Genomic DNA, 139,112 nt, shown 5'->3' on the forward strand with positions numbered 1-139,112 from the left:
GACTTTTGAACCTCATTGTCGTTTTCTTCTGTCTGGTCTTTTAAGTTCAGGATCCATTCATCAATCTTGGGAGATTTAGTGGGTCAGTTTCTTTTCCATTAAATAATCACCTCACTATTTCAACACCAGGTAGTTTTAGAATAAACTTAATATTCATTAATGAAAGATGACATTGGTTTGATGCTTAATTATAGCTCTCAGGTGATCCTTTAAAATAATGTAATAAAAACAACTGCAATAAAAACCAAGTATAAAACACTTTACTCTTCAGTTCGATCATCAAGGATGCAGAAGAAAACAGACCAGCTGGTTGTCACTTGCAGTATCTATCTGCTTTCACTTTTGCTCTCCTGCATGAAAGGAGTAATGAAACAAGATTTAGATTAAGACCAAATACCCTGGTATAATCAGACTCAAAATGTTAAGGAAGCACTGAAAGCAATTTTTCTTAAACTTTACTTCAAAGCACATAAAGCCCAACAATGCTGTGGATTTGTTAATTAACTTTGCTTTCTTAAGGAGTTAGAGCTCAGTATCTTGAAGTTAACTTTGTTTTTCCCTTTGAATCATCATGAATTGTGTTTTGGCCACTGAGGAATGGAATTCAGACTCTGGATGCTTTGACACCAGCACTCAACCTGGGATGGCCCAGGATTGTTCTCACATCACTTGCAATGATTAGAGATCCTCTTCTGCCCTCTACCCACTGAATTCATGCAAGTATTTGGAATTTATACCAATACAAAACATTTTGAAAATTCAAGACAGTTTCTATAGTCTCAGCTTGGGGGGTGAAAAATATTATTCCCATTAAATAACATGAAGAGTGTCCTTCATAAGCACTATTTCTCTTTAAAATGCCATTTATGCTCTCAAAAAATGTTCAGGTGTTACAGTTAGTGGAAAGGTTAAAAATTAACTTAGTTTTTGTGACTAAAAAGATTCTTCTCTGAACTCCTCTGTACTAAACAAGCTGAACAACCTCATTAAAGAATTCCAAAAGAATTTCTGGGTAAATCCAAATGTACCAACTTCAGCTAAAGAAGTGAAAAATCAGAACAAAAAAAAAAGCCAACCCAGAACTCAAGCAGAACACTGACCAAAGAGGAAATGCATTAACACCCCACCCCCCTGAAATCTGGCTCTCTTTTTGTACCCAAGGTTTACTCTAACTCCATCTCACAGTAGTTTTTAAATCAGTATATTGCAGTTGAAGTACCTGTCAAGCAGCATTTCATGAAACCTGCCTTCTTTCCTGGCTTTTCTAAGGGCTTTTGTATCTTCTGTGCTTATTTTAAGCTTTTTGTCTTGAAAACTTTGGAATTTCTTTCTGTAAGGGGTGAAAAAATGTAAGAAATTGTAAGTTATTTCAAGTTTTGTTAATGTCTGTTATGTATTAGACAACTGGCCTAAAAATCCAGCAAACCATCACAGTATGAAATACTGCACCAAGACTTCTGTAAGTGAAAGCTTTTTTGGCAGTCTAAGTGAGAATGAGCCCCTGAGCAGTTAGCATGTCATGGTTACAAGTCCTAAGGAACTCTTTTTCAACTGCTAGTATGACAAGTAGGGGAGAGAAAGTGTATTGGTTGTAGGTGGAAAGGTGCTGGTAGTGGGGGAGCTGCAGGGGTGGCCTCCCTGAGAAAAGGCCAGGGGCTGCCTTGTGCTGGACATAGCTGGCTCCACACCAGACCCACCACAGGGCACAGCAAAGGCCACTATCAGCCAAGCTGGTGGCACCTCTCTGAAAACATACTTAGGAAAGGCAAGAGTGCCACAAAGACAAGGAGGGAAAGAAAGAAAGAAAAAAAAACCAAAACCATCTGAACATCAAGGACAGAGAAGGAGAGTGAGAAGGTGCTTCAGGCACTGATGCTGATATTCCCTTACAGCCCGTGGAGAGAACCATGCCAGAGCAGGGGAAAAGTGGTAAAGGACTGGGAGAGAAACCACTGTACTGACACACAGCTCCATCCTGGTTGGGGGAGCAGGTAGAAGAATCTGAAGAAAAGTTGAGCTTGGAAAAGAGAGGAAGCAAAAGTGTTGTTTCTCATTTTTGTCTTTGTTTCTCTCTACCTAAATCTCATGGGCAATAAACATAAGTTTTCCACGTCTCTTTTGCCTGTGATAGCGACTGGTAGGCAATGTCTCAACCCATGACCTTTTTCATCCTACTCCCTCATGCTGCTGAGTGGAAAGTTATGGAAAGGGTGGGTGGGGATTCGGCCCTTCCACCAAAGGCAGCTCCAAACAGAACTGAAAAAAAAGTTAATTGAGCCCATTAACAGCTCTGAACTACTTACACATAATTGATTTCACACTGTTTAACATTTCCCTTGTCTTCCTGTGGCACATCATCTTTCTTCTTAGCTTCTCTCTCAGCACAAGTGCGAATCTAGTCATGGAAAGAAAAAACAAAACAGAAAATGCTGTATTTTTAAAATGAGAATTTACAGGTTAAAGACAAAAACATATCCATCGTAACAGAATGAGAGTCATGGTGACTTTTTAAATTCACAGCTTTCAAATTGGTTAGCTGGCAACTAGACACAACTGCAATAAAAGCTAAAGCTGCCTGAACTATAGGAAACAGTGTGTTATCCTTGACACCACTGTAAGACATGATTGCCTTCATCTCAAAGAAGCACTATCTCAATTCTTAGTTTTGGCAGAGGTAAAAAGCCTTTTTCAGAGACTGACCTAAAAATAACATTGCTCTGATCAGTAGACACCTACCTCTATTTGGAGGCACACCTATTTTCCACATCTGAATAAAGATGATCTCTTTACATTCTCTTAAACATGTCCCCTTATGCATCATTCTGGGAAGCCCTTCTCTGTCAGCCCTGGAGCTTTTCTTGTGGCCAAATCACTTGACAGCTTATAGAAATCGATTATAATTGTATTAACAGTAAATTGTAGCATACAGACACATTGGCCACAACCTGATTGTTAGATATCTGTGCCAATCCTGCATTAACTGTAGAAGTTACAGATTACCTTTATCATTTCTTCTTCTCCTGCAGTTTTGCTTTTGGCTTCTATGTCTCCCTCTTCATTACATCTAATGAAACGGCTATTTGCTGCTAGTAATGCCATTTTCTTCTGCAGAAATAACATCACATATTGTTAGCATGAAGAGTTTGTATGTAATTTTTGATTCATAACGTTTATCCTCTACAATACAGCAAAAAAATAACCAGTAAACGTGTTTTATTCCTTTATACATGGACATGTCAATACCTAGCCAACAGACCTGCTGGCTCCTCATTCTTAAGATACTTATAGTTGCCAAACACCAGTAACTCAAAGCACGTTAAGAACTTCCAGTTAAACACATTGCAGTCAGGAAAACAGGAGATTAAAAGTTGCAATATGGATGAGATTGCAAAATGATTTTACTCCACAAAGAACATCAATTTAGATTAACTCCACATACAAACAAATGCCAGGAACATCAAAGGAACTATCCCAAACGGCTTACATCTTGGAAGACAGGTTCCCATTGCTCTCTTGATCCTATTGCATCTGAACGTCCCACAACAAGTCCATCTGAATTTATACCAAGGTATTTGCCATAACCAGACTTCAGAGCAATCCTCAAAAGAGAAAACACAGGAAAACAACAAAGAATGCTTTTCATTCAAGCAATTCACAATGTCACAAACACTTTATTGGTAGACAATGTATTTCAAGAGAACACTAAAACAAGTATTCACATGGAAAGAAAAGATAAGTATCAAAACTTGTAAGACTGTTACAGTAGTTACCTTGTATCAGACAACTTCACTGCAGTAAACTGTTCAGGAGGACTAGGACCTTCATCATCTGAGGAATGAATTTTCCATCAGTTAGGTATGAAGTAATAAACGTAAAGTATTTCAGCCTGTTAACACTCCAGTTTCAAACACAATTGAACACCAGCCACTGCTAAATACCGTGGAACGCTGCAGTACTTTATTTCTTTACAAAATCACTTTCTGAACGTTCACTTTTCAAAAAGCAATGCCAATATATGTTCATATACTGAGAGAGCTTAAAATAACACACAAAATAAAGTTGAGAATGTTTTGCAATTCTCCAGGCAGCTTTGAAAAACCTTAATCTCCTTGTGATGTTATATTTTCCAAAACAAAACATATTGTGGTTCAGCTATGGTAACACAACTCAGTACCCTAAAAGTTACTAGTTTCTCCATTGCTCTAACCCAAAATGAGATAATATTGCCATCACGGCCTTGATCTCACCCTGGAGGTGAAAACAGTGTCAGGTTTCTGTAACAATCCTCATCTGACTGATGGCTTTCAAATTCAATGCAAGGACAAGCTAATTATCCCACCATGTTAGCAGCCCACTTGTGAGGCAACAAAACAAGTATATTAAGAGGAGGATGCAGCAACATGCCTTGAAACTCATCTCTTCAACTGACACCATAAAGATTTTATAGGATTTAATAAAAGTTATACTGCTTTTTATTCAGTAAACTTCATGGCCTTTAACAGGTGATCCTCTCCAAACACTTCAATTTATCATACATGTAAACCAGCAAGAAACTAGCCATGTGAAACTGATTGGCAGTCATTAGGTTTAAGTCATCTACGTGCTACGGTGAGGATTATTGCATTATTTGGAATAAACTGCTTTTAGCTGTAAAACTGCTTGCCTTTAAATGATGCTGCTTTTATAGCTTTCATTACTAAAACTGCTTATTTCCAAATTTCCTGACACAAACCTTTATGTGGTGCTCCGAGCGTGAACAAGCCATTGTCGAGGGCGTGAATGTAAGCGCCTTTATCCATTTCTATAGCTATCGTCCCTGTGATTTCACCAAAGTTACTGACAGCCCACCAGCTCCCTGAAATACAGAACCACCACAGTTAACAGAGGAACTACAACTTCTGATTACCCTAGTTCAAAAGATATTATTTCCATGTCTTCTCTGAGACTTGAAGCTCCACAGATACACTTGCTATTGCTACCTCAAGATCTTTGTGCATTATTTTATAGTACAGAGTCCACTTAACAGTGTTGCTGCTGAACCACAGGTCCCGCTGCTCTACCTGCACTGCCATCCCCAGTCAGGGGCTCCTGTGCCTCATCCCAGCTTTGTGTTAGTCTGCACAGCAAGCTGATCCATTCAGCTGATGCAGCAGAGATGCACCTTGCAAGGAAGGTATTTTCCCCTTTGGACCAGCCTTCTGCAGTTCGGGGGTCATATCCAGTTATTAGATTCTACAATACAACAGAAACAGATAAACTACCTCATCTTGCTGTGTGAATTAGAATTATGACATCTGTATTTTTAAAACAGTAACATTTTCTCCTGCTATACTATCTTACAAATATTTTCTACCTGATTAAGTTTATAACTATTTTTAATTAATCTGAATATGATGATTTTTTTCCACATGGTAAGTATGGCAAGTCAGTCTGCCTCGAGCAGAAATAATCTTCCCCCATCTTTATACAACATACAGAGGTTGTTGTATCACCCTAAACAGTCAGGGCTCACAGATCAATGGATGAATTTTCCAAATCTCTCCCACTTTCTTCAAGTCTGGATAAACTAAAGAATGTAGAACTGTGACATTCTTCTAGTGAAAGACACAACAACCCATTCCATCATATATCATAATGTGTTTTAGCACAGGAACCTGGATGACTTCCCCTTGCTCTGCTTTAACGTATACCTATACATACGTTACAAAAAAAGTTACATTTATCTTGTACCATGCACTGTGCTACAGTATACATCTGCCAGTTAGGCCTGTGAAGTGAGTTGTGATCAAACCAGGACATGACAGCACTGGAGGTCAACAGCTGCTCATGACCATACATGCTTCAATCCAGAAAAAGTAAAGTTGTACTTTGTTAGCAGTTATTATTTGTGCCTTTAGTTTCAATTAACAGTATCAAATTTGTAACATGAACACAACACAGCAGTTAAGTAAGTCTGACAAAATACAAATGAACACACAAGCTAACCAAGACACTTGCTTCTTAAAAGGATTGAAGGTTTGAGGGAATTTAACACCACCATCAGCAGAGAAAGAACAGAAAGTAGAAGTGAGCCAAACTCTAAATCTCAAATAACAGTGTCCTGTTTTCAGCAGTGATGGAGTTCATTTTCTTCCTAGCAGCTGGCACAGTGCTAATTTAGGATGAGAATCACACCGGTAACACATATTTTAGTTGTTGCAAAGCAGTTAAGGACTTTTCAGCTTTCCATGCTGCCCTGTCAACAAGAAAGTAGGGAGCACCCAAGAACCTGGGAGTGGACACAGCCACCATAGTTGGCCCAAACCGGCCAAAGGAGTATTCCATACATCATGTTCCATTTATGACTGGGAGACAGGCTAGCTCAGGGTGTTGCTCAGTATGGTCTTTGAATGGTGAGAAATTGCACTGTTCAACACTTGCTTTATACATTATTATTATTGTTGTTTGGTCCTAATAAATTGTGTTTATCTCAACCCACAAGTTTGTTTTTCCATTTTCAATTCTCTCCCCAGTCCCACTGGAAATGGGGAGTGAGTAAATAGCTGTGTGGTTGTTTTATCTGCTGACCAGATTAAACCACAAGTAGTAACAGAAGATGCAAGTAACTCACATAGCAATACACTCATTTAATAACAGTAACTGCAGAGCTAAAGTCTCTGCTACTGCAGCAAATATCGTTGGGGGGAGGGGGGAAGGGGACCAAGCTGATAAGTACCTTGCAATTATGTAAGAACATACTTTAGCTAAAGAGACAAGCAGAAAATCCACCCCATTTGTGTCAGAAGTTCCATTTGGAGCCTAGGAAGATCCCAACACACAAATAACGGGTTGTGAGAGACAGTTACACTCTCTACAGGGACTACACTGAGCTTACAACACCCCGCCGCAACCTCTTTAGCTTCCAGTTCCCGCGCCAACACCCATCTCGCGGAAAGCGCCTCACCAACAATGTCGAGCTGCTCTGCCTCATCCTCTTCCCTCTTCCTTTTCTTCTCCTTGTGCTTCTTCTTGCTGCAGAGGGAGACACAGAGAGATAAAGACGCGCCTTCGCTTCTCCCCGTCCCTCCCTCCCTCCCGCGGCGGGCTCCGTCCCAGCGCCCCGCTGCCCGGCACCACACGAGCGGGCCGCCGAAACCGGCGGGGAGCCGGGGCTGAGAGCCGCGCTCAGGCAGCCGGAGGGACGGGGACGGCCCGGCCTCCCGCACGGCCCCAGCGCAGGGTTCGGGGCCCCAGCGAGGCGGCGGCCGGGGCCGGGCAGGGCCGCGAGGCGGCGGCCGGGGCCGGGCAGGGCCGCGGGGCAGGGCCGCGGGGCAGGGCCGCGGGGCAGGGCCGCGGGGCAGGGCGCTCCTCACCTCTTCTCCTTCGCCCCTTTGAGGACGAGCTTGGTGGACTTGACGCAGGAATACTCCGCCATGGCGGGCTACGCCAAACACCGGGTGACGCGCCAGCCAATACCCCACCAAGCCGACGGAAGCTCCGGAGCGACAATCTTCCCTTCCGCCCGTGGCGCGCTGCTTCCCGCGCGTGCGCACACCACATGCCTCCGCGTGTCCCGGCCCCACCCCAGCGCATGCGCTGTAGGCCGGGGGGCGGCGTGCCATCGGCTGGCGGGGCTTCGCGCATAGCGCGTCCTGGGTACCGCGCATGAGGGATGAACTGAGCCGCGGCCGGCTCGAAACGGCGCTTTGGAGCTCGTTCTCCTGTGTCCGCCTCTTCCCAGCTTGGCCCGCAGGTTGCCCTATAGCGCTTCTGCAGCGCCACAGGCCCTCGGCGCTAAGGAGCGAGGAGCCTACTGCAGCTTCCCTGGCTGCCGGGCCTGGTCGTGCCTGCGGGTGAAGGTGTTCGGACCGAAAGCAGCGCGGCGCCCTTGGGCCTGTGTCCCTGCCGGCGGCAGCAGCAGCCCTCAGCGGCGCTGATGGGAAGGCGCAGTTGGCGAGGGCTGGGCCGCAGGCCGCGCTGGTGCGGGAACGCAGGCCCCGAGGGGACGCCCGCCAGGACACGCGGGGGAAACGGAGCTCGTGAGTCAACCGGGTGCACCAAGCGAGGGGCAGAATGGGGTTTATGACATTCTTCCCGCCCAGTTAGCCGCTCGCTGCTCCACGGAGTAAAGTCCACCTCTGGCTTTTCCCCAGGGCTACAACCGTTTTTCCCTTACACAGGTAATTTACCACCTTCTCAGCAGGTGCCGGGTCTGCTCTTTGGGGACTGAGCTTCCTCGCACACGTGTGATTAGCCTCCCGCTTTGAACACAACTTGTGTTTAGTTTTTTTAGTCTGTTGTTTCTAACACAAAGGGTTTTCTGCCCAAATGGTGGTCTGCTGATTGTATTAGCTGGTCAAACGAAAGATACCAGCAGCCTCAAGTCTTGTCTTACGTGTACCCAGAGTTGCTTGCATTACATTGTTTCCTTTCAGCTTCCGATTTCATTACCTATCCACGCAATGCAAGTTCTCAGCATCTCAAAGGTATTTGCTACAAGTAAGAAATGAGTCTTATGCATGGTTATGTCAAGGTCTTTAGAATCCCCGAAATGATGGCCAGGGGATGAAACTGTCTTCTACACTTTGTTTGAATCCGCTTCTCACCAAAATGCTTTCAATTTCTATCCACTAATTTCATATTTTTATTGGTGAGCTTGCAGTGCACATTAACACAGTGACAGAAATTGGGAAGTGTTTTCAACAGATGACTATAAAAGATGTGTTAAGCACTAATAGCTGAAAACAGTTGTTTCATAGCTTTTCTTAAACATAGTCCAAAAATAATTGCAGGGAATTCTCTCAAAATCTTGAGAGAACAGGAAAGCCATTTCACACTGTGTCTCTAGTAGCTGAACAGTAACTTTCCCTTTGAAGAAAAGAAAATACAGTTCTACTGCTGCTGGCAAAGACTTCAAACTCTTGGGCAAGTCACATGTGTTGTCCTGTGTTGGTTCCTTCTGGAATGTAACAGAGAAGTGATGGAGGTTTGGCTCCTGACTGTAGTGGGAGGTGGGAAGGCTTGAACAGATTTTGTAATTTCAGAACAGAAGCTTCTTCAGGTTTGGAGGTAAGAAGAGAAATTAAGGGTCTTTTCCTTTGCCTGATGTAACTCCTTTCCAATCTGTTTTGCCCATGTCATTGCTGACAGGATGATCTCTCCCTGTCCTTATTTTGTCTCCTGAGCCTCTTAATATATATTTTCTCCCCTGTCCAACTAAGAAGGGGAGTAATAGACTGACTTTGGTGGGCGTCTGGCCTCCAGCCAGGATTAAACCTACACACAGCTAAAAATAATAGTTCCAAAAATCATATTATGCCTGGAGTAAATAACAAGGCCTTTTTATGCTGTAGAAGTTGTAGCACCTGTTGCACAGATGAGCAAAATTCCTTCTGGTCTTGTCTTCACTTCCCCCTACACTACAAATGCATCTTCTCAATCTGAGTGTGCATCCTTAATTCCCAACCAGCCTCTACCCACACAGAGCCTTCAGGGAAGTGATAATCGTTCCCTCTCTGCTAATCTTCCTCTTTATTCTGCATGGAATGAAACTGTTGCTAAGGCTGTTCCCACATGTGAGGTTGGGAGGGGGGTGATAGTATTAACCAATTGATAAAAACCTAGTTGTTGTAAGAGGAAGAGTTTGTTTACAGGTATGGGATTTAGACTAATAATTAGTAGAGTAGGAAAGAAGAATTTTAAGTATGGATATTGTTGCTTTATTAATGTGTAACACATAAAAGTATCACAGAATGCAAAGTTGGGAAAGACCTTTAAGATCATGAAATCCAACTGTTCCTGGCCTATACTAAACCATAAAGTAGCCTGCCCTAGTTAAATATTCAACTTCATTTTTCAGTTTATATGTTTTGGATTCCATATTAGGTGTCTTGAGATTGTTAAGACAACCTGAAATAACGAAAACCTTTTGTAGCTGTCAAGGAAATTCATGGAGTTTCTTTGGGTTTGGTGGTGGTTGGGTTTTTTCTGTTGAATAAAGTATTTTTAAAGGGTGACAACAATCTTTTTAGTTACTCCAGCAATAAAAACCTTTTGGCAAAGCAGCACAGAGCACCTTACCTACTAGATTAGGTATCCAGATTGGTTTCCAATGTTGTGTTTTCACCAAACCAAAACAAAACCTGTTCCTGGAAGTGTTCTGGTCCTGGTTTGTCTTAGATAAATGATCATAACTTCAAGTTGATGCAGTTGTAATAAAATTAACATTGTACACTTGCTATAAATCAGTCAAGGCTGGCTGCCTGTTTTTAGTTGAATGTTGTTAGTGTGATGAATTTTTTTTCACTTTGCTTTTGAATTCTCTTTTACAATAAATAACAAAGTTTGAGTAGTAACTACTACAAAGAAAACATCATTTCATAGAGAAGTCATTTATATCCAAAGCAAAGCCTCTAAGCTTTAAAAAATAAAGGAGAAGGATGTGCATGGGTGCTCTCTTCCCCAAGAGATGCCCCACATTGCTTTCAGGTTTCTTCATAGAAGTCCTTTTTACTAGATAAATGCAATTCAGTGTACTAAGCTGTTCTTGAAAATAAAAGCCCCTCAAACCATCACGACCTCATGAATCCCATGTTCAGACACACACTATACTCAGAAGTCTATTATATATTGCTTAGAATCAGGCTGCAAAGCTCAGTGGTAGTATTTGCTCCCTTATCCTGAGGTAAGTCCTGTTATTGTCTTTTTATTTCATCTGGTGGAGGGAAAACTTCCTAGTGCCAAGTAACCCATTAGTTGAGTTGAAGTTGGAAGTGCAACCTAAGAGATGCACGTGGGAAGCCAGCTTTGCAATGTGCTTTGAGTAGAAATAAAGGCTCTGAAATCTAAAAAGCCCAGAGGTTGATTTGTTTGTTCTTCTGTGGTTGTTACAAAAGAAAACTGTTTAATCACAAAAGAAAACCGGAAAGCAGCAGGTGGTGTTCCACAAAAACATTGCCTCTACCCTGGTTCTGTGTGCTTAGCCCTCCATCTAGTGGGGAACTGCTGTTTGGTGGTGTCACTCCTGGTGGAGGGAGAAGAGATACTCCACAAAGCAGCCGGGAACACACCCTGGGATGTGTGTGTATTCTCCCTCAAGTAGCAGAGTGAAGAGCAAATGCCCTAAATTGGGATGTATCATAGAACCATGGAATGGTTTGGGTTGGAAGGGACCTCAAAGCCCATCTTGTTCCAACCTCCTGCCATGGGCAGGGACACCCCCCACCAGCCCAGGGTGCCCCAAGCCCCATCCAACCCGGCCTTGAGCCCTGCCAGGGATCCAGGGGCAGCCACAGCCTCTCAGGGCACCCTGTGCCAGGGTCTCCCTACCCTCAGAGTGAAGAACTCCTTCCTGACATCTAACCTAACCCTGCCCTGGTTCAGCTTGCAGCCATCACCCTGTGTCCTGTCCCTGCACTCCCTGGTGACCAGCCCCTCTCCCACATTCGTGTGGGACCCCATAAGTAGTTATAGGGCACACTCCTAAGAGAAGAGCTGGGCACAGAAGTCAGTGTGATTTGCTTTTCAGCATTAAAGTGTCTGTAAGACAAGTAAGAAAGCTAATGGCAACCATGCCCAAATTTGGCTTGAAGTGAAAATTTCAGCCAATACCACTTTGAACAAGTTACAAGTAATTTTGCTTGAAAATACACGATCAAAACACTTTCAGCCTTGGAAAGACACATAATTTATGTCACTGTGTTGCTCTTTCCTGATGTTTTTGGACTAAAACATGCAAGAACACTTGTGTAGTGAAGAATAACATTATAATTGGGTGTAAACTCACTCAGCAGTTTCTCACTGAGTGGTTATGGCAAGGTGCCTTGAAACACAACACTTCTGAGAATCCTGACAAGTGTAGTAAGTACAGCAAGCCTGCATGTTCTGGGGTTTTTTATGATTATTTGATTTGATAGCAAGTCCTGGCTGCTGTAAAACTATTTGAAAGAGCAGTGATGTGTTGTCACCCTCAGCTTGACATCCTGACACTTCCTGGAGGGATGTTTGCTATGTCATCCAACTCTGTAAGCACTTTAAGAATTGAACAATATGAAGTTGCTTGGATCCAAGGAATGCAGCACAATACAGAGCTGAGGGGAGAGTTTCCAGCAGAATGAACAAAGCATATTAGAATTCTGTCAATGCCAGTATTAAAAGAAGTGTAATGTAGTGTTAAAGTTACAGAAGATATTTATTATAATAGCAAATATAAAATTTCCATGCTATTTTCCCTCTATCAGTCCTAGTATTAGGCAAATCTTTCTTTGGTTTTGTTTGGGAAATGGTGGCTTCCTCTCTAACTGTTGCTTTCTTATTAACATGGATCTGAAATTGTGGGTTGTTTTCTCCCAGATTGGAACAGTGAAGCAAGTGAAATTTTGGCAATTCATATTTTGTTGCACTATGGCTAATTTTTTAATGCAAAACTATGAATTAATCTCCTTGTAGGCTTCAATAGATGAGAGCTTGTGCCTCTAACTTAACGCCAAATTCCTAAGTAATCTAAGTTTAATGGATCACTTAAGTATTCCAGAAAGACAATATAAACAAAGTCATTAATAAACAAAGTGGTAATTTCTGGATAAGCCAGGCAAACACTGGATCTGCTTCAGAGAAAGGAGACAGGGTATCTGACACCTCAAAGACCATCTGTTAACCAAGGTTATATTGCACATCTCAAGCTGTAATGGTGTGACTAGTTACAGGACTGAATTTAACACTTCAAATTTCTAGTTTAATTACAAATTAAGTCCCTGTACTTCAATTAAATGATCAAGAGCCTAATCATAGATTTTTAAATTTTTTTTCTGCCAATATTAATTACATTACTGAGCAATTATTGATTAGATAGTGTAGGACAGCTAGACACACAGTGTCTACAAAAATGTTTTGACACCATAGTTGCCTTTAAAGTAACTGGAAGAGTTGAGAGGGGAAAAAAACCTAAGAAGTCTGGAAATAAAAGCAGCTATCTGAGGAACAGCCAAAGCCAGCTCTGAGTTCTGACACTGCTGACCTGGAAGTAGCGGTACAGCACAGATGCTTGCTTGCTCATGCTCTTTCTGGCCATCTACTACTGAAATCCCAGCATCTCTCCTGTAGCAAATAAATTGTTTACATCTCCTGTGTTAGTTAGAGGATTAATGAGGGAGGCTATTTAGTAAGATGACCTTTGTGGGTATTAGTGGTGAGCACTCAGGGGACCAGACACCAGCCCTAGCAGAGTCCCTCACACTGGACTATCTTAGCCCACACTGAAGGGCAACAGCCATCCAACCTCAACCTGCAATAAGGATCTGGAAAATCTTCCACCTCTGCTCCTGTACAGTAAACTTGTCAAGCAATGGGCAGCTCCTTCCAGCTCCCACAGCTGCTCTGCCACCACTCCTCCTCCCAGAGAACATAAAGGATGCTGCCACCTGGGAGGTTTCATAACTTACTTGGCCAGTTATTTTGGGACTCAAAAGTATCACCTGCCAGGCTGACAGAAGCCCATCCTATTTATGCATGAACAACCCTTCTAAAAGCACTACACATCTAAATGCACAAACATGTTTAAAAAAAAAATCCAGCAAAACAAAAATCAAGGTTGATAAGAGTTGTGGATTAAAGCAAAACCTTTGACTCAAGAAGACATCAACACCCTCCAGATCTTGAGGCCTAAAGACTAGGATGAACATAGACTGAAGTCTCATTAATAGTGTTATTACTTGGCCCAAATGAAAAAGGAGCTGAGGTAATTCACATCAAGCTGGAATTACAACCTAAATGAGATCACCTCAAACTATAACATAACCTCTGGACAGGAGCAGCTATTGCTAAGACTCCACCTTGGCTCTCCATGACCAGAAATGCTCCCTGTGAAAACCTCTCCAGCAAGTCACACAGGAAGACTCACATATCTGGCAGACCATAAATAAGTGTGAAGAGCACAACTGCAGACTAATAAATACCAGAAGGGTCACTTTAATAATTCACTGCTGTGCATAACCATTTCAAGCCAGTCCTGCTTGCCACACCACCTCTGCCTAGTCATTGTATCTCATTATGTAAGCAACCTGGACAGCATTCTCCAGCCACTCCAGTTCCAGAAGGTGTTAAATCTTTTGTAGTGCAGAACCCCTACTTGTCAGAGTCTCTCGTTACACCTCCTGTTCCAAAAAACCCACTCTGGATACTTTTGTAAAATTACTAATTCATGCTGACCTAGAAAACAAAACAAAGACCATGCTTGGCTTACCTTACTTGGCATGTGCTGAATTCTCATCACTTACTGTATCACTGAAACGAGCTCTTTTGGGAACACTGGTCTTTAACCCATCCCTCCACACAGGTAACTCTCTGGCCTGCTGCACCAACACAGGAGAAGGCTCAGTGTTGCCCTCAATTAAGAATTCAGACTTGTATTATATAAACACAGAAAGAGAAAAGTTGGTTTTCATTTAGTATTTTCAGGGACTGAAACTGTCAATTATAGAAAGTAATAACTCAAAATAAGTTAAGAAACAAGACAAAGTGCAAACAGGCTGTTTAAACCAAGTGGCTCATTCCAGCCTTTATTAGAATTACAACTAAAAGAAACATGGCACGTATTTTCACAGCATGAGAAGCATTACAGGGAGTAACGGGCTACAAAGCTATAACAAAACAGTGGAAACAAAATAAAATTAAATAAACCAAAGCTTGGTGCAGATGTTACAGCTTCTTCTACATGGAAACCACAGCTTTCAGGACAGCAAAGTGCAATGCAGAGGCAGCAACAGCATCATTCTGTGCTCAGAGAGCTGGGAGACTGTCACACCAAACACGGTATCACCTAATCGTGTCCTAAGCCAGAATGAAAGCAGGAGGCAGGGCAATGAAGGTTGGTTCGCAGTCCTCCTCAGTTCCCTTCCTCCATCACAGCAGGCAGTTCGTTGCCTTCATTCAGACAGTGGCAGTCACTGAGCCATCTGTGCCTCCATTGCTTGCGCTGTCCATTCTGGGGCTGTCTGACTTATCTTCTCCAGCAGGTTGTTAACCTGGAAGCACAGCGACTGAATCTGCTTGTCCCAAGTTGGCAAAGCTTCACGAGCTGCAAAAACACCCAAAAAACACCAATCCATACAAAAGAAGTCTTAGCAATTCCCTTCCTTTTCAACTGCAACCTTTTTCCTGCCCTCACCTAGCTCGCAGAGGAAGCCTTCCTTGCAGCTACATCATGCTCATTTCTGTATTCAAGAGCTTCAATGATTCTGGCTGGCCATTACAAGCCTAACTGCTACACCATGGAGTAGAACTGAACAGAGAGCTCTACGGTGAACCTGACTGATGGAATAAATTCACACTGTCCTGTGGGTAAGAGAACGTGTAGCAGGGAGAGTGGGCAAAGTGTAGTCCTTCCTTAAGGCAAACTCTGCCACCTCTGTGTCACAGCAAGGCAAAGAAAGCTCACTTCAGGTGGATGATACTTAGAAATTTAAATTTCCTTACCCTTTAAGGCAGCAACTCAAAGCTCACTCTGAATGGTGCTAAAAATAAAATGAAGCAACAACTTGTGGTCAAACTTACTCTCAAAATGAACAATTCCATCAATCTGATCAATGAATCCATTCATGCGACCCTCAGTTATCATCTGAGAAGCTATCTTTTCTGCCTGAAAAAAAAGGAGAAAGATGTAAGAAACGTCTTCCATCCTGGAAGAAGAAATGAAAAATGTCAAAGAATTAATAGTCCTTATGGGTGTTTCAACATCTCTACACATTGCAGGGGAGGACCTATTGACAACTCTAATTATGACTAGACATACTATCAGCAGCGTCTAACTCCACTGTTGTTCATTCCACATTATGTACTGTACCTTCTCCTAAGATGTGCTAACCTTCCTCATAACATGGAAAAATTAATTATTTCCTAATGTTGAACTAATTTTCCTAATATTTACCAAACTAATTGTCTTATATCTCTGACAGTCCTTGTTTTCACAGAAGATGTAGCAAACCTGTACCTTCGCTGCAGGTATCTCTAGTAATGCTCCAAGCTCTTCAAAAGTAATGTTGTTGTAAAGTTTGCTTGCAGATAGTAAGTTGTGTTCAATCACAGCTCTGTCCAGGATACTGGAACCTTAGGGGTTAGATAAGGAAAAAAATTCATTACTAGAAGATTGAAATACTTGGTTTGTATTGTAGAGAAAATGCTTTTTCCACACACAATGGTTACATGTGTAGAATATCCAGATGTATTGTCTGCCTTGCATCAGTGTTACGTTACACAGAAGAAAGGGAACAAAATAAATGGATGGTTTTAAGACAGGTATCTTAATTGCTTTTATTTCATCTCTAGAATAGTGAAGTGGAGCCCTTGGGAGTCAACATCTGCATTGAGGGAGTTTGATCTCCTCTTACCAGTTCCTAGCTTGCCAGATGGAAAGACCATTGCTCTTTTTTAATTCATTACAGCTTTTAAGGGTACAATTCACTTCTCTTACTGTGCTTGTACTGTAATAAACCCTCATCTGATTTCTCTTCTTAAGTTTAACTCATTTGCCTCAACCTTTAGTTGAAGATAAGCACATTGTTAAATACCAACTAACCTGCATTAACTCAGACAAATGATATAGACAACAAATTGACCCAAGGAGAGGAGGTGCAAGTCATCCCCTTACTGTCTGTCATCTTCCTGTCAAGTCAGGAAGCAGTTCAAAGAAATTTATCACCCCATAGAGCATTTATGGCCCACATGCATGTCGTGTATTTCTAGATATCCCATTTATAACAGTGCCTTAGAACTGAAGAAGCCCAAAAGGACAGAGCTGCAAACTAACAGGCCAGGTTGGAAATACTGGGAGGTTGCCAGAGAAGATGACTGTACATGGACAGAAAAGCAAGATTTTCAAAGGTATCTTCTAGAACAGTATTTCAAAACCTTAATTGTCAATCAGAGGAACTATGGCTAAGAAGCTTTACTGATAAACTACATTTGTGAGGGTAACCTGCTGGGAAATAATTTTGAAATAATAATAGAAGGAATATTTGATTCTTCCTGACTGCACCAGGTGAATCTAACTCCTGCGGATGAACACCTGGCATGACAAGGCTTTAGAGGAATACATACCATCAGCTGTAGTTGCTTTCTGGTGAGGCATTAGCATAGCTGCAAACTCCTGCAGTTGATTTCCACGGATAATTCTGTCAAGATACATTTTCTCCAAGATACCATAGGCTGCAAGCTGCTGGCATCTCTCATCCTTGAAGAGCGTAGCAAGCATGCGAGACCGCTGCTGTCCTAGGAGAGCCAGGAAGAATCCTCATAAATAGTCACTAAAGTGTTGAGTCTTTAAAGGTAAACAACAAAGTTATAATCTTTTTTCCCCTCTCAATACATGCAATTAACCAACAAAGTTCTATCAAAGAAGGAACTTTGCTGCTTTCAGCTCCAAAACACCATTTTCCACTGATTATCTGTGGTGGTTTAGCCCTGGCTGGTGGCCAGATGCCCACCAAAGTCAGTCTATTACTCCCCTTCTCAGTTGGACAGGGGAGAAAGTGTATATTAAGAGGCTCAGGAGTCAAAATAAGGACAGGGAGAGATCCTCCTGTCAGCAATGACATGGGCAAAACAGACTCAAAGTGAAGAAGAGAGAAACTACCTAATTTATTATACTACACTACAAAGAACAGTGAAACCAGAGTCAGGAGCGTGACCAGATCTTAAACCAAATGCAACCAGATCTTAAAACACTTTGCCCCCACCACTCCCTTCTTTGCAGACTCTTGTCAGGATTTCGCTCCCTTCTTCCCCCGTTTGCAGTGCAGGGGGGCAGGGACTGGGGAAAATGGGGTTCTCTGTTACTTCTTCATGAGCTGTTTTCCTCTTTCAGATCTTAAAACACCTCTAACCTCCCTCCCCTGGCTCCCTTCTTATCAGACTTCCCTCTAGTCATGATTCCACTCCCTTCTTCCCCCACTCACAGCACAGGGGGGCAGGGACTGGGAGATGGGGCTTCAGTCAGTCCCTTGCAAGTCGGTTTCTTTCTTGGCCGGGGCGGGGATTCATACCACACCCTCCCCCTGCTGCACCGTGGGGTCTCACCCACAGGACAGAGTCCTCCATGAACTTCTCCAACGTGAATCCTTTCCCACAGGGCTTTAGCTGTTCATCACAGTGTCTCTCAGTCCCAGTCCTCCACGGGATTCCAAGCCTCCCACAGCAAACCTGTTCGACACGAAACTCTCTCTCGCTCATCTCTGTGTCTCTGATTCTCCTCATGGCTGCGAGTGCTGGCAGGGGCTTGTTCCAACGTAGGGTCACAGCATCTCCTCTCTGTCTCCAGCTGCTCCATCCAGTGTGGAGCCCCTCCACGGGCTGCAGGTGGGGTCCGGGCCTTTCCCATGGGTCTCTCCAGGGGCTGCAGGGGCATCTTTCTCTCCGGCACCTGGGCCACCTCCTCCTGCGGCCTTGCTGTCTGCACAGCTCGTTACCTCTTCTCGCTCCTTCTCCGGTGGCAAAATGCAGCTGCTGTCGGGTTGTTTTCTCCTCTCTGTGATTCTCAGAGGCGCTCGACTGTCTCTCGGGCCGCGACTTTGGCCTTGAATTGCTGGTTGTTTATAGTTTAGGCTGGCAGAAAACTGCAGCTGCTGCTTAAAGAAACCCTCTCAGCAGCACAGCCTCACAACACTGCAACACTATCTTTAGCCAAGATGCCACCTTCTCACTGGCAAAGACAGAGAAGTAATCCAACCCTGAGTTACCAGCATACCAACAGGTAATTCTGACCTGAATTTAGGATTCCTTACCAATCACAGCGATAAGATCCCTTCCCACAAGCAATGCACACGCTGACTTGCTTCAGGGGATAGGAAATACCTATGGTGGGTCTTTTTTACGAGAATGCAATGTGTATTTTACCTGCTGATGCCAAAATAGTACAATGCAAAGCATGCTTCAAGGCCTCCAGCCGCTCCGTTTCATGGACTATGCTCTTATAGGAGAGCTCGTTGTACCTTTGGGCAGCCTCAATGAACTTTCTTCTGTAGTCAAGAACTCGAGCATAGCAGACCTGCAAAGAAAGTATGTCTCAGGAAAAGAACACACCTCTGTGTATAAATTGCCACTTTATCAAGTGGCATCTCCCATAAGATCATCTCTACTGCATCCCAGGGAAATCCGTGTCTTCAAACAATTAACTTGACTTCTAAGGCCCTTGCTAAAGTTTCATAAAAAGCAACTGAAAGGTCATTTCCCAGCCCTATTCACACATTAAACCCTGCAAATATCTAAACACTAGGAAAACGTAAATTAAACACTGTACTGCTGATACTGTACTTATGTAAGCTTCCCCTTCACTACTGCTAATGAATGACAGGTAGCACTTAGGTAGCCATTTATGTTTCAAGTGTTTGCTTTTCCTGTTCAGCACTGTAACAGCTATTTCTTTTCTCCCTTCCTTTGTGCTTTCCTAATGCTTACAGAAAATATTTACACTTCCAACTGAGCACATGCTTTCAAACATAGCAGGGGGGTGGGGGGAGAAGAGGGAAAAGCAACAAACCAAAACCACAGCACCCCAGGTTACAGCTCCTGGCACACCTGCATTGTGCTGTAGAATTTTAAACACCCCCACACTTGATTGGTGCTGTCACACTGTAGTTATCACTGCTCATCCCAGTTACTAAAATGGTTTGAGACGTTAGTGTAGGAACTATGTACATACACAGGAAAGACACAAACAAGCAGAAAGGTCAGTGGTTGGGACTTAAACCCACTTTTATGGGCAGGACTTATGCTTTGAAGCCTAAGTTCCATCTATTTTCAATCAGTAAAGCTGGCATTTAAGGATCCTTTGCAGACTTCTCTCCAAATCATAAGGAATTCATTGTTTAATTAATGCTAAGATGTGGTACTCAAGCTCCCAAAACCATTTAGAAGCTTTTCCCTCTGTGTCTTTTCTCATTATGAGAATTTTTGTGGCATTGCACAAGAACATCTCACCGTGGAATTATCTCCCTTTAAAAAGAGAAAGCAATAAACCAAGTTAGACAACCTTATAATGGATTTGCAGCTGTTCATTAGTTGATTCATTCTGAAGCAGGGAAGCTCGATTAATATAAGCTTCTGCCTGAACTGGGTCATCATCCTCCAGATACAGCCTGGCAATTTTCAGGTAGGTTTCCAGTTTATAGTCTACGTTGTATTGTCTGTAGAGAAACAGAAAAGCAAGTGGTCAGAGCTGCTCCCCAACTACCATTGCTCTTACCCATTCTAAACATGATTCTTAAGCACTTGGCAATGTTTGCTTTACCTTGCCTTCATCTTCCCCAACACCAAAATTAGTACTGTCTGTTCAGGGGAAGGAAATTACAGATGAATGCCAATATAGAAGTGGCTCCTACAAACACCAGTGGAAATAATGCTGTCCACCACAACGTGAATGTACACTCCAACAACCTGGTTTTAGTGGATTGGAAGTTTACTTGAAGTGATAAGCCACTTGAGTTAACAAGCAGTCTTGCAGTGGCACAAGTAAGTGCTAAATAAGCAAAACCCACAGCAATTCCTTCTGCGTGCATACAGAGGAAGAGGACAGAAAGGACAGACAGACAAAAGTACCAGCACAGGTTCTAGACTTTTTTACAAACAAACACACCACCACATAAAATTTACCTGTATTTGTTACTATCCAATAAACTACATCTTAATTCTGAACTGCACAGACAAGCGCGTGGAAGAACTGTCACCTTTCCAGAGCCTTTCAAAAACCTTAGAGGAGCTTTTGTAAAATACTATCAAAAAGGCTGTTTATCAAGACTAATAAATAGTGTAAAACTTTCAGTGTGATATGCTGACCCACTGTTTACTGTAACATACAGCCATCAAGCTGTGTATTTTTGCCATAGGGCAGTAGTTCTGATCTGAACTACTGAAACCCTGGGTGAATATGTGACCCCTAAATTCTCACTCACTGCTCTAGTTAAGCACAAAGGAAGCAGGTTTACTAAATTAACAAAGAACTGCGTCTAGCATGGCACTTACTTTTGCCCTGTTTCCAAAGGGATCCCCACCAATACTTGTGCTGCATTTCTCCAGTCTTCCTCTTTCTCATAGATGGATGCAAGGTGTTGCCTTATTGAAGCGACCTAAACAATAATAAAAATCATCAGCAAACACTGCAGAAGTTGAATGGTTTTGTGTTAACTATTTGTTCTTGGTTATGAATCCCCTCAGCCGATACCTCAGCTCTGCAGAGCGAGCAACCTGCACTCACACAACTCGTCCCACACACAGAGTCCTGCTTCTTCTTCTGGACTGAGCTTTAATAACAAGCTTTTTAATACAGAAGTGCTAATTAGAAGCATTTCTACTTAAGTCTGAGACAAAATAAAAGGAGTTAATCTTTGGGGAGCAGTAAGTAGTAACCTTTTATTAAGCTTTTAGTAAGATCAAACAAGACTTTCTAGAACTGGAGCACCAAGATTCACCAGCTATTTCTTGCTACAATTCTTGAGCTACAATTAGATCCTAATGCAGAAACATTTACTTCATAGACCATGTGTCAGCAGGTAAAGATATCAGTGCTTACAATGAGGTTTGGTTTTTTTTTTTTTTCCAGCAGAAGTGTAGCTGTAAAGAAATCATCTAACATCTTGGGTTTGACTTCTGCATAATCATAACATACAGACAAGCATGTTCAGCTAGACTTAGCATAAAAGCTGCTTAAAAGGCAAAAGACAAAGAGAAACAAATACCAATCACAACTGAAGATGCCCTGTTTTTCTTCTCAAATACTAAATCAGAAAGACTTTTACATAAACATCTTCTCAGATGATCGTGAAGATTCAAAACAACAAAACAAAGAGCTGAATTAAAGACAAACACTGCAGCACATTCAGCAGTTAATTAGAATTGGGTTTAAAAGCAAACATTCTTTTTTCCCTGGTAAAACTGTTATGGCTAAAATACATACACAGAAAGATAGATTTATTTGGAAAGAAAAGCTCTTTGTCCAGATGCTTCTCTCTTTCCATCACCTGCCTGTTCCTTTAGTTGGGTAAAATGCAATACAGTTAGTACCAGTCTGTCTCTCAACAGCACCTCCAGTAGCTCAAGTATTGTTTCATTGTAAGAAGCCATTTTCCAGTAGCATGGGAGTTACATGCCCAGCATCCTGATGAAGGGACAAAGTCAGTAGTCTTTACACAGTCCTAAACACCATCTATGTTTAGCTCAGGTTTTGCACACACAGGAATGCAAAATTGGACTGGGAATACGTGTTTTGAATAGCTTTTTTAAAGACAACATAGTCAGCAGCTGAGGGTTACAAAAAAAAACCAAGCCCACAAACCAAAAACCCCTTTGTCATTGATCTCTCACCTGCTCCTCAAAAGAAATAACTCTAGGCTGGATCTTTTCCAAGGTGAAGTGGTAAATTTCTTTGGCTGTGCTGTCGGGAAGACTTGGAAGATGGGTACAGAAATCTGTCAGTAGCTGACGGGAAATCACTAGGCTGACATTCTCGTTCACCACTGGTTCAGAGAGGTGGGGAAGGAAAACAGAAGATCGTTGGCTTTTATAGTAAATTCAGTACTTAAATTTGTATCCCAGTGAAGGGTGGGGATTTTGGGGGGTTTTAAAAGCTGATTTATTTCCCCACCCCTCCCGAAACAGTTTATAGCAGAGGTCACCAGAGTTCTAAGCCCTGGGACATAATAATGAAACTTCTCAATCTGACTTATACTTTAGGAAGACGTCTCATCCTGAATTACTGTTCTCAATTGCTGAAACAGCAAAGTAAAACTTTAGGCTAAATTTCACAAGGTTTATTCTCAACTTAAAAAAAATTACAACAGGTATGAACACATGAAATAACACAAAACCCTAGCCATTTCTTCCTAACAGTTTTTCAAACTAACCTGAGCCAGGGGAAGAAAGGGGCTGTGAGTTTAAATACCACCTGGCATCCAGCAGCAATTTCAGCATTCCAAACTATTTTGTCAACCTTTGACACTGGAATGTTACAATAACTTAAAGTTTATAAGTCCATTCTCCCATAACTTCTGAACGTGGTGATGATGGTTCCTCTTCCAAGTTGTGTATTACCATGCAAATATCATTACAACTATGCAACCCCTTCACTCAGCGTGCAACCAATCATACCAGATGCACTTACTTGCTTCTACAAAAGCTTTCAAAGCTTCAAGTTGTTCCACACCCGAGAGCTGAATGGCTTTTTCCAGTATTTGACGGTATCTGTCCACAGGTTAAAAAACCAAAGAAAGTAAATAAATTAAAAATCACTCCCATGGCATGTATTTTTGCTAACAAGATCTGTTTCTCTGCTATTTTCTATATCAGAGCCCTACCTTTGCTTATATTTTCTATACCCTTAAGGTGAGAGCTTTTCAAACTATTTGGAAAATATTTTGTCATCTCAGATGACAGGAACTTTCACCTGGATGTGGTATCTGGCTGTCTTTAAATCCTACTTTATTCTCATATAACATAGCTTATAATTTTACCTGGGAAGGGTTTTTATTTTAAAAAGTCATGTCTCTAAGACAATGCTCAGAAAAAGTAACAAAGCCTATAACGCCCAGGGATTACAGCTAATAAAGTTAGCCAAGAGAATGAGAAACAGTGTGGAGCACAGGAGGTATACAGTATGGCCAGTAACTAAGCACCAAGCAGCCACTCACTTGCTCCCCCTGCAGTGGGATGGGGAGGAGAATGGAAAATGTGTTGAGATAAAGATAGTTTAATTGGATACCAAAGGAAAATTATGATGATGATAAAATATTTATATATATATATAATAAAACAAGTGATGCACAAATGCCATTGCTCACCGCCCGGGGAAGGTAAAAAAAAGACCAACCCAAACCCTGATGCTCAGTCTGTTTTCAAGCAGTGATCCCACCTCCTGGCTAGCCTCCCCAGTGATGGGCTGAGCATGACATCACACGGTATGGAATATCCCTTTGGTCAGCTGGGGTCTGCTGACCCGGCTGTGTCCCCTCCTGAATTCTAATGCACTTTCAGCCTGTGCACTGGTGAGGTGGTGTGAGAAACAGAAAAGGCCTTGGCTCTGTGTAAGAACTGCTCAGCAATAACAAGACCATTTCTATGTTATCAATCCAAGGCATAGCTCCATACATGTTACTACGAAGTAAATTACCTCTATCCCAGCCAAAACCAGCACAGGGCAACTGATTAAGTATAGGCACAGACTATGCAAAAATACCAAATTTATAGAATCCCAGAACCCCCTGAGTTCATTCAGAGGGACCCCTCAGGCCCATCAGTCCCACTCCTGGCTCCACACAGCCCAGCCCAGGCAGCGCAGGGCACTGAGCGCAGCGGCCAGACGCTTCTTGCCCTCAGCCCAGCTCGGGGCTGGGACCCCTTCCCTGGGGAGCCTGTGCCAGCTCCCAACCCTGCTTCTCAGTAAAAAGCCCCTTCTTAATATCATTAATACCCAAATGTGAAAATTCAAGCTTTCACACTTCATAGAGCTAATTAAACTCTGCCTGAGCCACAACCTCCACGTGCGCAAGAGTGGTGAAAGCACATTTTGAGGGAGCCGTTTCCAAGTTTTTACATGAATGTCCTTAAAGCAAAGGAAATAACTGCTCTAGAAAATAAACAACCGGACTAGGACTCAAAAGACTTCAGCTGACTGACACACACTTGACTGAACCCTTGGGAAAAAAAAAAACATAGCTCAGTGAGTAGCCAAAACCCCAAAGGTTGCTGTTCAAAACGCCCACCCAAGGAAAACCGTAATAATGTAACAACAGTAACATTGATGACAATAATAAGCTATTGACATATCTATACCAGTCGAAGGAAACAAGGAATTCCCCGAGCTGCGGATTCCCGGGCAGGCAGCCCAGCTCTGAGGGGCGGACACCGGGGTGCAAGGCCCCAGGCGGGAACCTGCGCTAGGACGGCCTAGGGAGCCGTCGTTAAAAACGGGAGATATATTTTAAAGCGACGAAATCACGAGGCGAAGCCTTTCTTTCTCCGCACCCAGCGAAGCGCGGCCTCTGGGGAGCAGCCGCCTCGCTCGCCCAGGGCCCGGCGGGTCCTCATCCCCTCCCCACCAAGGGTCGTAAGCCCAACGGCCGCTCACCCGCCTCTCCCCGCCCCACGGAAGCCAGCTCCGGCACTCACTTGCCCGCCAGGTCCTTGTGAGAGCCGCTGGAGTTCATCAGCTGCGCCAGGTCCTGCCTCACCGCGGCCGCCATCTTCGTCGCCTCACCGCCGCCCGCCCCGCGCGCACCAGACCTCCCCCTACCATAGAGCCGCTCGCCCGGCAGGCTAGAAGGGCCGCGGCGCGGCGGAGTCACGTGGGGAAGGCGGGGGGGGGGGAGAGCGGGACGCGTCCGCGCAGGCCACAGGGATAAAGGCTGGGCGGGCAGCCCGCTCGCCTCTCCCCGGGCCCGCGGGGCGGCACGTCCAGAACTGTACGCGTCTATAACGGCGCGTACCGGCGGCCTTAACGTGAGGAGAGGCGCGGCGCGGCCCCGGAAGCGAGCGGGAGGGGCGGTCCCGGAAGCGCGGGGCGGCGCGCGCGGGGCGCTGCGCCAGCCGTTGCCAGGGCGGCGCGGCGCAGTATTATGGGATGCGGCGGGGGAATGGCGCGGGGCGCGTGATTTTGAACAAACACGGCGGCTTCGTCGCTGGCGCCGCCGCCGCTGCCGCCGGGCGCGGTAGCGGAGGAGAAGGGGCCGGCGGCGGCACCGCCGCGGGGCGCGGGGGGACGTGCGGCAGCACTGGTGGGGAGAGGCGCCGGTAGCGGAGGAGGAGGAGGAGGAGGAGGAGGAAGAGCAGCGCCCGCCCGCCCGGTGAGTGCGAGGGGCGGGAAGGCGGCGGCGGGGGGATGAAGAAGGGGGTGCGGGCGCGGCCCCCCGTTCCCGGGAGGGAGCGGCGGGGCGCTGACAGCCGCCTCCCGCCGGGAAGGGCGCAGGCCCAGCCCCGCTGGGCACGCTCTCCGCGGCGGGGCGGGCTCCCGGGCGGCCCCGCCGACTTCCCCGGGTTCGCCCGGGGATCGCCGGCCCCGCCGTGTCCCCGCCGCGGGGGGAGGCTGGGTTTGGGGGGGGGGGTGGGGGTGGGGATATCTGCCCGGCGGGTCTCTCCGCCGCTGCTCGTTAGCACAAGCTGCGCCCGGAGCCGCCGCGGAGCGCTGGGGTTAAAACGGACCCGGGGGGGAGGAGGGGGGAAAGGCGGGGGCGGGGGGGGGAGAGGCGGAGGCCGGCGGCGAAGCTTCCTCCTCGGACTAGGGCTCGGTGCGGGATCCGCTGCCGCCCCTTTCCCTGCCGGTCCGGAAGCAATTGGGGTTTGGCGGCGGGGCGGCCCGCGAGAGGCGGGGCGGCGGGGGCAGGTGCGGCGGGGGCGGGCCGCGGGGGGCGGTGGTGACGGGGTGAAAATGGCGGATCTTTCGAAATACGGTGGCGGCCTCTGACGGAGCCCGGCGGCTCCCGGCCGCCCCCGCGCCGCCCGACGGTGAGGTGAGGCCCCGGGGGGCGCACGGGGGTAGCGGGGGGGGAATGGAAGGAGCGGCCGTTACCGGCGGCGTGCGATGCCAACGGTCGCGGCCGCCGGGGCTCGCCGCGCTGGGCCTGGGGCCGGCGGGCCCGGGACTGTGGGACAGCGCGGCGGGCAGCCCTCGGAAGCGGGCGGGCCAGGGCCCCGAGGCGGCGGCCGGGTTAGAGGCCGGTGCGAGGGAGCGGGGTGTTCCCGAGGAGCTGCCGGGGGACCGCGCCAGGCTCGGTCCGGGGTGAGGACGCCCAGCCTTTGTCTGCGGGGATGCTCGCTTGGGCTCTGCCCTGCGGAGCGGGGTGACAGCGGCGGGGGTACGGGGGTGATTTTAACGCTTAACTCACCGTGGTGGGGGACAGGAGGTGGGGGGTGCGAGGGCAGAGCTGTGCCTGCAGCGAGCCGCGGGCAGCCTCCGTGTCCGAAGGCTCTCCGGGTGGTCCCGGCTCCCTTCTGCGTTCCTCCTGCTTGTTAAACGAGGTGTAGGGGTGGTTGGAGCGCGTTGTTAATTATTTGTGGCCTTGAAGCACCTCCCGTGCTAATTACATAACGCTTGGGCATGGAGGGCTTGAGTTCTGGAAAGTACTGCGTGTGAGGATTGCCCACCGGAGCGTGGAGCGGGATGCGGGAAGGCTCCGGGGCTCCCAGGTTTCAAGTGAGGAGCAGATATTTTAACAACCTTTCATTAGGTTCATCCTCCCAAATGGCTGCTTGAAACGTAATTATTGTGGAAAATACCAAGCACAGAAAAATAATTTGGAGCGTTTGCAATGTTTATGTGGAGCTGGAGATGCCTTGGGTGGTGGTGGCTTTTTCACAGGAGGGGTTTTTCCTTGTTGGAGGCAAGAAGAACATCACAGGTGATCAGCTTGAGAGTATTTCTTCTGTTGGGGGAATCCTCTCATAAAATAAAATCCATTTGACTTGTCTTTTTGTAGTCCCCATGTCTCTATATATGTCATCAAGTGGTAGTTGTTGGCTTCATGCCTGGTTGTGCTCACCTGGAGGGACATGGACAGCTGTGTTGTTGCTCTGTAGGCCCAGCACCCATAAAGGCTGGCTTGTTAGACAACAGAGCCCACCTTATCTGATGGTTTAAAAGAAGTACTTGGTGCTTGTGGTGATGGGTGAGCTTCAGAAGTCTTGTTGCGCAAAGCTGATTGTTCAGATTATGTATGGAGAACTATCTGCTGTTGTTGGGTTTGCTGGTAGTTCTGTGGTGTTGGAGCTCAGATAGTCTCTGACTGCTCTGAAGAGTTCAGCTGTCAGAAAGCTGTTGCTGGTTTCAGGTTGAGTAGCTGCTAACCAGGGGTGAATTTGGGGAGCGCTGTCAGATTTCAGCCTTCAGCAGTTGGGATATCTTTTGTTTTAGGCTTTGAAAAGCAGTCAAAGCCCCTTAGATTCTTTTCCATTATACTTCAAAAAATATTTTGGGGGTGGAGTGGGAAATTAAAGTAGATTGGGTGGTGGTGTTGATTTCTGTTTCAACAAATTCTGCTTCCTTATCTGTCACTGGTGCTGGTTCTCTTCCTGTGGTACAGAGGTGGGGTGTTGTTACTTCCCATGCTGTCAGAAGCACTTCTCAGTGTCCTCCAGCATTGGTACACCTCAGTGGTGGGACTCGCAGCAGGCACCTAGGAGACAATCTCATGGTTGGTTTTCTTTTTTCATTCTTAGCTGTGGGGACTCCCAATAAGAGGTGGAAAACTCTTGTTGAACTCTTGATTTGAGGTTTTATAGCTTTATGCTTGGGTAGCTTCAGTTCCTGGGTCGTTAGAAAACCAGCAAGCAGCACAAGGCTTTCCATACAGCCTGTGACTAGGCTTGCTGGCTTGACAGCATTAGAAAAGATAAACATTCTTCTTGGATGACAAAGAATGAGGTCCCTTGATCAGCGATGGGGGCACACAGCTATGTGATGTGAGGGATGCAGGATTTTCATATTCCAGATCCAGATGTAGATTAGTGGTTCCTTAATACTCTTCCAACTTGCATGTCGTTCCCCTTCACAGGCAGTACTTCTGCTGTTGAACATGTTGCTGCCCACATAAGGGTTATGTCCTTGGTTTTGGGATCTGTTCTGATCTGTCCTATGAGTTCCAAGTACACACCAAATCCCATTTCTGGTCTGGCTGGGTTTTGTTGTTTCCTTCATTTGAAGTAATGGCAGTTTGTAGGATGGACCAAAGAAGCCTACCTGAGGAATGTTTTAGAAGCTTCTTCAGATGAATCTGTTGTTCCTGTGGAAAGTTTATTGGGGTCTCTTTTTATATATTTACTTATATAAAAAAATCCTGGTGGTGTCAGGTGTGCCTTACATAGCTTAAATTGTTTTCCCTCCCAATTATTTGACTGGAATGGGAGATGCAATCTGCTAACAAGTGAAAGCTTTTTGTTTTAAAATCTACTTAATTGTTACTGCTGTGTCTGGGCAGAGCTTTCCTGACAGCTTTTGTAATTTTCCATGCTTTTCAGTGCTTTCAGTGTCTTTTCCAATAGCTCCTCTCCCATTTATTTGGGAGAAGCTGTGGCTTCTATAATCCCATGAGGGCTTATTGCTTTTTTCCTGGTGAGGAAGATGGTTCTGCTCCTCCCCAGCAGTGTCTTCCTCTTCCATGCTTTCCCCTTCTCTTGTGCTTTGTAAGCACTTCAGTGAGGACACCCAGACCTCAGTTAAAGGCTCACATGCATTAAAGCTAACCTGGCTTCTGTTCTAGGTCAGGGTAAGTCTACACAAAATTGCCTGACAGTCTAGTTTTCCGCCACTCTGAAAGAGTTGGCTGTACACTTCCCCTTCCCTCTGTGCAGGAAGGGGAGGGATTTTCCTGGGTTTCCCCAGCTCCCTGACCAGGCTGGTGTGATGGCTGTGGTGCTGGTCTGGTGCTCACAGACTCTGTGCTCTCAGCACACTTACCCACCTGAATTTGCTTGCTGCTTTGTGGAGTATGTTTCTTCCTTAACTGAGCTCGAGAGTCAGCAGCCTGGAGAAAGCAGAGCTGTGACAGCCCATGGTTTGGTTTGGATGGCTACCTTTAACCCAGCTCCTCCTTCTGGGCTGCCCTTGCAGCTATGTAAACACTTAGGAGCATAAGGAGAAAGGAAAACGTTTGCAGGAGAATAAATAGGCAGGTGCCAAAGGAGGACAGGGCAGCTTTGGCATTAGTGCTGCTTTAATGTGTGCAGGGAATTGGAGTGTGAGTAACGTGCTCATCATGTGCACGCACTGCTCAGAGTAGCAGCGGATGCTGTTTGGGATAGCAGTGCAATAAAGTTCTTGCTAGCATGCTTTTCATGGGAAATCCTATGAAATCCTAGCTGCTGCTTGTTTTATTGGTATGTAATTACCAGTTTGTTGACAGATAAGCTTTTTTAGCCATTAGCTTTCCATTTAAAATTATAATGGAAACTTAAGTTACCCAGAATTTACCAAGAGGAGAAGCATCTCCTCGTAACTGGCCAGGTTGGCTGGGGCCCTGGGCAACCTTGTGTAGCTCCAGGCCTGGAGGTTGGTGTCCCTGCCTGTGACAGGGGGTTGGAGCTCTGTGCTCCTTGGGGTCCCTTCCAACCCAGACCAGTCTGCAATTCTATAACTGGTTTGTGGGCAAATGGTTTGCTTGTTTGTTCTTCCTCCCAGCTGTTCTTAAAAAGAAACCGGCACCTCTGCTATGAAACAGCAGCAGTGACCTGAGCTTAATTCTTCTTCCCATGAAGAACCCCCCCTAAAATCTTTAAACAAAACTCTAATGTCTGTATCACTTGGTAACTTTGTTGCTTTAACCACGCAGGAGTTGCTCACTTGTGCCTGTTCCTGTGATGCTCTGCTCCCAGTTGTACGGAGGGCGCATCACGCAGGGAGCGTTCACTGAACAGCCCGTGGAGCGATGGGAAGGGAGCGGTGTGTCCTGGTTAAGTGAATTATGGTTGCCTTGGGAACTATTATTTTGAATTTTGCAACTATAGATGGGGACATTTGTGGTGAAGAACACCTGATATTTCCCTAGTATTCCCTGTATATTCCCTCTACCTGATGAAGTAAGACTGGATACTTAACACTAGTTACATATTCAGCATTTGGTGAAGAGTAAGGTTCTTTATATAGTTTACTGTTGGTATTGTGTTTAATAAATCTATGTTCGTGATCCTCTACGGAGTGTGCAGATGAACTGCCTCCATGTGTCTTCTGCAAGGAATGGAAATGATTTTGTCTGCGTTTCAGGTGCATGATTTGTTACTGTGTTAGAACTATTTGCTTTCACTCAGCTGTTACATATGCAAACATGGCAAGTCTGCAGTCTTAGGTGATTAATTTTTCCACTTAGCTTTGTTATTCATGGCCTTCCTATGTGTGAATCTTTTTGGTTTGTGACATGTGCTTTTTTAAGGCAATCTCTAGCTCAGTCACCTTAAAACTCTTGAAAAACCATGGTGCTGGGTGATTTTCTAATCCTTTTTCCTTACAACAAAACAAACCTTTCCACTTGAGAGGCATAGAATCATAGACTGATCTGGTTTGGAAGGGACCCCAAGGATCACAGAGTTCCAACCCCCAGGCATCAGAGAGTGAGAAAATGAGGAATGTGTAAAATGAATAATGCTGTTTTACCCATTAATGAAATGGTTGCAAAACCAAAGGCAATTAATTGGGACAATTGGAGTACAGTAAGATGATCTACGTGCAGTTGTGGTCTTTCTTGATAATGTGCCAGCAGCACGGGATGAATCTGGGCTACGCACACGCTTCTCTGAAGGCTCTTCTAGCAAATGAGAAAAAACATGCCCAGTGTCAAGAGTTTAAGACCTGAATTTGGTATCTTCTTGTGCTGCTGATCTTTGGATTTCAGTTGTCTGGAATGTGCTTGCACATGGAGGTCTGTGCTGAGTGGTGTTCCTCAGGGGTCAGGACTGGGACCAGCACGGTTTGGTGTCTTGGTCGGTGACACGGACAGCGGGATTGAGTGCGTCCTCAGCACGTCTGCCAGTGACACCAGGCTGTGTGGTGAGGTTTGACATGCTGGAGGGAAGGACTGCCATCCAGAGGGACCTGGACAGGCTGGAGAGTTGGGCCCATGCAAACTGCATGAAGTTCAACAGGCCAAGTGCAAGGTCCTGTGTGTGACTCAGAAATCCCAAGCACAACTCCAGACTGGGTGGAGAGTGGATGGAGAGCATCCCTGAGGAGAAGGACTTGTGGGTGCTGATCAATGAGAAGCTCAGCATGAGCTGGCAGTGTGAGCTGGCGGCTCAGAAGGCCAACAGTGTCCTGGCCTGCATCAAGAAGAGTGTAGCCAGGAGGTCAAGGGAGGGGATTCTGCCCCTCTGCTCTGCTCTTGTGTGCTCTGCTCTTGTCCCATCATATGTAACAGCACTTAATTTCCAGTCCCCAGAATTATAAGTTGACAGTTGGCAAAAGCTGCTTTTGCATATACAGAGTTGTATTAGATACAGTGAAGAGGGAAGTTATTAACCAGGTGATCTTGCAAAATTAAAGGAACCCACCAACATTTTCCATGCAGAAAAACAATTAGGGTTTTGCATGTAATTGCTTCTTCTCTTACTAATTCTGAGAGTGACATAACCCTCTGGATCCATTTCAACTTGGTGTAGTGGTGACTTGTCCAACTGGGGGTAGAGCATGTTTGTCATGGGAGTCAAATTGGGAAGGGTGTTCTCTGAGGACAGAAAGGGATATATTGAGCAGTACAGAGGGTGCTTGCAAAGAACTCTTCCTTCCAGGTGGCCTTGGTATAACACCCAGAATAAAACTTCTCCAGGGATAGAGTAAGGTGCAGTAAATGTATGTCTGTGTCACTTTTAGGGTACTGAAAATAAAGGTTGTAAGAGGAAATGTGTGGTCCTGGTCACTGAGATCAGAATCACAGAATGTTCAGGGCTGGAGGGACCATCCAGTCCCAACCCCCTGCCATGGGCAGGGACACCTCTGGCCAGCGCAGGCTGCTCAAGGCCCCATCCAACCCAGCCCTGAGCATGCTTCCCTCTGCCTAGTCCTGTATCTAAGTTAGTTTGTTTGGGTGTTGTTGGGTTTTTTTCAGGTGTTTATCCAAAAGCTTAACTGTTGCTTTTCTTATGTACACCTAATTAAACAAGTTTGTGTTTGGGAAGCTCTTCAACCTCTTGTGTTATGGTAAATGAGACCTCAGGAGTCTGAGCAGTCTGCATTTGTAGTGGTGTCCATGGTACTGGAGCAGAGATTTCACTGAGATTCCCATTTCTCTTATTTACTCAATCTTAATGTGGAGTTTCACTCCACAGAAGCCATTCAGCTATTGTACAGCCTTGGTAATTTAAGTAAGTTTTCCCTAACATGAATACAGAGATGCTTCATCTAGGAATTAAGTGGGAGAGAAGGAGTGAAAGTGCTGGGTTTTGTTGCCATCTGAACCAAGGCATGGTTTACCTGCAGGTGAACTATTTATCGTCAGCTCAGTCCTTCCGCAAGTAGATGTGCTCTGTACTTGTTGAGGGTTGTCATGTTTAAGCCTGGTAGAGCTGCTGACTGCAGCTAGAAGCCTGTTTTCTGGCGAGGTGCTGCAATGAGCTCGCTTTCCATTAAGAAAACCATCTAGTGTAGATTTCTAGGATAAGTTTAAAAAGCAATAATGACCCTAACAGCTTTCACTGCTGTCCAGATCTTGACTACTGTGAAGGTGTTTGTATCAGCAGTAGTGTGGCCAGCAGGTCTGGGGAGGGGATTGTGCCCTTGGACTGGGCACTGGGGAGGCTGCACCTCGAGTGCTGGGTCCAGTTCTGGGCCCCTCACTCCAAGAAGGACATTGAGGTCCTTGAACGAGTCCAGAGAAGGGCAACCAGGCTGGGGAGGGGGCTGGAGGGCAAATCCTCTGAGGAGCAGCTGAGGGAGCTGGGGGTGTTGAGCCTGGAGCAGAGGAGGCTGAGGGGAGACCTTCTCCCCACCTCCAGTGCCCTGCCAGGAGGGTGCAGAGAGGTGGGCGATGGTCTCTTCAGCCAGGGGACAGGAGATGGGACGAGGGGGAATGGGCTCAAGCTGCCCCAGGGCAGGGTCAGCTCAGCTGGGAGGGAAAAGTTCTTCCCTGGCAGAGTTGTGGGGCTGTGGCACAGGCTGCCCAGGGAAGGGGGCTGAGTCCCCAGCCCTGTAACAGGTGGGTAGATGAGGTGCTTGGGCATATGGGTTAGTAGAGGACAGGAACAGTTGGACTTGATGATCTTAAATGTTTTTTCCAACCTAGTGATTCCAGTTTGTGGTCTTAGATTTATTTTTTTTTTATCTGGCTTTCATCTCTGCATTCATTTAACTGTGAAAAGAATGGTATAATTGCATAAGGAGTCAAATTTTTAGGGCAAAATGCTTTTCTGTGCTGTGTTAGCATACTTTTGGGACTCAAATACCCCACTGAAACCAGTATTGCCAGGTGTTTTTGTTTCAGCTATAGAGTGAGCTTCTTGTGTTACACCTTCTGACTGGCAGCACTGTTGAAGTATACACGTAAAGCACTGCATAATCATTGTGCTGCTTGATTTGCAGGGTCTCAGTCAATCCAATTTGTAGGTTACAGTTTTGTTGGGATGGACCTTTGCTCACAAATACAGTGCTAAAATGCAGTCTTGCTGAAATTGCTGGCAGGCAGCCTAATGTTAAAGGTGCCCAGTACGATAACACCTGATAGAAGGCTGTGTGGAACCCGGTATCGGGCCTGTGATGGCAGCTTCTTCCTCAGAGTGTTCTCAGTGTGGTATCATAGAATCACAGAATGTGTAAGGTTGGAATGGACCTTTAGAGGTCATCTAGTCCAACCCCCCTGCAGTGAGCAGGGACATCTTCACTAGAGCAGGTCGCTCAGAGCCACATCCAGCCTGACCCTGAATGTCTCCAGGGATGGGGTCTATCCTGTGTCTCTGGGCAAACCATTCCAGTGATCCACCCCCCTCATTGAAGAACCTTTTTCTAATACCCAACTGAAATCTCCCCTTTTCTAGTTTAAAACCATCACCCCATATCACTGTGTTCTGAATTCTCCTGTAGCCCCACGTTCAAGAGGTGCCTGGAATTAGGAAAGCAAGACCTTTATTTCAGGCTGTGTTTGAAAGACTGGAGTCTGCGTTTCTTGGGCCTAGTGATTAGTACTCTTCATATTTAAGGCTTTTTATTAGTCAAGTGAACTTCACTACATATATATTTTAACTTCAGAGTTTAATACTTTAATTTGACCTTCTAAGTGCTGAGACAGTAGACTCATTTGAAGTTATTTTAGGTCTCTCCACAAAGTCAGTGTAGGACATAAGGTACAAAATGCTTCATTAACTGTACAGGCCCTGTGATCTATACACCCAAATATCAGACTGTTCATGGCAGCAAATGCCTTCAGAAGATGTTTAATGCTTGTAGGAACAGCTCTGCAGTTTTGTTTTTCAGCTCTTATGCTACTGCATGAAACTGGTGTGCAAGGCAAGGGAGATGTTCTGATTTTTTGTTTCCATTTTATTTTTAGTTTGCTTGAAACTCTGCTTGAAAGTAGAAGGTTGGGGTTTTTTTTTCCAGTTACAGAAAGCAAGCTGAACTGCTCTGAAGTCTTCTGCTGCGATGGATGTTATTTCCAGGTTTTTTTCCTGGAAAGCTGCTTTAAGGAAAGTGTGTGCTAAACAAACAGTGTTTAAGACTTTAACCTTACCACCATAAAGTGACCTTCATCGCTCCTATTTCAGAGAGAAAGAGAGTGTACAGATGTGCATGGAATCTCCTGTGGTTGGCAGCATCCATCTGTTGGTAAAGAGAAGATAAATGGCTATCCCAGTTACTTCTCTTTTCTGCCTTCTTAGCCTGGACATGTGAAAAACACACATGTATCAGTGTTCTGTTACTGCTGTGGGACACTGCGATGGTGACAGTAATTCCTTTGCTCTTTGCTCTCTGGAATTTACTAGTATCGGTGAGGATCAGACTCTTAAAGGGCACTAAGTAGTCCTCCAGAAGCGGATTTACCATCAGCTTGCTGATCCTCGCTCATCTTCTTTCAGGGAAGAACTTCCATCTTCATGGAAGTCAAAGTTTCAACTTGTGCTTCTCAGCGTAGAACAGCGTGAGGGGGGAGGTGGGAAGTGTTGTCCGACATAGTTGGAAGGTGTATGAGCTAAAATCCACACCTGTGCAGGTTGATGAGAAGGCAGCAAAGCCACACAGCTCAGGAGGAGAGCTCATGTCCCCAACACATGCTGAGACAGCCTGCATTTACTATTCTTGGTCTTGGGTCATCTTGGATGCAGTTAACCAATTTGACTTTAAGACAGCAATGTGATACTACTACTACTACAACCATGTCCTTAGGAGTGAGCTGTTTGTCTAGCACTAGTTACCAGGGCTGGCATCGCTGCAAGTGGTGGTGGCATTCCTTTGGGAGAAATGCTTTCCAAAGGAGGTATTTCTGGCTGTGACATCAGATATCTTTGTATCTTTAAATGCCTGCCAATAAGTGAACTCTGTCTGAGTTTGACCCTCAGTCATGTGAACGAGGAGTTCTGCTGCTGAGGCTCCTTGAGTATCGTGGCAGTTTGATAAGGTTTGTACTCGGAGGGTGAGGAGAATTGGGATGGCACCCTTCGTGCCTTCATCTTCGGGGTGGGGGGCACGTGGACTGTTCCAGCACACCCTTCTGAGCTCAGCACAGACACTAGGTGGATTACAGCAGGGTGATTTTTCCATCTTTCTACCTCATGGGCAGAATGCAGCTGTTCTGTAGTTAACTGCTGAGCAAAACAGAACAGCAGTGGCTCTAGAGAATCCATGTCACCTTGGTATTTCTTTGGTCAGTGAGTTCAGTAGCACAGTTCCTCAGTTATGAGTGTAGCTCAGTATGAATAACCCAGCTCTGCTTTTCCTAGCAACCAGGAAACTGGATTTGCAAGGATCCTGTCCCCTTGAGCTCATGAGGAGCCTTCCAGAGTGTCTGCACCTACCCAAGGTGGTGTGCTTGTGCAGTGCCCAAGTGTGCTAATGCTGTGTTAAGCTCAGTTGTTTTCAGGCTCCAGCAGTGACTTAGAGGTTTTTCAAATAGGAACTCACTCTGGCTTTGAATCTCATCGTGTTAGGGCTTTTTGTGTGCTTAGAACGTGTTTCACATCATGAATTTGGGTGTTATATTTTCTTGTGGGTATGGTGGAGGTATTGAGCTGCTCTGCTCACAGCCAGCATCTGTTCACCTGGAAGAACAGGGCTTTGGCTCAGTCCTGGGGTAGGTGGGCTGTTGATGGAGGCTGTGGGGTTGTGGAAGCCCATCGCTAGACAGGTGTTTGTATTTCTGAGGTTCCCAAAATGAGGATTTGGCAAAAATAAAATCATTACCTCTCATATGGATAACACTGCTCTTGAGACAAGATAACCTTCTAATCAATGTTGACATGCATGAGAAAAACCATTATCATCTGTTAGATATGTTTTTTTAAGTATCACAGAATCACAATGTTGGAAAAGACCGTTAAGATCATCAAGTCCAACCATTCCCATCCTATGCTAAACCATATCCCTAAGTACCTCATCTCCCTGGCTGTTAAACACACCCAGGGCTGGGGACTCAGCCCCCTCCCTGGCCAGCCTGTGCCACAGCCCCACAACTCTGCCAGGGAAGAACTTTTCCCTCCCAGCTGAGCTGACCCTTCCCTGGGCAACTTGAGCCCATTCCCCCTTGTCCCATCTCCTGTCCCCTGGCTGAAGAGACCATCGCCCACCTCTCTGCACCCTCCTGGCAGGGCACTGGAGGTGGGGAGAAGGTCTCCCCTCAGCCTCCTCTTCTCCAGGCTCAACACCCCCAGCTCCCTCAGCTGCTCCTCAGAGGATTTGCCCTCCAGCCCCTTCCCCAGCCTGGTTGCCCTTCTCTGGACTCGCTCCAGCACCTCCAGGTCCTTCTTGGAGTGAGGGGCCCAGAACTGGACCCAGCACTCGAGGTGCAGCCTCCCCAGTGCCCAGCCCAGGGGCACAATCCCCTCCCCAGACCTGCTGGCCACGCTGGCTCTGACACAAGCCAGGATGCCCTTGGCCTTCTTGGCCACCCAGGCACACTGCTGGCTCCTGCTCAGTCACGCAGCACCCCCAGGTCCTTCTCCCCAGCAGCTCTCCAGCCGCTCTGCCCCAGCCTGTAGCCCTGCTTGGGGTTGTTGTGTCCCATGTGCAGCACTCTGCCCTTGGCCTTGCTGAACCTCATCCGAAGTAGTTTAACTCTTGCTTTTTATTCTGGTAATCTTAAATGTCTCTGAACAAGACCCCTGTATCTTGGGCAGGTGGGGAAGCAGATGGAGAAACCTTGCTGCTTCATGCACTGTGGTGCTGTCAGGAGCAGACAGGTAATCCACAGCAGTACAGTGCCTTGGTTTGACTTCAGTGGGTAGTGTTGAAGGTGTGTGATGTAAATTTTAACTGGGAGTAAATTCAGCTTAATGTGTTATGCTTTGATAACAGTTTTTTTAGGATATCTCTCCTGTGCATGCACAGTACCTTCAGTCTGAAGAAAATGCTGATACTGTGTTTTCTTTTTTGGTTATTCATAAAGCTTTGAAAAAGTGTGTTTTCTGGAAACTAATAACTACTTAAAATATTATTTCAGTTCCTGCTCTGGTCATCACTGCCACGACTGCTACAATGGAGGTGGTTTCAGCAGAAGTCAACAGCTTGCTCCCTGAGGAAATCATGGACACTGGTATAACTCTGGTGGAAGATGACAGCATCGAGGCGGTTATCGTGTCATCGCCGATGGGAGATTCTATTCCCATGGAAACAGAACTGGAAGAAATAGTGAACATCAGCTCCACCAGCGATTCCTCAGCTACAACCACTGCCACAGTCACCACAGACTCGGTGACTGCACCCAGCAATCACTCGGGCGATGCCACAGTCAACACCACCACCCCCAAAACTGAGGTGACTGCAGTGGTGAAGCCTCCCTTCCCAAGTGGCCTCCACAAACTCGGTGCTCAGACCCCTGTCACTATATCAGCCAATCAAATCATTCTGAACAAGACTGCTGATATTAAAATAGGCAATCAGAGTATTAAACCAGATGGGCAAAAGCTAATTGTAACAACTCTGGGCAAGTCTGGCCAGCCTATTGTTTTAGCATTACCCCATGGCCAGCTCCCGCAGGCACAGAAGGCTGCATCCCAAGCCCAAGGTGGAGACTCCAAGGTACAAGGCCAGCAGATCAAAGTCGTTATTGGAGGTCGGTCGGAAGTGAAACCTGTTGTTGGTGTGTCTGCTTTGACACAAGGAAGTCAGCTGATAAACACTGCAGCCCAGCCTTCTGTTTTGCAGACCCAGCAATTAAAAACAGTGCAGGTAAAGTGACTTGTGCCAAAACATTTTAAAAATTCATTTTATTGCTGCAACTGGTGCCTGTTTTCTTCACTGGTTTGCTCTCAGCCTTTGCATTTATTCCTCATATTAAAAGCTACAACATTGCTCTTAGCCCATGCTTTCATCTGTGAATGCATTTACTGTTTTACTCTTCACCTTTTCCTGCTGTCTAGAAACTTAAGGTTTGCCTCAGAGAAAGCACACTAGCTATTAAAATTCAGTAAATTGAAGATAATTTTCCCATTATTTTAATTTTATAAAGATTAATTCTACACACTTGCAGGAAGGCTGACCTGAACTCTGTGGCTGATGTTCTTTATTCAAAGTGTATTCTGCGTTACTCCTTTATGAAAGAGTAGCTTTTGCCTGTTATAGTTTGTTGAAAGAAACAGTCTGGAAAAACCTTCCTGTGTTTGAAAAAGAACCAAAAGCTCTATCTTCTCTGCCTCAAATCTAGTTAAGCTTTGATAGACTAGATGCTGTCATAAGGTGGACACTTCAGGGTCTTGTTCCTGATCTCTGGTATGGATCTTGAGACATTTGAAACCACAGGCAATCTTCTGGGATCTGCAGATGTGTTGAAAAGACTTGCGTGGTGATGCAAAGGGTCTGATTTTCACTTGGTATACAGCAGAACTCAGCGTGAGTGATGTTGTTCTGTTTGGCAGTGATGCAGAAAGTAATGGAAAAGTAGAACTTGATGCAGGTTGTGATGGAAAAGTACTTCTCTTGGACTCTAAATGATGTAAGACATTAAGCTGAGCATCTCTCAAGAGGGTTTGTTTTAAAGCCACAAATGATCCCTGCACCAATTTCTGTTTTCTCCTCTTCTGTTGCTACATCATACCCATGAAAAATATGCTTAATAAGGGCTTTTTGAAGTGTAAGTTGTTAAGTGACTTGCATTTCACTTTGATCATTAATGAAATGATTGTCATTATAGCTTTCCAAAAAGCCTCTGCTCTTGACTTAGCACAGGAACGTTTGAGTGGATCAGTTCCTGTTACTTGGCCAAGTGACAGCTGTGGGAAACTGAGGAGAATGACTGAGCTGTGATGTGCTTTTGCTTGCCTGAGATGACCTGTGCCATCAGCCACTGAAATACTTGGTGATTGAGAACCCCTGTTTGTCTGAACATTACAGTTCCTCAAGAGAAGCTGCTACAAATAGACTTGCACCCTAAGGGTACCTGAAGGGAGCAGAGGAACAGGAGGGGAATCAGCTTGTTCAAGGGCAGAGACTGGCAGCACAAGGGGGATGGAGTGAAGCTGGAGGAGGGAAGGGTTAGAGGAGATCTTAGGGGGAAGTTCTGTGCAGAGAGAGTGGTGAGGGGCTGGAAGGGGCTGCCCAGAGAGGGGGTGGGTGCCCCATGTCTGGGGGTGTTCAAGGCCAGGTTGGCTGGTGGCCTGGGCAACCTTGTGTAGCTCCAGGCCTGGAGGTTGGTGTCCCTGCCTGTGGCAAGGGCTTGGAGCTCTGTGCTCCTTGGGGTCCCTCCCAACCCAGACCAGTCTGGGATTCTAAATCTGGTTAATTGCAGTTTGAGTAAGTTTGGTTTGTGGCTGTCTCTTTTTTTTTTTTAATTAAACCTTTTCAAAACAGATGGACTCATTAACACCTGGCACCCCTTTTTTCCTTTAGGGAGAGGAAGAAGTAGAAATGAGAAGCAAGAAGGTAACATGCAGTTGGATCTAAGTACATACTGCAGGGAATGTGGCTACATTAGCACTTCCCAGGCAGTGCTTTTCCATGTAGGAAATGACTGAAGAATCAGAGGGATGTATGAGGCTCACTGCTAACCCCACCCCAGAGCAAACTCCCAGTCCTAGTTAAGCCTCTTCATCCTAAGTATACTGTTCTCTTCCAGAGTCTGTGCTTTTTCATGTTATGCCAGATATAAATTGCACAGGGTGTGTCTACATGGACAAGCTTCCATGAGGTCATCTAGAGAGTAGATTTACACTATGTTAGCTCCTCTGTGGTAGCTGACTACTTGGGTATTCAATCTAGCAGTAAGTGTGAAGTATGCGCGTGCCGCCTCCTGGGTAGAGAGAACTGTTTGGCAGCTGAAACCAAAGTCCAGCCATAGAAACTTGCTAGTTCCTCTTGATTAGTGGAGAGTGGTTACAGAGATGTAAATTGACCCTTTAAATCAAGATGTTTGTGGACAAATCTCTTTCCTTCTGTAGGGGGGATGGTTGGTATGTGCTTTTAAATATAATAATTTTCTTATGGAAGAGCATGTTGCTCCAGGAAATACTTTTGTGGTCTAACTCAAGAGCATGCTTGGCTTACGTGGGCTAAGCTGCTCCTGATGAGTACAGGTAATGGCAGAGGGCTCCAGAGAACTTTGCTTTTCTGTAGCATCAAAGGGACAGTCTGTCATCTTAATTATTTCGTCTGGCTTCTCCGGTCTCTACTGAAATGGGTAGTGAGTTTCCCACTGGTGCCTGGAAGGCTTTTGGAGATTGCTGGGGTGCAGAAGCTTCCAGTGACACACACCTCCAAAAGGCAGCAAGGAGAGCACTGCCTGCGCTTGGGACCAAGGGTGTTCCTCACCCATAACCAACCCTGGCTGAGTTCTGCCCTGTTTCCTGAGCTCTGAGGGCATTCACCCCTTTGTTAGACTTTCATTGTAGACAAACAGTCCACCCAAAAAGTGTTGGTGGGGTTTATCTGAGGAGGATGCTGCCCATTGAGCCTGAGAGGAGCAGGGCTAGCTACTTCTGTTGGCCAATTATAGTTGTTTGATTTTTCCCTTTTCTTTAAATACTTCATATTAACGGGTAGTTAGTATTTTGCATGTATTCACTTCAGTCATTTAAGCACATTTATTGACTGCTACTGGTAAATGACTCCTGTTATCCAGAGCTGGCTGTTCCTGATGGATCTCAATCATGTTCTGAGCCAGACTTTGCCCTCGCTTCAGAGAGTAAAAGTTGAGTTACAATAAAACCTCATGGTAGGGTAAGATTAATTTCAGCAGAGTGGAAATATCAAATCAAGGTGATGAAATGGGGGGGTGGGGGTATCAGAAATTGTGATGTTTGCAAACCTACAAAAGAATCTACTGATGAAATGCCTGTTCCTCCATCAGAGGGGTGTGAGCCAGGAGAACTGAATCCCTGAAAATATAAACTGCCTGTGAGATAAATTTGTAACTGGGGCTGTGAATACAATGTCTTTCTTCATACAACTTAACATTTCAAGGGTTTAGTTGATAGAGCTCCAAAAAGAGCAGTTTCTTTCATCTGTTCCGTTTTTAAGCATTGATTATTGTGTGCTGCCTGTAAAGCAGTGATGTGGCCTGGGTGCAGCAGGTGACCTGCCAGTGGTCTGAGGTTGGAGGTTTCCTCTGGAGACCACTTATATGGTAACTTTGGCTTCCTTTAGATGAGTTTTGTTTTCCAGAGCTGCTTGTAGCTGGCATCCCTTGGCTGGGCACACAGAGTCACTGTTTGCTTTACTGGGGGGACTGGAGGGCTCCAGTGCCATGGCAGGGGGGAGCTCTGGCATCCCTGGCTGTGCCACAAGTGCAGTGCTGGGACCTGAAACAGCATTGCACGTGCTCTTTGTGGGGCAGCTGAGGGATTTGTTATGTAGCACTGAAGACTTTGAATGTTTTGGTGTTGCTCCACAGCAAGGTGGTGTTTTCAGTCAGGAAATTCTGTAAATAGGGTTTTGTGTAGGAAACCATAACGTCCAGCCTACTCAACTGCTTCATTTCATCGCTCAGAGCTTTATCTGGCTGTTAAAAGGAGCTGTCATCTCTGTATCCTTGCACATCAGTGAGATTTCTCCAGATAGCTACTGTGCCTTTGAAAGGTGGCTTCCCACACGGACACCAGTGTCACGTCTCTGGAATTGCTGGTGTTGGTGGCTGGCACCCATGGGATGTGGCTGAGCGTGTGGCAGAGGAGAGGCAATGTGAGCTGTGGGATGGGTGAGTGTGAGGACTCCAGTAGTACTTTCCAGTGTGTTCTCTTGGGCTCAGGGAAGGTCCAAGTGATAGTCTACATCTGCTGGTGGCCTCTGCATTCAGTAGGTTACAATAGTCTTTGAGAGAAGTTGACATCTTGAGCTGATGAGTAGCTGGATGCTGGTGTGTAGAAGCTGTGAGGATGGATGGATGTAGTAGTTAACTTCAGGTCAGTGTGGAAAAGGGAAAAAAACTCTCCTAAGGCTTCTCAGCCTACAAACCCCTGCTGGTAAGATTTCAAGTTGAAGTGATCGCTCTCCATGAATTGCATGTATGCATTCCTGGTCCAGCTGAGTTCCAGGAGACTGACTCACAAAAGGAAAAAGATCCCCTTGTACCTAGATGTAGTCAAGTGACTGGTTCTCAGTGAGTACCCAAAACTGTCAGTGATCTGCATGGTTTTTTGAGAACTGCTGCAGAAGACTCTTTCCCCATTTGCAGGGCAAAAGTGTGCTGCTCTATCTGAATAGCTCAAGAGATGTTTCAGAGCATTAGCTGTCATGTTTAAATCACTCAAAGAACAAGTTTTGTCATGGTTGGCTGAAAAAGAAGTAATTTTCTTTTTAGAATTTCAAATATTGAGAATTGTGTGTTTAATTTTAACATTTTTGTGTAGACCAATGGCATGTTAGAAATAATTTCAGCATCTTGAAGATGAAGTATGTTTGCAGAGAGGTATCTTACAGGAAAAAAAGCTGTATGGGATTGGGGGGTTGGACTCAATGATCTCTGGAGGTCCCTTCCAACCCCTGTGATTCTGTGATTTGGCTGTGCTGCTTTAGTGGCTGTTTTTCTGAAGTGCCATGGGTGATACCCTGGTCCTCTCCATAGTGAGAAATGGAGGTGAGATGTGAGAGAAGCTGTTACTCTTCTAATTATGTGTGTGAGTATTGCCCTTGTTTTCCACTGTACTCAACAGTACAATAATTGAGATCCAGAATTCTCGAGTTACTTTAGATCTTTTATTCCTCCATCTTTCAGATTGCGAAGAAGACCCGAACCCCAACCTCTGGGCCGGTGATCACCAAGCTGATCTTTGCAAAACCAATCAATAGCAAAGCTGTTACAGGGCAGACCACTCAAGTGTCACCAGTCATTGCAGGTTGTACTCCTTTGACTTGTTTTGCTATTTTTTGAAGGCTATTCCAAAAGGTGGTGATTGTAGATATTCTTCTGTCTTGCTGCTTTTACTGTAGCATCTGTTTGAAGTACCTCAAGCCATTAAAAAGGAAATAAATCAGAGACTTTTGTGGGCAGAAGATGATAAATACAGCTGTTGGTGCCTTTACACTTTGCTTGTTTAGAATTACCTTTGTGATTGTAGAGCTTGATCATTATGCTTTATTATAAGATGGTTTTACACCTGGAATTTCAGGGAAGATGAAAAAAAAAATCCAAACCCTTCCAGCCAGAGAGAAAAGGCTACTCAAAGTGCAAATATCTCTAGATACATTATATAAATACACAGGGAGAAAAGGAGACCCACGCTCTTGTATGACTTTAATTTGCTTATAGTTGGATTTAAATGTGATACATGCAATTAACAGGAGGAATGCTTGAGTGAAAAAAGGAAATAAAGCTCTGTTGTTTCTGTTAAGTTGCTCTCCTACTTCAAACATAAGCATTGCAGAAGAGTCTAAGGCTTTAATTAAGGCAAATAAGAAATGGTTTGTCTCTGGAAAACAAATCTGTGTTTGTGATCTTTAAAAAACAAACAAATAAAAACCCCACAGTGTAATAATTTGTTTATTATGGCTGTGAGATTGATGTGTCCCTTGCTAAATGCATCACTGCATGTATGCAAGTAACATCTGAGCCATGTACATTATCTCAAAAGGACAAGTGTGGGAAGCCAGTGGTCAAGAGCTTTGAAGGATGTCTTCAACTGCTTCTAGACTGACCAATCCAAGTAGGCCTAAAATCTTTTCCACATATTTAAACAGATTTCTTAAGCCTTTAAGGAATTGTATTCGAATCTCCTGTATTCAGATTGTAGCTACAAGTGAATGGCACATGACTGAAAAATGTCATCTCCTTGAGCTGTCAGGCTGCCTGTGCCCTAAAGCCCAACCTGTGTTTCAGGTGACAGAGGGATTCCCATCCCATTCCCTGCTTTTTTTCCTCTTTCTCAAACAATTCCCTACCAAAAGTAGATACCCATGAATAAGATGATTGCTTTACTATGTTTATAAATATCTGAATTAAGCTGTTTATGTGATTAAAAACAAAAAAACAAACAAAAATCCCAAGACAAAGAAATACTAAGAACCCTGAAACAACCCACTTAGAGCTGCATTACCTTTTCATCCAGCAATACATGAAAATTGGTGGAAACTCTAAGAAAACATGATAAAACCATGCTCTTGTTGGTATTGTTTTTAGGTTTGCTGCCTCCGCAATGAAGGACAGTGGTCCAATTCAGTATTTGGATATGAAACACTACCTATGTAATACTGACAAGCAGATACATTACAAAAAACAAACTTCCAGCTTTTAGATCAAAATGTTTAAAAAAATCAAGAGTTACCTGTCCCTGAACCTGGGACACAAGCATCACTGGGAGGTGAAGATGCTTCTCAAATTGAGAGGGGAAATATTTTTAAACCTCTCCCTTTGTTCTCACCATCCCAAACAGCCATGCCAGCTTTGAGAGGCTGGCATCATTTTGGGGAAGGTGTAACACTTCTGTGTTACATTTCCTATATGTGTCCTTTTTTTTTTTTTAATGAATTGGATAAATATTTTTAATTGCCTGGAAATTTTTGCAAACTGAGGTGAAAGTTGTAAATTTGAAAGACTTGTCAATGTGAGCAGCCAGATTCTCTTTAGGGAGCTGATGCCAAGGGGTGCAGAGGGGATGTAGTGAGAAAGGGAAAGCTGTCACCAGGGGGAAAAAAAGTAAACTGAATTCATTTGAATATTGTAGATGTTAAATTCCCACAGACTCTGATGCTTTTCAGGTTGTGTGTGGCTTTAGCGGGTGCTGGTGACTCTGTGCTGTTGCTCAGGCTGCAGAAAAGGTTATTTTAGAGCATGTAGACCTCCCAGGCAGCTTTCCATGAGGATGATGCTTTTTCTTAGTGCCAGTTGACTTTAATTGTCATGACACTGATTGTTTGGGGATGGGAAAGTTGGTGCTGGTGTTTGCTTCTTATTTTGATAAATGTAGTATAAGAGAATGGGTGGCAGAGAAGCTGTGGCAGAAATGAGTCGGAGCCAAAGCTCAGCAGAGGAAAGCTCAGCGGTTGAGCGCTCTTTGGAAAGAAATATATGAAAAGTATGAAAAAAAACCTTTTAAAAAAAGATCTGTTTTCCACTCTGGGAGCTTTGTAATATTCCTGATACTGATTTCATGATTCCAAGCTGGTGGGTTTGATGTTTAACCTCTTTTTTTTTTTCCCCCTGCTTTAAAAGCAGATAGTCTGTAGGGTTACACCACCACCCATATTTTCACAGGAGTGTCATATATTCTGTTAGGCAGTGAAAAAAACCAACCCTTAGAGTTGAGCATAGACAGACCAAACACCTTTTTCTGGGTTATTAACACTGCTCATTTCTGCTGGCTGAAGTTTTAAAGGGAAGTGGTCCCCCCCCACACCCTACAGATGTTGGGTTTCTCTGTAGGTTGGCAGCACCCATGGGAGCTCTAGGAACCTGCCAGCTGGCAGAGCAAGCTCAGTGCAGGTGTACTGGAAGGCTCAGGATGCCATCCTGGCTCTGAAGGATTTTCAGCTGAATGTTATGGAAAGCTCAATTTACATTTTGGCTTTTTTCAGCCTAGGTAAACAGTCCTTTTTTATTTATTTGCAATAATGCCCCTAATTTTCTTCTTCTTTGCTAAATCTGGCTTGCAAAGTGCCAGTGGCCTTCCAGGTAATGGAGTCTCAGAAGTAGGGATTGATGCATAATATGGAGAGAAAATTTGCTTTAGAAGTTAATGTAAGCAGGGATAATTTGAGCTGATGGTATCTTCGTTGTTTATAGGTAGGGTTCTTTCCCAGTCTGCTCCGGGCACACCACCAAAGACAATAACCATCTCTGAGAGTGGAGTCATTGGATCATCTTTGAACACCACCCCACAACAGACACCGAATAAAATAGCTATCTCACCACTCAAATCCCCTAATAAGGTAAGGATGTGATGCTGGCTGCAGCCTCCAGTCCCTCCTGCACGATGGGCTGAGTGCAGCTCTCTGTGTCTTTGTTCCAAGCTGGTTTATGATCCTGCCACTCCAGAGTCTCCATTGCACATCACAGTGCTCTGCAGTAATGGTCTGAGCTGGATTCTTTGCAATTGGTTTGAAGTAAATACACATCACTGCCTCAGTTTCCCATTCCTGCTGTTCCCAAGTATCAGTTCCTAGAGCAGCTGCTCTCTTAGCCAAGTGCTCAGTTACATTGTTAATGTCATCACAAAAGGTCAATGGACTGGTTAAGGGGAGACCTCAATCTCAATAGGTCAACACTTATTAATCATGGCCTGCTACTGCATAGATAAATCAGTCTTTCCTAATTACATCTGAAGTAAAGGAGATTTGCAGTGGCTGTTGATGACTGCAGAGGTGAGCAACAGACAGACAAGGTAACTCATCCATTGTAAGCAGCGTTGCAGATGAGTGTTATGCTGATGTTTGTGTTTTAGACTTGATAAAGCTGTATTGAGAAGAAGAATGGTGCTGGGGAATGAAGAATTGGGGAGGGCAAGATGCACTGTGCCCAAGAGTAAAGAATTCTCTCAGTTTGGCCAAGCTTCAGCTGTGTAATGTCATACACATGGAGTGAAGGGTACTTCTTAGAGAATTATTAGTGAGGGAGGCAATGTGAGGAAGAAGTGAAGGAAATACAGGTCTAAAATCAAAGTAACAACGAACAGGGGCGAGAAGACTCCTTAGGGATCCACCTTGAATTGGCTGTACTGAGTAATGCTAAGTATCTTTTAAAGGCAAATGTTTCAGAAATCGGGACTTTTCTCAAAACATAAAGAAGGAAGTTTAGAACAAAAAGCAGCAAACTGGCCTTGGAAGGGGTGTGGCTGTGTAAAATAGAGTATTCAAACACTGTGCTCTGCAGAAATGCAGGGAGAAGACTGGATCTGGGTGGGAACCTAGGAAGTAGATTTGAAAATACTGCTGTTCTTACACTCTGACTGAATCAGTAGGGTAGGGTGATACTGATTTCTTTTTCCTTTCCACAGCTCTCCACTTTTAAAATTTCTATTTATGATGAAATAAGGCCTGGTACTGTTGTGCAGAAAATCCAGCCTAGCAATGTTCAGGCTTCAGCAGATGAGATTGCTTAAAAAAAAACCCCAGAAGCTGTGTTAGCTTTCTGCAGGGGCCTTTTGGTGCTGGAAGCCAGCAATGCCTTGATGTTTCCAGTGTGTCTATATGCTGCTGTTGCACAGTCAGACCCGTGTGAGCTGTGATTAAATACAGCACCCTGTGTTCACAGAAAGAACTCTTTGTGCTGGTGGAGAACTGTACTTTCCTGAGGAGGGGAATGTATATGCACAGGGTCTTGTATCCTGCATGGAGATTTAAACTGCTTCTTTGTTTTGCCAAGCAGCTAACAGTGGTGTCAGTTGCCTCCCAGCCTCCTAACTCCCCTCAGAAGACGGTGGGCGTCCCACTGAATGTAGCTTTAGGACAGCAGATCCTCACAGTGCAGCAGTCAGCACCCTCCTCCCCTGGGAAGGCTATAGTCAACCACACAACAACCCAGGTACAGACTGACTTTCCTTTATCTTCTAGCATGTCTCTGTCTCATTGCATGTGGAAAGGTGGAGTGTTGAACCCTGAGTTGCCTGTGGCCAGTCCCAAGGTGTTCTTGTGATGGTGTTTGCTGAAGACATGGCAAAAGCATTGCCCTGAGGAGCATGGACCTCTTGTGTCAAGGGGGACAGACCCAAACGTGCTGTGAGAAAGCAGCTTTCCAACCTGGAAAGCCTGGCTTGGTGCAGGTTCTCACTTCTGTGTACTGAATCTGCCAAGTCATCTGAAAGGCTCCTGGAAGAGTCCTTTGAGTGGTTCTTTCTCTTCAGGTGTTCTATGCCACTGCCTGGGGCTGCCTTCCAGTTGTTCCTGATATTTGTAACAAAAAAGTTTGTGTTCTTGTGGCAGAGGTCCTCATAAGCAAGGCACCATGGTCTGAGACCTACAGGACTAGGAAGTATTCATTTCCTCTGTCTCATTTCTAGAAGAATACCAGGGTTTTCCACACCAGTGCTGATAAATTGGTTTGTATTAATGAACAACAAGACAAAACCAACCTTCCTTATGAACAACAGTTCCCACTTTCTTCCTCTTCTGTAACCTTAGGGGAATCTTTCTCTATCTTAATGCCTGTGTCACCGTTCTGGCAAACATGAAGGGATGTGTGTGAGTGTAACCAACTGGAGTGGATATGGCAAGGAGCTGACATGGTTATGTGTGCAGCACAAGACCAGAGACTCAAACAGGTTCTGCCAGCCTCATCTTACTGATATAGATGATAATTGGAAAGCTGATGTGGGGACGTGGACACCAGCACAATTGGAAATTGTTTTTTCCCAGAGTGAAACTGGCAAAATTATCTTAAAATAGTTATTAAAGGGTTTGCTTGCATCACTCACTCTAATGCAAGCACTCTGAGTGACAAAGGGGACATTTCTGTGTGGAATCCATCCTGAGTTCTGAGCCAGAACTCTGACACAACACAACAGTTTCACCTGCCTTCACTGGGCCCAAGAAGGTGCCTTTAGAAAGAACCACCACTTGAATGTTACCTGTTTCCCCAGCTGGCCTTGAGTGGCAGCCCCTGATTTGTGTGCTAGAGGGACCTCTGCCCATGGCCTCCCGGTGATGACGCTTAGGCTGAGGCTGATAGTGTGTATTTGGAATTGCTCTGGCTTGTTGAGGTTTCAGTATATTTTAATTTAAAAGCACCTTTTTAAAGACCAGGCTTTTATTTCCAGTGAAATATGTGCAAATTCAGATTTCATTTGGAGAGTTGCTGAAGCCTGGGGAGCTGGGGTAATCTTCTAATAAGTGACATCATTTAACACTGAAACTTAATGCTAAGGACAATGATATGTTTGATATCAATAAAAGACACTGAGAATAGAAAGCTGAGCTCCAAAAGAAGTTGGGTGGAAGGAGAAAAAGGAGGAATAACCCAAGGTTTTAGGCTGTCAGCAATGCTGGGCAAAAAAGCCATTATCAGATGGGCAAACTTGCTTCTTATCAGTTTGTAGTATGAAAGAAATTGGGAAGATGAAGTCATGCAAATTCCAGATGTGCTGTTATTCCAGCTGTGAGGTAGCTCAGGTCTGCCCAACTCCCTTTCTTTCCCCTTTTTGCTTTTTTCTTGATCAGTTTGGTTGGCTGCTCTCCATTGTTCTTGCTGCTTTCCTTTCTCAGCTTGTGCCCTCTTTCTCATGTCTTCTGATAGCAGCTTGTGGGCTGTTCCATTGGCTTCCCCAGGGCTACACCATGATACGTGTGTGTTAAGCACTGACTGTCTGAACAGGGTGTAGCTGTACACACAGAGAAGGGTCATGCCACAGTCCTGCACGAGCAGTTCTGCAAGTTCTTACCACGTGTTTTTTATTAGCAGGAGTATTTCTAGACTTGTTCATTGCTGGGTTTTGAGTACAAGCTGAGCAATTATTTTCTAGAGTCACCTGAAGGGGTTTTGGCAGATGTATCATAGAATCATGGAATGCTTTGGGACCTCAAAGATTATCTAGTTACATCCCCTCCCATGGGCAGGGACACACACCTCCCAGCCTAGGGTGCCCAAAACCCCATCCAACCCGGCCTTGAGCCCTGCCAGGGAATACAGGGGCTGCCACAGCCTCTCTGTGCACCCTGTGCCAGGGCCTCCCCACCCTCAGAGTGAAGAACTCCTTCCTGACATCTAACCTAACCCTGCCCTGGTTCAGCTTGCAGCCATCACCCTGTGTCCTGTCCCTGCACTCCCTGGTGACCAGCCCCTCTCCCACCTTCTTGTAGGACCCCTTGATGTTTTGGTACAACCACAATTAGGTCCCCCTGGAGCCTTCTCTTCTCCAGGCTGACCCAGCCCAACTCTCTCAGCCTGACTTCATAACAGAGATGCTTCAGCCCCCTGATCATCTCTGTGGCCCCCCTCTGGACCTGGTCTAACAGGTCTGTGTCTTTCCTGTGCTGGGGACCCCTGAGCTGGACACAGTGCTCCATGTGGGGTCTTACAAGAGCAGAGTGGGAGCTGGGGAGCTGGACCGAGTCACTCCACTCGTGTACATACTGGTTTACTCAGGCATTTGGTGAAGTTTGACAATGGAGTTTGCAAACAAGTTTCTTTAAGCTGTTGAGAGGCATTTAATCTCCTCACATCTTTTGAAAGCAAATCTGGGGATAACTGACTTGCTTCTGGAAGATGTGAATGGAGTGAAGAGTTGCTCACTAAGGAATCAAGGAAAAAAACCCACCCAAGTAACTTTGTGCTGTCTGTGTTGGCTTAACAGGCTGTGAAATCAGCAGTGCAGACCATTACTGTGGGAGGAGTGGGTACATCTCAATTTAAGACAATAATTCCCTTGGCAACTGCACCCAATGTTCAGCAGATTCAGGTACCTGGAAGCAAGTTCCATTATGTCAGACTGGTTACTGCCACAACAGCCAACAGTTCAACCCAGTCAGCCAGTCAAAATCCCAGTACGAACACACAACCTCTTCAGCAGGGTAAGTGCTGGTGAGCGTGTATTGTCCAAAGTAAGTTTTTCTTGGGGATTTGTTTTCTGGTTTGCTTTGTGTGGAATAAAAAGAGTACATAATAGTGATCAGGACTGACAGAGGTGCTTGGTTTTCTGGCAGAATTCTGTAAATTTCCTATTCTACCATTACCTCTGGTTTATAAATGTAAATGTGGTGTCAAATCACTTTGTAGTTGGGACTGAGTCTTTAGAGCTTTTTAGGTTGCTTTTCCCTAATTTCCCAGCTTTGTGTGTAGCTTGTGGCAAGCCCCAGATCCTCTATGAAAAGCACGAAGCCAAGACAGCCCACAAATATAATGACAAAATTCAGCAACATGAAGGTCCTTCCATCTAAAATGCTTTAGAAGCACCAGAAGTTTCTTTTGGTTTCTGTCTGTGCTCTCTGGAGCTGTGATGGAATAACAGGTTTCAAGCCAAGCTGTGGGTTTTGTGTTCTCTGTTTTTTAAGCCAGTGCCATGAAACATGTGCCTGTGCTCTTATGCCAAACCATCTGTTGACAAGGGTGTTCTTTAGACAAAAGTGTTAGGTGCCATCAGCTAATCTCAGTGTGTAGTTACAGTGTTAAGTGCCTTTGTGTTATGGTTTATGAAAGCCTAGAGGACTGGACTGTGGACCTGAGGTGAATAACATGTGTTTCTGTGATGTTGCTGCTTGATTCTAGCAAAGCCAGTGGTGGTGAACGCGACCCCAGTGCGGATGTCTGTTCCCATAGTGCCAGCACAGACTGTGAAACAGGTGAGCTACATGTGAAAGGCATGCTCTATTTTTGGCTGGATGGGAAAAAAGTGCCATTTCAGCACTGAAATGAACTGTTCTATTAATAAAAGTCTGTTCTGAATCAATAAAACTATTGCCTAAAGGCCTCTCTTCTCTCCAGGTGGTGCCCAAACCAATGAACCCAACTTCCCAGATAGTTACTACCAGTCAACCCCAACAAAGACTCATCATGCCAGCCACTCCACTGCCACAGATACAGCCCAACCTCACCAACCTCCCACCGGGCACGGTGCTGGCACCAGCACCTGGCACAGGAAACGTTGGGTATGCAGTCCTTCCAGCTCAGTATGTCACACAGGTACGGTGTTAACCCAGGGATGGATAGGGAAATAGTGATCATGTGGAACATGCTACCTTCCTCTTAAAGGTTCTAGCTTGCCTGACACTAAGGGGACAGTTTCTTTTAGGGATCGTTGGCAGCGTGGTGACAGCACTAAATTGTAGCTTTATTTTGTTAAAATGATTGTTTGATTAGCATAATGTGGAAGTTGTAATCAGAATAGCACAGGATTTCTCTAAGTAGAATCAGTTTAGTATAATTTTATAAATAGCACAGGGGAGAATTCAAAGTACAACATCACTCCATCAGCAGAGGGGTGGCAGCAGGGACAGGGAGGGGGTTGTTCCTCTCTGCTCTGCCCTGTGAGGCCCCAGCTGGAGTCCTGTGTCCAGAGCTGGGGCCCCCAGTGCAAGAGAGATGTGGGGCTGTTGGAGAGGGGGCAGAGGAGCCACAGAGATGCTCAGAGGGCTGGAGCAGCTCCCCTACGGAGAGAGGCTGAGGGAGCTGGGCTGGTTCAGCCTGGAGAAGAGAAGGCTGTGGGGGGACCTCAGTGCAGCCTTCCCATCCCTGAAGGGAGCAGAGGAACAGGAGGGGAATCAGCTTGTTCAAGGGCAGAGACTGGCAGGACAAGGGGGATGGGGTGAAGCTGGAGGAGGGAAGGGTTAGAGGAGATCTTAGGGGGGAAGTTCTTTGCAGAGAGAGTGGTGAGGGGCTGGAAGGGGCTGCCCAGAGAGGGGGTGGGTGCCCCGTGTCTGGGGGTGTTGAAGGCCAGGTTGGCTGGGGCCCTGGGCAGCCTTGTGTAGCTCCAGGCCTGGAGGTTGGTGTCCCTGCCTGTGGCAAGGGGTTGGAGCTCTGTGCTCCTTGGGGTCCCTCCCAACCCAGACCGGTCTGGGATTCTATGATTTTCTATGAGCTCTTACACTTCCCCACTCTGTGACAGGGTCTTCACGACCACCAAGTTGCCCAGGTGCCCGAGTCCTTCAAAGCCAGTAGGAGAGGGGAATACTCTGCCTGGTGCCCAGGAGTCTTAAGGCCAGTAGCAAGTGGAAGAAGAAATCTGATCTGTGTATTTGGTTCACAGGACCTTCAGGGCCTGATAATGAGGGGAAAGGGAAGGAGTGTGTGACCTGCTTGGTCACGGAGAATAGCTGTTTGCATGATAAAATGATGTTAGTTATGCAAACTGCACTAGCAGGGTCAGGAGCAGGGGGTACTGGTCACACCAACACAGGTCTAGGGGTTAGGTTTTTGTTTTTTTCCATGATCTGATCACCATTCAGAAGGAAAAGGAGAATAAACAAACCTGCTGAAGGCTGACCAGCTGGTCTACATAGACAAGGACAGACTCAGGGCAGCGAGGATGGGGAAGGTCTGGAGGGGAAGGCTCCCCAGGAGAGGCTGAAGGCCCTGGGGTTGCCCAGGCTGGAGAAGAGGAGGCTGAGGGGAGACCTCACCCCGGTCTGTGGCTTCCTGCCGAGGGCAGCGAAGGGGCAGCGCCGATCTCTCTCCTCTCTCTGGGGCCCAGGGCTGGAACCCGAGGGGACGGCGTGAAGCTGCCAGGGGAGGGTCAGGCTGGGTGTCAGGAAGAGGTTCTGTGCTGAGAGGGGGGTCGGGCGCTGGCACAGGCTCCCCAGGGAAGGGGTCCCAGCCCCGAGCTGGGCTGAGGGCAAGAAGCGTCTGGCCGCTGCGCTCAGTGCCCTGCGCTGCCTGGGCTGGGCTGTGTGGAGCCAGGAGTGGGACTGATGGGCCTGAGGGGGCCCTTCTGGCCTCTCCTCAGAGTTTCTGTGTTCCAGACACAACCTGTCCCCTTTGGCCTGGCTCCACTATGTCTGTGTCTCGTTATGTGCCAGCCTCTCTTCAGAACTTGTCCCAGGAGGAGAAGGTGGCTGTGCATAGGTCACACAGAAGAAAGTACCCCAAAACAGTCTTGTTTTGCACATTCTGCTGAGGTTTTGGGGTTTTTAATGTGAAAAACAAACTGTGTGGGTCCACATATGCAGAGAAGTTAGAATGTAAATAATTTCATTTAATTCTATAATAAATGGTTTGCATATTAAGGCAGCTGCTGTAGTCATTCATGCAGGAAGCGATCCTGCTCTGTTAGTGGTAGGGTTGCTTAGGAAAAGGGGGAAACTGTCTGTGTTCTTTGTATTATCTGTATGGCTTCAGACACTGTAATAGAGAACAAAAATAGCATCTAAAATACTGATTTTAGGCTGTGGAGGCAGGAAGTTGCTGCTTGGTCCAAGTTCTACAAACATCTATGCTTATAAGCCTATTATTTTTATAATAATGCCTGGAAAGCTAACTTAAAAAACTAGCTATACATCCTCTTGTTTATAATTCCTTTTGTTATGTGTTAACCTCTTTTCCTAGCTACAACAATCATCCTACGTATCTATAGCAAGTAACACTGGCTTTACGGGGACATCCAGTATCCAGTCCCAAGCACGGCTGCCATTTAATGGGTGAGTGTTGTGCAAGAAACAAACCCCAAACCCTGCAGTGCAGGCTGCTGAATGAGCATCTTTCAGTCCAGTTGTAAGGAAAGGTGTTTAGTTTGGGGGGGTTTCCAGGAAAATGAAGTATACCATGGTATGGTTATCCCCACTGACTAAAGGAGGGTGGGTCTGTCAGAGTTTACCCAATCTCTTGATCAAATCTGTGTTTTCCTATCTGGTTTTTGAACTCCTGTAGCAGGAATTTGACCCAAAAGCTCCCAGTTGCTCATTCTTTATTTTACATCAGCACCTGGAAGCTGCAGGCCCCAACTTTTGTCACCCTTATTGGAAAGAGATGCTGGATGATCTAAGAAATAGATGCTTAGCACATGCAGAAAGCCAGCCAAAGAGCAAAATGGAGCTAAAACCCAACATGGGTTCTGATAGGAAGCTTTAAGCTTCTTTTCTCAGTCTTGTGTTTTTCCTTTAAGGATAAAAATAACAGCTAAACATGTATTATTTTCCCTTTGCTGATCCAAAAGGGATCAGCTGAGCTGTTCTGCACAGCCCCTTTGTGCTGTTGTTTGCTGGAAATTGTAAATGCTGAGGTGCTTTTCTGTTGCTGCAGCCTCGACTGATGCACACTAATCCCCCATCAAGATGCAGCTATTCAAACGAAGGGCCTTGATTTAATCTCCCTGGTATTACGTGCTGGAGAGGGATGGAACAAATCTCATCAGAAGCTATTAGTGACACACAAAAATCTGAGTTTTAAGAGGGGCTGAAAACTGTGTCAGATAGAAAACGTATCTATAAGCTGAAAGCTGGGATTTGGCTTGCTTTCCTGTTATTCTGGAGCTCTTTATTATTCCAACTGGAACAAAGGAAAGGCAGAATCAAGGGCTGCAAAGCTCAGTTGGATCTAGTCACCCCTGCGGGTAGAGAGTTTCTGAGAAGGTGGAGATACTGAACACCTTCTTGATGAGGGAATAGTGTCCACCCTCAGCAAGCAGCCCACCATGCAGGAACACTGTGCTGCCATGCAGCGAGGCCTGGACAGGCCAGAGAGCTGGGCAGGGAGATACCAAATGAGGTTCAATAAAAGCAAGTGGAGAGTCTTGCCCCTGGGAAAGAATAACTACTTGTGTCAGTACAGGCTGGGGTGAGCTGCTGGAGAGGAGCTCTGCAGAGAAGGACCTGGGGGTCCTGGTAGATGACAGGGTGGCCATGAGCCAGCAGTGTGCCCCAGGGACTGAGAAGACCAATGGGATCCTGGGGGGCATCAGGAGGAGCGTGGCCAGCAGGTCAAAGGAGGGGATCCTCCCCCTCTGCTCTGCCCTGGTCAGGTCCCACCTGGAGTGTTGTGTCCAGTGCTGGGCTCCCTGGGACAAAACAGCCAGGGGTCTCCTGGAGAGAGTCCAGCGGAGGCTACGAAGGGGATGAAGGGCCTGGAGCATCTCCCCTGCGAGGAAAGGCTGAGTGAGCTGGGGCTGTTCAGCCTGGAGAGAAGCAGCCTGAGAGGGGATCTGATCAATGGGGATCAATAGCTGAAGGGTGGCACACAGGGGGACATGGGCAGCCTCTTCTCAGGGTCTGTGGGGACAGGACAAGGGCCGATGGCCTCAAGTTGGAGCCCGGGAAGTTCTGCCCCAATGTGGGGAAGAACTTCTTCCCGGTGAGGGTGAGGGAGCCCTGGGCCAGGCTGCCCAGGGGGTGTGGAGTCTCCTTGTCTGGAGAGATTCCAGCCCTGACCTGTCCTAGGGACCCTGCTATGGCAGGGGATTGGATCCCATGGGCTCTGGAGGTCCCTTCCAACCCTTATGAGTCTGTGATTCTAGGGAAGTTTTCCCCAATTCCAGGTTTCAATTAGGATGCTTCTGGCTTTAAGCTTCATTTCTACTTCAAGCCTGCAGCCAGATTGGCAGCAAATAACCCAACTCTTTCTGGGTTGGAGTGGAGTTTATATAATAGTTACTTACACACAGGCAGCAAAATCTTAATGCAGGGGGGGATATTAAAATTCTTTCCAAAGTTTTCCTGAAGAGCTCTTTAATTTAAAATAGGAAGAAACTGATAAAATAGTGTCTATAATAGTGTATGTATCAAAATGTCTTTTCTTCCCCTCAGGATAATTCCTTCTGAATCCGCAAACCGCCCCAGGAAGCCTTGCAATTGTACTAAGTCTCTGTGTTTGAAATTGTAAGTACAGCTTGATTTGGGGTTTTTCTAAGCCTTATTTTTGACATCACAAACTTATACCAAGTATCAGAATATCGTGGGTTTAAGTAAGTCAGAAATGTTATGTCTTGATGCTGATTTAAGGCTGCTGTTGATATTGGTGGAGGTGTTGCAGTGCCTGTGTAACTTTGCAGCTCCCATGAGCTATGTGACCCTGGTATCTTATAAATCTCCAATTTTGCACCCTTGTTGTGTGGTGGAGCCAATTCCTCAGCATCTCTAGTTGTGGTGGTGTTAAGTGACATGACGTCCCATGGTGTCACCAGAGGGCACCTCTTTTGGTGAAGCATGTCAGCAGGACCATGCTGAATCAGGTACTTCAGGAAAAAAAGGGCTACGTGTCTTTTGTTAAATGACTGAATGGTGAGGGTGAGGGAGCCCTGGGCCAGGCTGCCCAGGGAGTGTGGAGTCTCCTTCTCTGGAGAGATTCCAGCCCTGACCTGTCCTAGGGACCCTGCTTTGGCAGGGGGTTGGACCCCATGGGCTCTGAAGAGCCCTTCCAACCCCTACAAGTCTATGATTTTCTGTTCTAGGTATTGTGATTGTTTTGCAAATGGTGAATTCTGCAATAACTGCAACTGTACGAACTGCTATAACAACCTGGACCATGAGAATGATAGGCAAAAAGCAATAAAGGTAGGTGAGGGGGCTCTTCCCACACCCCTGGCATGAAAGCAACTTAGCTTGCACCTCCTGAAGTGACAGTGTGGAGCAGAGTGGGTGCCCTTATCTCCTCCCATAAGTTGTTTTATTGCACCTCTCAATTCTGCTTGCCATGTGCAGTGAACTGACTCTTTGGGTCTGCACTGACAGGCCTGCCTGGACAGAAACCCTGAAGCCTTCAAGCCCAAAATCGGGAAGGGAAAGGAAGGAGAATCAGACCGGAGACACAGCAAAGGCTGTAACTGTAAACGCTCGGGATGTCTCAAGAACTACTGCGAGTGTTACGAGGTACAGAGCACCACCTTGTCTGAGAGACACTGGCTTTTCCCTCTAATGCTGCAGCTTCTCTGATTTGCTTTGTCTCTTCTTTGTACTGATGTAATGTGTGTGTGGATGGGGGGTGGTGTGCAGAGGATGAGGTTTAATAATTCTAAGGGCAGAGTGCTGCACATGGGACACAACAACCCCACAGTGCTACAGGCTGGGGCAGAGCAGCTGGAGAGCTGCTGGGGAGAAGGACCTGGGGGTGCTGGGTGACTGAACAGGAGCCAGCAGTGTGCCCAGGTGGCCAAGAAGGCCAAGAGCATCCTGGACTGGGCACTGGGGAGGCTGCACCTCGAGTGCTGGGTCCAGTTCTGGGCCCCTCACTCCAAGAAGGACCTGGAGGTGCTGGATCAAGTCCAGAGAAGGGCAACCAAGCTGGGGAGGGGGCTGGAGGGCAAATCCTCTGAGGAGCAGCTGAGGGAGCTGGGGGTGTTGAGCCTGGAGAAGAGGAGGCTGAGGGGAGACCTTCTCCCCACCTCCACTGCCCTGCCAGGAGGGTGCAGAGAGGTGGGTGATGGTCTCTTCAGCCAGGGGACAGGAGATGGGACGAGGGGGAATGGGCTCAAGCTGCCCCAGGGCAGGGTCAGCTCAGCTGGGAGGGAAGAGTTCTTCCCTGGCAGAGTTGTGGGGCTGTGGCACAGGCTGCCCAGGGAGGGGGCTGAGTCCCCAGCCCTGGGTGTGTTTAACAGCCGGGGAGATGAGGTACTGAGAGATCTGGGTCAGCACAGGACAGGGACGGTTGGACTTGATGATCTTAAAGGGCTTTTCCAACCTTGGGATTCTATTGTATTGCTATAGTATAGTCTCTTCTTCCAGCAGTTGGCGCATAGAAAGGCATCTCTGTGGCAGAATTGATCCCTTCTGTTGTATGTGTTTAATTTCAAACCCTGAAGCAAGCTTGTACTGGGGTTTGGATTCATCCTTTACTTCCCAAATAACTGTAATGCCCCAAGTCCTCAAGAGGAGTGGAGGCATCATCCCACAGGCACCAGGTAGAACATGTCTGGGGAAGACAAAAGCAAAAACTGTTGCATCAACTAACTGCTTGGTCTGTGGATGTAAAGACAGCAGCAGACTGACTCCTGACAGCTCAGCCACCTAAATCCCACCAGAAACAGTTGGGTGATGAAGAAAGGGATGAGTGGGAAAACAGTGATTTGCATTTGATTCAAGTGTACCTTCTGAGAAGGCATCTCAGTCTGAGGTGAGAGTTTAGAGAACACTAGCACTTGAGGGTTGCTTCTAGTGGCTAACTTATCAGAGATCAAACTGATCTTTTTGTTGTGGCTTGTCATAAAGGCAGCTGAGGTTACAACAGTTTCTCATGTTCTGATTGTTTCTTTCAGGCAAAAATCATGTGTTCTTCCATATGCAAATGCATTGGCTGTAAAAACTTTGAGGAAAGCCCGGAGAGAAAGACACTGATGCATTTAGCGGACGCTGCAGAGGTCAGGGTCCAGCAGCAGACTGCTGCAAAGACCAAGCTGTCATCCCAGATCTCAGATCTGCTCACCAGGCCAACACCAGCACTTAGCAGCGGCGGTGGGAAGTAAGTTCATGCAGCACCCTGTTTCAGTTCCTTGCACAGGACTGGTGTGTCCTTGTCATCTCTGAATGTGACCCACGTAAGCTGTAAAACCAGGAGCACGTGGGTGAAAGTGGCTCTTTTTTCACACCACCACACTTCCTGTGGAAGCTAAGGCTGTGCCAAGCTTAGTTCGTTTCAAGCACGTAAGTAAGAGTTGTCTTCTCATAATCCTCACAAAGTGTGAAGTACAAGTGTCCCTTTAACTGAGGGGCTGTAATTCTCCATCAGCTAAAAGCTGGAGAATCATTCTGTGTACCTGAGCGTTTCAAAGCCTCTTTCCAAGCCTGTGTCAGCACAGGGAAGCACCGAGGTGCAACAGCCGCCCTGTGTGTTCCACTGGAACTGTGTTACTCCCTGATTGTCACAGTTGTGTGTAGCTGGGTGCTGGCAGAGAATGGGGGGCTGCAAAAAATGGCTGCTGTAAGAAGCAGCTAGAGGAGCAGCATGGGGAGGGGCAGGGACTGGGAAATGGGGGCTTCAGGCAGTTCCTTGCAAGTTGGTTTCCTTCTTGTCTGGTGCAGGGGGGCATTCATTCCACCCCCTCCCCCTGCTGCACTGTGGGGTCCCACCCACAGCAGACAGTCCTCCACCAACTTCTCCAGCTTGAGTCTTTCCCCACGGGGCTTCAGCTCTTCCCCAGCTGCCCTGCGTGGGTCCCTGCTCTGGGGGCAGTCATCATTCACAATGTCTCTCAGTCCCTCAGGCCCAGCCTGCTCCAGCCTGGCCCCCCACGGGGTCACCAGCCTCCCCCTCAGCACCCCTGTTCTGCAGCCAATCTCTCCCTCCCTCATCTCTGTGTCTCTGTGTCTCCAGGTGCTGGCAGGGCCTTGCTCCAAGGCGGGTCCCAGCATCTCCTCTCTGTCTCCCCCTGCTCCGGCGTGGGGCCTCCCCAGGGCTGCAGGTGGGGTCTGGGCCTTGTCCATGGGCTGTGGGGGGACACCCGCTCCACCATGGGTTCCCCAGGGGCTCAGGGGCATCTTTCTCTCTGGCACCTGGGGCGCCTCCTCCCCCCTTCCCTGCCCTTGGTGCCTGCACAGCTCCTCACGCCTTCTCACTCCCTTCTCTGGGGCACAAAGTGGCTCCTGGGGGTTTTGTTCCTCCTCACTGTGACTCCCAGAGGTGCTGTGACCATGGCTGATGGGCTCGGCCTTGGGCAGCAGTGACTGTGGCCTTGAATCAGCAGATGTTTGCTCTCTGGGGCCTGCAGAGACCTTGTGGCTGCTTCTTACAGCAGCCATCTCTGCAGCCCCCCGTTCTCTGCCAGCACCCAGCTACATGACCCTGATGGTTGCCTAAAGGCTGTTAGAAGCAACAGGACAGATGAAATCTCACTGCTCCTCGTCCTAAGCAGTCGGGCAGCCCTGGCATTAGGGACACTGTGTGTTTTTGCCTGAGAGTGAGAGGATCTCTTTGTTTCAGGCTGCCCTTTACCTTTGTCACCAAGGAGGTAGCAGATGCGACCTGTGAATGCCTCCTGGCACAGGCAGAGCAAGCAGAGAAGACGGGCAAGTCCAAAGTTGTGGCAGAGCGCATGATCCTGGAGGAGTTTGGACGCTGTTTGATGAGAGTAATTAACTCAGCAGGGAAGTCCAAAGGTGACCCGTGTGCCATGAACTGCTGACTCGGGGCATGAGCCACAACGGAGGAGACTGAACGGAACACTTAAGGCACGGGGACACTTTGGTTTGGAAGAGAGGATTTAATAATATTTGTTAATTTGGTGCTTGTTGTAAATTGACCTGCATAAGATTGAAACAAGAAACTCTTTTATAACAAGATGCAGAGCCTTTTAAATCTTAGCTAAACCCTCTTCTACTTAAGACAATGTCTAAAGGTCAATTCTTCTTCCCAGTGTACAGCTTTTACCTTGGGTTTCTTACAAATTAGATTTGTTCTCCCCTTTCCCCCCAGAATAACCGCCTGAAGGGCATATATAAATTATTATAATATATATTATTTACAGTGTGTGAAGTTGCATCACTTTGTGCATGCAGGAATACACAGGTGATACCAACAGCCAGGTTACGCTCATGGTGACAGACCTGTCATGAGGAGGTGGCCATGTATCCAAGATAGTCCTGCAAGGAAGCATGTGCAAGTGAGCATCTCAGTGGAAGGTAGTACTTGTGCTTAGGACCTGACACAGTGTTCCTTTAGTGCTCAGGGCACTGAAATACACAGGCAATAATACAAAGGGGTGGTTTGTGGAGTTAGCGTTGGGCAAGTGGTGGAGAACGTCAGTGGAGTGGGGCCTGAGGAGTTGAGAGGCAAATGGAATCAATGGGAATGTTTTGATAGGAATGTGGCTGAGCTCAGATGTTTCTGAAGCTGGAGCTTGAAGGCTTAGACAGTGGCCTGTCCTCAGAAGGGTGGCCTCAGAAGGGTTGTTTTCCCGGCAGTACATCTGGTGTTACCTAAGTGTGTAGCAGGTAGATGCCATCCCTTGGGTGAAGCTTCAGTTTCCAGAGGTCTGTGGCAGCTTAATCCCTCGCTGGAGGGTAGGGTTTGCATCCCTTGTGTTTTCTAGGATCAAGCTGTAACCCTGGAAAAGTGGTTTTCAGTCTGACAAGCTGTGAGGTCACGGGAGGCGGTGAAACCACAGTTGTCTTAAGACTAAAGACAATCTGCATCCAAATTGACTTGCAAACCCAGGTAGGGATCTTGCTCAGCCTGGTGGTGGGTCTGCAGGATGCTGCTTCTCTGTACGATGGCAGCTTGCTTGGTGTAACCTTTGGGGGCTCTTTTTTTAGTGTTAGAGGGACTGTGAGAGCAGTGATGGGACAGGATGCTAGCACAGGATCAGGATGGCTCCCCAAAGAGGCGCACGGATCCTTTTACACAAAGGTGGGGTCCGGGGGGATCGGTTATAGCTCTGGGGGGGGGTCAGCATTCCTTACAGGCAATCTCAGATCATATTTTTGATAGTGAAACACGTGCAAAACAAACTGGGTATGCTAATTACCTACCATGAACATCAATAACCATGATTAATCACAGGCATTTTAATTATGTCTCTCACTGCAGCCTCAACTAGCTATGGGGGTTGTTTTTTTTTTTTCCAAACAAAGGGATTTTTGTATTCCTTGTGTAAACCTGTAAATACAAAGCAATGCAGCAGAGCTCTTCCTCTAGGATTTCCAGCAGGGCCAGGCTGGGGAAAGGCTTTGGGGTGAGCTGAACCAGCAGCAGAGCTAAGTGCCTACGTGTGTGGTGGCGATAGGATGGGAGGATGCTTCAGCTCCTCTTTCCACCCTGCAGTCCTGTGCACTTTTCTCCTTAACCCTCCTCTGGTGCCTCCCTGAAATGCCACAGGGGTGCAAAGGGGCAACCAGAAGCAGTGGTGGGCCAGCTGAGTGGCTGCTGCAGAGGAGGTTTGACCTGCTAAATCACTGAAGGGCTCAGTCTGCTTGAAACCTCTCCCTGAGCATAACTAGTGAGTATATTTGTGCAGATCTCTGAAAAGGGAACCCACTTTTCCTGTAAGTAAATGCTGGTTTCTTCCTAATTAAGACTTGGATTTACTAAAAAAAAGAAATAAAATAAAAATAATCAGTGCAGTAACTTTACTTGTAGATAGTGCAAATACTCCAGTTTCCTTCTTGTGACCTAATATAGTCTGTCCAGTAAGATTTGTATAAATGTAAATTAGTGTAAGTGAATAAAGTCATACCAACTTAGGTTATTTTTCAAACAGATTGAGCTATGCCTTCCTTTGGTTTAGACTCCAGCCTGTGTTAATTTTGTATATACTCAGTGTCTGACTGAACTGCACCTTTTGTGATGTGTATTTATATACCTGTGCAAAAAACACTTGTGGAATTTAGATTGCAGCTGTAATTATGTACGATGGCATCGCTTGAGAATACTTTACTTGTAAAGACTTTTCAAGGTGCAATCAAATGCTCTTATTTCTTCTTCTTCTGGTTGTTTTTCAACAGGCTTTCTCAAATATTAAGCTTGGATTCCTTCCTTCCCTCCCCTCCCTGGTGTAGACTGTGTGAATTGGGTTTTGTACTTCCTTAGCCATTTGCATCAAAACCGCTGGGTGAGATTTACAGTCAAGTTCATCCAGTTCCATAAAAATTAATTGGGAAGGGGCCAGGGGACTCATTTTCTAGTCCTGTTTACATCTGAAAGTAGAAAAATTGAATTTATATTTACTAGACCTATTCAAAGAATACACTTTTCTATATTGTACAAATCCACCAGTCAGATAAATCACAGAAAAATAAACATTTATACTATTCTGTAAATAGGATTTATTTTCATTCTGCACTCCTTTCTTTCAGCACTGATGACTTTATTCAAGTATCCAATCTCTTAACGCCAGGGGAACTTCTACCTTGGATTTTCAGCAGGAGCTTCCATCCTGTGGGTACTGGTGGACTGTCAATTTGTGGCACGTTGTCACACAGTTCATAAAGGACCAAAAGGTGTCACACAAGCCAGTGCCAGGCAGCTGAGCCACAGAATCACAGGACCAGGAGGTTGGAGAGGTCCTTTAAGCACATGGAGTCCACCCATCCCTGTCCTGTGCTGAAGAGAGCATCGCCCACCTCTCTGCACCCTCCTGGCAGGGCAGTGGAGGTGGGGAGAAGATCTCCCCTCAGCCTCCTCTTCTCCAGGCTGAACAGCCCCAGCTCCCTCAGCTGCTCCTCAGAGGATTTGCCCTCCAGCCCCTTCCCCAGCCTGGTTGCCCTTCTCTGGACACGCTCCAGCACCTCCAGGTCCTTCTTGGAGTGAGAGGCCCAGAACTGGACCCCGCACTCGAGGTGCAGCCTCCCCAGTGCCCAGCCCAGGGGCACAATCCCCTCCCCAGACCTGCTGGCCACATTATTTTTGATACAACCCAGGAAGCCCACACAGTGATTCCTCAAGTTCTTTTAAACTCTTTAATGAGGAGGAGTAGGCTGGATTTTTCATGTGCACTGACTGGATAAGAGTTCGGCTCTGATGAAGCCACAAGGCTGTTCGGCAGCACCCTTGAAGACAGCAAGGCTGCTGTGCAGAGCTCACCAAGGAGCCCTGGCAAGCCTTGGAGGCGAAGCTTTGTTGAGAGCCTCAGACTTCTTGTTAGCAGGATGTGGTGCATTGTTTTCGTGTGGTGTTTGGGTCTTTTTATGTCCCTTGTGGGGAGGAAGTCTGGGCACAGCTCGTGCAAAGCTGAACTATTCAGTTGCCTCATGGAGTGCGAGTCAGTGAGGAGAACTTGGGGGCTTCCTCTGCACAGTAAAACTGGCTTTTATTTGTGTGTATCCAGTTTCTGCATTCAGCTTTTTTTAGCAGCTTGGTAAAGGTAGCACAGAACCCCAGAACCCCCTGAGCTGGGAGGGCCCCCTCAGGCCCCTCAGTCCCACTCCTGGCTCCACACAGCCCAGCCCAGGCAGCGCAGGGCACTGAGCGCAGCGGCCAGACGCTTCTTGCCCTCAGCCCAGCTCGGGGCTGGGACCCCTTCCCTGGGGAGCCTGTGCCAGCGCCCGACCCCCCTCTCAGCACAGGGCCTAAAGTATGGCAGGCAATTACCAAAGCTCTCCAATCTTGCAGAAATGTCTGACAGTTGTTTTAGGAGCCCTGTACCAACTGCCAGTACGCATCAGAATACAGCCTTGCCTATCACAGATACTGCTCAGTGCCCTGCGCTGGGTGGAGCCAGGAGTGGGACTGATGGGCCTGAGGGGGCCCTCCCAGCTCAGGGGGTTCCGGGGTTCTGTGACTTTTTTTCGTGCCTTTGATTGAACATCATACTTCCCCAGCCCCCTAAATCTTCCTCAGCATCTCAAAAGCCCTGGGGCCACACAAGGCCTGGCAGCCTGTGTGCACAGTGCTCTCCGCTTCAGTGTACCAACTGGCAGCAACCTCACAACAACCATGAAAAGATTTGGAGATTGATGGAAGGAAGATGGGGAAGCCCTGTGATGGGCACACCTGCTATGTTCACAACTTCACCCCAAGCTTGTGTGTGACTTTGTGCAAGAGCTCCTGCTGCGGGAGGAGGCTCAGTACGAACTGAGCAAGACAAGTCCCTCCCATGTAAACAGGAAGTGGCAGGACCTCATGTCCCTCCAAAAACCACGCAGCGAGGAAGTGCCTGTTCCTGCAGCTTGGCTCATAACTGGGCTCAAGGTTTAGGTGATGCAAATGTTACTACAGGAGTACAACCAGTCTACAGGAGGGTGCAGAGAGGTGGACGATGGTCTCTTCAGCCAGGGGACAGGAGATGGGACGAGGGGGGATCGGCTCAAGCTGCCCCAGGGCAGGGTCAGCTCAGCTGGGAGGGAAAAGTTCTTCCCTGGCAGAGCTGTGGGGCTGTGGCACAGGCTGCCCAGGGAGGGGGCCGAGTGGGAAAAAGTTGCCTTCCGTATCTATGGATGTAACTGCTGTGTCTGCATGGCAAAGGAAGCTGTTTTGAAGCAGCTAGAGCAATGGTGCTGTCCCAGGCAAAGCAGTGCCTAGTGAGGCAGCTTCCTTACCTGGCAGACAGACTGACTGGAGAATCCTCATCCTACTTGGTGGCATCAAATCTAGGATTCAAACGATGGCTGGAGCTGAGAGGGTGACTGCCTTGTGCCCTGGGCTGCAGGACACATGCCAGCTTTGTGAGGAGTGATGGGATGAGACCTGGAATCCCTGCCTTGCTGCAGCATGCACATGTGCTGGTGCCTGGGGCTGCTGCCCAGAGGGTGTCTGTGCCCCTGGGTGCTGCTGGGTGCAGCAGCCTGGTCATGGGCTCAGTGCTGTGTGCAGCTCCCCTGACAACAGCCCCTGCCTGAAACACGGGGCTTTAGGGGTGCAGTTTGGTACTGTGGTCTGCAGGGCATCTCTACTACCTCTGTTTGAGACAAGGAAGAGAGGAGCTTAGAGCTTGTGTACAACCTCAGTGCAGTTTGTCTTTCCATGCCTTTATTTTCCTTTTTAAGTAAAGCTCTGCAAGTTTTTTGCTTTCAGCTTTTCTTGAAGCAGCCATGCTTTGGTGAAATCAGATTGTCAGCACTCAACTCCCCCCATCCCCAACCACATCCACTTCCACCAATAAGCCACCCAGCACCTCCAAGGGATGCACTGTGCTGTCTCCTATCGCCTTCCCAGGCATCTTGAACTGCTCATCCAACCTGCCACCTGAGCTGTGTGACATCAGTGGTGCCTTCACAGGGTGGTTGGTGGCACACAAGCAGGTAAGCTTCCTTGCTTTGCCCAGCCACACTCTGGTTTGCAGTGGTCTAATGCGTCGCAGCTCCTCAACACTGGTTTTGCTGTTTCATGGGAAAACACCATGTTACTTCCTCACGTGTGTTCCCAGACCCAGCTCAGACCTGTCCCTTGGTAGAGAAAAGCCATCCTTGGAAAAGCAGTGATACTCATGACCCCAGGTGGCTTTGGCTTGGCTGGCAGCTCCCCAGTGCTGATGGAAACAAGCACGTTCCTCCTGGTCCCTTTGATTTATACCTCCCACAGCAGTACATGGAGTTCAGGTGTCTGTTGTGCTTTGTCCGGAGGTTTAGGTAATGCTGTGTTATTTCCTTTACTAAGATCGTGTAGTGATTGTCAAGGCACAACTCCCCATCAAAGAAATGCTCTGTGAGGCTGGGGAAGAGGGAGCTGTCTCCCAGAAGCTCCTGGAAGACTCTCAGTTCTAGAGAGAAGTGCTGTGGCTTGGTGGTTCCAATGCCATCTCCTCCTTTGCTGTGCAGGTTTAGGACCCGTTCGGTAACGCTGGTTATGTGGCACACGCTTGCCGAGGGCAGACTCACCCCACGGAACTTCTTCAAACAGAGCAACGACCCACAGCTTGGCCTCCTCTCATCTGCCTCAAAGAGGGAAGCAAGGCAAGCCTCACACTGCAGGCCAGAGGCTAGCTGCTCCACGATGAAGCCTGCTGCACGGGTGACACTCTGCCTGTACTGTGACAGGTCTGTCAGTGCGTTGCTCAGCACAGAGCCCTGCAAGAGAAGGCCAGCATAGCAGGGGTGCTCCCTCCTCACTCTCCTCCCCCAAGCTGGGTTATATTGAGCATGAATGCTGCCAAGGGTCAGATCTCTCCTACGGGAGAGGGATACATCGAAGGAGCCCGTGCTGCTGAGGGGACTGTGGTGTGGTGGGCACGGCTCCAGGCTGCAGCCAGCCAGCAGTTTGTGATAAGCAGCCTGGAACGCAGCGCAGGTGGGGGTCCCACCACCGCCCCACACCTGCTGGAGGGTCTTGAGAAACAGCTCCAGTGGGTCAAGGCTGAAGGCACGAGTCAGGAGGTGGTGGGAAGGAGCACCTTCTGAACACACGTATCTGGTGTACAGCCACTTGAGGCTTTCAGTGCTGAGCAGCAAACTCAGGAATCCCAGTCTGCGTTTGCTCTTAATAACGCAGCTCCCCGCAGCATCTGTTAAGGTGATGAACAAGTTCTTGGCCTCATTAAAGAGGTGGCTTAATTTGGTGTAATTTCTAGCTAGCAGAGGCCCCTCCAGTCCCCTTCTATAGGGACCTCTGCTGTGAAACGCGTCGCTCAGATGGCTCATCAAACGCACAAACCTGACAGTCCCACTGCAGTTCTGGAACGCAGCCAGGCCCAGCTTCTGGAGGTGTTCCAGCGCGGCAGCAACACCCTCACTGAACAACAGGGCCGCGAGGTTGACCTTCAGGTGGTAACTCTCCTCGCTCCCAGGTCTGCCTGGCTTGGGACTGCGTGGTTCCGATACCCTCCGCTCCGGCAACACCGCCAGTTCCACCACGTGCTGCCACTGCACAGTGTCCCTGCGACCCTGGATCCTCTGGAAGCACTGCAGAGCATTCCTTATCAGCTGGAGCGCCTGACAAACGTCAAAGAAGAAGGCGATGCTGTGAGCAGAGCCAGGAGGATGTTGGAAAGTGCACTGAATCCTTTCAGGATCTATCCTAATCCCCAGAGCTTTGGCAGTCTCGGCGCCGCGGGCAGTGGTGCCTGATGTCACAGCCAGCACTCTGATGCCGATGTTGTTCAGTTTATTGATGGTCTGACGAAGCAGCTGAGCGAGCAAGCAGCCAGTCACACTGTTCACCAAGAAGTAGCCAAGTGGAGCTGTCCACAGACTGGAGATGCCAACTGCCATGAGGACGATCGCTTCTGAGGCCAGCGGAGCTTCATCGGCATCCAAGACACCTGCCCCCACGTCAATGAAGCCTGTCAGGCGCTGCGTCTGCGGGTCCCACTCCTGCTGCTTGCACAGGGACACCTCTTGTACCATCAGGGCACAGCAGAAATAGGCCTTTTCTCCTCTCTCCACCTTTTCCTGAAGGTGGAGAAAAATGTCATTGCTGAAGCCGGCAGCACCCTCGTTATTAGACAGCCACCTGGGGGAAGAAAAGGGAGGATGTGATCAGGAGATGAGATTCTGGGAAAACTGAAGCAACAGGCAGCACCCTTTACCACTTAGGATGTGGTCAGCCATGTCCAGAGCAGGCTCAGGTGGTATAAAGCAAGCAGCTCTGCCTGGCTTAATTTATATTCTGAGTTTCTTTACTCACACCCTAGTGATGGGAAAACCAAAGTACCAACTGTGGAAGGAAACAGCTTCCTGCCTCTCCTCAGGCAGGGGGAGGAATCACACACAGAACTGTTTAGCTTTCTCCACACTGTACATCTTAACCCAAATTGGAAGATGTGAAAGCCTCAGCAGTCCCCGTGGGATGCTGCTCTCCTCCACTGTCCACCACCTGCCCTTCCAGCAGCTTCTCTGGCAGAAGCTCTGTGAAACCCCCCGCAGGCTGGCAGGGACCAGCTCTGAGATGAAGGGTATCGATATTTCTTGACCTTTGCTTCCCACTCTGCTTCTGTAACTGAAATAAAGCAAGGAAAAACTACTACTGCCAGATGTTTTCAGGACAAATGCATCACCTATTTCTGTATGAGTACCTAGAAAGGCTTTCAGAATTAATACAAACTTGCTTTGTCAGGTTGTAAGGTGGAGGAAGGGGAAAAATCTTCTGTAGATAATCATAGGCCTCAATATCGTAGAGGTGGAGAACACAAGCAAATTGCTTCATTTCTGGTGAGTATCCTGCCATCTGGCTCCATCTCTCCACGTCCCAGGGCAAATCTGCATTAAAAAACCCAAGAAGTCAGCTTTAGTGAAGCAAATAAATAGCCTAAAACTCAACAGAAGGATTTGTAATATAAACATGCTGTGGGGTACAAGGCAGTGGGCAGCCTCTGGAACCACTTGTCCTCAAGCCTGGGGCGAGGTGTGCAGCTCAGCAGGAGATCTGAGGTTTTCCTAATTACTGTGTTCAGTAGTATGGTGACAAGTGGAGCTCCTCAAGGGTCCATGCTGGGAATGGTGCTGTTAGTATCTTTGTGAATGATACCAACAGTGGGGTTGAGTGTACCCTCAGCAAGTCTGCTGATGGCACCAAGCTGGGTGTGAGGTTAATGTCCTGGAGGGACAGGATGCCATCCAGAGGGAACTGGACAGGCTGGAGAAAGTGGGCCCAGGGGAACATCATGAGGTTCAACAAAGCCCAAGTGCAGGGTCCTGCCCCTGGGTTGGGACAATCCCTGTTATCCATACAGGTCAGATGATGGGCTGGAAAGCAGCCTCGAGGAAAAGGACTTGGGGGGACTTGTGGGTGAGAAGCTGGACATGAGCCACCAAGGAGCATCTGCAGCCCAGAAGCCCAACCCCATCCTGGGCTGCATCCCCAAGAGTGTGGGCAGAAGATGGAGAGAGGGGATTCTGCCCCTCTGCTCTGGGGAGACCTCACCTGCAGTGCTGGGTCCAGCTCTGGAGCCCTCAGCACAAGGAGGACAGGGACCTCTTGGAGCAGGGCCAGAGGAGGCCACAAACATCATCCAAGGGCTGGAGCAGCTCTGCTGTGAAGCCAGGCTGAGATTTTAATTCCTTGTGGGATTGCCTGCTGCACTCTGGCCCTATGAATCCTACAGCCTTTGTGCTTGGACACAAGGGATGGGGATGACTGACACCAAGACTCAATCAAACACGGGAAACCGGGGTTCATGAGGGTCCCCACGCTCTCAGCCCAGCCGGCTCCCCCAGCAGTACCTGAGAACTGGGCCTGCAGCAGGCTCGCGGTCTCCTCGGGAAGCCGCCGCTTCTCCGCCAGCTCCCGCAGGACGTTCCCCGCGGCCCCGGGCCGGTGCGCGGGGGTGGGGGGGCAGATCCCCACCTCAGGGCCCTCCTGCCCCCGCGGCGTCTGCGGCGGCGGCTCCGGCTCCTCGCCCGCCTCCAGCCGCCCCTCCAAGCTGTAGTTGTGGTCCCTGGCCGCGACCCCCGCGAGGGGGCCGCGGAGAGGCGGCTTCCGCGCTCCGACGGGGCCCCCGCGGCCAGAGACCGGCGGCTCCTAAGCGGGGAAGGGAGAGGGGAGGTCAGGTCAGGGCGCGCTGATGCGGCCGGGAGGGGCGCGGGGTGAGAGGCGAGGGAGGGTGGGAGGGGAACGCGGCCGTTACCCGCACGCACCGGGCGGGGAAAGCGGGAGGGCACGGCCCCCCGCCTCAGCTTCCGCCGCAGCCCGTAGCGCTCGAAGTCGGCCTCGGCGAAGTGCCGCGAGCAGAGGATGGCGCCGGGGCCGGGCCGCCAGGCCTGGCGGCTCCGCGGGTCTACGCGGTTCACTGCGCGGATCCACTGGCGGCGCTGCGCGGTGTCCACCGGGAACCTGCGGCGGAGAGAGGGAGGGAGACGGAGGGAAGCGGCGCGGGGGCGGCAGGGGGGGGCTGAGCCGCCCCAGCGGGGCCGCGCCGCACTCACTGGTGGAAGGAGATGCCGCGCTCCCGGTTCCGCTCGTTGTCGCGGGCGGTGCAGCCCAGCGCCGAGCAGCTCCGCGTCATGGCTGCCCTGCCGCCGCTGCCACCGCCGCCACGCCACGCCTCCAGCGCGCAACGCGCCCGCCTATTGGCTGGCGTCTCCCGCCTTTCCGGCTTCCCTCTTCCTATTGGCTCAGCAGCCGCGGTCCCGTTGGAAGCTGGTCGCTCATTGGGGCGCGGCGGCCGGCTCCCATCGTCTCGTGACAGCTCGGCGGCTCCGTCTCGTTTCGATGTCGTAGCCGGCGGGAAGGGGGAGTGAGCCCAACCAACCAGCAGCCGCGGTGGAGAAAGCGGCAGCCAATGGTAAACGCCGATCCTCGCAGCCAATGGGAGCAGCGCTCTCAGTTCCTATATATAGCGCTGCGGTGGGGAGGCGCTTCTCTGTCACGCCGCACCGCGGGCCTGAGGGGCGGCGGCAGGCAGAGCCTGGCCCGATGGCGGGGTCGCCGCTGCCGCCCGTGGGCGCTCAGCCTGACGGGGGCCGGAGCTGCGGCGGCGCTGGGATGGCGCCGGGCGCGGCGTCTGCCCGCTGAGCTGCTGCGGCGGCGGAGCTGTGCTTCGCTCCGGCTGCCCTGAGAGGTGGGTTGGAGGCCGCGCCTGGAGGCGCCCCGGGGCTGCCCTGCCGCCCTCACCGCTGGCGGGCCCGACCCCTGTCCGATGATGAGCCTCACTGCTGTTCACATCCTGACAGCGCCGTGATTACAGTCGCACGGCTGAGGAGGACAGAGGCGCCGGAGACCCCCCCCCTTCCCTTCCCCAGTGGCGGGCGCCTTCCCCCTGTTCCTCCGCACCCCCGGCGGGGCCGCCGCCCCTAACGCCTCTCTCCCTTTCCCCAGGGCTCGGCGCCGCTCCGCCCCCGGAGGAGCCCCCGGAGGAGCCCCCGGAGGAGCCCCCGGAGGAGCCCCCGGAGGAGCCCCCGGAGGAGCCCCCGGAGGAGCCCCCGGAGGAGCCCCCGGAGGAGCCCCCGGAGGAGCCCCCGGAGGAGCCCCCGGAGGAGCCCCCGGAGGAGCCCCCGGAGGAGCCCCCGGAGGAGCCCCCGGAGGAGCCCCCGGAGGAGCCCCCGGAGGAGCCCCCGGAGGAGCCCCCGGAGGAGCCCCCGGAGGAGCCCCCGGAGGAGCCCCCGGAGGAGCCCCCGGAGGAGCCGGTGGCTCCACGCCCCCCGCCGCCCGCAGCTGTCCCCTCCTCCCGCGCAGTGAGAGGTGGCGCCCCCGTCTCCGCCGCCCGGAAGCCGCGGGGCGCGCCCGGAAGCCGGCGGCGGGCGAGAGGCGGGGCCGCGGCTGCCACGTTGGAGCGGGCCGGGGCCGGGTGAGCTGCGGGGCCGGCAGGGAGGGGGAGAGACGCTCACTTCCCAGTGTTTTCCATCCAGCTCCCGCCGGTAACGTGGCGCGGGTGCCGGTGGGGGAGGCGGCCGGCCCTGGGGACCGGTGTCCCCGCGGCGGGGGGAGCCCCGGAGGGGTGAAATAAGACCCCAGACAGGAGACCGTGGGGGCTTTAGGCGGGTTTATTGGCCCCGTGAGCTGGCCGGCCCCGGAGGGGGGTTGGCAGCGGGGTCCGGTGAGGGGGTTCCCGTGCTTGTCCCGGGGGTTGCGGCCGGGCGCTGCCGTGGGGTACCCGGGTGTGCCGGGTGCTGCTGGAGGAGGGGTTTCGGGGGTGCTTGGAGCTTTGTCCGCGTTATGGGCTCCTCCGCAGGTCGGTGGTACCCTGCTAGCAGAGGATCATCCCTCCCCATCCCTCTGGCTGTGCGCTGGAGAGGATGCCCTGGGTACCGCTCTCTCTGTGGGGTGTCTTTAGGAGAAGGATGGCCCTGACCTCTTCTGCTGAGTCCTGAGGCGGCTGCTGAACCCCTTTCTTTAACCATTGCCTTTCCTGGTTTTGTCTTTCAGCAAAATGAAGCTGAAGGAGATCGACCGTACTGCCATGCAGGCATGGAGCCCTGCCCAGCAGCACCCCATTTACCTGGCCACAGGTGAGCTTTGGGGAAGGATGTGCTGACAGGCTGCTGGCTGCCTGTGGTGGCTGCTGTGAAGTGGTCTTAACTGGGAGTTGTACAAGTTCTTTGGGGGTTGGACCTGATGGTCTCATGAGATCCCTTCCAACCCCTATGATTCTGTGATTCTTTCCTGTCCTGAAAGCTGGAGCAGGGTGTGCAGGATGGTGCCTTTTGTGGAGTTCTCCAGTTATGCTGTGCATGAAAGCATGCTTTGCTTCCTGCAGGTGACAGCAACCATCCTCCTCTGTCTGCCAGGGTAAGGTGACAGCAGCCCTGAACGCTAGTCGCTGTCCCTTGCTGCTCGTCTGTAACTTCAGTTGTTCTCTGTGTGCTGTTGGGGGAGGGAGGTGCTTGCCCAAGCCTTTTCCTGTTCATATTAGTTAAGAAACCCCCAAAGGGAGAACCATGGGGAGGAGAGTTACGTAGGTTCCATGGAAACCACAGAAATCCCATCTCAAGGCCCTTTTCACAACGGCAGTGTGATGTTTTCACCTTCCTCCCCATGCTGCTCTTGCAGGTACATCAGCACAGCAGCTGGATGCAACCTTCAGTACAAGTGCTTCTCTGGAAATATTTGAGCTGGGCTTAGCAGACCCTTCCCTGGACATGAAATCCTGTGCCACCTTCTCCTCCTCTCACAGGTAAGTGAAGTTGTAAGGGCAGAGTAGTGACTATGGGACGGTGATAAGCTGAGAGGCTCCTTCATGATGTCTGCCTGCAGCAGGGAGGGGAGCAGAAGTTCAGTGTCAAAGGAGAGAGGCATGTGTGTGCCTTGATGTTGTAGGACAGTGAGGTGGCATTGTGAGGGCAGTGCAGGACTACAGGGAGCTGTGAGCAGCTCATACTCTCTCATTAACTTAAAAAGTCTCATGCTGGCTGTGAGGTTTGAATGTGCATGCAGACAGATTGTCTTGGGGAGCTTCTGGGGTGCAACAAAGAACAGAGGGAAATGTGAGGCTTTGAAAATGCCATCACAAAAGTGTTCACATTGCCTCATCCTGTTTGTGCTCAGGTATTTTAGGGGGCCTCCTGTAACATAACTGAGCTGGGTTGTGTTGTGTGTGGAGTATCATACCTCACCCTGCAGCTGGGAAGCCCAGTTCCCAACTCTGCAGCTCCACGTAGCTCTTGGTTCCTCACTGTGTGCTTGTCCAAAGAAATAGCCCACGTCAGAGCGTCCAGTCCCCTTCTCAGCAGCGCTTCTGGTGGCTGCAGCTCCTTGGGAGTGAGGTGGAACAGCATGGGTGGAAGCACAGGGTGCTTCCTGTGGTTTAGCATAGGATGGGAATGGTTGGGCTCAATGATCTTCAAAGGCCTCTTCCAACCTTGTGATTCTGTGGATAGAGAAGGAGGTGGAAGCTTTTAGAATGGTGATGGGCTGGAAGGGGCTGCCCAGAGAGGGGGTGGGTGCCCCGTCCCTGGGGGTGTTCCAGGCCAGGTTGGCTGGGGTCCTGGGCAGCCTTGTGTAGCTCCAGGCCTGGAGGTTGGTGTCCCTGCCTGTGGCAGGGGGTTGGAGCTCTGTGCTCCTTGGGGTCCCTTCCAACCCAGACCAGTCTGGGATTCTATGATTTGTTCCCGTTGGGTTGTATCCATGACTCTTCCATACCAGCTACAGTGTCAGCATAACCACTCTGTCTCCTGGTGGCCCAAAACAATGTGACTGGAGGTTACAGGCACTTACAGCTCTTTGCCACCTCCAAGACACAGCTGCTGGGTCCCTCACCTCTGCCTTGAGCAGAAGTTAATTGGACCACATCTTCCAAAGCTGTCACTTCAAGATCTAAGGACCTACAACTCTTTCCTAAAACGTTCTGGCCCAGTGCTGGGTCCCTGGAGGTTACATGTGACCGACAAACAACAGGAGCAGGGTTGGGTTGGGTGTGGGGTTGTGTGCAGTGAGGCTGTGCCCCTGCTTAGGGGGTAGGTAACAGTTGCAGCAGGAGAAGCACTTGTGTGGAGCTCTTGGGCCGTTTGTGCCAGGACAGTTGTGTTGGGGTGGAGCAGAGCCTGTGTGCTGGCAGGCAGCTTGTGGTTGTCCACGTTTCAGTACGTGGGGCTTGGGAGAGACAGCCATGGTCTCTAATTCCCTGCAGCGTGAGCAAAGCTGGTGTCAGCCTGTCCTACTGACATGTGCTGAGTGATGTTGCAGAAAGCTCTCCTTCCAGCCAGGCTGCTGTGCTCCTTCAGAAGTGCTTCCCTCAGGGACCAGCACAAGAATATGACTTTGTCCCAGAAAATCTATTCCAGAGGAGGTTGAGTTTTATTTATTTATTGGTTTTTCCCCCCAGTTCAAGATAACAGTGCCCCAGCAAGCCATGTACACGTCAGGCTTTATTTTCTTCTGCAGCAAATGGAAATGGCCAGGTGATTAAACCCACAGGAGATAAATCCAGCCATGAGCCTTGTTTATTGTCCTGTGAGGAGGTTTTGCTCTGCCCATACAGAGCTGTGCTTAATCTTGGAAAGAGCAAAGAGCAAGAGGGAAGTAATGGCACAGTCCACTCTGGGTTCTGTTCCTCGCTGTTTTCTATCTTCATTTGGGGTTCTCTTACGTCCTGTTGCATCTTGCTGGTGGTGTAATACACCTGGACAGCCCTGTCAGCCCCTTCACTCCTTGTAACCTCTCGTAGTTTGGTGCAGGAGCACAAAAAGTGAACCCAGGGAAAGAGTCTTGATGGCACAGACTGGTTTCCATCTGCAGCATCGTTCTTGGAGCGTGGCCAGCAGGCCAAAGGAGGGGATCCTCCCCCTCTGCTCTGCCCTGGTCAGGCCCCACCTGGAGTGTTGTGTCCAGTGCTGGGCTCCCTGGGACAAAACAGCCAGGGGTCTCCTGGAGAGAGTCCAGCGGAGGCTGCGAAGGTGATGAAGGGTCTGGAGCATCTCCCCTGCGAGGAAAGGCTGGGCAGCCTTGTGTAGCTCCAGGCCTGGAGGTGGGTGGCCCTGCCTGTGGCAGGGGGTTGGAGCTCTGTGCTCCTTGGGGTCCCTCCCAACCCAGACCAGTCTGGGATTCTATGATGGAAAGGGTTGGAAGTACAGGGACTCACTGGTGATGAGAGGTGCAGGCAGTGGGGTGTTTGTTTTCTCTTCTGATGCCTTTGCTCTGCCTGTTAGCAGCAAGTGAGGAGTCAGCAAAACAGGGTGCATCAGTCTGTGTGGTTGTAGCCCCTGGGAACCTTTGTGTCTTCCAGGTATCACAAGCTGATCTGGGGGCCGCACAGCATGACCTCAGGTGAGAGAGTCTCTGGAGTCCTGATCGCTGGTGGTGAGAACGGGAATGTCATTCTGTATGACCCAGCCAAAATCATAGCTGGGGACACTGATGTGATCATTGCCCAGAAGGACAAGCACACAGGACCAGTAAGAGCACTCGATGTCAACATGTTCCAGGTTGGTTTTCTGCTGTTCTTCTTCTACCTGTCTTAATTTGTAACCTTAAATGTTTCTGCCCCTTCTCTGAAAGGAAGAACTAAATTAGATGCCCTCACAGCCAAGAAGGCTGATGGCATCCTGGGGTGTATGAGAAAGGGGTAGTTAGGAGGTCAAGACTGGTCTTTTTTTCCCCTCTGCCCTGCCCTGGTGAGACCCCACCTGGAATGTTGTGCCCAGTTCTGGGCCCCTCAGCTCCAGAAGGACACAGAACGCCTTGAAAGAGCCCAGTGCAGGGACACGAAGGTGATGGAGGGAGTGGAACCCCTTCCTTGTGAGGAGATGCTGAGGGAGCTGGGCCTCTTTAGCCTGGAGAAGAGGAGCCTGAGGGGTGACCCCATCACTGTCTATCAGTATGTGAAGGGTGAGAGTCAGGAGGCTGGAGCCAGGCTCTGCTCAGGGGTGGCAGCGACAGGACCAGGGGCAGCGGGTGCAGCTGGAGCAGAGGAGGTTCCATGGGAACATAAGGAGGAACTTTTTCCCTGTGAGGGTGAGGGAGCCCTGAGCCAGGCTGCCCAGAGAGGCTGGGGAGTCTCCTTCTCTGGAGACATTCAAACCCTCCTGGCTGTGTCCGTGTGGGATTTAGTCTGGGTGATCATGCTCTGACAGGGGGTGGGACTGGATGAGCTTTTGAGGTCCCTTCCAGCCCTGGTCATTCTGTGATTGTATTTAGTAGTAAAAATTGTCCCCTTCATGGCATTTCAGGATGGGGAACGAGGGAGTTGAAGGTTAATTCCTTCCCCTTATCAATTCACATGCTCAATTTAGTGGGTGTCTTTAGCTCCACTTACTTGTAAAGTAAGTTGAAGGTGTCTTCTGTGGTGTCTTTAGCCAGTCTCCCTCTCTAGCTCCAAAGCACCTGGCCAATATTGTCCTCATCACCCTCCTGTTTCCTGTGACACCAGATTTACCTGTCTCCTTTGATGATTGAGTAGGGTCTGTGTTCAAAACCTCTAAGTATTGCAGCTTGGGAAGCAGAGGCAGGACAGGAAGCAGGGTGAGATGGCCTCTTTGGCAGAACAGCTTTCAAAAGCAGCCAGCTTTTTCTCCCTCACTGCGTGCTTACTTCCTTCTCCACACAGTGGGTTGGTTTTTCCTTGTCCCTACCAGCTGTGTGAGATCTTGGTTGGATTTGTTGGTTAAATGGCACTTCTGTCCCCACATGCTGGCTGTCAGCAGTGCCCTGTGTTCATTGTGTCCTCTCTGAATCGCTTCCTTTCCCTTTCTCCTCGTTATGAAGTCGGGACACACTTGTCACCAGCCACAGGATGAGATCAAAGGGCACTGGGTGCCCTTGTCTTGTGTCACCCTGCCTGGACTTTTGCATGCTGGGACACAGGATTGCTCCAGATGATCACACTCACTGTGGGCAGGGTGCTGATGCTGCAGGAGACAAACACCACACTCCTTCCAGCCATGCCACTCTCTTTTTGCAAAGAACTCAGTCTTGGCTCTGTTCTTCCCTACGCTGCTGTGAGAGCCAAAGGCCATATCCTGAGCTGGCAGGAGAAACTTGTGGGCCATGGATGTCCTTCTCTGGAGACATTCAAACCCTGCCTGAATGTGTCCCTGTGGGATTTAGTCTGGGTGATCCTGCTCTGGCAGGGGGGTTGGACTAGATGATCTCCAGAGATCCCTTCCAACCTCTAAATTCTGTGTTCTGGTGCCTCCTGGGAGCTAAGGCTGTGAAACCTGATGCTGAAAATACGTATAACATCTGATAATGTGTCTTACAGACCAACCTGGTGGCCTCTGGTGCTAATGAATCCGAAATCTACATCTGGGACTTGAACAACTTTGCCACGCCGATGACACCGGGTGTGAAGACACAGGTACCAGATCTGTGTGTGGTAAAAACTGCTGAGCAGATGAGTAGGGGGGAAAAGAAAAAAAGCCTATCATTGAAGAAAAAGCTCTTGGAGGGGACAGGAAGCCTTCTGAAGCCCTAACTTGGGCACTGGTTAACTGTAGCTAGCCATGAGCTGCCTTCCTGGCAGTGGGAGGTGCCAGATCTCTCTGTATCCAAGCAAACTATGTTCTCTACATTGTATTCCAGTGGCTTTCCTGAAGCCAGCAAAACCAGCCCTTCCACTGGTACTTAATTTCTACAACATGCCTGTTACTGTGGAGTTTGAGCTTTTTTTTTTCCCCCTTGTGACGTGCCTGTGACTCAAAGCATGTGGCAGGAGCCTGTGTCCCTGAGGTCAGCTCCCTGTGTGGCAGCACAGCTTTTGGTGAACGCTTTGGGAAGGAAGCCAGTTGGGTCCAAGAGCTTTGCCACGCTCTGTGTCTATCTCCGATGCTTTGCCTGGGTCCACACAAGGCTCCCTGAACACTGCTGCTGCTTTTCCTGGTCCCTGGAGTGTGGTTTCCCAGCTCTGCCTTTAAGTGTAGAAGTGCCCCATTGAATTCTTCCAAGCAAATGATGTGTTTTTTGTAAGCCAAACCCTAATAATCCAGTTTGTGTACCCAGATCTACTTTCATTAGTAGAACATTGTCTGTTCTTGAGGACACTTGTGCTTAGTCTTTTAAGGGATGAATGCAAGCAGGAGGGGAATCAGCTTGTTCAAGGGCAGAGACTGGCAGGACAAGGGGGATGGAGTGAAGCTGGAGGAGGGAAGGGTTAGAGGAGATCTTAGGGGGAAGTTGTTTGCAGAGAGAGTGGTGAGGGGCTGGAAGGGGCTGCCCAGAGAGGGGGTGGGTGCCCTGTGTCTGGGGGTGTTGAAGGCCAGTTTGGCTGGGGCCCTGGGCAACCTTGTGTAGCTCCAGGCCTGGAGGTTGGTGTCCCTGCCTGTGGCAGGGGGTTGGAGCTCTGTGCTCCTTGGGGTCCCTCCCAACCCAGACCAGTCTGGGATTCTGTGAATGTTTCATACAGCAAAGGAGAGAATGCAGATAGCAGAGGAAATCTGTCAGCTTCTAAACTCTGGGGGGTTTGGGTGTTGTACCCTGTGTGTGTAGGAAAGCAAAACACATGTGGTACCTGGGATGAGTCTCATCTCCTCAAAGCTGTGTCATTCAGCAACTCCTGACAATAGGTTGTGAGTCTTTGATTTGGAAAGGCTGTGACAGGCTGTTTGTTCTCTGTGTGTGTGTGTGTGTGACAGCCTCTGGAGGACATCAGCTGCATTGCCTGGAACAGGCAAGTCCAGCACATCCTGGCCTCTGCCAGCCCCAGCGGCAGAGCCACCGTCTGGGACCTCAGGAAGAACGAGCCCATCATCAAAGTCAGCGACCACAACAACAGGGTGAGTTCACTCTCCCATGGGTGCAGGGGCACCTCTTGGCACGTGGGGACAGGCCACAGCACCCCTTCCTACATCACTGAGGACACTGGCCTCTGTTTTGTGCCACCTGGGTAATGTCTAAAGCATTTCCCCTAAATGCTCTGTGTGTGCAGAGGGATTGTCAGCATCTCAAGTGGAAATAGCAGATGTGAGATTGAAGTGAGATGCTTGATTTCCTACTGGGGTGATAAGCTAGTTCCAAGAATGCTGTTCCTCATCTGATTGGGGCTACCACAGAAGGAATTTTGGAAAGAAAGGTGCAGATGGGTGCTCCTGAAGTAGCTGTGTGGTCACCCCATGGGCAAACAGTCGCAGTGGTTTCTGCCTTTGCCTGGAGGGCAGCAGTTGGAGTAGGCTGACTTCATCATGTGCTTGTGGCCTGGTGATGATACCTGTTCACATGGCAGTAACACCTCCCTAATGATGGCTTTTAGGAAAATATGAATAAAAATAATGGAGAAAAAGGTTTTTTTGGAGGGCTTTATAGTTTCCCTACATTAAAACAAAGCATTGTGGACAGGACAGCACAAAGTTGTCCCTTTGAGAAGACTTTTGGAAGCCACCTGAAAGTCTCCTTGCTCATGGAAACAAGGAGAACATCCCAACCTGGATGCAGTCAGAAATAAAGTCCACAAACACAGCTGCAAATTCCCCAGTGACAGTGTTCTACCCTGCCTGTGGGTGTACTCAGGTTAATCATCTTCTGTCCTTTAGTGCTGCTTACTTTATGCTGTGGCACGATGTTGTCCTGCAGATGCACTGCTCGGGCCTGGCATGGCACCCTGATGTTGCTACCCAGATGGTTTTGGCCTCAGAGGATGACAGGCTGCCTGTGATTCAGATGTGGGACCTCAGATTTGCCTCTTCACCTCTTCGTGTTCTAGAAAGCCACACGAGGTACGGCTCCCTGGTACTTGTGCTGTTGGTGACCATGTACCAGCCTGTACACCCTGGTTCTTGCTCAGTCCTCTCTGAATCACAGAAACCCAGACTGGTTGGGTTGGGAGGGATCCCAGGGATCACAGAGCTCCAACCCCCTGCCACAGGCAGGGACACCAACCTCCAGGCCTGGAGCTACACAAGGTTGCCCAGGGCCCCAGCCAACCTGGCCTTGGACACCCCCAGGGACGGGGCACCCACCCCCTCTCTGGGCAGCCCCTTCCAGCCCCTCACCACTCTCTCTGCAAAGAACTTCCCCCTGAGATCTCCTCTAACCCTTCCCTCCTCCAGCTTCACTCCATCCCCCTTGTCCTGCCATTAGCTACCCTTTAACAAACTGATTCCCCTGAAGGCTCTCTGGGTTGGAGGTGGCCCTTCCAGCAGCAGGCTGAGTTGTGAGGTGGTGGCTTGCTGAGTAGCCAGCCCCTTGCCTCTTGGGGACGTGCTGGTTTGAAGAGAACTAGCCCCAGAATGAAACCTTCGCAGTTGCCCCAAGCCAGCACTGGGTTTAAGGAGAGAGAACAGCAGCAAGTCTGTGTTGTGGGTTCCACCAAACCTGTTGCCAGCAGTTCTGCTGACTTGAATCTCCTACTAACTAAAAAGAAGCCAACAGACCTCAGTCTCCACCCTTTCCTACAGGTTTACATGCTGTACGCTGATGGTACCACAGGCAAACAAGCTGTTGGGGTGGAACACTCGGCTAGTGTAGGCAGCCAGCTTGAAATGTGCTTTTTAAATCACCATTTTGCATTTATATTAAACTTGGTTTGGTTGTGACTTTTCACCCAGGGGCGTATTGGCCATTGCTTGGAGTATGGCAGATCCAGAGCTGCTGCTCAGCTGTGGGAAGGATGCTAAAATCCTCTGCTCCAACCCAAACACAGGAGAGGTATTGTACTTCCAAAAAACAACCCCCCAACAACTCTGGTCAGTGGTGTAAGCCAAGCAAGGTGCTGGTGTGCTTGTCTTCCTGAGAATGATGCTTCTCCCTATCCTGTGTAGTTTTGTTTGTGTTCCAGTGTGCAGGACTCCTTCCTAGTCTTACCATGTTTGTTCCTGGTAGGAGAGCAGCAGTAAGAACCCTGCTTATGATGAGGGATAGAAGAGGCCCAACTTAATCTAAGTATTCCATTCCTACTCCTGTTCCCTTCAAACTCCTCCAGGTTTGGGCCTGACAAGGCTGGGTCACTGCTACAGTTGCCTTTTTCCTTCTGTAAGGAAGAACTTTGATCCAGACCAGAAGGGTTTTGTAGGTTACTACAATAGAGGCAGTGAGAGCTGCTTCAGCATGTTCCCACTGTGCCCTTCAGGCCCTGGGACACCTTTCAGAGGGATGCAGATCTTTCTATTTTCCTAGACAGCTTGAATCTTTGGCCCTGGACCATGAGATGGGCTTTGGGCATGCTGGAGGGCTCCTCACCTCCAGTAATCCTGGAGGTCAGATGAGAAGTGGTTTCTGAAGTTCAGATATTGGCCCCAAGGCTTGTTAGCTCTGCTCTGGCAGATGAATTCTGAGCTGCTGGGAAGGCTTTGTGTGTGGGTGAGTCACACTACGTGTTGTTATTGAAAATAAAGAGTCTCCTGGGAGACAGGCAGTTAGTATTTCACTGTTTGGGTGTCTCCTCCTTCATGGTTAAACATCTGCTGCAGTGCTGGGCTTGTCTGTTCCAGGGCAGGAGAGACTGCTCAGCTTGCAGGCTTTAACTTCTCAGGCTCCCCTGTGAAAACACACTTCCCTTGGAGCCTGGACATGTCTCCATGTAGCATGTAGAGGTACCCAGGTTAGCTCTGAGCGAGCTAGCGTGGGTATCAGCAGCTCCCAGCTCGCAGTGGGACAACACAGACAAGCCCTGCCTGTGTGTTTTCTCCTGTGTGGATTAAATGGAAGATTTAATGGGAGGAGAATGAAATTAAGCAGTGGTGTGTGATGATCTTCTCTGATTGTCAGGGTTTGCTTACTGTTAGTGTGCGTGGCGATGGGAGGCTGCCGTCTCGAGGCAGGCAGGGAAGGTCTAGCTGTTGGCCATGGTGCTGAAAGCCCTGACTTGTTGGACTTGTTCTTTGCTGCCCAGGTGCTCTATGAGCTGCCCACCAACACACAGTGGTGCTTTGATATCCAGTGGTGTCCCAAGAACCCTGCTGTCTTGTCTGCGGCGTCGTTTGACGGGCGCATCAGTGTTTACTCCATCATGGGAGGCAGCACCGATGGCTTGAGGCAAAAGCAAGTTGACCAGGTATTGAGAAATCCTTGGCTAAGAACACAGACAGAAAGCAGGGCTTGGAAAATCCAGGCTCCTGGGGAGTCTTCAGTGGTACTACTTGTAGGGGTACCAATCTGGTGCAAATAAATGCTGATGTGTAGTTTATTGGAGATACGTCACCTCTGTTTTTCTCCCCATTATTGAAGCTTTCATCGTCTTTTGGGAACCTTGATCCATTTGGCACAGGACAGCCCCTCCCACCCCTGCAGCTTCCCCAGCAGACTGTCCCTCAGAGTGTGGTTTTGCCCCTGAAGAAACCACCCAAATGGATCCGGCGACCCGTGGGAGCGTCCTTCTCGGTAAGCCTGAGACAAGGGGAGGCATCCTTGGCCAGGGAGGGGTGGAATGGGCACACTGGTGACACATTTCAGCAAGAGGGAAGTTCAGTGTTGTGCTTTAACCTTGGGAAAACTCCTCTTTGTCATCATACTGGGAGATGCCCATGGCACATGGGACAGGGAGTCAGCACAAGCATGGAGAAAGGCAACAAGAGCGTGGTGGAGAGCACTCAGGTTGGATCAAGGCAGTGGGCCTGCAGCAAGGCCCCTCTGTGGCTGGTTGATTTGCAAAGGAGCCAGCAGAGAGGAGTTGCCTGCTCTTCAGCTTGTTTTCCAGAGCCCCAGGCCATTTCTTAGGGATTGATTCCTCTGCCAAAACTCTGCTCAGTTTTCAGCATCATATATCTGACAGCATCAATTACACCCAACCTTCTCCTGTGTTTGAGAACACCCTAGCCACTGACTGAGGGTGTTTACTTCCTTACCCATCCTGGTTTTCCAGGAGCCAGCTCTCAGTCATCCCTTTGGCTAGGTTTTGCTGACTCTGACCTGTGTAAATCAACTTGGAGCTATATAATCAAATAATATGCAAGCCCCTTCTAATTTTCTTTTCCTTCTGCTGAATTTACTTCTCTCACATGATGATACAGCTTCCTGCCCATCTCAGGGGGATTTTGATGGGTAAGAGCAGGGCAGACATCACACTCAAGTGTTTATTTAACGATGCCCAGGTTTCTTTTGTGTTTGCATTGCAATATCATGAGATAATCCATTTATACTGGGCACTGTACAGACTCACACCTCCAGTTCTTGGTTTCTGGTCCATCTTTTACAGAGGGAGGGGAAAAAGAAGGGTAAAGGAGTAGCTGTGCTCATAGATCTTTGGTGTGCACCCACTTATCCAGCAAGCTGCATGGGAATATGAGGTGGCACTAAAAGAAAAAACAAATTAGCTATGTTGGGAATGTTTTCCCATGGATAACAAGCATATATATGCTCTAGAAAATCATAGAATCCCAGACTGCTCTGGGTTGGAAGGGACCCCAGGGATCACAGAGCTCCAACCCCCTGCCACAGGCAGGGACACCAACCTCCAGGCCTGGAGCTACACAAGGTTGCCCAGGGCCCCCATCCAACCTGGCCTTGAACACCCCCAGACATGGGGCACCCACCCCCTCTCTGGGCAGCCCCTTCCAGCCCCTCACCACTCTCTCTGCAAAGAGCTTCCCCCTAAGATCTCCTCTAACCCTCCCCTCCTCCAGCTTCACTCCATCCCCCTTGTCCTGCCAGTCTCTGCCCTTGAACAAGCTGATTCCCCTCCTGTTCCTCTGCTCCCTTCAGGGATGGGAAGGCTGCAATGAGGTCCCCCCACAGCCTCCTCTTCTCCAGGCTGAACCAGCCCAGCTCCCTCAGCCTGTCTCTGTAGGGGAGCTGCTCCAGCCCTCTGAGCATCTCTGTGGCTCCTCTGACCCCTCTCCAACAGCCCCACATCTCTCTTGCACTGGGGGCCCCAGCTCTGGACACAGGACTCCAGCTGGGGCCTCACAGGGCAGAGCAGAGAGGGACAATCCCCTCCCTGTCCCTGCTGCCACCCCTCTGCTGATGGAGCCCAGGATCCCATCACCCTTCCGAGCTGCAGGAGCCACTGCTGGCTCCTGGGAAGTGTCTCCCCCACCAGAACCCCCAGGACCTTCCCAAATCCTCTGTATACATCTGTGTGTACTTCATGTATGCTCCAGTCTGTGCTTGTGAATTCACATGCTTCACATGTGCCTCAATTCCAGTTTGGGGGCAAGCTGGTTACGTTTGAGAACACCAAGTCTCAGCAGCAGCCAGGCCTTGAGCAGCAGCAGCGGCACCACGTCTACGTGAGCCAAGTTGTGACAGAGAAGGAGTTCCTGGCCCGCTCCAACCAGCTGCAGGAGGCTGTGCAGTCTGAGGGCTTTGTTGGCTACTGCCAGAAGAAGATGGACATGGCTCAGACTGACTTTGAGAAGAATGTGTGGGCCTTCTTAAAGGTAAGGGGATAAGAGTGGTTCAGGAGTTCCCTGCTGGCTTGGAAAGAATGAGAAGAGATGGTTTATTCTGCACATTACTGTGGTTTAGCTGAATTGATGCTGGAAAACAGCAGTGTTGGCTGTGGGAATAGTGCCTGTAAGCCATGGTGTTGGAGGTGTCCCACCAGGAAAGAAAGGATCCTCAGGGCCAGGGTTTTTTTGTGAGAAATCACAGCAAAAACCAAGACTTCAGGAAAGGTATCCTGTGGTTTTTACAGAATCACAGGATTCCAGAGTTGGAAGAGACCTTTGAAGATCAAGTCCAACCATTCCCATCCTAAGCTAAACCATATCCCTGAGCACCTCATGGGGTGGGGACTCAGGCCCCTCCCTGGGCAGCCTGGGCCACAGCCCCACAACTCTGCCAGGGAAGAACTTTTCCCTCCCAGCTGAGCTGACCCTGCCCTGGGGCAGCTTGAGCCCATTCCCCCTCATCCCATCTCCTGTCCCCTGGCTGAAGAGACCATTGCCCACCTCTCTGCACCCTCCTGGCAGGGCAGTGGAGGTGGGGAGAAGGTCTCCCCTCAGCTTTCTCTTCTCCAGGCTGAACACCCCCAGCTCCTTCAGAACATCTTTGTGTGGGGAGCTGGTGGAAGGGGATAAAGCTTTGGGTCAGCTTTAGATGTGCTTTTTATGGCTCACTATGAACATTCAGAGGTTTCTAAGTTGCTTCAGTGATGTAGCTTAAGGGACAATCAACAATAGAGCTTTCATATAAGAAGAACTTGCATGTTTTGAGAATAGAAAGTAGGTAAGCAGATTGTTCACCTACAATATCCAGACTAAAGCCTTGCCTACCTGCAAGACCTTTTCAGTTCTCCTTACTACACTCGGTATCCACGGTCGCTGGTTCTTACTGGGTGGTTATGCCAGTCAAGTAAAAAAAAACAGTGAATGAAAAGCTGTGAATTGTAATTTATTCTTTATTCTTTTGTTTTTCAAAGGTGAACTTTGAAGAAGATTCACGTGTTAAATACCTTGAGCTCTTGGGATACAGGAAGGGTGATCTAAGGAAGAAGGTAAATGTGCCTGGAATTTGTGCTTGTGTTAAATGCTCTTTAAATTTTGTCTAGATAAACAGTTCATGAGTGACTTCATAATTCTCACAGCTAGCAGTTTGCTGTGCTGGGGTTTTTCATTAGCTATCTTGCTATTATCTTCTTGCAATGTGGATGTTGAGTGGAGACTTCAAAGCAGACATCAGGCTTCAGAGGTGTGTCTGCATCTGACTGCCCAGCGTTGATCTGAAATTCTTATCCATCAAGCAGCTTTGATACTTGTGTGTTCAAGCTCTTCATGTAACTTAATTACAGAATCCCCAGGTTGGAAAAGACCTTTGAGTCCAACCACCCCTGTCCTGTGCTGACCCAGATCTCTCAGTACCTCATCTCCCCGGCTGTTAAACACACCCAGGGCTGGGGACTCAGCCCCCTCCCTGGGCAGCCTGTGCCACAGCCCCACAACTCTGCCAGGGAAGAACTTTTCCCTCCCAGCTGAGCTGACCCTGCCCTGGGGCAGCTTGAGCCCATTGCCCCTCGTCCCATCTCTTGTCCCCTGGCTGAAGAGACCATCGCCCACCTCTCTGCACCCTCCTGGCAGGGCAGGGGAGGTGGGGAGAAGGTCTCCCCTCAGCCTCCTCTTCTCCAGGCTCAACACCCCCAGCTCCCTCAGCCTCTCCTCACAAGGAAGAGGTTCCACTCCCTCCATCACCCTGGTGTCCCTGCACTGGGCTCTTTCAAGGACCTCCAGGTCCTTCTTGGAGTGAGGGGCCCAGAACTGGACCCAGTATTCCAGGTGTGGTCTCAGCAGGGCAGAGCAGAGGGGCAGAAGGACCTCTCTTGACCTCCTAACCCCCCCTTCTCATACACCTCAGGATGCCACTGCTGCAGCCAGTTGAGCACACCTCTTTGAGAGAACAGCCTACAAAGATAAAATAAAGCCTGTGACACCGAAAGCAGTAGGTGCTATCAGCAGTGTTAGGAAAGCCAGGCTCCTAAACATGCTGAACTGATTTTTTCTGCATGTATCCTAAACTCTGTACCTTAATCCTGCCATTTTGAGGGCCATAGTTGAACCTGGGGTCACGATTTGCTTTGCAGAGCAGTAAAAGCTGAGTGTTTTATCTCTCCTGTACCCCAGGATCCTGGGCAAACCACGGCAGGCACGTGGCTGTAGAACTTTGAACTTGGGCTTTGGAGCAGGAGTCCTGTGAGGAGCTGCTGAGGGAGCTGGGGCTTTGTAGTCTTGAGAAGAGGAGGCTGAGTGGAGACCTTATCACTGCCTACGGCTACCTGTAAGGAGGGTGTAGAGAGGTGGGCGATGGTCTCTCAGGTGACAAGCAATAAGACAAGAGGAAATGGCTTAAAACTGGCCCAGGAAGATTTTGGTTGGAGATCAGGAAGCATTTCTGTTCTGAAAGGGTGGTCAAGAACTGGAACAGGCAGCCCAGGGAGGTTGTGGAGTCACCATCCCTGGAGGGATTTAACAGGCATGTGGATGAAGTCCTTAAGGACACGATCTAGAGGTGGGTCAGACAGGGTGAGGCTGTGGTTGGACACCATGACATTAAAGGTCTCTTCCAACTCAAGTGATTCTGTGATTCCATCCAGGCTCCCTGCTCCATGGGGATTTTCCCCACCTCCCTTTCCCCACCCACAACAGACAGAGGGTTTTCCCCTGCTTGCTCTGACACTACCTTTATTTCTGTGAGGTTCAGAGCCCTCAAGTTAACCATTAACAGTTTAAAAGCATAGAGCAGCTGTTGTTTGTGTCAGAGCTTGGGGTGCAGGGGGCTTAGCAACAAATCTATCACCAGGCTGGGGAAGGAGATGGCTTTAATTTCACAGCAGGGGTTCTCCTGATAACATATTGGCCACACAGAGAATAACATGGCTCTGACTGGAATCTGGGCTGTTTTCTAGGTTACATCCACTCTGAATCAAGAGGGATTGGCAGGTGGTGGCTTGGGAGAGGTGAGCAAACATGTGTTTACTCTTAGAATCATAGACTGGGCTGGGTTGGGAGGGACCCCAAGGAGCACAGAGCTCCAACCCCCTGCCACAGGCAGGGATACCAACCTCCAGGCCTGGAGCTACACAAGGCTGCCCAGGGCCCCAGCCAACCTGGCCTTGAACACCCCCAGGGACGGGGCACCCACCCCCTCTCTGGGCAGCCCCTTCCAGCCCCTCACCACTCTCTCTGCAAAGAACTTCCCCCTAAGATCTCCTCGAACCCTTCCCTCCCCCAGCCCTACTCCATCCCCCTGAATCCACAGCAGTGTGCAAAGTAAGAGTAATTCTCCTTCCTGCTGAGTAACTCTCCCAGAGCCAGTCACGAATAACCCAGCACATGCCAAGCTCCTGCATTAGGGGACTTTCTGTAAAGAGTCTTCCACTCAATTCCCCCCCAAACCCCTTCCCAATGAAGGGCTCTGTCACAGGCTTTAGATCAGGGTCTTATTGATGCCCCTCCACCTTTCCTTCTTGCTGCCTGGCAGCTGGCTCCCACAGCATCACCTTCTCCAGGCTTTAAAGAAAAAAGCAATACAGAGAGCATGAAACATGGTTCAGGCCTTGTGTGTTGTGAGGACCTGCATCTCCTGCTTTCATGCTGTAGACATTTTGGATGCCATCTGTCATTGCCTAATGGGGAAGAAAGGTTTTACTGAGTGTTTTCAGGCAGCTAAGATGAAAACAGCCCAAGGTACTGTGTAACAGCAAAGAGCAAGGAGGTGGAATGCCTCAAGCAGGCACCATCAAGGCATCTCTGTGACCTCCAGTCTGGCCCTGGCTGCTGTGGGTGGGAAGGTGGCTGTGCTCCACAGTGCAAAGTGTTTCTTTTGCTGCTTTTTCTTCATTGTATCTTCTCTGTGCTGAAGGTTCCTGCAGAACCTGAGGAATCTGTGCCAAACCAGGGGGATGAAGGCCAGGCTAGGGAGGAGCAGTTCTTGGAGGAGGTATGTGTTGTTCTTCTGTGCATTTACATTGTTACTATTAAGAGCATTTTGCTTTGCTGGCTTTTCCTGGTGCTGAGGATACATGGAAGGACAAGGAGTTACTTAAAAGCAATAAAAGGTGGCGTGGTCTTGGGTTGCTTGAGACTTTCTCATGGGCCTCAGACTGGCTCAGGCACCTGGCTGCTACTGTTTGTGATCTCCAGATACACACACTTGTGCTCTGCCTTCCTTGGTGGGTAGAAACATGGTGCTTCCAGTGCTGCTTCTCCTTGGCATCTGTTTTATAGAACAGTTCCCTCTGTTCTCTGAGAACAAGGCTGTTAGAATGGTGTGTTTACATGCACTGGAGGGCCTTTGGTGAGCTTTGGCCTTTCTCAGTGTGTTTAGGAGGTGCTTTGTGTAGGCATCTGGGCAAGTTCATGATCCTGCACTGAAACAGTGCTGTAGCAAATTATAGAATCATTAAGAATGGAAAAGACCTTCAAGATCATCCAGTCCAACTGTCCCCCTACCACCTCTATTACTCACTAACCCACATCCCTAAGGACCTCACCCAGCCTTTCCTTGGACACCCAGAGGGATGGTGACTCCACCCCCTCCCTGGGCAGCCCGTTCCAATGCCCAGCCACTCTCATTTCTACCCTGACCCTGCCCTGGCACAACTTGCAGCCATTCCCTCTTGTCCTGTCGTTGGGTATCTGTGAGAAGAGGCTGAGCCCAGCTCCCCACAACCTCATGTCAGGGAGCTGTAGAGAGTGATGAGGTCTCCCCTCAGCCTCCTCTTCTCCAGGCTGAACACCCCCAGCTCCCTCAGCTGCTCCTCAGAGGATTTGCCCTCCAGTCCCTTCCCCAGCCTGGCTGCCCTTCTCTGGACACGCTCCAGGACCTCCAGGTCCTCCTTGGAGTGAGGGGCCCAGAGCTGAAAACATGTAAAGGATGCTCTTCCCTTCAAAGCTAAGGATCTCTTAGGTGACTGGCAGCCTGCAGGTCTGTCTTGAACTGCAAGAACCGTGTAATTTTAATGTCTGTCTCTTCCCAGTGCTGGTGTAACCTCACAAGTGATGCTTTCTCCTTTCTCTTAGCTGGTGAAGGACCACAAACAAGAAACAGAAGATCAGAGATCTGCAAAGACCACCTTTAACATCTCTGTTAGTGGAGGTAAAACAAGCCCCGTGCTCTTAACGTCACTGAGCCTGCTGATGCTGATAAACACTGACGGTGATGCTGGTCTCCCAGTGCTGAAGCTGGTTGTGCTCAGGCTGTGACATGTCATCATGACTTGTCTCCTGACTCTGTTCCACAGCAGTGTGGAGGCACTTGGAGGTTCAGCTCCTGTAGGGGAGGGAAAGAGGATGCAGCACCCATGTCCCCCGTAGCTGAAACGCAGCTACACCGAGTGACTGCTGGTATAAAAGGGCACACAGCTGCTTAGGCACAGAGTGCTGCTGCTCCTGGCTTTATGGAAACTCCATGGGGATTCAGAATAACACGGGATCCACTGGCCCCCATCTCAGTGTGACTTCCTTTCTGGCACTGCGTGCCGGGTGGCTGCTTCAGAGGCAGCCTAGACCTCTAGCTTCTTCCTCTGCAGCAAGGTAAGTGATGCTTGGCAGTCCTCCACCTGGTGGAGCTGTGACCACGGTTGGTTTCAGGCTCGAGATGAGCTGGAGGATCCCTGTAAGCTCCTGCCTGGAGCAGCCTGCTTTGCAGAGAGCCTTGCCCCGTGGTTTAGTTGGACAGGATCACCTGTGGTTGCATTTTTCAGTGACTCCCATTTGAAGATGTGCTCCCCTCTCCTTGCAGATGTGGATGGGCTGATCACCCAGGCGTTGCTGACGGGGAACTTCGAGAACGCGGTCGATCTCTGCCTGCACGATAACCGCATGGCTGATGCCATCATCTTGGCCATCGCAGGGGGGCAAGAGCTGCTTTCCAGGACACAGGAGAAGTACTTCACCAAGATGCAGAGCAAAATTACCAGGGTATGTGTCTCCAGTTAAGAAACGGCATGCAGGTACACCTTGGGAGAAGAGCTCCTGGGGAGCAGCCCTGCTGAGCAGGACCTGGGGGTTCTGGTGGGTGAGACACTTCCCATGGGCCAGCAGTAGCTCCTGCAGCTCAGAAGGGTGATGGGATCCTGGGCTCCATCAGCAGAGGGGTGGCAGCAGGGACAGGGAGGGGATTGTCCCTCTCTGCTCTGCCCTGTGAGGCCACAGCTCTTGTCCTGTGTCCAGAGCTGGGGCCCCCAGTGCAAGAGAGATGTGGGGCTGTTGGAGAGGGGGCAGAGGAGCCACAGAGATGCTCAGAGGGCTGGAGCAGCTCCCCTACAGAGACAGGCTGAGGGAGCTGGGCTGGTTGACTAGACCAGGCTGCCCAAAGCCCCATGTTTTAAGCGTTTGCAGTGCTAGGGCTTGCTGATGCTGCTCTTCCTTTACTGCTGATGTGAGAAAGTAGCCATGGGGGCATAAAATTGGAGAAGTGGCCTTAAAAGAGTACAGGGGGGTTTGGCCAGGCTGGCTGCTTTTAGAGGAGGGAGGAAGTTGTTCCTGGTCACTTCTCAGGAGTCTGTTGTCCAAGGAGGGTGTTCACTTCCTCACTGTAGTTCATTCTTTGAGAAAAGAGCTTCTTGTGGAGAGCTGACCAGCTACCTGTGTCCAAGCTGACAAGGGAGTGTGGACCTTGTAGCTAGAACCAACCCAGGTGTTGGGTTGGGGGTGTTTCCTGGTCCCAGAATTCACCCTTACAGCTTCTTCAGCTGTTCCTGAGCTTGAAGCCTTGGCATGACAAGAGCTTTATTCACCAAGACTTGGCAGCTGTGCTGCTATTGTCTTTTGTCTGAAGGACAATGACTGGAGGCAGTTTGAGACAGAAGAAACCGTGGGCAGGTTTATGGATGTGGAGCCTGTGAGTGTGGGGATCAGTGTGCTGCACCCAGCTCAGGTTGATACAGGCACCAGCCTGTGGCCAAGAGCTTAAAACAGCTCAACAAACAAAATTCCTACCCTTTCTGATTTGTAGCTGAATATTTGGTGTGTTGTCTTTGCACAACCACCTGCAGCAATCTCAGCTTGCAGACTCTTGTGTGCTCTTCTCTTGGTGTTTTGTAGTGAGACTGAATGGCCTGTGTTACCTGCCCTGGAAATAACCCCCCTTTGGGGTTCTTCACTGACCTCCTTGGAGATAAAACATGCTTATGCAGCTGTTAAATTGCAGGGCAGTGTCTCCTGTGACACTGGATGTGGTGGGGATGAGGACACTTGGATGCAAATCATACCATATCCTAAAAAACCCAAAGGAAATCCTACTGGGATCTTAACTGTGTTCTCTCTCCTCCTGGCTTAGCTAATCACAGCAGTGGTAACGAAGAACTGGAAGGAGATTGTGCAGTCTTGTGACCTGCAGAACTGGAGAGAGGCCTTGGCTGCTCTGCTCACTTATGCCAAGCCAGATGAGTTTGCAGCCCTTTGTGGTAAGGATGCTTCATAGACTGGATGTTTATTATTCCACTGTGCTCCTCTGTGGTGGTTTTCCTTCCAGAAAATGACTGTAATGCCTTGCTGGCTTCTCTGATAGATAATAGAGTTCTCTGGTCCTCTTGCAGAAGAGGAGAGGGGACCTCTGGGTTGCTGTGTTCCCAGTTCATTCCCTGTTTTATCAGGGTGTAGAACCCAGACCCATGTGAGCAGCTCTGCCCTGGTGTTGCCTGGGTAGTGCAGAGCTGCTGGTCTCTTAGATTTCCCAGGTAAGTGATGCTGATGTGACAGGCATCTCAGCCAAGGGATCTCGCATGTGTCTGTGCATGGGACACAGGTGGAAACGTTCTGGGGAAGCATTTTGCTCTTCCCAAAGCAGCTTTGTGAGTCAGGAGCTCAGGAGTCCTCTATGATGGGCATGGCTGCCCTCAGGCCTGCTGCATGGCAGACAGTTGGCTGGGTTTAACCACCAGCCCACTTAGGCTGCCAATAGCCTGACACCCCTGTGCCCCTCAGACACCAGCCATGGTGTCTAGGGAGTTGTGTGACCCTTCATGCCTTAGCCCAGACCAGTATCATGGCTTTGCTGGTCAGAGTTTCTTGGCTGGTTGTGTGTCTTGGCCATGCTCCTGAAAGGAGGGACCACAAAAAGCAGGTGGGGAGGAGCAAGCTGAACACTGGGCTCTTATCCTTTGTCACTTTGACACATGGACTGTCCATCTGATGTGTCTCAAGCTTGGAGGTGTTTGACACGTCCTTGCTGCCCTGACACTAACAGCCTCTGAAGTGCTCTGAGCTCCCAGGAGATGCTCCACACTGGACATGGCACACGTCCTTATCAAAGCAGCCCCAAGGCAACATCCCTTCTCACTGTGCTAAGCAGAAACTTCACAGGCTTCCCCAGCCTTGGCAGTGATGGAGGCATCACCAAAGCCATTCACCAGCCATCTTCTGCACTCATATTTTCCCTAGATCTTCTGGGTAACAGGCTGGAGAGTGAAGGGGACAGCCTCCTGCAAACACAAGCTTGTCTCTGTTACATCTGTGCTGGCAATGTGGAGAAACTGGTCGCCTGTTGGACCAAAGCTCAGGATGGAAACAGCCCATTGTCCCTTCAGGTTGGTAACCCTGACAGGATGGATTTTGGAAGCAGGACACTGCAATCATCTGGCACTGAAATGTGTCCAGAGAAGGGCAACCAGGCTGGGGAAGGGGCTGGAGGGCAAATCCTCTGAGGAGCAGCTGAGGGAGCTGGGGGTGTTGAGCCTGGAGAAGAGGAGGCTGAGGGGAGACCTTCTCCCCACCTCCACTGCCCTGCCAGGAGGGTGCAGAGAGGTGGGCGATGGTCTCTTCAGCCAGGGGACAGGAGATGGGACGAGGGGGAATGGGCTCAAGCTGCCCCAGGGCAGGGTCAGCTCAGCTGGGAGGGAAAAGTTCTTCCCTGGCAGAGTTGTGGGGCTGTGGCACAGGCTGCCCAGGGAGGGGGCTGAGTCCCCAGCCCTGGGTGTGTTTAACAGCGGGGAGATGAGGTACTCTAGGGATATGGTTCAGCATGGGACAGGGTGGGACAGTTAGGACTCCATGATCCCCTCTCAGGCTTCTCTCCAGGCTGAACAGCCCCAGCTCACTCAGCCTTTCCTTATAGAATATTGGCAGATGAATAGTTGTAGCATCTTCCAGTAAGAGAAGGAAGTGAGAAAAGAGATGAGAAAATGTTCCTGTAACTTAGCACTGGGAGGAAACCCACCCAATACCAACCCTGGTTCTTGGGGATTTGTAAGGAAGGCATGATGTGGAGCATTCCTGGTGAGCATCTGGAAAACTATGTGGTGGTGACAGCCAGAAATCCCATGGACAGCTCTCCAGAGGGAGTTAGCAGATCCTTTTGATGAAGATGGTTACTAAACACTGCACCCCAGTGCTCATAATAGCAGGCATCGTGTTTTCCTTTGGCTCTCATGGCCCTCCCCAGATAGTTTTATAAAGAATGCCCTTTTGGTGGACATGCTTGGTGCTGATGGGTCCCTGAAATCCAGTTAAGCAGAACAGTTCTGCCTTTGGACTCTGCCTGGTGTCTTTGCTGTTAGAAGCCACCTTCACGCTGGGTGAGAGGGGTTGCGCAGGGTGCCCCGAGGAGCAGCCCTCTGTGACAGCCCTGCCTAATGACCACTTCACCCCCTTCTTCTCACTTGTGGCTTTTTCATCTCTCCTGATCTCCCAGGATTTAATAGAGAAGGTCGTGATCCTGCGCAAAGCTGTGCAGCTCACCCAGGCTGTGGACCCGAACGCTGTGGGGGCCCTCTTGGCTGAGAAGATGAGTCAATATGCCAACCTCCTGGCTGCCCAGGGCAGCATTGCTGCAGCTCTGACCTTCCTCCCCACAAACACCAACCAGGTACAGCCCTTCTGGCTTTTCTGTTCCCTTTCTGTGTGAGAATGGGGCTGTCTCAACAGGAGTGCTTCACATGAAGGGCTCTGCGTGGTGCACTTGACCAGCGGGTCTGCTGCTCGATGTGCACCTGGGGATGTGATGGTCAGGCTGTTTCTCCTCTATCTTGGTCTTAAAAGCACACACACAGCCTTGTTCTTCTCCCCCTTTGCTCCACACCCTTTCCTTTCAGGGAGTGGCTGCTCTCCCCTCCTGTGAGCCACACACAGTGAAACATGTACCTTGACACAGAGTGTTGGGGGTTGGAGGGACCTCTGGAGATCCCCCAGTCCCACCCCTGCCAGAGCAGGGTCCCCTCCAGCTGGCTGCACAGGGCAGTGCCCAGGATCACGGGGCTGGGATGTCTCCAGAGATGGAGACTCCCCAACCTCTCTGGGAAGCCTGGCCCAGGGCTCTGCCACCCTCCCAGCAAAGAAGTTCCTCCTCAGGGTTAGGTGGGGCTTCCTCTGCTCCAGTTTGTGCCCATGGCCCCTTGTCCTGAATGCTTGGTTGTTTTCCTTTGATCTCTCATCTTCTACCATCTGATCCCTGTGGAGACACTGATAGGGGAGTGGTGCAGCTCCATCCAGGACACAGCCACATGTAGGGCAGTTCCAGCAGCCCCACATCTCATGGAGAAAAGACTCATTCCAAGGAATAATGCAGAGTCAGCTTCTGAGTGAACTCAGCGACCCGTGGCAGCCTCTTGGTGTGATGCACTGGGTGACAGTCAACCTTCCATCACTGCCCTTCTCTCATTGCAGCCAAACATCGTGCTGCTACGGGACAGGCTTTGCAGAGCCCAAGGGAAGATCCCAGTGGGACAGGAGACCCTCAGGTCACCATATGAACGAGAGCCCCTGCCCAAAGGACGAGCTGGCCCTGTGCCTGGGCAGATGCAAGGTGCTCAGCCTCCAGCCCAGCAGTATTACCAGCAGGTAGGTGGGTTTTGGCAGCCAGGGAGAGGGACGTGGTGCTTGAGATCTGGAGAGTGGTGGGTAGAGGAATTCCTTTTTCCTTTCTGAGCTGGGGCTCTGTGGTGGATTTGGGGTGGAAGTCCTTGGCACTGCTTTTCAATCAGCACAGATGCTTCCTTTACTCCTCACGTCTGGAAACATCCATTAGACACCACTGAAGTTGAGGGAACTGCTTCTGAAGATGAGGTGTTCCCCTCCTCTGTTTGCAGTTGTGCCTCAGTGCCAAGAAATGACTGTGTGGGAGAGCACTGGAGGACTGTTCTGTGCCTGGTCTCCTAGGCCCTGGTGTTCTCCCATCCCTGCACACCTTGGGGGTGCTCATGCCTCTTCTGGGGCTGATTATTTCCCCCCTCCCCTTGACTCTGGTGGCTGCAGAAGTTGCTGAGCAGCAGCAGTAGGAAACAGAGGGCATGGTTTGGCAGTTGTAGGTTCAGCTGGCTGTGGAAACACTTTTCTCAGGGGGCACAGGGAGTGTGGGCAGGGGGTGAGACAGGCCTGGGCTGAGAATGAGCTGTGTGGAAGAGACACCTGGTGAGTATGGGACCAGTAAGGGAGCTGGGGGCTGTGCAGGGAGGAAGAGGAGAACACGGGGAGGCACATGCCTTGGTTTTATTGCTAGTGTGAGGGTGATGCTCCACCAGCCCATGCTGGCTTGGTGCAGAGCTCAGCCCTGGCTCTGTGTGTGCTTAAAGAGCATCACCAAGTCCCTGATCCCTCAGCACAGTGCTGGAGCTCCTCAGGCTCTGCTCTACAAAGCCCCGTGGGCTCTGAGCTGGGCTTTGCAGCCAGCAGAGCTGTGTTGGTGCTGAGGAGGAGCTGCCTGTGCTCCTGCCAGTGCTGCTCTTCCAGCACCACCTGCCAGAAGAACAGGCAGGAAGGAGCAAGGGCTGAAAACTAAGGGGGGAGTTGGGCTTTGTTCTCTCTCCCGCTGGATGTCAGCAGTTGGTGTGTCTTTGCCTTCTCTCCTGGGTGTTAAGGCTGATTTCAGAAGGGACAAAGCCTTCCTCCTGTTGATACAAGACTTGCTAATGCCATTGCATATGATTTTTAAATGCATCCTTATCAATAATTAACTTTACTACTCCTTCCTGTGCCTTTGACCTTCCTCCTTGTAACCAACTGATTGCTCTTAGAAGCCTGTTTCCCATCAAGCTAGAGGCAGCCCTTGCCTAATTGCAGTCCCAAACAGGAACACACACCTAAAACCTGGCTTCCTTTCCACATAGGTTTTTCAAACCCTCTTTTCCACCCAGAGAGAGTCCTGAAAGGGGATAGCAAAGACTTCTAGATCACTCTGGTGATGAGTTATCCAGAGGTTAACAGTGGTGGTTGTAAGGCTGACTGCACCATTAGCCCAGCCCCATCCAGGCCCAGCCCCCATCCAGGCTCTCTACCAGAGAAGGAAGGTAGAGGAAGGGAGCTGTGGGAGCCTGGCTGGGAAGCACCTAGCATTGGGATGTCTGTGCATGTCCAAGAGCTGGATATTGGATTTTAACCTCTTGAAACTAATCTTAAGCTCGGTTTTAAAGAGGCTGGTTGTGTGTGAGGCTGGATGACTGAATTTAACATGGAACTGGGGATTTCCACCTGTGGTAGTGATGCTCAGTGTCATGGAGTGATGCTCAGTGTCGTTAGTAGCTTGGGGGGAGCTTCTGCAGGAGGAAAATGGGATGAAAGACCCAGACCTGGCTCACTGGCACGTGCTAACACTGCACCACCTCCACAGCCTGTTGCAGCTGCATCTCCGTTGTGCTGCCTTCACTCTGCAATTCACTTCTGCTCCAGCTCACAGTGATTCCCTCTGTCCCAAATGCACTTCCCCTTCTTCCCCTGAGATTTGATGGCTGCCTTGACTGCCAGCATGCAAACCTTCTTGCATCAGCTCCTTTGCTTCTTGTTTAGTGAAACCCTTCAGACTCTTTTTTTTTAATTGTTTTATTTTCCATGATTGGTATTTCTTTGTCCAATTCAGGTTAGAATTGCCCCTACTGTTACTACCTGGAGTAACAAAACTCCTACTGCCCTTCCCAGCCATCCTCCTCCAGGCTGTCCCTCTGACACACAGGTATAACCTTCATTATTCCTCTCCAAGCCCCTGCTCTACCCTGATACGTGCCCTCATGTAGTCTGTGCACAGGGAGGTGGAAGGTGCAGCTTCCACTCCTCCAGTTTTACTCCTCCACATTTCATGGGAGTGGGGTGGTTTTTTTTCCACCAACACCCAAATGAGTGGCTCTGGAAAGCCTTGAGTGGGAGCCCAGTGTGACCCAAGCATCCCCCCCCCGCCCCCCAGGCCCTTGCCATATATTTCCTTTCCCTCTTTGATTCCTAAGAGGCTCCAGAGTTGAGTTGGAAGCTGTGGATGACAGGGTGCTCTCAAACTGCCTAGCAGGGACCTCTTCCTTGTGTGGGAAGGCACACATAGCACTGCTGATGTCACTGTCGTGCTTTCAGTGTTACATGAGGTGCCCTCAGGTGACACCCCTGCGCTGGTGGCTCCACAGGGATCACTCTGGTTTAGTCCTGCTCCAGCAGTGGGTTACTACTGCTGACTAAACCCCATCTCCCCCAACCCCTTTCCCCTGTGATCTCTTCTTACAGGCAGACAAAGGAGAGAACCCCCCTCCTCCTGGGTTCATCATGCCAGGTGCCGCTAACCCCAACGCGCCGCCGCAGCAAGGGGCATCTTCCAACTACAGCCTGTACGGGCAGGCAGGGCCCCGGCCCGCGTACCCACAGAGTGAGTAGCAGCAGCTCCCCCCTCCCATGCTGCGGGGAGTGAGGCTGTGTTTCCTTGGGGACAGCCAGGCCCCTCTCCTCAGGGTTGGGAGGGTTTGGAGGGTTCCATTTCTTCTGAAGGGAAAAGCTCCTGAGGTGATTTGGAGGGCAGATCCTCTGAGGAGCGGCTGAGGGAGCTGGGGGTGTTCAGCCTGGAGAAGAGGAGGCTGAGGGGAGACCTTCTCCCCACCTCCACTGCCCTGCCAGGAGGGTGCAGAGAGGTGGGCGATGGTCTCTTCAGCCAGGGGACAGGAGATGGGACGAGGGGGAATGGGCTCAAGCTGCCCCAGGGCAGCGTCAGCTCAGCTGGGAGGGAAAAGTTCTTCCCTGGCAGAGTTGTGGGGCTGTGGCACAGGCTGCCCAGGGAGGGGGCTGAGTCCCCAGCCCTGGGTGTGTTTAACAGCCGGGGAGATGAGGTACTGAGAGATCTGGGTCAGCACAGGACAGGGACGGGTGGACTCCATGGGCTTAAAGGGCTTTTCCACCCTGGTGAGTCTGTGACCTCTGAGGGTTGTGATTTCTTTGTAGGGTCCAGAGAGCAGCACCCTCTGTCAGACCCTGTCTCCTCTGCTGAGAAGGTGTCTGCCCACAGCTCTAGGACTCACTCCTCAGCTGGCCCTTCCCAAGGCTGTGCTGGGGCAGAAACCTCCCAGGGCATCCTGGAGGAGCCTGGCCAAGAGTGACCCAGCTCATCTGGGTGCCTCTGGACTGTCCAGTTCTCATTGGGGCTCCTTGAAGTTGGGAAGGGGGATGTGAGGAGGCAAAGACAGTAGAGCTGAGTGGGGAAGGAAGCAGAGCAGGGACACACACCCAGATCAGGGGACTGAAAGTACAGCCAGGGAGAAAAAATGGGGTGTGGGTGAGCAGAGAAGAGGCAGTGAAGTTAAACTGCAGGGTGCACAGTGCTGCATGCTGGCATCCACTTCCAGAGACTGCTCCCTTCCTTGGCCCAGGCTTTCCCTTTGTGCCATCCTGGACCAGAGGCTTCCCTTCCCCAAGGGGCACAGTGAGGATTGGTCCCGAAACCAGCCAGAGCAGCAACATCCACATGCCCCAGCACAGGTTGCTCTGGGCAGGAGTTGTTGGGGAAGAATGGGAGTCCTTTCCCAGGCTTCCCAGTGCTGGGCTGAGGGCTGGGGCAGCGCTGCGAGTGCTGGCAGAGCTGTGGGAGCTGGGATTTGGCCGGGCAGGGCTGTGGGTCAAGGGGGAAGGGGCAAGGAGAAGAGGAGAAGTCAGGTGGAGGAGGATGAGACCTGCTCCTCTGTTAGGAACACACTGACTGACTGTCTTTTCTCCCTGTTTGTAGCCTATCAGCCCACCCAGCAGTACTCTTGCGGAACGGGGGGACCGGCGCTCTATCATCCTCAGCAGCCTATCGCTGCCCCTGCTTCAGCCTCTTACCCCACCCCTGCCCCTAACACCACCCCTCCCTACCTGCCCTCCTCCACCCCTGCCCACTCTGCGCCCTCCCCTCTCTACCCCGGGCAACCTCAACCCTCTTCGTCCATCCTGAATCCCGCCTCTTCATTCCATCTTCCTCCTCCTGGCACATCCTTTCAGCATGGCAGGCCAGGACCTCCAGCACCTTCTGTGGCTTATGCATTGCCTCCTGGACCAACAGGTACTCTGCCTGCAGCCAGTGACCTTCCTGCATCCCAGAGAACAGGTCTGCGCTTGGGAGGGGGGCAGCCGGGGAGGGGGGGAGGGAATTGCTTTGACTCTCTTCTCCTCCTCACACCTCTTGTGAACGCTCTGTACCAACACTGCATGAGCTCAGAGCTCCTAAATCAAAGCATTTCTAAACCACGTGGCCTTCCTTGTGCCTCCAGCATCCCCACAGCTCTGTTGCTGCAGCAAGGGTTGGGCTGAGCAGTGTGAGCAGTCACCTTTGTCTTGCCACAAACCTTTTGTCATGCCCAAGGCAAGGTGCTGCAGCCTTGTCCTGTGAGGTGGGGATGGAGGGATGGATGGAGGGATGGATGGCAGCATGGTTTTAACATCACAATGCCAGCATCACCACAAACCACTGCAGAGAAGATGATCCCACTTGTCCTCACAGAACAGTTTTGCAGGTGTAGCTTGTCCCCATGTCCCCACACTGTGGGTGACATTTCAAGCCTGGAATTGGTGGCATATTTAATCCAAGCAGCGTTTCCCATGGCATTGGCTCACTGCCATTGTTCTCCTCCTAACCCTTCAGTGCTGTGGTGGTTACTGGAGCTGTGAATGCCTCAGAGGTACCCCAGAGTGCTTTAGAAATGCTTTCACAAGTCTCTTTCCTGAGTGTTAACCAAAAGCATGTGAGTTGTGGCTGACACTTCAGAGCATGTTTGAGCATGTGAGATGAGAGCATGCACCAAGGTGGGGCTTAGATGTCTCCTGGGACTGCCTGGATGTAACTTTGCTGTGGGTCAGTGACCTTGCCTGTGATAACAAACCTGTCTCTTGCTTAGCAGCCTGTCAAACAGCAGCTACCCCTATGTTTGAGCCAGCGGTGTGGCCAGGAAGGCCATGAGCATCCTGGCTTATATCAAAAATAGTGTAGCCAGCAGGTCTGGGGAGGGGATTGTTGCCCTGGACTGGGCACTGGGGAGGCTGCACCTCGAGTGCTGGGTCCAGTTCTGGGCCCCTCACTCCAAGAAGGACCTGGAGGTGCTGGAGCGAGTCCAGAGAAGGGCAACCAGGCTGGGGAAGGGGCTGGAGGGCAAATCCTCTGAGGAGCAGCTGAGGGAGCTGGGGGTGTTGAGCCTGGAGAAGAGGAGGCTGAGGGGAGACCTTCTCCCCACCTCCACTGCCCTGCCAGGAGGGTGCAGAGAGGTGGGCGATGGTCTCTTCAGCCAGGGGACAGGAGATGGGACGAGGGGGAATGGGCTCAAGCTGCCCCAGGGCAGGGTCAGCTCAGCTGGGAGGGGAAAGTTCTTCCCTGGCAGAGCTGTGGGGCTGTGGAACCAGATACCAGGTTCCCCATAAAACATTGGAGTGCTGTGCTGTTGGTGCTACTTGAGTTTTTCCCAGCATCTGTGGTGAGAAGGAAGCCAGGAAACCCAACTTGGGCATCATCTCTAATCCCAGGCAGACATAAACCTTGGAGTGAGAGGCAGAGGTGAGGTGTTACAGCCAGGTGGCTTGTGGGCTGCTGGCACCCAACTTCCCAGACCTATGTGAAGCAGACAGGAGGTATCTGAAGTGCACACTCTGCCCAATTTTTACCTTACATCTTCCAAAGTCAAATAAGGAGGAAAAAGAACTTTTTTTGACAATGCAGAAACTAAACACTTTATATGTTTAACCAGATTTTCCAGAGTAGCTGCATTGCTTGGTGAAGGATGCCTTGGTAGGACATCCCACAGAACTGCAGGAATCTGAGGCCAGGAGTAGGTCTCCCCTGGAACTCTGAATGTTGCAGAGTAAATAGTGATGCTGAGCTTGGAAGTGGTGTGGTGATGATCTAATGTGGGGACATCAGGGTTCACATTGCAAGTGTCATCCATTTAAAGGCAAGATCTCAGGCTTGAAGGTTTGGAAAGCACCTCTCTCTTGAGCTGGCTTAGACAGAAGGATGTGGTTCTGTGGATATCTGAGCTAAAGGAACCTTGCACCAGAAACACAAGCAGGTCACACCAACCCCAGGGACAGGAGTCATCTCATCCCTGACACCCCTCCCCACTTTGAGGTGGCAAAGGCTTTACTGGCTGTGTTTTGCCAGTTGTATGTATTGCTCAGCTTGAGCAGGCAAGGTGTCCTTTCTTAGGGGTGTAAACCTCTGGGAACATACTTTGGGGGTGTTTTGGGAGGCTGGATGCAGTGGGTGAGCGTGCCTCCCTCGATTTGGGGAAACCACTTGATGTCCACACTGCAGCCAAGTACTTCATCTCCTGAAAAACCTCTCTGGAGCAGTTGGTGAAGAGTTTGTCAGTGGCTGGTGGAACTAGAAAATGAAAGGAGAGACGAGAAAGTGGACCAGGAGGCTGCAGTGTTTGTTGGAAACACCCAGGAACAGCAATTCCCTGTGTGGGAAGGCAGGGTGGGCAGGCAGCAGTGATCCCCTGGGGTGCTTTGGACAAGGGAGTTCTCTTTGAACTGGCATCACAGCTGGGTTAGGTGAGTTTTTCTCTGACCTTCTCCTGCTCCATGAACCTAAACCACAAAGCAGAAATGAAAATCCAATTGTTACTTTCAAAGAAAAGCCTTTTTTTATTCCCTTTTTAGTTCTCTTTGCCTTTTATCTGCAGAAAGCCTGCCTCAAGACCTGGCCTCTCCTGTCACAGGTGATCTAGGTACCACCTACCCCAAGAATAATTACAGCTGCTACGTTAACTTAATTAAACAGCCATCAATAATACATACATCCTTTGGAGACTTTAATCAAACAGATTTTTAATTCCTTAATTAGAACCAATACCAATTAGAACCACAATCAATGTATCTGGAGTTTTTAACCACAGGAACAAATGATGGGTTGGGGGTTCCCCCCCCGCTTTTCCAAAGCAAATTATTCCAGGAAATTTTGCCAGCAGTTACAGTCTGGAAGAGTGTCTCTCTGTGTGTCTGTCTGTCGCTCTGTGTGTCTGTTTCCACTGTCAGCACTGTGGAAATAGCAGGAATACTCTGGGGCTTTGTGTCTAGGGAGGAGCAGAGGAGCCCCTGGGGCACACAGCTCTCTGGGCACAGCACTGCCTTTGGATAAAGAGAAAGCAGATGCCAAAAGGGGAGTTAAATTGGTTTTGTTTACCCCTTTAATGTGGGTAAACAAGTTCCCCATTTGCCTGGATGTGGAACTTGTTAAACAAAAGCTCAGGAGAGAATGAAGCTTGGGATGAACTGAGTGAGCTCTGCAGCGATGCTGAGCTCTGCCACCTCCAGTGAATTCATCTGGCACGTTAAAAACCCCATGGTGGAAAACCTATCCATTGGAGATTTGGTTTAGTTGGGGTTTGGGGCAATAAATTCTGAGATAGAACACTCTGGTCCTGGTTCCCCTGTGCTCTGTGATGATAGGAGGAGCTATCTCCATCCAGCACCCTAACATGAGCTCTGGGGTACACATTTTTTGGAAGAGCAGAAGGTTTGGTGGACAACAACACCCCAGGCTCAAAGTGAATCTGCTCAGACATCCTCTCTGCTTCTTCCAGTTCCAAACAAAGGGCCTTTGCCTGGAAGAGCTGGGCTTTGTCACCTGTAATCACCGTGTTCCAGCAGCTCTGCTGTGTTCCTCAGGGCACCCAGTGCCTGTAAACACGCTGTAGCTGGCAGGGGCAACTTGGCTTTATGGTTCTTTTGTGTCTCCAGGGTGGGTGAATCTGGCCTCAAACTCCTGGCTCCTGTTGCCCTTTCTGCCTCTCCTTTGTGTGTGGGGAATGTGTCTTTACCTGTCACGTAGGAATCTGTGAGCGGGCACAATCACAGCTCTTGGGAAATGGTTTAACAGCCATTTAATTCACCTGTGGCTTCTGACACCCCTCTTGTTAATTAATATTTGTTATGGTGATTATGGGAATGGGGGAAATGTTCAAAACCAGAGTTCAGAACCAGTTCTTGCTTCTATTTATGACACAGAGAAGCTTTCACTGGTAACTGAAGCTGCCCTCATGGATGGAGGCTGCATGTTGGGCATGGTAGGGACCTGCCTGCCTTTTCAAAGGGCATGTCTGCTCTCATATTCTTTCCTGCAAGAGAAGAAAAAGCTAAAAAATCTAAGAAAAAAGCCCAAAGAGCCTGGCTGGCTGAGGTGCTGGGAGCCTCTGGATGGTACAGGAGCTGTTCTGGCCCCAGCAAAGGGCAGAGAAGCGAGCCCCAGGTTGAGCTGAAGGCATCACTGCTCCGCTCCAAAATACTCACAGTTTCTGTTTTCTTTCTATCCCAGGGCCTCAGAACGGCTGGAATGACCCTCCTGCCTTGAACAGAGCTGCCAAGAAGAAGAAGGTACTGTAGGAAATACTTCATCTTGACAGGATTGAGTGGTGACCACTGGAAAAGCAGTAACTTGGCTGTTCCTGGTAAACCTGTTGGCAGGAGAAAGGCAAAGAGGGGTTGGCAGCAAACAAGCTGCACAATGTGGGCAGAAATGGCCTTTATGCCTCTCCAATATCCATTATCTCTCAAAATATTTAAGCCACCATCTCTTTAAAGGCTTTTTGCTACAGTTGTGATTGTTAATAGCACCGTTGATCCTGGGTTGAGGGAAGAAAATGCCTTGGGGCTGTTTTCATCTGCAGTAAAGCAGATGAGTTTTGCAGGAGATGATGCTTAACTGATGAGGCTGTTCAGGTTGTTAAGAGATTACTGACTTTGCCAGAGCTGGAAGCAATTTATCCTGATTAAGGCCCTGACCCTGAGAGAGCTGTTGACTAAGACAATTTTGGTGATGGAGATGATGTAGTTCTGTAAACTGGATGAGCCTTCTGAGCCTGGGGCACCTGGAAAGCAAAAGTCATTCTGGAGTGTGGAAAGTATGGGAAAAGGGGGGGAAAAAAGGGAGAAATAGGAAAGATAAGGACCTGCTGAGAAGGACCTGGGGGTTGTTCTGGTGGATGAGAAACTTCCCATGAGCCAGCAGTGGCTCCTGCAGCTGGGAAGGGTGATGGGATCCTGGGCTCCATCAGCAGAGGGGTGGCAGCAGGGACAGGGAGGGGATTGTCCCTCTCTGCTCTGCCCTGTGAGGCCCCAGCTGGAGTCCTGTGTCCAGAGCTGGGGCCCCCAGTGCAAGAGAGATGTGGGGCTGTTGGAGAGGGGTCAGAGGAGCCACAGAGATGCTCAGAGGGCTGGAGCAGCTCCCCTATGGAGAGAGGCTGAGGGAGCTGGGCTGGTTCAGCTTGGAGAAGAGAAGGCTGTGGGGGGACCTCATTGCAGCCTTCCCATCCCTGAAGGGAGCAGAGGAACAGGAGGGGAATCAGCTTGTTCAAGGGCAGAGACTGGCAGGACAAGGGGGATGGAGTGAAGCTGGAGGAGGGAAGGGTTAGAGGAGATCTTAGGGGGAAGTTCTGTGCAGAGAGAGTGGTGAGGGGCTGGAAGGGGCTGCCCAGAGAGGGGGTGGGTGCCCTGTGTCTGGGGGTGTTCAAGGCCAGGTTGGCTGGGGCCCTGAGCAGCCTTGTGTAGCTCCAGGCCTGGAGGTTGGTGTCCCTGGCTGTGGCAGGGGGTTGGAGCTCTGTGCTCCTTGGGGTCCCTCCCAACCCAGACCAGTCTGGGATTCTATGAAGACTGTGGGGAAGGTGAAGGCAGATGTTTCCTTTCCCCTTTGGGCTTCGGTTTCTGCACTTCACAATTAAGAAGCTTCTCAAGGATGGATGGTGGGTGCTTGGGAAGCTCCTGACAGCCCAGTGTTGGATGCTTGTCACACCACAGCCTCTGTGTGCTTCATGTCAGGGCTTCAGACTCTTAAATACAAAGATAAAAGTCATGGGGAAAAATAGCTCCTGGCCCTGGGAGCTCAAGAAGGAGCCTCGTGCGAGTTGGGTGTTTGCCACCGCTCAGTGTGTGTCTCTGCCTCTACTAGGAGTGTTCATCTGCTGGTTTCCTTTAAGCCCACTGGGTGAGGAGGTGGCTCAGGGTATCACAGAGTTACTCAGCACGTAGGCTACTGTAAAACAGCCATCTGGCACTCCAAGAAGCAGCATCACTTGCAACTGCTTTCCACCTCGCTGCAGGACTCGTGCAGCACTCAGGAGTGCGTTGCTGGGATTCCTTGCTGGGATTCCTTGCTGGGATTCCTTGCTGGGATTCCTTGCTGGGATTCCTTGCTGGGATTCCTTGCTGGGATTCCTTGCTGGGATTCCTTGCTGGGATTCCTTGCTGGGATTCCTTGCTGGGATTCCTTGCTGGGATTCCTTGCTGGGATTCCTTGCTGGGATTCCTTGCTGGGATTCCTTGCTGGGATTCCTTGCTGGGATTCCTTGCTGGGATTCCTTGCTGGGATTCCTTGCTGGGATTCCTTGCTGGGATTCCTTGCTGGGATTCCTTGCTGGGATTCCTTGCTGGGATTCCTTGCTGGGATTCCTTGCTGGGATTCCTTGCTGGGATTCCTTGCTGGGATTCCTTGCTGGGATTCCTTGCTGGGATTCCTTGCTGGGATTCCTTGCTGGGATTCCTTGCTGGGATTCCTTGCTGGGATTCCTTGCTGGGATTCCTTGCTGGGATTCCTTGCTGGGATTCCTTGCTGGGATTCCTTGCTGGGATTCCTTGCTGGGATTCCTTGCTGGGATTCCTTGCTGGGATTCCTTGCTGGGATTCCTTGCTGGGATTCCTTGCTGGGATTCCTTGCTGGGATTCCTTGCTGGGATTCCTTGCTGGGATTCCTTGCTTTCATAGCTGCCTTCTGGGCTGCATTGGGAATATTTTTTTCTTGCTGTCCCAGACCCCTGGCTTAATCTTACCATCATTCCTCCAGGGCTCTGTACTCTTTCCTTTTCTCCCTGTACACACAAACACAGAAATGAGCATGGAGATATTCCAGCCCCATCTGGGCAAAAACCTGTCTGACCTGTCCTAGGGTCAGGTTGTGCCTGACAGGGTGGCTGGGAGCCAGCAGTGTGCCCCAGGTGAGGGTGAGGGAGCCCTGGGACAGGCTGCCCAGGGGGTGTGGAGTCTCCTTCTCTGGAGAGATTCCAGCCCTGACCTGTCCTAGGGACCCTGCTTTGGCAGGGGCTTGGACCCCATGGGCTCTGGAGGGCCCTTCCCACCCCTACGAGTCTGGGATTCTGTCCCCATGGGAGCTGTTTCTTTTGGTTGGATTCCTGTGTCAGGGACCAGTAGCTCGTTTGGTTGTTTCTCTCTGGGCTGGAGACACTGGGGGTAGTTCTTCCCCAGAGCACTTCTTCCTAGATTCATATAATCACAGACTGGTCAGGGCTGGAAGGGACCTCAAAGCCCATCCAGTCCCACCCCCTGCCATGGCAGGGACACCTCTCACCAGCTCAGGCTGCTCAAGGCCCCATCCAACCCAGCCTTGGACACCTCCAGGGAGGGGGCAGCCACCACCTCCCTGGGCACCCTGTGCCAGGGCCTCACCGCCCTCAGAGGGAAGAATTTCCTCCTAATATCCAATCTAAATCTCCCCCCTCCCAATTTAAACCCATTCCTCCTTGTCCTGTCACTCCAGGCCCTTCTAAAAAGTCCTTTCCCAGTTTTCCTGTGGGCTCCTAGGCCAGTTTTAGCAGGAGGGATGGGTTTGTTCAGCCCCTGTACTGCTGCCCTGTTCTTTCTGTATCCCAGGGGCTCAGCACTCTGCTTGGCAGAGTCCTCTGGTGCTGTGGGTTGGGGATTGTGTCAGAGCTGGGTGTTGTGCTGCCTGTGGCAGCCTCAGCAAGCACTGTGTGTTTGGTGGTTTTTTTTTTCCACAGGTCCCTGATAATTTCCTGCCCCCAGTTCCCATCACATCTCCCATCATGAACCCGCTGGCAGATCCCCAGATGCAGCAGCCTCCAGCTCCAGCACCACCCTGTACAGGAGCTCCCAACTTCCAGCCCCTGCACCCTCCCGCGGGGCAGCCGGGGCTGCAGGGGGGCTTCCTACCCGCTCCCCAGCCCCTGGGGCCAGGCATCATGCCACCCACTGCTTCCAAATCCAGCACAGAGGGGGCTCCTGGGGCTCCAATTTGCAACACCATCCAGGTAATGTGGCATTGCATGGCTTCAGTTTGTCTGACCACGGGGCTGTACGGGATGGGGGGTCCCACTGGCTGGGCATTTCTTGTACCTCCAAAGGGTACAGCATCATTTTTGGTCACTGGCTTTGCACCATGTTGTGTTTTGCTGGTGTAGTTTCCACCTAGACACTGCCTTTGGATACTCCAGTTGGTGTGAACCACCAAGCTGGTTCCTTCTGTCCCCTCACAGCTCTCTGGAGAGTGCTGTGGTGGTGATTAGCAGTGGCTAATTGTGCCACTGGGTTTAGTTGGAAACACCGTGGTCACGGTGCCTGGCCAAGGCCTCACCTGCTCTCTGTTTCTCAGCACGTGCAGGCACTGCCAACGGAGAAGATAGCAAAGAAGCCCATCCCTGAGGAGCACCTTATTCTGAAGACTACGTTTGAAGCTCTTATCCAGAGGTGCCTGCTGTCTGCCTCTGACCCGGTAGGTCTCTGTGGTGTTCCCAGAGTATCCCTGTGCGTGGGTGGGTGTGCTGGTACCCACAGCACAGCTAACCAGCCATCACAGCCTCTCCTGAGATGGCCTAAAGCGATGCTTAGAAAAGCCATACACATGTAGGATGTGGCAGTCAGGGGTTGGATAGTAACCCAGCTGCCCAGGTACTTGGGCTCCAGTCCTTGCAGCCCTCGGCATGGGCAGAGCACCAGCCAGCAGTGTGCCCCAGGGGCCAAGGAGGCCAGTGGGATCCTGGGGGGCATCAAAAGGAGCGTGGCCAGCAGGTCAAAGGAGGGGATCCTCCCCCTCTGCTCTGCCCTGGTCAGGCCCCACCTGGAGTGTTGTGTCCAGTGCTGGGCTCCATGGGACAAAACAGCCAGGGGTCTCCTGGAGAGAGTCCAGCGGAGGCTGCGAAGGGGATGAAGGGCCTGGAGCATCTCCCCTGCGAGGAAAGGCTGAGTGAGCTGGGGCTGTTCAGCCTGGAGAGAAGCAGCCTGAGAGGGGATCTGATCAATGGGGATCAATAGCTGAAGGGTGGCACACAGGGGGACATGGGCAGCCTCTTCTCAGGGTCTGTGGGGACAGGACAAGGGCCAATGGCCTCAAGTTGGAGCCCGGGAAGTTCCACCCCAATATGGGGAAGAACTTCTTCCTGGTGAGGGTGAGGGAGCCCTGGGACAGGCTGCCCAGGGGGTGTGGAGTCTCCTTGTCTGGAGAGATTCCAGCCCTGCCCTGTCCTAGGGACCCTGCTTTGGCAGGGGATTGGACCCCATGGGCTCTGGAGGGCCCTTCCCACCCCTGTGATTCTGTAGTGTTTATGGGCAGGGAATTAACCCCCTGCAGCCTGCTCTGCTGCCCTCCTCTAAGGAGGTACGTTGGGATTGTTTATGGTTCACAGAATGTGAATCGCAGTCACAGAATGTTTGGGGTTGGAAGGGACCTCAAAAGCTCATCCAGTCCCACCCCCTGCCAGAGCAGGATCACCCAGATTAAATCCCACAGGGACACATCCAGGAGGGTTTGAATGTCTCCAGAGAAGGAGACTCCCCAGCCTCTCTGGGCAGCCTGGCCCAGGGCTCCCTCACCCTCACAGGGAAAAAGTTCCTCCTTATGTTCCCATGGAACCTCCTCTGCTCCGGCTGCACCCGCTGCCCCTGGTCCTGTCGCTGCCACCCCTGAGCAGAGCCTGGCTTTATGATTGACATTCTGATATTTATGGTTTAAGAAAGCCCTAAATTTAAAACTCTAAAGTGTTCAGAAAGGGCTGTCCTTGCTTCCATGAGGTGGAGGCAGGCCCTGTGCGCTTGCTTAACCGCTTCTTCAGAGCAGGAACCAGCTGCTGTCACACCAGGCCTGAGCCAAGGCTCACGTACACGAGTGTGTGGCTCAGCAGACGTCACAAATCACAGACCAGAATCTAACAACCTCCTTTTGGAGGGAAGCAGCAGAGAAGTGGAAGCTCATGAGGTTAAGCACCACTGAGCAGGACTGGATGAACTTCCTGTGGCAGTCAGTACTTCTGTAAGCGACCTGTCCATCTCAAAGCTGCTCTCTTGCTTCCCATGACCAGTAACTAACACCCCACTCCCAGTCTGAGGTGCTGACTGTTCAGCTTGTGCCTGCTCTGTGCCCAGAGGTGGATGACGAAAGGCAGGGGGGTGGCAAACAGAGGGATTTGGGTGCTTGATGTGCTTGGTGAGTAGCACAGGCCCACGGTCCACTTACAGTGATGGGGAAGTTTAGGTTGGGTATTAGGAAGAAGCTCTTCCCTCTGAGGGTGGTGAGACACTGGCCCAGGGTGCCCAGAGAGGTGGTGGAGGCCCCATCCCTGGAGACATTCAGGGTCAGGCTGGATGGGGCTCTGAGCAACCTGCTCTAGTGAAGATGTCCCTGCTCACTGCAGGGTGGGATTAGGTGGGCTCTGAAGGTCCTTCCAACCCAACACATTCTGTGATCTTCAAATTTTGTAGCTCTTTGGGGGGTGGTTTAAAAAAGCTCATAAAAATACCCTTCTCCAGCAGCTGCTGTGGGCACAGTGTGTGGAGCATACTGGGGTTACGTTACGAGCCAGCACATCAATAACCCACATCCCTGTATAAATCCTGGAAGCACAAAGGGTATCTAAGGACACTTGGGGTTATGCTGTGAGCTTTTGACAGTAGAAACATTAAAACTCCTGGTTTTCCCAATCACAGAATGAAAATTAGGACTCACTGTAAATGATGGTGGAGTTCCGTCCTGACGCTTCAGTGACCACATGTGCCCTGGAGCTCTCACTGAGCTGGATACTTGATTCCAGTAATCACTTCCAGTTGCTGTTATGCTTCACCAGTGAACCATAGGGAGAAAACTGTGCTGCAGCTCAGAATGCTGTCACTTGGGGTGTCAGCTTCACCGGCGGGTTTGGGGACGTGGCTCTGCAGGTTACTGTGTGCTGTAGCTAATGGTTATGAGTGAAGAACTGTGGTCCTATCACTTGGTCTTCCCTAGAAAAGTCAGGGGAGAAAAGAACAGAGCAAAGAATGGACATATGTGAAGGAAATCACAGACTCACTGGGTTGGAAAAGGCCTTTAAGATCATCAAGTCCAAATGTCCCACCCTGTCTTCTACTAACCCACATTCCTGAGCACCTCATCTACCTGTCTCTTAAGCACACCCAGGGGTGGGGACTCAGCCCCCTCCCTGGGCAGCCTGTGCCACAGCCCCACAACTCTGCCAGGGAAGAACTTTTCCCTCCCAGCTGAGCTGACCCTGCCCTGGGGCAGCTTGAGCCCATTCCCCCTTGTCCCATCTCCTGTCCCCTGGCTGAAGAGTCCATCGCCCACCTCTCTGCACCCTCCTGGCAGGGCAGTGGAGGTGGGGAGAAGGTCTCCCCTCAGCCTCCTCTTCTCCAGGCTCAACACCCCCAGCTCCCTCAGCTGCTCCTCAGAGGATTTGCCCTCCAGCCCCTTCCCCAGCCTGGTTGCCCTTCTCTGGACTCGTTCCAGCACCTCCAGGTCCTTCTTGGAGTCAGGGGCCCAGAACTGGACCCAGCACTCGAGGTGCAGCCTCCCCAGTGCCCAGCCCAGGGGCACAATCTCCTCCCCAGACCTGCTGGCCACGCTGGCTCTGACACAAGCCAGGATGCCCTTGGCCTTCTTGGCCACCCGGGCACACTGCTGGCTCCTGTTCAGTCACCCAGCACCCCCAGGTCCTTCTCCCCAGCAGCTCTCCAGCCGCTCTGCCCCAGCCTGTAGCCCTGCTTGGGGTTGTTGTGTCCCATGTGCAGCACTCTGCCCTTGGCCTTGTTGAGCCTCATCCCGTTGGTCTCAGCCCATGGATCCAGCTTGGTGTGGTTGAAGGGGTTTATCAGCAGAGCTCCATGTCAGGGTGCTGTCCTTAGCTCACTCTATTCCAATGGGTTCCTTTCCCTTGCAGCAAACCAAGAGGAAACTCGATGATGCAAACAAACGCCTGGAGTTTCTCTATGACAAACTGAGGGAGCAGACGGTAGGTTCTGGGTTGGTGGGTCCCCTTGGGTGTGGGGGGGAGGGAAGAGTTTGTGGGTTGGGGTTTTTTTGGGTGGGCTTTTCCCTCACTCCCTGCACATGGCTTGGCAGCAGGAAAACCCAAGATGGGTGGTGGGGCCTTGTTGCCTTCCCTGGAAGGTGGAGCTGGTAATTCTTCCTGAGACATCCAGGAGATCTGTGGGATACTAAAGGACTGGGCTTCCATCATAGTCAAAGCCTGGTCTGGGTGGGAAGGGACCTCAAAGCCCATCTAATCCCACTCCCTGCCATGAGCAGGGACACCCCCACCAGCCCAGGGTGTCCAAAGCCCCATCCAACCCGGCCTTCAGCCCTGCCAGGGATCCAGGGGCAGCCCCAGCCTCTCTGGACACCCTGTGCCAGGGCCTCCCCACCCTCAGAGTCAAGTCAATTTTTTCCTGGTATCTAAATCTCCCCTCCTTTGGTTTAAACCCATCACCCGTCGTCCTGTTGCTCTGTGCCCCTGCAATGAGCCCCTCTCCAGCTCTCCTGGAGCCCCTTTAGGTACTGTAAAGCTGCTCTAAGGTCTCTCTGGAGTCTTCTCCAGGCAGAACAAGCCCAGCTCTCCCAGCGTGGACTCACCAGGCTCTGTGGTACCATAGAGAAGGCACATTCTGGTTGAAGTCCAGTGGTAGAGACTTTCCAGTGACTTCAGCTGTGGAGGTGGCTTCTTCAAAGAAAGGAATGACTCCCTGTGCCTTTCAAGGGCCGGGTGTTCCACATGGGATTTGTTTCTCTGGTTCTAACATATAAGCTGGGCTTTGAAGGGGGTTTCTTTGCTTCCTGCTGACCTTCCTGCCCTGCTTTCCTCACAGCTCTCCCCAGCCATCATCAGCAGCTTGCACAACATCGTGAAGAGCATCGAAACCCGCAACTACCAGGAAGGACTCAACATCCACACGCACATCGTCAGCACCAGCAACTTCAGCGAGACCTCGGCTTTCATGCCCGTTCTGAAGGTCGTCCTCACCCAAGCCAACAAGCTGGGAGTCTGATGGGTCCCCGCCTTCCACAGAGGCTTTTCCAAAGAAGGAGCATTTCTACAGCCAACATGCAGAAGATGGGCCAACCCTCGGTCTCCTCGCGGCGTGTTGCGGTAGGGTGCTTGAGAAAACAGCATCACACTCTCCCTGCAGAAAACCTTTGTCCTAGGAGGGCTCTGGAGCCCCTGGTGCTTTTCTTCTCCTCCTTTTAATTCCATTCTCATCTCTAATGATCCTCATCTACAAATAGTGTATTTAAGGGGTGATGCCTCCTCATACCGTCGGTTTTTAGGTGCATGTTATGCTGCAAGCAGTGGCTTTTAATAAGACACGTGTATTAAAGCAATGAGATAGGTTATGTATCAGACCCTAAACCAGATTTCTTCCCCTCAACCCCACTCTTCCTTCCTTATCCATCAGATTAAAGAGTCTGATTGTATTATAAGGGTAGCCAGTGTCTCATTTTACCGAGCTGCTTGCGGTGCTGGTATTATAATTCCCATGTGAAATGGCTTCACTTTGCACTGCAGCAAAGGAGCAGAATAAAGGCTAATGTGATATTTTCAATAAATGTTAATTTATTAAAATGTGGCTTTATGAAGTGCAACTTAAAGGGTTTGGAACCTAGAATATAGTGGGATGGCTTTTTGTGGTGGGCTGCGTGTTCATGCTCACCCCGGTCAGCGCTACAGGCTGGGGCAGAGCGGCTGGAGAGCTGCTGGGGAGAAGGACCTGGGGGTGCTGGGTGACTGAACAGGAGCCAGCAGTGTGCCCAGGTGGCCAAGAAGGCCAAGGGCATCCTGGCTTGTGTCAGAGCCAGCGTGGCCAGCAGGTCTGGGGAGGGGATTGTGCCCCTGGGCTGGGCACTGGGGAGGCTGCACCTCGAATGCTGGGTCCAGTTCTGGGCCCCTGACTCCAAGAAGGACCTGGAGGTGCTGGAGCGTGTCCAGAGAAGGGCAACCAGTCTGGGGAAGGGGCTGGAGGGCAGATCCTCTAGGAGCAGCTGAGGGAGCTGAGGGTGTTGAGCCTGGAGAAGAGAAGGCTGTGGGGGGACCTCATTACAGCCTTCCCATCCCTGAAGGGAGCAGAGGAACAGGAGGGGAATCAGCTTGTTCAAGGGCAGAGACTGGCAGCACAAGGGGGATGGAGTGAAGCTGGAGGAGAGAAGGGTTAGATGAGATATTGGGGGAAAGTTCTTTGTAGAGAGAGTGGAGAGGGGCTGGAAGGGGCTGCCCAGAGAGGGGGTGGGTGCCCCGTGACTGGCCAGGTTGGATGGGGCCCTGGGCAACCTTGTGTAGCTCCAGGCCTGAAGGTTGGTGTCCCTGCCTGTGGCAGGGGGTTGGAGCTCTGTGCTCCTTGGGGTCCCTCCCAACCCAGACCAGTCTGGGATTCTAATTTTATTTCCTTTCCAGTGTTTTCTGACCTTCTGAGCCTGATTAATTGGGGAATGTAACACATTGATCTGGAGCTGCTTTGTTGCAGGAGTTTAGAAAAATGACTCATTTTCTTCCCCTTGGTTTGGAGGTGTCTGGGAAGCAGTAGAAGCTCATTGCATTCTGCCTCTGCCCTTTGCACAGTTTCTGTACCCTCCTTTATCATCTCTGCCCTGACTAGAAGCTCCCTCCCCAGCAGGCTCTGGCAGGGGCTGAATTGCAGCCAAACCACGAAACCTGGAGCTGCTGCTGCTGCAAACTAGTGAGAAGGAACCAGCAGATTACATCCGTTGGACAAACCCTCAAGGCACCAGTCCCGACAGAATCACTGCAGGGTGGGACTAAAGGTCCCTCCCAACCCAACATATCCTATGATTCGAAGAGGTACACAGGTGTTGGTGACCGGGGAGTTTGTTTCATGGATAAAGAGACTCAATAACCTTTGTTTACCCAGTGAAGAAGGGAACTGGGTTGATTGGCACTGAAGAGCAGCCTTAGCATGAGAACAGCTGTGGTATGAGCTGTCTACAGGTAAACTGAGTCCACGTACTGAGAGATCTGGGTCAGCGTAGGACAGGAATGGTTGGACTCGTGAGCTTAAAGGGCTTTTCCAACCTGGTGATTCTGTGAAAGGACCAGCGTGGTGATGAAAGAGGACGAAGCTGAGGGTGGCCTACAGAACACAGTGCTGCTGCTCTGCATTCTGTCTCTGCCATGCATCCCTCCCCTCTGTGGTTTTGGGGGGGAAACAGCTCTGGCAGAAGGACACCCCCACCCCCTTCTGTCAACAGCCTGGTTAGTTGCTCATATGCTCCCGTCTGAGCAGAGGAAACATGGTTACTAAACAGCAAACCCACATTCCAATCTGTATTTTAGGCAACTACAGCCACTGAAAGGAGCAAGAGAAACAAACCCCCTGTAAACATCACGCGGGCTTGAAATGCTGCGGGGATGAACAGACAGATCTCCAATGTTCACATCTGACAATGACCTTGGGCTCCTGCCAGCCAAACCAGAGTAAATCCATTATGGAGCTTTACAGGCAGAAGGAGGTTTTCACTCACTCAAACGCTCGGCCCCATCCTGCCCCGTTACCCCCTCACTGATTCGCTTCAGCAGAACCCCCTTACCCCTGTCCTTGCCTGCACGCTCTCCTGGTGCTTTCTGCTGGCCTGGCAAAGGCTGAAGCAGAGAGATACCTCCTCCTGTCAGCTGCTGGGGAACCATGGCCAAGCTGCTGCAAATTTCAGCTGTACCCCAAGCAGGGCTACAGGCTGGGGCAGAGCGGCTGGAGAGCTGCTGGGGAGAAGGACCTGGGGGTGCTGGGTGACTGAAGAGGAGCCAGCAGTGTGCCCGGGTGGCCAAGAAGGCCAAGGGCATCCTGGCTTGTGTCAGAGCCAGCGTGGCCAGCAGGTCTGGGGAGGGGATTGTGCCCCTGGGCTGGGCACTGGGGAGGCTGCACCTCGAGTGCTGGGTCCAGTTCTGGGCCCCTGACTCCAAGAAGGACCTGGAGGTGCTGGAGCATGTCCAGAGAAGGGCAACCAGGCTGGGGAAGGGGCTGGAGGGCAAATCCTCTGAGGAACAGCTGTGTTCAGCCTGGAGAAGAGGAGGCTTAGGGGAGACCTTCTCCCCACCTCCACTGCCCTGCCAGGAGGGTGCAGAGAGGTGGGCGATGGTCTCTTCAGCCAGGGGACAGGAGATGGGACGAGGGGGAATGGGTTCAAGCTGCCCCAGGGCAGGGTCAGCTCAACTGGGAGGGAAAAGTTCTTCCCTGGCAGAGTTGTGGGGCTGTGGCACAGGCTGCCCAGGGAGGGGGCTGAGTCCCCAGCCCTGGGTGTGTTTAACAGCCAGGGAGATGAGGTACTGAGAGATCTGGGTCAGCACAGGACAGGGACAGTTGGACTCCATGGGCTTAAAGGGCTTTTCCAACCCAGTGAGTCTGGGATTCTGTGAATTTCCTTCCATCCCTTTTTTTTTCTGGGGGGGGGCACAAAGATGAGCAGCTGGTTGGTGTTGGTGCCACAGTATAAATCTCTTCTCACTCAGCAAGATCAAAATTGGGCTATTTTGGGCCGAATTCTTTTACCACCATCAGTTGGCAGGGCTTCATTGCCTTCTGTAAATGATGATGGCCACTTGTATTTATACCATCAGATGGGTGGCTAATTGCTTGGCATTCCTTGAAGATATGAACAGATGGCAGCAAAACTGATTAACTGTTATTATTCATCTCAGCAGCTCCTGAGAGAAGAGTAGCAGATTTGCCCAACCACTCCTGGTACGGGCTCAGGTAAAGCAGTTTCCCACCCCTGAGCTCCTGAGGATGGCCAAGGCAGAAGAGGACAGCTTTCCTTTCAGCAAGGAGAGTGAGATTACTCCTTTACTGATGTGGTATCCAGTGGTGGGACATCACCCAGAGATGCTGTCACCTCAGAAGAGCCTCGGTGGTTTCTGATCCTGTGGTCTCAGGTTAGAACAGTTGAATTTCTGGACACGCTCCAGCACCTCCAGGTCCTTCTTGGAGTCAGGGGCCCAGAACTGGACCCAGCATTCGAGGTGCAGCCTCCCCAGTGCCCAGCCCAGGGGCACAATCCCCTCCCCAGACCTGCTGGCCACGCTGGCTCTGACACAAGCCAGGATGCCCTTGGCCTTCTTGGCCACCCGGGCACACTGCTGGCTCCTCTTCAGTCACCCAGCACCCCCAGGTCCTTCTCCCCAGCAGCTCTCCAGCCGCTCTGCCCCAGCCTGTAGCCCTGCTTGGGGTTGTTGTGTCCCATGTGCAGCACTCTGCCCTTGGCCTTGTTGAACCTCATCCTGTTGGTCTCAGCCCATTGCTCCAGCCTGTTCAGGTCCATTTGCTTCAGCACCGCGTCGTTCTCCTGGCTGGAGACTGTTATGCCTGACAGGGGTAAAAGGAAGGAGTCCCTGGGTCAGATATTTCGCTCCTCTGATGTCCCCCCAACCATATCTGTGGTCCCCACCTGTGCGCGCTCCCTGTTCTGAGCCACGTCAAGCAAAGACGGGGCAGCACGTATAGAGCCAGACATGGCTCAACACTAACAGGGAAAACAGGCTTCCACAGCCAAACATCTCCCATGGACCGATCCTGCTTCCCCACAAGGGACACTGAGCATCTCTCAGTGGTGCCTGGTGCTGAGCTGAGTCTCTAAGCCTTGAACAAGAGCCAAGGCTGCTGTGGGAGTACAGCAGAGTGTAATAAACACTGGGAACGGTTTCACTGTGGCCAAGCATTGCCTGGGAAGCTGGGGGTAACCTCCCAGCCTTGACTTGCTGTGTGCTGCCTCAGCCATTCCCACATTTCCACTGCTGGACCCATAGATACATCGCCAAGGTGCCAGGCAGGATGTACAGGCACCATTCACGGCTTCTCACTGGTTCAGAGGCTGAACTGATTAAAATTCCTACAAGCTTTAGAGCTGTGGGTTAGCCAGGAGTCTAATCAAGGGAGGATTTATTAAGGAGCACCCTAAAAAGGCAATTGCAGCCAACCTCCCCAGCCAGCCCATGCTGCAGCGAAGGGGAGACTTCTTGGGAATGCATTGCCTAACTTCTTTGCCAAGCTGTGGTGGTTTGGCCCTTGTTGGAGACCAGATGCCCACCAAAGCTACTCCATCAACTCCCTTTTTCATCTGGACAGGGGAGAACGTATCTATTGAGAGGCTGAGGAGTCTCTGTATTCCCTTGCTGCCAGGCAGCACTCCCATTTCACTCACCCCGAGCCCCAACCTCCCACCCTTAAACAGTCGGGGCAGCTGTACCCATGTGAGCCACACGGTGTGAGGTGACACCCCTGTGAACCCAAAGGGGGGGGTCACCCACGGCACAGTGCACTCAGGAGCAGCCGGTGTGTAAGGGATGGGGGCTACTTTCTGCTCTCAAACACGGAGAGATGGGAAAGGCATCCAACAGCCTAGTCCTCCCTTCTGCCTTCCCACATTATATAGCACTGGGGTATCTCAGATTAAATCGGGAGTAGGGACACTTGTAGTTAACCCAACAGTTGACCTCGGGCACTCAGAGGAAGCCAGAGCAGGAAAGCCCAGCTCAAATCCCACCGGCCGCTTCCATGACCCCAGCACAGCGCTGGAAGGATGCTGGTGGGCTGTTCAACTCACGGAGGAGCTGCCCCAGCCGGGATGGAGGGCAGCCAGCGTGCCCGTATGCTTGTGTGTCCTCCCAGAAACACTCACACCCAAACAACAGGCACTGAGGGCAAACCTTTAATCGCGATTTAGCACCTGATTTCCCACCTAACCAACCCCTCTCTGCACGCTTCCCTGGCCACAGCACTGGTGGCAGTGAACTACTTTCTGTGCGCTGCTCCTTGGTGTTATCTGGGTCATCCCACTGGCACGGGTGACCCCACCATGAGCAAAGCTCACCCCGGCATCCTGAGTAACACCAGGGCCTTTCCTCTCCCACAGCAGCTCGCAGCGGGAGGCCATGGTGGCATTGGGGTGTGTGGGGAGACAGCATCCCCAGGGAAACCCATGCCTGGCACGCTTAGTTCGGGTGTGTGTTGCCATATGCTTGACTTTGGGTGGGTTTGGGGGCTTTGGGGGGTTTCAGGGTTTATTTGGGATTTCCAATGCCTGCCGTGATACTCCCAGTCAGACAAGGCTGGCTAACTGCCTCTCCCTGCACCTTTTACCCCTCTGTCAGGGGCTTCCAGAAACGGCCCCGTGGGGCTCCCCCCGCCGTGGGGCAGCGGCCAGGAGAGGGGCCTGTTGCCTCCCTGAGAGCCGCAGGGCAGGGCGGCGGCGGCCTGTGCCTGCCGGCCCTGAGGCGAGGCTCGGCGGCAGGCCGCACGGCATCCCCGCGCTCCCTCCGGCGGGGGCCACCACCCGGTGCCGGTGTCGGAGGCGGGGCGGGGAGGCCTGCGGCCGCCATTGGCTGTCGCTATGCAGGGCCGGCGGCCGGCTCCCCCTCTTCCCCTCCCCTCCTTCCCTTTCCCCACCGCGGTGCGGGACGCGGCCGGCGGCGCGGGAGCTCCATGGAGGTGGCGACAGCAACAGATGCGGCGGCGCGGCCCGGCCGCCCTTAGCCGCTCCCCGGGGGGGAGCCGCCGCCGCCCTTAGCGCCCCGCCGGCGAGATGGCCGGGTCTCGGCGGGCGGCGAGCGGCGAGGCGGGCTGCGGGCAGGCCATCGTCTGGCGCAACGTGGTGCTGATGGGGCTGCTGCACCTGGGCGCGGTGTACGCGCTCAGCCTGGTGCCGCGGGCGCAGCTCCTCACCCTCTGCTGGGGTGAGTGCTGGGGGGGGGGGGGGGGGGGGCACGGAGCCGCGCCACAGGTGTGTGTGGGGGAAGGATGGGGCGGGGGGGGGCTTCCCGGCAGATGGGGATGAGGGGATGGGGGGGGGGCGTGTGTCCTTCGCGGGCCCTCCAGTGTGGCGGGGAGGTGGGGGGGGGGGGGGTTGGGGAAGGCGGGCAGCCAACCTCTCCTTCTCTGCGTTCCTCCCCTGGTTATTTGCGCTGCGGGGGCGGGGCGGGCATCCCTCCCCTCCCTTCCCCGCCGGCACCCCCCGCAGCCTCCGCCGCTTTTGTTTCCGTGCCCCCCCCCCCCCTCACCTCCGGCCGCTACCCGGGATGCTGCCGTTGCCAGCGCCGTGCAGGGCCCTCGGTTGCTGTAGAAACAGGAGGCGCACTCCCTGCGGTTGCCTTCATGGGGTTTTCGGTTAAAAAACAACCCCAAACCCCAGCCCAGCCGCCGACGTTTCAGCTCAGAGCTGTGCCGGGGGATGCGGTTGTCTCCCCTCTGCTGTTCCCGGATGAACGCCGTGTCCGGCTTGCTCGGGTTGGGGGCAGAAAATCGCCCCGCTTTCCATCCCTCGGGGGTGGTGATACATCTCCTTAGGGAAGATTGGAAAGCCGAGGGAAGACCCAAAGAGAAAATAAGCCTGGCAGTGCTTCCTGAGGTGAAGGGATTGCTGTGTCTGTCTCCCTTCTAGCTGCGGGTTGGGTTTGGGAAGGGGAACGGAGCATCTCTGCTTCCATCCTATAGCTGAGCCACCTTTCCTCCGCGAAGGAGCGGTGCTGGGAGAAGGGCTACATGACAGCACTGCAGTGTTGTGCGAGGCTGCTCCAGGTTGGTGGCACTGGGAGGTGGTGGATGTTGGCATCACCCTTTGCCAGGCAGGATTGAGTCCTGTAAACACAGATGAAAACTTGGATGCCGCTCATGGCTGGTGCGATTTCTTGGGTGAAAAGACCCGCTTTTGGGGAGGTTTGGGGTGGAATGGACTGGGACTCCTGTGCAAACAGAGGAAAGGAGGGTCTCCCTTGTCTGGTGTAGGTAGCATTCTCAAAAAGCTCTAGCCAAATGCTTTATGAGCCAGGTTTGCTTGTTCTCAGCAATCCCTAAATCCCCTGGTTCAGCTTTTGGTGTTCAGTGTGTCTTAAACTTTGACAGACAGACACTGCTGCTGTTGGCATTTGGGAACCAAGTCCTTCTGGAAATTGCTGGCCTCCAGCAAGTTCTTAACTGGGAAACTGTTGCTGGGTCTCTGGTGGGAATCTGGCGTTTGCCTGGTTTGCACAAACCATGGCACTCGTGACCAGAAAAGACATGTATGTCTTCATGGGAAGGCAAAAGAGAGAAAAAGAAAGCCCACAAGTGAAATCATCTCTGATTTCACTGTGTGTTAATTACACAACTTCCTAAGGCTGGAGCTGAAGGCTCGACTTACCGATTTCAGCCCTCTGTCCTCCAAGGTGGCTTTTCCTCATGGAAATGAAACAGATGCTAAATAATAAACAGGCCTCGGTGCCTTTGCAGCTCAGCTTCTGCCTTTCTGAAAGTCTCCCAATTCTTGACATTGTTGCTTTTAACAGCCAGCCTAAAGCCAACCACACAGTTTTTATGGGAGTTTGCTGGGTGGTTTGTAGTGGGGCTCTGCAGCGGGGAGTCAAACAGCCTTGGCTCCATCTGTCCTGGCTGGCTGGACACTGTGCTGCTCTTGTAGCTGGTTGTTGTGGGGTCTGATGTATTGTCTGTGGTGGTGGGCAAGGTGAAAATGTAGGATCTCAGGATGTGTTGGATAAAAGTAGCTTACTTTCATGCTGGAGACCTGTGAGGCCCCTCTGAGAGACTCGGAGTAGACAAAGGCACCAAACCCACCTTGCTTCATGCTGTGTTGGAAGGAAGGAGTGTTGAGGGCAAGCGTCCCTCACCCTCCTCAGTTCTCCACATCTTCTCCTCTCCACAGACCTGCTGTGAGACTGTCTTTGTGGGTGGTGGCTGCCAGCCAGCCTCAGGAGCAGGGCTGGTGTGGCAGAGAACTTGGTTGGCAGGTAAACGTAGTGTCAGGTACCGCAGAGATGTGCGGACGCCAGAGGGTGTGGATGGAGGATCTACCCTTGTTACATCCATCCATGGTTTTCCTTTTCTTCCCAAGCTTGCCTGGGACTTGGGAAGTTTCCCAGTGATGTTGTGCAAGGCCTCGCATCGCTCCGTGCCATGCTCCCCACCAGTGCTTCCTTGTGGGTAAGCCGCAGGAGCTTGATGGTGCTGGCAGGAGGTGGGCAGCTTCCCGTGACTCACTGCTGCCTGCTTGGCTTTTTCCTTTCTCTTCATGTGAAATGTCCACGTCTTGGTGGGCTCATGGCTGGGGTTGGTGCTTCCCAGGTGCTTCCCTCTGTCTCTGCAGGGTTTGCTTCCCTCCTTCCCACCCTGAAGGCAGTTGGGGTAATCCCTGTGTTTGCTGATGCTCAGGAGCTGAAGTGCCACTGTGCCACCTAGCAAACAGCTGGTGGAGCCAAACTGCTTGCTCAGCAGAGTTAGTTTCCATTGGTGATTTATTGACATTTCTCCAGCTGCACATAATAGACAATGGAAAAACGCTGCCAAGCGAAGGCTCAGCTGGTTGTTTACTCAGGATTGTCTGTGCTCACTGGTTCCTGTCACCCCCCACTGTAACACCTTTGAGGGGTTTCTGCACCCCACACCGAGCCAGGGTGGCACCAGGGGTCCCGAGCAGCATTCTGGGTGGTGCATCCATCTCACCCAGGGGTACAGATAAACTGGTTAAAATGTCGGCCTTTCAGGGCAGTCCCAGTGCCTTCATGGAATTTGGTTTCAGTCCAAGCTGAACAAAAACAATAAAAATTACTCATCTCAAAATTTTCCATGAGCTGGGAACTGCCTTGACCTGAGCTGCAGTGGGTGATACAGGCGAGGCACTGAGCAGCGATGGGCTGTGTGCCCATGGGCAGCCGAGTAGCTGTTCCGGCACATCCCATTGGCACGGCGCCTTCGATGTGTCCCCGACTCTGCCAGCCCAGCCACACTCACTGGGAGCACACTTGCCTTGCTCTTTGGGGTTTTTTTTATCCTGACTTGTGTTTTGCTGTGGGGGTGCGTGTAGAAGATCCTATTGCCTTCCCCTTTCCCTCCTGATCCCAAGCCAGACGGCTTGCGTTGTGTGGTCCTCCTACCTCATGGTGTTTCTCTGTCTGTGTCTGTGTGGTTTTGTAGCTGACAGCTGCTGCTTTGGGGCATCCCTGCGCTCTGGGTTTCCAGCCTGGGGAAGGGGTGGGAACAGATAAAGCAACTAGTCTTTATCTGCCCCCAGTCTCACCAGGAGGCTTGCTGGGGGGGCTTGGCAGGGGTCATCACCAGCCACCCTGCAAAGCCCAGAGCGCAGTGCAGCCCAGACTCTGGGGACTTGGCACATGGACCTTCCCCTTCAGATCTCTTTTTGTCCACCGGCTTTGGGCTCCCGGTGCTTAGCATCCCTTGTAGAGAGGTTTGATGGTGTGGGATCGCTGCTGTCTGCTGACTTGCACCAGGAACCGGAGTAGGGTGGCAGCAACTTGCTGTTGGCAGGGCCAGAAACCAAGGAGTGGTGCGGTGGGTCCATTGGCTGAGCCAGACATGCAGGTTCCCTGGGATTGAGCCCATGTGAAGGAGTCCTGTGGCCAGCAGCAGATGTGGCTGTGTTTCAGTGGTGGCCTCTTTTGGGCTGGACATGCTGCATCTTCTTCCACAGGCCACTTGGTAGGAAACTGTGCGGCTCATGCCTGAAGTTACGGCCCATTAAAAGATGCTTCTTAACTGGGAACCTTTTTGCTCCAGCCTGTTGCAGACCCAACAAGGTTATTTTAGGAAAGCAAAGCAAAAAAACCCTCTGCAATCCTGGTACAAGGAAAATTCCCAGCATATTTTACTACAGGGCCCAATGTTACCTCTGCTGACTGGGGTTTTTGATGGGTTCATGATAGTCTTTTAGAAAAAGAAGCTGCATTCTGGGGAATTGTGTGGCGTGGCTGAGATTTTGCTGGGAAAAATGGGGCTTTTCAGCCTTTGCAGGCAGCTTATGGGGAAGCACTTAAAGCAGCCAAGTGCATTATAGGAAATAGGACACTTGTCCCCACCCCTCCTCCAAAATATTAAGCTGCTGACCTGCTTTGAAACCTTTTATTTCAGACTGCCAAGCATTACTAGACTAATTATGTTAAAAGCCAGCACAGACAGGGTTTCTTAGTGCCATAAATCCACTGGATGTGTTTTGCTGAGTGTCCGGTGGTTCAGGCGTTGGTAGGCTGTGCCAGAGCCCTGTGTGGAGGAGGAGGACGATGGCCTTCCTCTAACGGTGCTCATAGGGGAGGGGGAGACTTGTTGCTGTTGTTTTAGTGGTGTTTAGGAGATGTTTCAGTGCTCTTGAGTGTGCCAGATTGACAGAATCAGAGCCCATGGGGTCCAACCCCCTGCCAAAGCAGGGTCCCTAGGACAGGTCAGGGCTGGAATCTCTCCAGACAAGGAGACTCCACACCCCCTGGGCAGCCTGGCCCAGGGCTCCCTCACCCTCACTGGGAAGAAGTTCTTCCCCACACTGGGGTGGAACTTCCCGGGCTCCAACTTGAGGCCATCGGCCCTTGTCCTGTCCCCACAGACCCTGAGAAGAGGCGGGACTCTCTCCAGGAGATCCCTGGCTGTTTTGTCCCAGGGAGCCCAGATCTGGACCCCTCCAGGTGGGGCCTGACCAGGGCAGAGCAGGGGGAGGATTGATGGTGTTCAGCCGCAGTGAGCCCTGTGCCATGCTCGGGCAAAGCTTTCTGCCTTGACGGGTGTCTGAGGGAGCAGCGGAGCTGCTGGGCTGTGTTCCTGCCAAAACACAAGCTGCTCTCCAACATGGGTGCAATCCAAACCCCACTGCCTGGATCCTTTCGATAAGCAGGATTAAAGCAGTTGTGGTCTTGGTGGTTTAGGTTACTGCAGTGCCTGGAGGGCGGCACAGAGACCATGGCCTCTTCCTCAGCCCTTCTGGTGTGATGAGGCACGTGTTGCTGTTGTGCACTGCAGATGCCAAGTTTTATCAGTCTTGAACACTTCCACAGTCTTGCATATTCCTGAGTGCCATCTACTGGCTTTTTGGTTATTAACTGCTTTTGGTTCCTGGTAGCAGCTCTGCCCAGGCAGATAAAATTCCTGCCTCCGGGGCAGTTAAATATGGAGTCTCAGAGGCAATTCTGCTCTCCGTATCTCTGAGCAGAGGGGAGTGAGGATACTGTCTCTGGTTCCAGATGTGGAGATACCTGATTAATGCTTCTCTTCCTGTATCCCCTGCTGCCACCCTGGCAGGAGGGCCTGTGGTGGTGTCTGTGGCTGCCTTGGCAGCATGACCTAATATGGCGAAAGGACCTTATGTCACCTTCACCCCAGGAGCCATCTCCTGTCTCCCAGCTCGCAGAATAATCCCAGCCCTGAGCAGGTCTGGGAGGTTCCTGTGGCGTCCTGCAGGCCAGCCATTGTCCATCAGCCCTTAGCCCTGCCTTCAGCAGTTCAGGGCAGCAGATGGTCCCTGCTGGGTGAGTGGACAAGAGGTGGACCTTCATTCGTGATCGCGAATGACCCCCTGGACATGCTCGTGGGACATGTTCTCCTGCGTGTCCATGAAGCCAAATTTCCAGGCTTGATGTGGCTCTAAGCAACCTGCTCTACTGAAGATGTCCCTGCTTGCTGCAGGGGTGGGACTAGATGGCCTCTGAAGATCCCTCCCAACCCAACACATTCTGTGATTCTGTTTGGCTGGATGCAAGGGGTCCGTGCCTCCTCGATGGAAGGAGGTGTAGTGCTCACAGCCCAGCCATGAGGCTCAACCTGCCAGAAGGAGGGACAATCTGGAGAGGCTGGGGGTTTTACTTGCAAAAAGTGTTTCTCTGAGCTCTGTTTGCCTTTGGAAATGGGAGGAAGTGTTGTAGGAGCTGACGGCGTGCGAGTGAAGCAGGCGTAACGCGTGTGGGCGGGATGCTCTGATACATGGGGACTGCAGCATCATCCAGAGTCTGAAGTCCTCAGTGAAAACTCAAAACCACCTGAGCTCTGCTCTGGTGGCTACTGGCTGGCCTGGGAGGGCTCTGAGAGAACCCAAGAGCCACAAAGCTGCTCTTCCCTGGCTCCAAGCTCCGGTTGGTCTTGGCAGTGTGCTCAGTGGGGTGATGCTGTTCTTGGGTGGTAATGGGCAGGGGTGCTAATGAGCTAATTATTCTTCCTCGAGGCAGAGCTGCCTGCTGAATGCTCTGGAGTGCTCAGCTGATGGCTTAACCGCACTATTCCTTCACTCTGTCCTTGGAACTAAGAGACAATCCATCTGGACGCCGACCTGTGCGACCTGTCCCAGGGACCCTGCTTTGGCAGGGGGGTTGGACCCGATGAGCTTTGGAGGGCCCTTCCAACCTCTACAGGTCTGGAATTCTGTGACAAATTTGGCATTAATTCTTCCTTGGTGTTGGCAGAACACTTCAAAACCACCAAATCCCAGTGTGGGGGATTGAGGACGGCAGCAGGGTTGCTGGGAGAGAAGTGGAATCTGCCTGTGGTTTTTGGGATGAGTGACAGGAGATTTGACTGAGCTGAGGGAAGCATAAAAAATGTCAAAGGAATCAGAGCATCTTCCAGCCTTCTCTCCTAACCTAAAAATATCTATCAACTGCTCAGCATCTTCACTTGCTGGTGAGTTCAGGGAATTCTGTGTTTGCTTCCTAAGGGGAATTTTAGCATCTGCTGGCATACTTGCTGTCAGCTGGGAGTTCTGTTGCTCTATTGGCTTTATTTCTGTCACGTTAGCTGCAGTTGTCAATGCGGACGGTTCTGCTCTTCCAACTGGAATAAAGTCTTTTGTATCTTCAGCCAAAGGGACTGGCTCTGGGGAATGTTCCTGAAAATACATACGAGGGAATGTGTATCCAGCCAGAGGCAGCCTGGATTTCATGAGCTGGTGATGGCATGGCCAAGAGGATGTGACAGATGGCTTCTTCTGGAGCTCCTCTGCTGTGTTAGAGAGGGGTAGGAGAAGGGCCTCGTCTGAACTCATCTCTGCAGCTCTAAAACTCCTCTCCCCTGTTGCCTTTTGATGTGCTGCCTCTTATCTCTTTCTCCCTGGGTTCAATTTAGAGTAGCTGAGAGAATGTGTAGATCTAATTTTAGATGAACTTGCTTCTGGCCTGAAATTTCACGTTTGATCTTGGTGGGGACGTGTGGCTCCCTGTGAGAGCTGCTGTGGTGGGTGGCTCAGGGATTTGGTGGTGATGGTGGTGCCACACACTGGTGCTTTTTAATTCCCAGTTGCTAGTTTGAATCCCGACTGAGGTGATTTTGATGCCAACCTTTGACAGCAGGGCTCAACAAAGAGTGGATGGACACTTGACCCTGCTAGCAGAGTAGAGTTTCCTTCCCAGAGACCCCAGGACCACCAATTCAATGTGTCACCTTGGCAGCGATTTGGGGACTAAGGTGGAAAATTACCCCTCCTGAGTAAATGTAGTTCCAGGCAGTTTTTTGGTATGATGATGTGGATTAAGTGCTGTGTTCCTGCTCCTCAAGTCTCTTCACCTGTGGAGGAAGACCTCTCCATCCCACTAAGAAGATAGGCTGAAAGAACTGGGGTTGAGCAGGACTTTGCATAGGGGATGGGCAGGAAGAGGCTTTGGGCAGAATGACTCAGAGTTTGGGAGAAGGGCCACCACAAACCAGAAATGAGGTGGGCTCTGACAAGAGGTTCAAGCAGGGAGAGTCTTTGTGGCTGGAGTACCTAGGTTTCTTCTATCCTGTTTCTGACCACAAGTGCGCCAGATGCTCTTCTGCTTTGTGTTTCATTGTTGGTGCTCCTGGCTTTCATAGGGTCACTAAGAATGGAAAAAACCTCCAAGATCATCCAGTCCAACCATCCCCCTACCACCTCTATTACTCACTAACCCACATCCCTAAGCACCTCACCCAGCCTTTCCTTGGACACCCTGAGGGACGGTGACTCCACCCCCTCCCTGGGCAGCCCGTTCCAATGCCCAGCCACTCTCATTTCTACCCTGACCCTGCCCTGGCACAACTTGCAGCCATTCCATCTTGTCCTGTTGCTGGGTATCTGTGAGAAGAGGCTGAGCCCAGCTCCCCACAACCTCCTGTCAGGGAGTTGTAGAGAGCGATGAGGTCTCCCCTCAACCTCCTCTTCTCCAGGCTGAACACCCCCAGCTCCCTCAGCCGCTCCTCCAGTGCCCTCCCCAGCCTGGCTGCCCTTCTCTGGACACGTGTGAGGACCTCAGTGTCCTTCTTAATTATTTATTCTGTATAATTTATTCTTCATTCTGTATTTTAAAGACAGTTTAGGTATTGGGGGTAGTACCCTTGGGAGGATGCAATTGATTCTGTCTCAGCACTGCTGTTTTTGTCATGTGCTTTGTCCCTCTAAGATAACTGTGATTTGCTCCATGTACCCACGTTATGTTGGGCACTGGTGATGCTGGAAAGTCGCTGCCTAACAAAGCATCTCTTTGTAATCTGTGCCTGAGAAGGATGTCCAGTCACTTCATCTCTGCCAGGAGCCAGCGTTGTCTCAGTCAGATGTGCAGAGTGAACCCAGTGCTTGTTGGGCTGCTTGTTTTGGTTGATAATGGGGGTTTTTATAACCAGATAAAAGTGATCTGGAATCTGCTGGACTCACAAACAGTAAATACATGTCATGTTGCTAATGTGGTCCCAGGTTGCAGAAATGAAAGAAGTTCTAATTTGGATATTTATCATGCAACGGAGTTGAAGGAGTGTGGCCAGCAGGTCAAAGGAGGGGATCCTCCCCCTCTGCTCTGCCCTGGTCAGGCCCCACCTGGAGTGTTGTGTCCAGTGCTGGGCTCCCTGGGACAAAACAGCCAGGGGTCTCCTGGAGAGAGTCCAGTGGAGGCTATGAAGGGGATGAAGGGCCTGGAGCATCTCCCCTGCAAGGAAAGGCTGAGTGAGCTGGGGCTGTTCAGCCTGGAGAGAAGCAGCCTGAGAGGGGATCTGATCAATGGGGATCAATAGCTGAAGGGTGGCACACAGGGGGACATGGGCAGCCTCTTCTCAGGGTCTGTGGGGACAGGACAAGGGCCGATGGCCTCAAGTTGGAGCCCGGGAAGTTCCGCCCCAATGTGGGGAAGAACTTCTTCCTGGTGAGGGTGAGGGAGCCCTGGGCCAGGCTGCCCAGGGGGTGTGGAGTCTCCTTCTCTGGAGAGATTCCAGCCCTGACCTGTCCTAGGGACCCTGCTTTGGCAGGGGGTTGGACCCCATGGGCTCTGGAGGTCCCGACTCTGTGAAATTTGGGGGGGGGGGGGGGGGGCAGAAACCTGCTCCAATGTCAGCAGCCACACAGAGCAGAGAACCGTTTCCTGGTGCTTGGGAAAGCGCTACAGCCTGGGGCAGTATCTCCCCATGCTTTCATGGGAGGCCAGTCCCCTGGACACTCTGGTTTTCAGAAGGGTTTAGCACTGGGTGGAGTAAAGGCTTTCTGGAAATCCAGTGACAGGGCTGTTGAGCTGCTCTGAAAAAGATGCCTCAGATGTTTTATGCTGTTGATCTCCCATCCCATCCATTTTTAAACAGTTTGCTTGGTGTCGTTTTCATCGCGTCTTCCTGACAGGGAGATGATACCTCTGTGCCTGCTGTTCCAAATCACACTGATGCCTTCCTGCCTTATCATATTGCACACTGAGAATGTTTTATGAGCTGCCAGTGATCCTCCTCGCAGGCTCCCAGCTTCCGTAAGCATCTCATCCTCCTTGTAGATCCCTCTCTACAGTTATCACCCCTGAACTACATCACTTTTGGTCTTTCTATCCAGGCAGATCTTTACTTTGAGCCTGGTACCCTCTTTCTGCCTGAATCCATCCTCATTTCTGAGTTACCTCACCGCTGCTCCAAATTTAGCATCATCTGCCTTTGTAATTAATACCCTGTTTGCCATTATTTCAGGTCATTAATAAGGATGCTGAATAAAAAATCTTCTGCCTATTGATTCTGGCATGTCACCATAGGTGGCATCTGTGCAGAAGGCAGTGTGCTGAGGAGCTTACCAACCCGCCGGCTCCCCATTGGCACAGTGGTTTAACCTCACGCCTCTGTCTGTTTGTCTGGCATCCTCTCCCCATCCCCGTGCACTGGGTCTCTCACTCATCCTTTTGAACAGGCTTATTGGTTGTTTTCTCTTCCCCTCCTGTTTACTTTCTGTCTCTTAAATGCTTCTCCAGCTGCTCCAGTTCAGAAGCATTTTGCTTCTGCTGCGTCCTGTTGAGTGACATCACTGTCAGGGATGCTGCCATCAGACCTGACGTCACCACAGGGCTCCAGCTGCCTGCTCACTGAATCCCAAGGTTGGAGAAGACCTTTAAGCCCATGGAGTCCAACCGTCCCTGCCCTGTGCTGACCCAGATCTCTCAGTACCTCATCTCCCCGGCTGTTAAACACACCCAGGGGTGGGGACTCAGCCCCCTCCCTGGGCAGCCTGTGCCACAGCCCCACAACTCTGCCAGGGAAGAACTTTTCCCTCCCAGCTGAGCTGACCCTGCCCTGGTGTGTGTTGTGGCCCCGCTCACCACAGGGGTGTTTCACACTGGTTTCCTCTGTTAACACAGGGTTTGTGTGCTGCAGAGCTCGCAGTGAGAGTGTCAGGGACGATAGGAGAAGGAAGTCATGTTCCTATGCTTGAGACTTAATTCTGCCTTGAGGTCTTGAGAAAGAATCAGAGGAAACAAGGAAAACCCACTGAAAACTACTGCTTTGCCAGATGAAATTGCCCTTCTTTGAAAGAGGTCCTGGTTTATCGTTTGGAGGCAGCTCCAGGCTTGGTGCAGACCTGTGGAGCTCCTCGCCGTGCCATGCTGTGGTACCCAGAAGGCACAGATGTATGATGAGGATGCCACAGACTCACAGAATCAGGGGTTGGAAGGGACCTCCAGAGATCATCGATCCAACCCCCAACACGTGCCAACTAAGATGAGTATCTGTGTTAGCAGAGTAGCTCTGAACTCTCAGCTGGAACGTGGCAATCAGGGAGCTGATGCTGAGAGGAGGCTGCTTTTGTGTCTGCATGTGCCAGGAGAACCTCACCAAGGGGGTGAGGCAGCACTGGGACGTGTGCCCAGCCCAGTGGCACACTTCAGCTCCCTGCCAGCGCCTCAGCAGAATGATGCTCCAGGCTGCCTTTGGTCCATGAGCGAAGCAAAACTCAATAAACCATGAGGAAACAGCTCGAGAAAGGATCTTTCTCCTGTCCCTCTGGCTTTAGCAGGAACCTGTGAGCTGCACAGCTACAGCCTGCTTTTCACAGCACCACCAGAACCAGCCTTAAACCTGCTGTCTTTCACAGCTCTGTCCCTTGGCTGCTGTGTTTCCTCTCTCATCCCAGGTCTCTCCAGGCAGCTTTTCCTGCTGTGTTAGCGTCTCCTTTCTCATTTTCCCCTCTGGATGTCCTCATTCCACTAAACTGATATATCTCTTTCTCTGGAGACATTCCAGCCCCGTCTGGACGCCAACCTGTGTGACCTGTCCTAGGGACCCTGCTTTGGCAGGGGGTTGGACTCAATGGGCTCTGGAGGTCCCTTCCCACCCCTATGACTCTGTGATTCTATAATTCCATTTTGGGTGGTCTGGTACTTGCCTGCAGCTCAATGTCTTCCTCACGCTGCCCAGGGGAGGAAGGTGGAACTGATCTTTGTTGTGTTGCCTGTGTCTTGTTTTAACCTCATGGCTTTAATTCTGGTTTTAAGCAGTTGCTTGAGATGAATGGATGTGTTGAGGAGCACCTGGCCAGCTGAATGAGGGGCTACTGTGGAGAAAAGCCCCTACTGAAGGTGGGGAGGTTTCAGCCCCTGGGACTGGGTGTGAGGTTAACCAGTCATCAAGCCCACAGGTGCCCACAGGCTGCCCAGATAGGGGATGAGTGCCCCATCCCTGGAGGTGTCAAGGCCAGTTTGGATGGGGCCCTGGGCAACCTTGTGTAGCTCCAGACCTGGAGGTTGGTGTTGCTGCCTGTGGCAGGGGGTTGGAGCTCTGTGGTCCTTGGGGTCCCTTCCAACCCAGACCAGTCTATGATTCCATGATGTTCTTGTGATGGTTCAGGACCATAATGTTTCAATGTCAGCTGAACAATGTTGGTGTTCTGTGTGTCATGGATCAGTTCCCATGATTAGTCGCTTGAGTGATTTGGAAGCCCTTATTCAGTGGTGTTTCTGCACAGCTCAGTGTCAAGCACAGAAAATGGCAAGGTCAGTTTTCCCTCATTTCATAGAAATCAGAGTCCTTGAACTGGGAAAGTGTTAAAGGATTTCACATACAAGAGCTGCAAGGTGAGAGCTGTTCTGGAGTCATTTTTTCTACTGATCTAAGGGGAAGCAAATGCAACATCTGTAAGCAGTGTGCAGCCTGGATGCATGGTGTTCAGTTCACAGGATCACTGACCCAGTGCTGACCCAGATCTCTCAGTACCTCATCTCCCCGGCTGTTAAACACACCCAGGGCTGGGGACTCAGCCCCCTCCCTGGGCAGCCTGTGCCACAGCCCCACAACTCTGCCAGGGAAGAACTTTTCCCTCCCAGCTGAGCTGACCCTGCCCTGGGGCAGCTTGAGCCCATTGCCCCTCGTCCCATCTCCTGTCCCCTGGCTGAAGAGACCATCGCCCACCTCTCTGCACCCTCCTGGCAGGGCAGTGGAGGTGGGGAGAAGGTCTCCCCTCAGCCTCCTCTTCTCCAGGCTTTTTGTTGGCTCTGGGTTATCCATCACATGGGAATTCAGAGCCCTGAGCAGCAAAACCAGCACACCCATTAATGGAGCAGCAATTGGTGCCTGGATGCACGGTTTGAGCAGCTCTCATTCTGCTGTCCCAGCCATCCCCTCTACCCCTGGAAATGGGAGGTTGACCAGAGTGTGTGGGAGCATGGCTCAAGCTGGAAGGAGAAGGAGAGATGTCCTGATGCTGTGATGGTGGTTGGGGAGGCACAGGGGGGGTGTATTTGGAGTACGCTGTGGGACAGGAGCGTGTACTTGGAGTGTGGGTGTAGCCTGGAGCTAAGTAAGGTGAGAGAGGAGCAGAGCTGCTCCTGTGCTGTCTTGGGCACTTGAGAAAACTTCTCAAAATAAGTTTATTTCACCAATTTTTTAAGGGAAGGAGAAGTAGCTCCTGAAACTGACGTGTTTTGTCACCAAGCTATGAGCTCCCAAAGATAAGAGAAGGTTCTATCTCTGACCCAGCTCATCTCTTTAGGGGTGGGATGTGATGCTCTTAAGCTAGCTGATGGGTCAGACTCAAGGAAAGACCTGTCTGGAGGAGGCTGGTGGTCTCCTGTTCAGAGAGTTTTGTCTTCTCACATGGCTGTATGTGGAGAAGGCACACTGTGTGTGTCAGGTGTGGTCCTTCAATGTGGCCAACTCCTGAACAAGGTACCACTAAATGGGGTGGGGAGTGGAAGGCTGCATCCCCAGGGCTGAGAGGCAGAGGTAGGCTGAGACCCTCATCTCCTGTCTGCCCAGCTTTCCCCCCTGAGAGTCCCAGCAGGTAGGAGCAAGCATCATCTGGATATCAGGGAGAGCAAACAACGAAGGCAGCGGGGCCCTGGCACACCCCCTGTTTTGTTCTTGTGTCTTTCAGCGTATTTCTGCTTCCTGGTGACAGCGCTGGGCGTGACGGCTGGAGCGCATCGCCTCTGGAGCCACCGCTCCTACAAAGCCAAGCTGCCTCTGCGCATCTTCCTGGCTGCAGCTAACTCCATGGCTTTCCAGGTGGGTTGTGGCTGCCCATCCAGACTCCTGGCCTCTGGGCAGCCTTCTCACCTGTCTCAATCCACACAAAGACATTGATAACACACTCTCCTGACCTAGGGGATGCAGATCCCAACTCACCACCCATGTACTACCACATGTTATGTAGTCCAGCAGTGATAATTCCTCAAGGTCCAGGTTGAATGTGCCCAGATGAGGGGCTCAGCACCCCAGTAGCCTGTCCCCTGGCACAGGTCAGGCCCTACACTACATCTACCAACTGCCCATCCACTGACATGCCCAAAGAATCACAGAATCCCAGACTGGTCTGGGTTGGGAGGGACCCCAAGGAGCACAGAGCTCCAACCCCCTACCATAGGCAGGGACACCAACCTCCAGGCCTGGAGCTACAAAGGTTGCCCAGGGCCCCAGCCAACCTGGCCTTGAACACCCCCAGACACAGGGCACCCACCCCCTCTCTGGACAGCCCCTTCCAGCCCCTCTCCACTCTCTCTGCAAAGAACCTCCCCCCAGTATCTCATCTAACCCTTCCCTTCTGTAGCTTTAAGAAGAGAACAGGCTTCCTCTCACAATCTTACTTTATCTCTGGTTTATGCAATATTTGTCACCAAGAAGCACATTACCAGCTCTGTGCTAACTGATAGGCAACCATAGACCCCAGAAGTGTTTGTGTAACACCCAGCTGGTGGTGCTAGGAGTTAGCCCAGAACACCCAGGATCTTCTCAGTGTCAGTTCAGGCTGTTGAGAATAGAGATCCAGACCTGAACTAACAATAAACCTCTCAAGCCTGACTGCCTTAATCCTTTTTGGGCCCTGAGTACTGTGTGTGTATGTGCTGTTCCTTGAGTTTTTAGCTCTCCTTTCACTCTGGTTAGCTTCTTGTTCACGTACCTCAACAGAGGATGAGCAGAGCCCCTTTACCCACTGCTGTATTGATCATTTATCATCTTTGACTTATTTGTCTTCTAAGGTGGGAAGAATTGATCTTGCTCATCCCTTTACACGTTACAAAGAGCACAAGCTTTGCTGGAATGTGGGAATGTGTCTGTTTTGGTTACAACCTTCCTTTACTCTGAGCCATATTCCAGCTTCTCTCTGGTGCTGGGTTCCTTGCAGAGCTTTAGACTGAGAGGGGATCTGATCAATGGGGATCAATAGCTGAAGGGTGGCACACAGGGGGACATGGGCAGCCTCTTCTCAGGGTCTGTGGGGACAGGACAAGGGCCGATGGCCTCAAGTTGGAGCCCGGGAAGTTCCGCCCCAATGTGGGGAAGAACTTCTTCCCGGTGAGGGTGAGGGAGCCCTGGGCCAGGCTGCCCAGGGGGTGTGGAGTCTCCTTGTTTGGAGAGATTCCAGCCCTGACCTGTCCTAGGGACCCTGCTTTGGCAGGGGGTTGGACCCCATGGGCTCTGGAGGGCCCTTCCAACCCCTACACCTCTGTGATTCTGTGATCCCTTTGCTCAGTGTGCTAAACACGTGTTCTGAGCTTTGAGAACCCCCCTGGTACCACCCTCCTCTCTTACAGCCCACCGTACCCCCTGGAAGCAGCGCAAACGATTGTATTGAGCTGGTAGCAGGGAGCCTGCGTGTTTGGATCACGTTGAGTTCTGCTCCCCTGGGTTTTGGTCTTGGCTTTGCTGGTCTCCTCGTTGCTTTGGGCAGGGACACCCCCCACCAGCCCAAGGTGCCCCAAGCCCCATCCAAGCTGGCCTTGAGCCCTGCCAGGGATCCAGGGGCTTCCACAGCCTCTCTGGGCACCCTGTGCCAGGGCCCCCCCACCCTCAGACTAGAGAATTCCTTCCTAATGTCTGACCTAACCCTGCCCTCGCTCAGTTTAATACTGACTACCCCTCATCCTGTCCCTCCCTGCCCGGGCAGAGTCCCTCCCCATCTTTCCTGCAGGCCCCTTCACTGGATTTCCATGCCCTTGTACACATCCCTGCAGACAGAGCAGTCATCCAAATCCAGGGGTCAGATTTACTCTGGAAGGCTTGTCCTTCCAAAAGGCTGAGCAAGTTCAGCTCCCACTCCAATCAGAAGGTACATTTGGTGTTCCAGGAGCTCTGTCCCATTTTCAGCACCATGTTTGGGCCCTGAGGGTATCAGTGGTAACAAACCTCAGCCAGCTTGGGGAAAGGCTGCCAGAACTCTGTGCCTCTACACAGTAAAATGAAAGCTTGCCTGTGGCAGGGTCATGAAATGACAATGGAAATGTGTATGTACCTGGTCCTTCCAGGTCAGTGTCCATCTGTGGACAGCAAACACCCAGGGAGGACACAGGAACCAGGGCAAACTGATGATAGTACATCCCAGGAGGTTTGGTTTGCAACCATCTACAGCCCTGGGATGTGTTCAGTCTGTGTCACTGGCTCCCAGAGCACATCCTGCTTGGTGGGCATGGACCAGAGTGGGGTGATGGGCTGGCTGGAAGCAAAGCTGGGGTCCCTTGGGATGTTTTCAGTGGATAACCTTTCCTGAGGGGCTTGTTGGTGTTACGGTGTGGGGCAGGAGGTGGAGCAGCAGCCAGCCTCTCTCCTCTCACCCCACATGTGGTTTCTGTGCAGAACGATATCTACGAGTGGAGCCGCGACCACCGCGTGCACCACAAGTACTCGGAGACGGACGCGGACCCGCACAACGCCCGCCGCGGCTTCTTCTTCTCCCACATCGGCTGGCTGTTCGTGCGCAAGCACCGCGACGTCATCGAGAAGGGCAGGAAGCTGGATTTCAGTGACCTGCTGGACGACCCCGTCGTCAGGTTCCAAAGAAAGTGAGTGGGAGCTCTGGGCCCCTCGTGCGAGGCAGGGTGGGGTGGGGAGGTCCCTCTGCTTGGTCCTCTGCTTGTGGCTCGTTCATAGAATCATAGAATCCCAGACTGGTCTGGGTTGGAAGGGACCCCAAGGAGCACAGAGCTCCAACCCCCTGCCACAGGCAAGGATACCAACCTCCAGGTCTGGAGCTACACAAGGCTGCCCAGGGCCCCATCCAACCTGGCCTTGAACACCCCCAGACACGGGGCACCCACCCCCTCTCTGGGCAGCCCCTTCCAGCCCCTCACCACTCTCTCTGCAAACAACTTCCCACTAATATCTAATTTAAACCTCCAGCTTTAATCCATCCCCCTTGTCTTGCCATTGTCTACCCTTTTTAAAAGTTGATTCCTGACTTTTCATGTTTCCCTTTTCCCGCCCAAAACACCCTGTGCCACCTTGGTTGCAGGGGGTAGGACTGCCGTCCCTCCAGCCCCCATATAGCCCATCATCTGCTGTGGTTTAACACAGGAGGCTGGTGAAACAACCTCACAGCTGCCATTTGCTCGCTGCCCCCCTCCCAGTGGGTTGGGAAAGGGTTGACAATGGAAAAGGCAAAGAGAAAAGTGTGGGTTGAGATAAAGACAATTGGATAGGGGAAAACAAGAAGTAAAAGATGATGAGGATGGTGCTGCTGCTGCTGGGAAGAGCAGTGATAACTACAGAAAAAGTGATGAACAGCAGAATTTCTCACCCCCCAAAGCTGCTGCTCTGCAAGACCCCAAGATGGCCTGCCTCCTAGTTATCCATGGAATATGATGCCATACAATATGGAATCTCCTTTTGGCCAGTCTGGGTCAGCTCTCCTGGCTGTGTCCCCTCCCAGCTTCTCAAGTGCCCCCCACCTTCTTGTTGGCAGGGCAGTGAGAGGAGCTGAAAAGCCCTTGACTGCTCAAAATGGAAATGAGGGAAATGAGCCCTGCTGACCCCAGTGTCCTTACAGGCTTTGCTGCACACACAGTGACGCCTCTCCCTGTCCTGCTGCTTTCCCAAACAGCCAGAGCTGGCTGTGAAAACAATCACAGTGGAATTTGGTGGGATCTTGGACGACTCCTTTGATCGCTGGAGCACAGGCTGTAATCGCTGCCGGCCTCACTGCAGGAGTTTCACTTTGCAAACTGGGGTTTGACACCCATGGGCTGGTACAGGCCAAGCATGTCCTGCTTGGCTTAATAAAAGCACATGGAGAGCCAGGGGAGGGTCAGGCTGGGTGTCAGGAAGAGGTTCTGTGCTGAGAGGGGGGTCGGGCGCTGGCACAGGCTCCCCAGGGAAGGGGTCCCAGCCCCGAGCTGGGCTGAGGGCAAGAAGCGTCTGGCCGCTGCGCTCAGTGCCCTGCGCTGCCTGGGCTGGGCTGTGTGGAGCCAGGAGTGGGACTGATGGGCCTGAGGGGGCCCTCCCAGCTCAGGGGGTTCTGGGGTTCTATGTGGAGGAATGCTGAGGCTTGTGCCAGCTGGTGTGCTGAGAGACCATCAGTAATCCTGGCCCCCAGGCCGAGATACATCCTTCTCCTCACCCTTGGCAGGGTGTCTCGGGTCTCTGGGCAGCTGCTTTGGGCCTGCTGCTTCTGTTGGAGCTCACACAGCAGTGGTGGTATAGAAAGGAGCTGCTCCTGCCCTGTGCTGCGTGTTCCTCCTCACCTGAGCACCAGGAAAGTCTTTGGTGTCTCTTAGCAGCGAAGGTGTTTCCAACACAGCTCCACCGATGCCGCACTGAGCCCTGGGCTTCTTGGTCCCAGAGGTAGGGGCAGAGTGTGCAGCCAGCTTGGCGC

General features: G+C 50.7%; 6 protein-coding genes across 8 annotated transcripts in view; 3 read left to right on the forward strand and 3 right to left on the reverse strand.

Annotated features, from left to right (window-relative positions):
- Window positions 1-244: 244 nt before the first annotated feature.
- FRG1 (FSHD region gene 1) lies at window positions 245-7,506 on the reverse strand. The gene is made up of 9 exons (XM_084266681.1): window positions 7,353-7,506; window positions 6,944-7,011; window positions 4,733-4,855; window positions 3,771-3,828; window positions 3,485-3,599; window positions 3,001-3,105; window positions 2,304-2,395; window positions 1,220-1,330; window positions 245-350 (listed from the first exon to the last, which is right to left on the reverse strand). The coding sequence occupies exons 1-9, from the start codon at window positions 7,412-7,414 to the stop codon at window positions 314-316; spliced, it is 771 nt and encodes a 256-aa protein (XP_084122807.1). The 5' UTR covers window positions 7,415-7,506; the 3' UTR covers window positions 245-313.
- Window positions 7,507-14,489: 6,983 nt separating this feature from the next.
- COPS4 (COP9 signalosome subunit 4) lies at window positions 14,490-25,233 on the reverse strand. Its single transcript, XM_084266918.1, has 10 exons — window positions 25,126-25,233; window positions 23,123-23,202; window positions 22,327-22,478; window positions 20,989-21,092; window positions 20,000-20,153; window positions 18,865-19,015; window positions 17,071-17,241; window positions 15,965-16,080; window positions 15,529-15,613; window positions 14,490-15,052 (listed from the first exon to the last, which is right to left on the reverse strand). The coding sequence occupies exons 1-10, from the start codon at window positions 25,197-25,199 to the stop codon at window positions 14,919-14,921; spliced, it is 1,221 nt and encodes a 406-aa protein (XP_084123044.1). The 5' UTR covers window positions 25,200-25,233; the 3' UTR covers window positions 14,490-14,918.
- Window positions 25,234-38,110: 12,877 nt separating this feature from the next.
- Window positions 38,111-61,709, forward strand: LIN54 (lin-54 DREAM MuvB core complex component; the record flags this gene model as incomplete). 2 transcript variants are annotated; one of them, XM_084266815.1, is made up of 12 exons in its annotated part: window positions 38,111-38,803; window positions 43,779-43,902; window positions 46,782-46,927; window positions 51,283-51,499; window positions 52,194-52,267; window positions 52,410-52,607; window positions 54,966-55,057; window positions 57,158-57,229; window positions 57,802-57,904; window positions 58,082-58,219; window positions 59,602-59,804; window positions 61,263-61,709. In XM_084266815.1, 12 exons carry the CDS (start codon window positions 38,111-38,113, stop codon window positions 61,462-61,464), a joined length of 2,262 nt encoding a protein of 753 aa, XP_084122941.1. In that variant the 3' UTR covers window positions 61,465-61,709. The 2 variants fall into 2 exon arrangements, with proteins under 2 accessions (XP_084122941.1, XP_084122942.1); XM_084266816.1 differs by lacking the exons at window positions 43,779-43,902; window positions 46,782-46,927.
- A 4,636-nt stretch (window positions 61,710-66,345) lies between these two features.
- Window positions 66,346-71,652, reverse strand: THAP9 (THAP domain containing 9; the record flags this gene model as incomplete). The annotated part of the gene is made up of 6 exons (XM_084267025.1): window positions 66,346-66,364; window positions 67,287-69,161; window positions 69,757-69,907; window positions 70,871-71,168; window positions 71,285-71,480; window positions 71,573-71,652. The coding sequence occupies 6 exons, from the start codon at window positions 71,650-71,652 to the stop codon at window positions 66,346-66,348; spliced, it is 2,619 nt and encodes an 872-aa protein (XP_084123151.1).
- Window positions 71,653-72,749: 1,097 nt separating this feature from the next.
- On the forward strand, window positions 72,750-114,645 carry SEC31A (SEC31 homolog A, COPII coat complex component; the record flags this gene model as incomplete). 2 transcript variants are annotated; one of them, XM_084266689.1, is made up of 29 exons in its annotated part: window positions 72,750-72,933; window positions 73,512-73,594; window positions 74,136-74,259; window positions 76,807-77,005; window positions 78,781-78,876; window positions 80,150-80,290; window positions 81,084-81,226; window positions 82,058-82,157; window positions 83,341-83,502; window positions 83,676-83,828; window positions 85,592-85,825; window positions 86,809-86,883; window positions 88,786-88,836; window positions 89,742-89,819; window positions 90,902-90,977; window positions 91,623-91,801; window positions 93,162-93,288; window positions 94,265-94,410; window positions 95,514-95,687; window positions 96,485-96,658; window positions 98,670-98,762; window positions 99,308-99,437; window positions 100,782-101,141; window positions 103,708-103,752; window positions 105,339-105,397; window positions 108,811-109,080; window positions 109,422-109,541; window positions 112,972-113,043; window positions 113,897-114,645. In XM_084266689.1, the coding sequence occupies 28 exons, from the start codon at window positions 73,516-73,518 to the stop codon at window positions 114,074-114,076; spliced, it is 3,840 nt and encodes a 1,279-aa protein (XP_084122815.1). In that variant the 3' UTR covers window positions 114,077-114,645. The 2 variants fall into 2 exon arrangements, with proteins under 2 accessions (XP_084122815.1, XP_084122814.1); XM_084266688.1 differs by lacking the exons at window positions 72,750-72,933; window positions 103,708-103,752 and having other exon boundaries at window positions 73,516-73,594.
- A 5,966-nt stretch (window positions 114,646-120,611) lies between these two features.
- Window positions 120,612-139,112, forward strand: part of SCD5 (stearoyl-CoA desaturase 5) — a gene marked incomplete at its 5' end in the record, with an annotated part of 20,523 nt that continues 2,022 nt past the window's right edge. The window contains 3 exons of the mRNA XM_084266635.1: window positions 120,612-120,762; window positions 134,403-134,533; window positions 137,099-137,304. Coding sequence (XP_084122761.1) covers window positions 120,612-120,762; window positions 134,403-134,533; window positions 137,099-137,304 — 488 coding nt within the window. The remainder of the gene's footprint in view (window positions 120,763-134,402; window positions 134,534-137,098; window positions 137,305-139,112) is intronic.

The sequence above is a fragment of the Gallinula chloropus genome (assembly GCF_964237585.1).
Source record: "Gallinula chloropus genome assembly, chromosome: 7".
NCBI lineage: Eukaryota > Metazoa > Chordata > Aves > Gruiformes > Rallidae > Gallinula > Gallinula chloropus.

Excerpts from the sequence above, each read along its gene's own strand:
- FRG1 (XM_084266681.1), bottom strand. The coding sequence starts at position 7,414 with ATGGCGGAGTATTCCTGCGTCAAGTCCACCAAGCTCGTCCTCAAAGGG. Across the intron at positions 4,856-6,943 it reads AGAGCAGCTCGACATTGTTG|GGAGCTGGTGGGCTGTCAGT; the intron begins GTGAGGCGCTTT and ends TCTGTATTTCAG. Across the intron at positions 1,331-2,303 it reads CAGTGTGAAATCAATTATGT|AAAGAAATTCCAAAGTTTTC; the intron begins GTAAGTAGTTCA and ends CACCCCTTACAG.
- COPS4 (XM_084266918.1), bottom strand. The coding sequence starts at position 25,199 with ATGGCGGCCGCGGTGAGGCAGGACCTGGCGCAGCTGATGAACTCCAGC. Across the intron at positions 22,479-23,122 it reads GAAAGCTTTTGTAGAAGCAA|TGGTGAACGAGAATGTCAGC; the intron begins GTAAGTGCATCT and ends TCTCTGAACCAG. Across the intron at positions 17,242-18,864 it reads TACTATTTTGGCATCAGCAG|GACAGCAGCGGTCTCGCATG; the intron begins GTAAAATACACA and ends TGGCTCTCCTAG.